Genomic DNA, 110,531 nt, shown 5'->3' on the forward strand with positions numbered 1-110,531 from the left:
GAGAGTAGCACTCATGTATATACATTACCATATGCAAAATAGATAGCTAGTGTGAAGTTGCTATATGATGACCTAGAGGTGTGGGATGGGGGGTGGTGGGAGGGAGGCTGAAGAGGGGGGATATAAGTATATATATATATATATATATATATATATATATATATACATATATATGTAGCAGATTCATTTTGTTGTACAGCAGAAACTAACACAACATTATAAAGCAACTATGCATACATGCGTGCTAAGTTGCTTCAGTTGTGTCCAACTCTTTGCAACCATATGAACTGTCACCTTCTAGGCTCCTCTGTCCATGGGATTCTCCAGGCAAGAATACTGAAGTGGGTTGCCATACCCTTCTCCAGGGATAAAACTATTCTCAAATTTTTTAAAAAGTAAAGCAGAAGGTTGAATAATTCTGAAAAGTTGTAAATAAAATACAAGTCATACAATGTGAAAGATTTTGACCACTGATTACATGATTCATTTCAGTTTTGAAAAGGCAGAAATGAAGAGAATTGCAAAGTCACTCCAGGAGAGATAGAAAGTTATAGCAAACCAGGCATAGGGGTCTTTATGCAACTACTGTGTTAATGAGCACATCTTTATAGCAGAAGAATATTCAGGAAATTCAAATACTTCTAATATTGGAGCCAATAATATTATAACAGCTGTTGGCCATTTAGACAGCTTTTAAAAGCTCTGTTTTAGTGGGAAATGCTTGAGATTGTTCTAGGTGGAAGAATTACTTTGTAAGATAGACTTTAAATATATTCTGCAAATAGACATAATATTTAAGTAGTTCAAATGTGCAAGTCTATGTCAGGTGAGTAAATAATTCTCAATAGACTGGACATTTATACTGTCTAGAAAATCCACTTTAAAATAAAATAATAATTAATGACAGGCGTCTATTATAATGCCACAAAGAATTTTTTAATGTTAGCATATTAAGTTTTTGGCAGAGATCTGTGTTACATTAACTTGCAAACAGTTTCATTATTCAATTATGAAATGAGATACAGACAAATCTTACATATAGGGTTTTGTTTACTTAATACAGTAAAACTGTAATTCCAAGTTACAGAGACATTCATATAATGATATTCTTTACCTACTCACTAATAGCTTATATACTGATGATAAGAATGACAATGCTTTCCACTTATGACAGTTATCAGTAACAACTTTCAATTCATTAAGTCAGAAATAATTAACATGCTGGTCATATTGTAATTCCAAATAAATATACCATATGCTTGCTGTAGGTAGTGCATATTTTATTTTTCAGACAGTACTGAAAAACTGTTGACTTTATAGTTGACTTTAAAAACTGAATAAACTAGGCATAGTATCATGCACTTACATTCTTGGGGTGCCTTTATGTTATGTTTTACTGCAAATAAAGTCTAGTGTGTGCTCGGTCTCTCAGTCATGTCTGAATCTTTGCAACCCTGTGAACTGCAGCGTGCCAAGCTCCTCTGTCCTTGAGATTTCTCAGGCAAGAACACTGAAGTGGGTTGCTATTTCCTCCTCCAGGGGCAAATAAAGCCTAAAGTTCTAGACAGTTAGAGGAAGTAATCTTTGAATCTGCTGAGCCAAGGAAAATGGCTCTAAAAAAATGATTCATTTCTTTTGCACAATATATCCAGGAGTGGAGTATGTTTCCATCTTATTTTCCAGTAACTTTTAGATCCTCATTTCTAAACTGAATTCAGGGAAATCCCCAGAGAGCACAGGGGGAGCACCCCACTGTAGAACCTTCCACTGGTTCCTGCCTCACCAAGGGTCCCCTCCCTCAGCAACCAGAGTGTCCTGTCTGATCACAGGGCTTCTTCCCAGTCATCCCCACTGCTTCCCTTCCTGACAACTCACCTCTTCTGGATACTAACAATCAAATTTCACTCTTTCCCATCCTCCCATGCTTCCCACCTCTCTCTCCTTGGAGGTGAGGAAACGGGGGAAAGGAGAGGAGATTCACTGTTGAGTGCTAAGACAATGCAAGTGGGTAATCAAATGGAAAAAAAAAACCCACCCAACTATGAATGATTAAATTAAGATGGGTATTGTAACAAAAATAAGGAACACTCTAAAGAGTCTTCAACCTAATAACTATAAATGGGTTAAATTTAAGAGTAAGACACCAGGTGATCTAAATAGGACCTGAAGTCATGGAGAAAGCAGTGATGTTCTAAGAACGCAGCATCACTTTAGCTTCTGGAAGAATAAAAATGGCTGCACATGTTCCTAAGATTACAAATGAAGGAAAAAGGGTCCACAGGCTTTATTCACATGGCTCATGCTTTCAACAAGAATAGAATGATAATTGAATGGAATCTGGTATATTTTCACCAGTTTAGCAGACTGTTTTCTAGGAATCTGGTTTGATCCAAGTTTTCTTCTTCAGCTATAAGGGGAAAAAAAACATAACATAAACACATCCTGTTTTTTACAAGAAGAAGACACAAGATGAAGAGAACTTCAGGAAGTAAACATTTGATTTGCCCCCCTTACATTATGTCAACTCATGCCCTCTGCTACGGAATGCCCCCTAATTGGATTCTGATTGATTTTGTTAAAAAATTTCCTCCCTCAGCTTGGGATCCATCAGAGAATTCATATCTAACATGTGGGTCGCCACAGTGAATGAATTTACATGGTGTTTAGTAGAAATCAAAAATGGCCACATGTCTTTCTCTAAATATGCCTCGTATCTAAAATATTCACTAGTAGAACCATGCACTTGCATCAACGTATTGTTTTTATGCGTGCATGCATGCTAAGTTGCTTTAGTCATGTCTGACTCTGTGCGACCCTATGGACTGTAGCCTGCCAGGCTCCTCTGTCCATGGGATTCTCCAGGCAAGAGTACTGGAGTTGGTTGCCATGACTTCCTCCAGGGGATCTTCTGATCCAGGGATCAAACCTGAGTCTCTCACATCTGTACTGGCTGGCAGATTCTTTAGCACTAGCACCACCTGAAAAGTCCCACTGTTTCTATGTTTCCTATTAAAATGCACTTTGGTTGGGAAAGATGCCAAAGGAACACATATTCTCTTATTAGTTGAACTAGAGGCCTGGGGTGGAAGGCAGACAAAAAGAAGGGACATTTATTAGTTGGAAGGGATTGCAAAACTTCAGAGCAGGAGGAATCCCCTCTTGTGTGGGAACAGACTGAGAGGACACTAGGTTCCTAGAATTAAAACTGGGTTTAAGGGCTGAAACTGACAATGGGGAAGGCAGAGGAAGTCACCAGAGGCAAAATTTCACTGTTCATTTTGTCTAAGGTCATCTCTAGAGAAAACCACTTTCCCCTAATTGGTAACATTATAGTTGGAATATCTGAGTTAGTTTAACCTGAATTGCTACCAAACTTCAAAGTACTACAGATAATCAGCTACTCTATTTGTTCTTTAAATGAAAACATTAAAAAAAATTTATTGTACTGTTAGTTTCTGCTGTATAGCAAAGTGAATCAGTTACAGATATACATGTATCCACTTCTTTTCCCATATAGGTCATTACAGAGTATTGAATAGAGTTCTCTGTGCTATACAGTAGGTCTTATTAGTTATCTCTTTTATATGGGGTAGTGTGTATTTAAAGGAAAGGAAAAAAAAAACCACAAGGAATCATCCCTGTATATCCTCCATTAAAGTAATAATCCACTACTTAAAATAAGAGCTTCCCTTGTGGCTCATCTGGTAAAGAATCTGCCTGCAATATGGGAGACCTGGGTTTGATCCCTGGGTTGGGAAGATCCCCTGGAAAAGGGAAAGTCTATCTACTCCAGTATTCTGGCCTGAAGAATTCCCATGGGGTTGCAAAGAGTCAGTCCAAATCATATCTAGGGACTTCAGAATAAAAATATAAAGGTGAACACTGATTAATCTATCATGTAAGAATCCAAACTTTCCCATCAATTTAGACAAATAAAATTTGTTTCCTAATTTCATCATCAGAGACAAGCCACTTCAGAAACTTAAAGAACTACAATTTTGAATGTATTTTTCCAAAAGACTTGAAATGGAGACCTAGAGTCAAATCCTTCTGTGGTTTCTTTAATGAAGATCCTTCTCCTCTTTATTTTTTTAAAAATATTTATTTATTTATTTGGCTGTGCTAGGTCTGAGTTGTGGCATGTGGGATCTAGTTCCCTGACCAGAGGCCCCCTGCCTTGGGAGCTCAACATCTTAGACATTGGACTGTCAGGGAAGTTTACTTTCTCTTTCTCTTTAAAACGAGCCCTCCTTTCTCCGTTCCAGCTCACTTTCCTTTCTGGCTCCGCAAATCTTCCCAGCAATGAAGTCTCAGACTTCATGATCCCCTCATCTCTACTTTGCTGTCCTCCTACTGACTTCAAAAACCACTAAGAATGCCAAATGTTGGATGCAGCATCTTCTACCCATGACTCAACTATTTCTCATCTTTTCATTGCAAGAATTCTGAAGGCCATGCCAGCAAGCGGCCACTTTCTTTTAACTCTGCAGTCTAATTTCCTTTCCCATATTCCCTCCAAACAAGCTTTCAGAATGGGCATAGCAGCAGTAAATCATACCATTGGGCAGGGCGAGGGAAAGATTTGTGAACTGCAATTTATTATCATTTAATTGAAAAAAGTTTAAATTGCAGGATAACTGCTTTACAATGGTGTGTTAGTTTCTGCTGTACAGTGTGAATCAGTTATAAGTATACATATATCCCTTCCCTCTTGAGCCTCCCTCCCACGCCTCCATCCCACTCCTCTTTAATGACCCTTCCTACCCAACACAATCTTCCTCCTCCTTTGATTTCTGTACTCTTACTAAGCATTCTGCTATATTTGATAGTTCCCTGTGCTATACAGTAAGACCTAGTTGCTTATCCATTCTGTTTTATGCTTTTAGCAAATAGTTACCTTGTGTTATCTGCTCTCTTTGTGGTATGCCTCAGCATAGAGCCTCCATTCCTGCTGACCTCATGACTCCACTCCCAAATGACTGCCTTAGTTTCTCATTGACTCCCCTCTCCAGCCTTCCTCTTATCACCATCCATTTGAGAGATGGCAAGAGTTACAGATGTAACTCACAGCTGTTAACCCACAGCCCTGAGTTAAACTCCCCAAATCACTTCTTACTAACCACGTGGCCTTAGGAAAGGATATACACCCCAGAAAGGTTCAGTTTTCTGAGTTACAAGGATGACATTAAAATCTGACACACGGTAGATGTTCTCATATTGTAGCTATTGTTCCTGCTCTGATGGTTACCCTATAAGCCATAACCAGTTACATCTTCCTTTACCATGTTCCCTCTCTGTTAAAAATCCATAGACCATGTGATTAATTATCTGATGAAGAATCAGCTACCTTCTATTTCTCAGCCCAGTTCTAGTATGTCCCTGCCTCCTGAGAGTGGGCAAGCTACTCAATCTTTCTGTGCTTCTATTTCCTCATCTGTAAAGTATGGATGATAATAGTGGGTAATCTTAGGAGGTAATTCACTTAGTATGGATAAATCAATTATTAATAAATGTATTGGGCTTCCCAGGTGGTGCTAGTGGTAAAGAATCTGCCTGCCAATGCAGGAGGTGCTGTCTTAACCACTGGACCACTACATAGTCCTTCTCATTTTTGCTTTTTTATTTAACCTGCTTTTTTCTCTATCTGCCACAGTGCCTGGCACCTAGCAGACATCAATGCAGATTTGCTGAATTCAGTAGTATAACCTCCTCCACGCAACCAAGTCAACTCCCACCTTGCTCTGAGTTCAAAAGACTTCTTTATCCCTGTCTCTTCAATTTGCTTCTTGTAGGGTTGTTTTTGTTTTGTTTTTCTACAACAAAGCCGTAAGTTTGAAGCCAGAAAGAACCTCCTGCTGTCTTCCTTTCCCAGACATTGCCCATCCAATACCAGGTAGTGAGCACAGGGTTTTCTTGTCAGAGCAGCAGGCCAGCAGTTTGTGCTCTGACCCACCAGAGAGCTTTCCAGGTGGCTCAGTGGTAAAGAATCCACCTGCCAATTCAGGAGATGCCAGTTTGATCCCTCAGTCAGGAAGATCCCTGGGAGGAAGAAATGGCAATCCACTCTAGTATTCTTGCCTGGGAAATCACATGGACAGAGGAGTCTGGTCAGCTACAGTCCATGGGGTCTCAGAGTCAGGCACCACCGAGCACACACTACTCACTCTATTTTTTTTTTGATACATTTTATCATTTAAATCATATCATAAATATGGCATCATTACAGTTTTTGAGAGCAAAACGTCTAGGTCTATTTATTATGCTTTGATGACCTCTATTGTTAATACTAATAAAAAATTACATACTTTGTTTCATTTGGCTCTTACAGCAACCCTGCCGGTGGTTGTCATTATCCCTTTTTATCAATAATGACACCAAGGCCACCCAGATAGGAAAACAGTCAGGCCAGGATTTAAACCCAGTCCTGTTATATTCCAAAGTCCAGGCTAATGCGTTACAAGATGCCTTAATGCAAATAGTGTTTTTAATGCCACAGGGACAGAGAGTCTCTGTTTGAAGATCACACCTAATCCTGGCATGCAAGCAGCTGTATGTATGCATGCTCAGTTGCTCAGTCAGGTCCAACTCTTTGCAACCCCGTGGACCGTAGCCCATCAGGTTCCTCTGTCCATGGGAGCTTTCAGGAAAGAATACTGGAGTGGGTTGCCATTTTCCTCTTACAGGGGATCTTCCCAACCCAGAGATCAAACCTGAGTCTCCTTGTGTCTCCTGCACTGCAGACAGATTCTTTAACCACTGAGCCATTGGGAAAATCCAAGAAGTTGAACAGTGAAACACAAATCACACAAGTTTAGCATTTAACATCAGAACTAGCCCATATCTCTTAGGGTGAACCGTAAGAAACTGCCCTGTTTATAAGTTAAAAATGAATGATTTTCAGCTATTTCATTTGCTTCAAATTTTCATAGCAAGTAATTGGATTTGTGATTACTCGGCCTCAGTTTTTTCAAATATAAAATAATGAAGTTGGAGTCTCTAGGGTTCTAAGAGAAATAAAAGATCCAAAAGGCTATGGATTATGGAGTTAACATGAAATCCCACCATCTCATCAAGGAAATGTTTTTACATTCTTGGGACTCACTATAATGAGAAATATGGTAGTCTGTAAATAATAAACATCTCTGTGAATTTCTGATGGCCTGGGCAACTGTTAATTATTTTTAAAAATCTAAATAAATAAAAGCAACTTTGTTGTACTCAACACAGAATCTCCAAAGCACTCAAATCTTCTCTGTCCTGTAGTTAAAAGAGTTCACTATGCTTGTACCTTCTTGTGGTTTCTGCAAAAAAGCCAATAGTACAGCTGCTGCCTCTGGAAGAGTTAGTTGTTGGGAATTTGGGCTTCGTCTTTCTGGAGAAATGAAAAAACATATACAGGTTCTATTAGCATTTAAGCATTCATACAAGTAACTGTTAGTTGCTCAGTTGTGTCCAACTCCACAACCTCATGGAGCCCACCAGGCTCCTCTATCCATGGGATTCCCCAGGCAAGAATACTGGAATGGGTTGCCATTCCCTTCTCCAGGGCATCTTCCCGACCCTAGGACAAAATCCTGGTCTCCTGCAGTGCAGGCAGATTCTTTACCATCTGTCACCAGAGAATCCTAAATACTCATAGAGATAAGTCTTATTCCACTATGCTATAATACTAGAAAAATCTCTGTGAAATAGCTTTTTGATTGCTCAGCAAAGAGCCCTTTCATAGACTGGTTTTTACAAGTTGAAACATTTCACACTTTCCTTGGACATTACTTACAGTTGGTTATATTGTGTATGACAGGGAATGAAAGAAAATTTAAACTATATACTACAGCAAATTTCACTAAAGCAAGGAGGATAAGATAAAGAGCCCAGGAGGAATTTTCCCCTTCAGAGGTTAAAATGGGAGGCCTGAGTGGAAAATTTAGAGGGCACTCTGCCTGGAGTCTGATCCCTGGGTCAAGAAGATCCCCGGGTCAAGAAGATCCCCTGGAGGAGGAAATGGCAACTCATTCAGTATTTCTGCCTGGAGAATTCCATGGACAGAGGAGCCTGGTGGGGTTGCAAGAGTCAAACACTGAACGAGTAACACACACACACACACACACACACACACACACACACAGCCTGGAGTCTAGTTCTTTCTTACTCCTTCCAAAGCAGTTTGAGAAAATAATCTACCTTCTTGGCCACATTTAAGGCAATTATTTGACTGAAAGAGAATCTGAAAAATATTCAAAACTATTTCAAACCTAAGTTGATGGAAGACGAACCGTCCTGATTCAACACAAACCTCGATTTTTGGGGATCTACAGATGTGGGAAAACAAACCTTACCCTCCTACAGTAAATAAGGTGCCAGCTTGAAGAAAGTAAATCAAAATTTGATAAGCACCTACTACGTGCTCAAAACAGTGTTTGGTATTTTTCAAAACGAGTAGACTTGGTAATTCTCAGCAATCTTGAAGGTTTATCAAAATGAATGATATTGCTATTTTTTAATCCAACGGCGTGGAAAGTTTATCATGAAAGAGTCTCTGGCTCCATCCTTAAAGCCCCCCCCCCACTTCTTCACTATTTCTGGCTTTGAAACTTTTGATAGTTCTTTACAGTAATAAAATAGAGGCGTCTGAAATTTTTAGGCAAATCACTATTTTAATAATGACGATGATAACATTGGTAACAACAGCGTTTAAAGGAAATCTTGCGTTAAACGGGAGGCACATTTCTAGGCGCAGGCGCACAGTTCTCATACCTATCGTGACCTCTACGCGCTACCCCCCGCCCCGCCACTCCCCCCCCGCCCGTCCCCGGCTGTCTGGAGCGGAACCCCGGCTCCCGCCACCGGATCTCTACCCTTAAGGTCAGCCGGGCCGCGCGCGGCCGGCTCTCCCTTGGGCGGCCCCGGAGCCCGCCTTCCCGGGGGCGGAGTGCGCCCTCCCGACCCGCGCGGCCTCCTGGCTCCCGCGCACTCACCGAACGGCGGCCGGTCGGAGAGGTCCTTCCTCCGGCTCTGGTCGGAAAGGAAGCGGCGCCCCTCTGCCAAGGCGAGACAAGGGCTCAGCGCCCGCCCGGCCCGGCCGATCGGAGTTTCTGGACCAGGAGTGGGCGAGCCGGGGCGGCGAGGCCGGTGCTCCCACCCGGGGCGCGCGGGGCTGCGGGCCTCCCGGCCCCCGGCGCGGATGGGGGAGGAGACCACCGGGAAAGCCGCGCACCTCCCCCAGCGCTTTGGAAGGAGCGGCGATCTCGCTCACCAGCCGGGGCGGTGGGCCTGGGAAACCCCAATCTTCCTTTGAGCAAGAGCCAACTACCTTCCGGTTTTGGTTGGAGGATTTCTGATTATCCTCCCCACCTCACCCCTACCTCCACCCTCGACCTTTCTCCTTGATTAACTGAGACTAGGATGACCTCAGTTATTTATGGGGACAAACTCGATAGGATTCTCTCCCCGCACCGTCTGTCCCAAGGATTCATGCGGCCCTAAGGCTCTTTACCACTGTCAGAAGAGCAAAGTGTTTGGAACATACGTGCACCCTTCAGGTAGAGCATAGCTTGGGGAGTCCAGTTCCTTCTCTCCAAGAGTCTCTACAACCCAAGAAGAGGAAAGCAGTTAGGCGTTGCTGCCCAGCCCAGCATTAGAAATAAACGAGAAGGCAGGGGAGAGAACAAAAGGGAAGGGAAGGAAGGAGAAGAAAGAAGGAAAAGAAGGGAAGAAATAAAGGGGAGGGGAGAAGGAAGGAAGGACGTACTCAGCGCATAGAGGAGCCCCAATTTTTGCTTGTGATTACCTGCGGAGCACTGTTGCAATTTCCCATGAAAGAAAACACCAGGAAGAGGGTCAACGTCATTACCACCAGACTTTTGAATCCCTGCATGAAAAGATCAGTCATTTCTGTGCCTATAGAATCTTCTACTTTTTTCCTTCGCTCCTGGACAATTACACCGCCCTCCCCCCGCCCTTTTTTTTCCGCTATGTTCTGTTTTAGCCCTCAGAGTGTAGGGGAGAAGGGAGTTTCCAGTTTATCATCTAGTTAATTCACAAAGAGATCTTAAAAAAAATTATTTAGAAATATTTTAATTATTTAACCCAAACGAGGATTTAAGAGAATAAGTGAATTTTTTTCTTTGTAAAATCCAATGAATCTGATATTTTAAGGGCATAATGTTTGACTCTGAAACACATTAAACATGAAAGAGTTAAAAAAAAACACTATACAGCTTTTTATAAAATAGCTTAAAAGTCTCAAATAAAACTTTTCCTTACCTTCATGTTCCGCACCTTTCCAGAAGCTGCGATAACTAGAACTTAGCCTGTGAGTTTTCTAAATCTTGTTCTGAGAGTGGTGCTTTTAAATCTTAGTGTCAAGGATCCCTCCTGATGTTGCATAGAGTTGGTGTCTGCAGGGACTTCCTGTCAATCTTCAAGATTGAGAGCATCTGATGACTCCTCCAGGGAGATTCAGTTGCAGGAAGTGGAAAAATGATTGATGGGTGAACATCATTTACTGCCCACATCAGCCAGGAGATATTCTGAGTATATCAGCATCATAACCTTTGGTTTTCTTACTAGATTTTCAAGGCATTATTATTATTATTAAAGAGAATTTTAATAACCCCAGGCAGAATCAAAAGTAAATGAACAAAAGCAAATGATAGCTAGTTGTCTTAGATAACTAGCTATCAAGCTACCACCAGTGAGTAAAGATGAGTCATTTGGATAGGAATGAAAAGGTTAGGGAATCTCAGTGGAATATGACATCAGTCATTCACTTAATTATCAATTCAATTATTTAACAAATATTTATGGAATGCCTACTGTGTATCAGACATCCCAAGGGACACAAACATGAATCGAAAAGACAAGTTTCTGCTAGTTTAGGGAAGGTAAAAATCAAAAGGGATCTGGAAGGATAAGGTGGAGTCAGATGGGATAAGCTGGCATGGATTTAGTATTGCTGACATTCTAGGCAGAAGAAAAATGCAAAATCTTGGGATGGCAAAGAGCTTGGCTTGTCTGAAGAACAGGAAGGTGATCAATGGAGCAAAGTTGTGTGGGGGTCTGGAGAGGGTGCTATGAATTGAGGATGGAGAGGAAGAAATGGGCCAGTTCAAATGTCAGTTAGGGAATAAGCAAAAGATGATGATGGCTTAGACTAGGGGAGTGCTTGTAGGGAATGGAGAGCTGTAATGAATTTGGGTAGTAGAAAATATGGACTTGTAGATAAATGGGATATGAGAGTTTAAGAAAAATACATCAAGGATGATTCTGAGATTTTTGACTTAAACACTAGATGAATGATGAAGCCCTTTATTGAAATTGGAGGGACTTCCTAAGGAACCAATTTAGAGAGGGAAAATAAGAGTTCTCTTTGGACATATTAAAATTAAAATATGTATTAGACATACATGAAGAAGTTCAAAGTAAGCAGTTGCAGATGCAAAACTCTAGAGCTGAGCAAACAAGTCTGTAGATTTTTTTTCTAAAGGCAAGAATTATCAGATTTGAGAATTTTAAGCCAGGAAAAAAATCAAAATTGAAAGAATACTTAGGGAGTGAATGGCGTTAGAGAGGAAGAGATAGAGCTCTGAAAACAAATATACAGAGATTGAGCAGAGGGAAATTCAGCAAAGGAAGCTGAGCTGAAGCAATTGGAAAAAAGTAAAATTCCAAGAGAACATAAGATCATGGGAGCTGGGAGAATATCCAATAACAGTGCAAGGTTAAACTGTGTGAGCTGAGAAATGTCTGCTCGATTTTGGCTTTTGAGGAACAATGTTAGATTGGGTAGAATAGGATATGAGGAAATAAAGACAAGTGTGGACAACCTTTTTTAATTTCACCGAAAGGGGGAAGGAAAAAATAAACTTTGAAAAAAGATAAGTGAGTGTGGTAGAAATGGGATTATTTTATTTTTCTTAACCTTTCAATAACATCTGAATCCTTTTAATTGATGAAAATTTCTGAAATTCCCTAAACTATAAATTATGACTTTTGTTGGGAGGCAGTGTCCTCCCTCTATTGTAGATGCTGAACATGTCAGATACTCCTTCCCAGTCTCCATATCAGGTAGAGTGTGGACATGATACTGGCTTCACCAATCAGATGTACCCACTTGGATGGAGACTGGAGCTGGGAGGGAATAAGTGGGGAGTGGGCGAAGCACTTTCTGGTGCAGCAGTGGTTGTAGGGTGCTCACGTTTGTGTGGGCAATAATGGCTACAACGCTAGGGACAGATTCCTGCATGCAGTGCTGAGGAGATAGTGATCCACCTGCAGTGTGCTTTTAATGCAGTCCTCTTTTGCTTAAATCAACCAGGTTTGTTGGTTTCTTTTGATGACCATTTGCAGAACCTGTATGCTGATGGAGATGATCGGCAGAGAAGGAAAAATTGATGATATGGAAGAGAACTGCAAAAAGGAATTTGGAGAAGGCAAAGGGCTATGACCCAAATATGTACAGTTCAGTTCAGTCACTCAGTCGTGTCCGACTCTTTGCTACCCCATGGACTGCAGCATGCCAGGCTTCCCTGTCCATCACCAATTCCCAGAGCTTGCTCAAACACATGTCCAATCGAGTCAGTGATGCCATCCAACCATCTCATCTTCTGTCTTCCCCTTCTCCTCCTGCCTTCAGTCTTTCCCAGCATAAGGGTCTTTTCCAGTAAGTCCGTTCTTTGCATCAGGTGGCCAAAGTATTGAAGTTTCAGCTTCAGCATCAGTCCTTCCAATAAACACCCAGGACTGGTTTCCTTTATGATTGACTGGTTTGATCTACTTGCAGTCCAAGGGACTCTCAAGAGTCTTCTCCAACACCACAGTTCAAAAGCATCAATTCTTTGGCGCTCAGCTTTCTTTATGGTCCAACTCTCACACCCATACATGACTACTGGAAAAACCATACCTTTGATTAGATGGACCTTTGTTGGCAAAGTAATATTTCTGGTTTTTAATATGCTGTCTAGGTTGGTCATACCCTTTCTTCCAAGGAGCAAGCATCTTTTAATTTCATGGCTGTAGTCACCATCTGCAGTGATTTTTGGAGCCCCCCAAAATAAAGTCTGTCACTGTTTCCAGTGTTTCCCATCTATTTGCCATGAAGTGATGAGACCAGATGCCATGATCTTAGTTTTTTGAATGTTGAGTTTTAAGCCAGCTTTTTCACTCTCCTCTTTCACTTTCATCAAGACTTTCTTTAGTTGAAACAGTTATACACACAGGCAGACAGTGAACAAGGATCAGAGTGGCCACCATGTGCTAAGGTACCATGGATGAGAGAGATGATCTCTTTCTTCTAAATGTCAGAGTAGTGCTCTGCAGGTATTTATTAATGTGTTTTTGAATCATATGGGAATCTCATTAAAATGTGTGTTCTAATTCAGTATAGATGGGATGGGGCCTGAGAATCTGCATTTCTAATAAACTCCCAAGTGATGCTGATGGATCCTATTCTGACCCTTGGACATTTTGAATAGTAAATCTTAGATGATAAAAAAAGTGATAACACAAACTAAAAACTTGAAAGCTTAAAGTCTGCATGACTGGGAGAATGGCTAGCAATAGAAATATCAGGGCATATAGAGAAAGAACAGACGAGTTTGTCTTGGGATTGAAGCTTGATGGGTGATGCTGCTGTTGCTGCTGCTGCTAAGTCGCTTCAGTCGTGTCCGACTCTGTGCGAACCCGTAGACGTCAGCCCACCAGGCTCCCTCGTCCCTGGGATTCTCCAGGCAGGAACACTGGAGTGGGGTGCCATTGCCTTCTCCGATGAGTGATGCAATCTACCTGTAAATACTTCTGCAAGAGAGATTGAGGTTTGGGCATCTGACTTTTGGACTTGATGGTCATATGCAGAAAGGAGATTTGATTCGTAAATGAGAATGAAACATATAAAGGAGTTTTTAGGTAGAAACTTAAGGAATAGTTACTCCCTTCACTGCACTCGTGGTTCTGGCTCTTTCTTGCTTTAAAGACATTTTCGACTGTTTAGGAGAGGAGGAAGATAAAAACTAAGGACTAAAAGATTCCCACCATATCTAGAGAAAAATCTTAACATTAAAGATTAGGTTTTAGGATTTTATAAATTAATTTCAAGGGATTGTAGCAACTTCCAAAGAAAAAGCAATAGAAAAAAAGAATACTATATTTATATTTTAATAGAACTCATAACTGAAACCCAGTTATTAGGTTATCCTAACAAGCAATGGAGGAGAAGGGGACGGCAGAGGATGAGATGGCTGGATGGCATCACCTACTTGATGGACATGAGTTTGAATGAACTCCGGGAGTTGCTGATAGACAAGGAGGCCTGGCGTGCTGCAATTCATGGGGTCGCAGAGTCAGACACAACTGAGCGACTGAACTGAACTGAACAAGCAGCTGGGCTTCCCTGCTGGTTTAACAGGTAAAGAATCCACCTGCAATGCAGGAGCCACAGGAGATGCGGATTTGACCCCTGGGTTGGGAAGATCCCCTGGAGGAGAGCACAGCAACCCACTCCCACTCCAGTATTCTTGCCTGAAGAATCCCATGGACAGAAGGAGCCTGGCAGGCTACAGTCCATAGGGTCGAAAGGAGTCGGCCATGACTGAAGTGACTGATCACTCACCAATAAACAACTAAAATGTCTTTTTTTCCCCTTTCCATACCAAGCACACACAAAGGTTCTAGAAAGAGGGACAGGAAAATAAATTGCCAATCAAACTGTGTTTTGAAATGACGACTTTAAGGAAAAAAATAATGTGCTTTGTCCATAACAGGTTCGTTAATGAATTCATAAGCAGATGTTTTACGTCAAAGCTGCCATTTTCAGCATAATATGCACAAGTGAGGAGAATGGCCTTGACATGTTATCAATATTCTAGTCTTATCAAAAGTAACATGCCAGAAGGTAAATTTGTTCTAAAAAGGCATTGACTCCCGATTAAATGTTTTTGTTAAATCACAAAAAGTTAAAGATTTTTACAGGTCTAAAGCTAGAAATGGGCTAAAACAGAAGTCATTTATTTGATTACAAAACAGTTGACATACAAAAACATTACATTTTATTCTGCTGACATGACCTGGCAGTGGCTATTGGACAAATTGGATCTGAAACCTATTTTTCCTTCATTGAAAAAAAAAAGGAGTATAGTTGCTTCACAATATTGTTAGTTTCTGCTGTACAAGAAGAATCAACTGGATGTATTCACATATCCCCTTCCTCTGAACCTCCCTCTCTCACACACACACCTGCCCCGCATTCCATCCCTCTCCGTCATCACAGAGCACTGAGCTGAGCTCTCTATGCTGTACAACAGGTTCCCACCAGCTATCTGGTTTTCACCCACGGTAGTTTATGCATGTTAATCCCAATCTCCCATTTTGTCTCACCCTCCCCTTCCTCCATAGGCCTGTGACCACGTTTCTTCTTAACGTCTGGTCTTTCTTTCTGCCCTGCTAATAGGTTCATCTATAGCATTTTTTCCTAGATTCTATATATTTATATACGTGATACTTGTTTTTGTCTCTGAAACTTTTTTAAAAGGCATACTTAATGGAGATAATTTTGCCCACATCACTGATGTTATCTGAATTCTTCTATTCGACTTCAGGGTGCCCAGGCCCAACTGAAACAGCACTGTCAAAGTTTAAACTGCATTCTTACAAGATCCGTGATTACTGTGTTCACACACACAACAGCGCCTACCTTTAGAAAACAATTGTTTAAATTTTATTTATACATTTTAAAAATTGAAGTATAGTTTATTTAGAATGTTATATTAGTTTCAGGTGCAGGTTATATTAGTTTCAGGAAATTCTCCAGGGAAGAACACTTCAGTGGGTAGCTATTCCCTTCGCCAGGGGGTTTTCCTGACCCAAGGATCGAACTAGTGTCTGTTACGTCTCCTGTACTACAGGCAGATTCTCAACTGTCTGAGCCATCAGAGAAGCCCTTCAGGGGCACAGCAAACTAATACTGTTATATATGTATGTATATATATCTATATATCTATATATCTATATATATCTATCTCAAACCTTTTTCAGATTCTTTTCAGTTATAGGTTATTTCAAAATACTGAATACAGTTCCCTGTGCTCTACAGTAGGTCTTTGTTGCTTATCTATTTTATATATAGTAGTGTGTATTTGTTAATCTGAAATTCTTCATCTACCTTCCCCCCACTCCATCCACTTTGGTAAGTTTGTTTTCAATGTCTGTGAGTCTATTTCTTTACTAAGTTCATTTGTATCAATTTTTTTTTTTTTTTTTTAGAAATCACATATAACTGATATCATATGATGTTTGTCTTTTTCAAACAGCTCCTATCTTGGGAAAGATTACCTGGACAATATGGCTATTAAGATACTCAAAGATAGAAATTACCTCTGATGACAGAATAGAGGATTTTGGTACTGGATGTTGAGGTCACTGGGTTTAATTCCTATTTTGTTTTGGCTTTATTCTCTGTGAAGGCCAGTCAGCTCCATAGGCCAGTTGTCTCACAAAGGGGTGGAAGAAGTTAACTCCCCAAAGAGCTACCAGCTTTATTAGGGCACTGAGAAGGCCCACTATTCAAAATAAAACTCCCCACTCATTGGCCAATGTCTTTACTATCCTTTACTTAAGCTTTGAAGCTCAAGAATCTCTTTCCCCAAACCATGTAAATACAAAACAAGTGGAATGGTCTAGGAGAGGACATGGAAGGGCCTGCTGTTTTGGCCTAGTCAAACAGAGGTGACCCTTTAACAGGTCTTAGGTGGTAGAGGTAAGGCCATGGAAAAGCGTCAGTTGAAGGATCTGAGGCAGATGCTATGTCCAACCTCCTACATGGATACAAGAAGCAGAAACACAGAGGTTGGAACCTTTTAGCCCAGTGGAAAAGGTTAGAAAGATGTTTAGTCCTTAAGTCGTGTCTGACCCTTTGCGACCCCTTGGACTCCAGCAGACCAGGCCTCCCTATCCTTCACTACTAGAAAGATGTACTGGATGTTTAATAATAGATTCAAGACTTGCAGTTCAATAGACAATAGTCAAGATTTGTGGTTTAATGATCGGACGCAACAAACTTATTGTGTACCTTAACTGATAGATTTGTCCAGTGGCTTTTGGCCTTACTAAAGTTTATGATCAAAACACTGCTGACATTGAGTTTAAGTCATGAATACTTAAATATTATATATTCCTTCCATGCTGAGAAAAAAAATTAAGCATTTCTCCACCAATTTCTAAATTCATTGCTCACTTTGTTTTACCTGAAGCTTATTTCTGATTATAATTAAACACTTTGGAAATGAAAGATGTGATGATCCTTCTATAAAAAAGAAAACTGCATATTCAGTTCAGTTTAGTTCAGTCACTCAGTCGTGTCCGACTCTTTGCGACCCCATGAATTGCAGCACGCCAGGCCTCCCTGTCCATCACCAACTCCTGGAGTTCACTCAAACTCATGTCCATCAAGTCGGTGATGCCATCCAGCCATCTCATCCTCTGTTGTCCTCTTCTCCTCCTGCCCCCAATCCCTCCCAGCATCAGAGTCTTTTCCAGTGAGTCAACTCTTCGCATGAGGTGGCCAAAGTACTGGAGTTTCAGCTTTAGCATCATTCCTTCCAAAGAAATCCCAGGATTGATCTCCTTCAGAATGGACTGGTTGGATCTCCTTGCAGTCCAAGGGACTCTCAAGAGTTTTCTCTAACACCACAGTTCAAAAGCATCAATTCTTTGGCGCTCACCTTTCTTCACAGTCCAACTCTCACATCCATACATGACCACAGGAAAAACCATAGCCTTGACTAGACAGACCTTTGATGGCAAAGTAATGTCTCTGCTTTTGAATATGCTATCTAGGTTGGTCATAACTTTCCTTCCAAAGAGTAAGTGTCTTTTAATTTCATGGCTGCAATCACCATCTGCAGTGATTTGGGAGCCCCCCAAAATAAAGTCTGACACTGTTTCCACTGTTTCCCCATCAATTTAAAACACAAGTTGGGTTATTGTACAATGCTCGATTTTTAGAATTTCATAATAAAAATACATCTGACCATTGCTATGGATTGAATTTTTGTTCCCTTCAAACTTATACGTTGAAAACTCAACCGCCAATATGCTGGCACTGGGGGTGGGCCATGGGGAGGTAGCTGGGTTTAGATGAGGTGATCAAGATGGGATGCCTCATGAAGGGATTAATGTCCTTATTAGAAGAGAGAGGAGAGCTCATTCTCTTTTTCGATGTCATGTGAGGACATAGAAAGGAGGCAGCTGTCTGCAAGCTAGAAAGAGGGCCCTCTCCAGGAACTGAATCTGCCAGCATCTTCATTTTGGACTTCCCAGAATCCAGAACCATGAGAACTAATATCTGTTGTGTAAGTTGGTCTGTGGAATTTTGTTTTAGCAGCCCAAGTTGAGACAACCACCAATTAATAGAAAAGTACCCTTTTATTGAGAAGTAAGACAAGTGTATTTACAATATTCAATTGTTAGGTCATATAATCTGTGAGACTTTTAAAAGCAGCAGTATTCCAGGAATTACAATGTATAAGGGGAAAAGAAAAACATTCCAAATAGGTTTCTGTTACAGAAAATAGATTTGAACAATGCCAGAAACACTTAAGGCTAAGTAGTATTAGACCTTTTCTTCCACCTTTATAGCAATAACTGATGCTTTTTTTTTTTTTGTCACAGAAGACTAATTTTGGAAAGGAAGAAACCATATGATGTACAGTGTTTCCTGTCAGAAAACAAGTTATGTTTAAAAATAGAGCCTCATCAATGGTTCTAAGAAACATACAATGCTGCCAAGCAGTCCCAAACTCACATTTGAAAAAACAAAACTGCTCCAAGCCTCTCATTCTTACTGGGAGATTATCACATCCTTTATACACTTCTGTCTAATAATGTTTTCTGAACAAGATTGTTGAAAAAGAGATCTCTGCTACAGTGCAAAGAACATTCTGATAGAAATTCATGTCTACAAAGGAGTTAAATAATACAGATGTTCCTTACATTAACAGATAATGTTCTTGCTCTAAAAAAGGTAGACTTATCTAGCCACTGTAAATAATACGGGTCAGTCAAAAATATGTATAACAGAGTCCCACAGGGCAACTTATATAAGTCAGTCCCCCAAGTATGTAGATATTTGACACTCTCCAAGTGAGGATAGTACTTTTTTGAAGAACATTACACAACAAAAGGTTTCTTATCATTCCATGAACTATTGAGGTAGGAGTCTCATTTTGTCAATATCATCTATGTTCACAGATTATGTCATAAGTCAAATGCCAGTACCGAAAAGACAGTAATCCACAAGGCTGAACCGTTAAGACTATCTACCAAGTCGTTCGTTCTTTAGATGAGCAAGGATGGGACTTCCCTGTGCATCAAGAGATTTAACTACTAATAACACAGGCAATAATATATCTTGTAGACATGTTTGTAAATAAAAAATCACAAATTTCAATGATTTTATGTATTAAAAAGCTCTGCGACTGTTAAAAAAAATGAGCAAATAGTACAATCATTAACAGTAAAACAAATAATACTATGACTCTTGACATGGCTTCCTACATCTACAAAAGGGTGCCTCCTTGGAAAACTACTCCTGAGGAAACAACCACAGCTTCCTACTTACTGCCTGTCGAGCAGCAACAGTGGAGAAAACACCACATCGTTTTTGTAGTGTCATGTTTTTCAGAACTATAGTCAGTTTAATTACAGTAAAATAACTTTAGCGTGTGAACTCAGAGATTCTCTCCACGAATTCAAGATGAAGAGAGCGAGTATGAAACACACAGTATGCATACGGATTTTTATGTCAGGAAAACGCTGAAAATAAGGGAAAAATTGGCTTCTGTGAACAGCCCTTTAAAAAACAGCTGTAAATCTAACCTTATAACATGTTACATCTTAAAGTAAAAATTACCAGTAGTTATTTCAATGTATGAAAAGCAAAATAATAAACCACTGCTAAAATTAAAAAAAAAAATAAAAGGAAAAACTGGATCATGACACGGAAAAATCTCACTTGGGTTGTATCACTTAGTATCTTAAAGAACACACCATTCAGTGAAACAAGCTTTGTAACAGACTCTTTCATGGCTGAGATGGCTTTCTGTTAAATGCTCATGTGTCATGAAAGATACAGATGCTCAGATGAGAGTCCCAAGGAATATCAGGATTTCCAGAGTGTGTTGCTGAAGGAAAAAGTGCTGAGTAAGCTGTAACTTAGAAACTGTAAGATAGTAAAGAATGACCTTTGCAACATTCCAACAAAGAATATCTAGGTCGGATTTTCATCTGTTTTTAAAATATTAAGATTCAGAAGAACCATGAAAGTTTTATTTTAACCATATTCTTACCAAAAAAAAAAAAAAAGGGATTCATACATCAACACTGGGTTTTCCTGGTTTTAATAGATTAAAATGACATAATCCAATCTAACTCATGCATCATTTTCAGAGACACAGTGCAACTGGAAATATTTTTGCCATTGCAGTGGACACTTCTAAAAAGCAAATGCCTATGGATATGCTTGCATCTTGAACATAAGAAGGAAAGAAATAGGGATTACATACAGTTCTCTATGGATGGCTGTGTTTCACACATTGTGGAAAAATAATAAAAATGGCCTTTAAAAGTTTCAATATGCATGTAACATAGATTTCACCTCCTTCGGTTTGCTTGCTGACCTCTTAGATGACTTGGTTAGAAGCCTGTTTTCATCGCTTCTTTGTTAACTGTTGTTGGTACTTTGTAGGCTATACCTTTTAAACTTCTGTAAAGAACATTACAAGCTATTTCAGGTAATTTAATTTTGTGCTGAATATTCTTCAAAGGATTTTATAAATAATACAATATTTTAAATGAGTCTTCAATTCAATGGTTGTTACACCATATTGTTGCTTTCTCCGACTTTATCTACAAACTGCAAGGAGAAGAAAAACAGATAGTTAAAAAAAAGCCTAGAGCACTTAAAAATATCACATCAACTCTAAATGTTGATTAAAAAAACCCAGCTTTGTAAGATTTGTGGAAATTTAAGGTATGACTGACAATGATTAACCCAGTACTACTCACCATCTTCTGACACATAAATGTATATAAAAAATTTTTTTCTACGAGTTTTCGCATGACATGTTATACATATGACTTTAAAAGTGCAACACGAGAAATGCAACACAATGAATTAAAAAAACTGGATAAAATGAAGTTAACGCTTCTAGCTTAACAAAAGAAAAATTTAAAAAAAAAAAAAAAGCTGAAATGTCAGCCATTCATGCATTAATGAACCCAATAATATTATTTCAACTGACCATTATTGTGGATCTCTTCTGGGCCTATGTAGTCTTTGAACAAACAGATTTAGCTCCATTAAGTTCAATAATTAACAACAGCTATTGACTAAAAATACTTTAAATGTGTATTCTGGACTTCAGACTGAAAGTGGCAATGACATTAAAAAGAGACTTAATGATGCAAGCATAAATCGATATTACAGAACATAAGTTTTAACACATACTAATGTAAGTGGCTATTTACTTGATTACTCCACCCCAAATATAAAGCAATTGGGCTTTCTTCAGCATTCCAGATGGTGATGCAAACAGATGTTGAAACAAAGTAATTAGTGAAGATATTAAGTTACATAACCCAAGTGGCTATTATACTATCAAAATGTAGGAATGATTTAACCCTTTATGTCACTATTCATACTTTTACTTAATAATAATAAAATAATATTAAGAAATGCTTATTTATTTTAATGAAGCATTAGTAGAAAACAAAATTTATAGCACTGAATGTTCATTTATGCAAATACTGAAGAATCCTTAAATTAGGGACATGATTAATAAGTACAACTCTATATAACTAGAAGTTTCAGTACATTCAAAAGACACTCTAAGTATAAATAACACTGACTACTGTATGAGTTTGGGGATTAATGTGAATGAAATCAGGATATACCCCTATAAGCCTAGGTCCCAACATTTTATATTATTGCAAGTAAGTGACTAGCACTCGAGGATTCATTAGAATTTTATGACATGTTTAGGTGGAGAGAAAGCACATTTTCTCTCCAAAGGTAACTTCAAATATCTAGGTTATGTGAGCTGTAAGATTCTGACTCTAAAATTGAAATGAGATCAGGCTTACAGTGGTACCTATTCCTTAGTGGGAAAGCCATCCTTTAGCTCTTTGAGAATTCAATACATGCTATGGAGTATCTCTAGAAGCAACTATGCAAATCTGCAAACATCTATAAGAAGTTGATGGCCTGCCCTGGAGATATAGATTTGACAAGACCGTTCTAACTGTGGACAGAGCTGGGAACAGAATTTTATCATCTGACTCTCAGTATCACAATGCTTTATTTAATTGTTTCAACACACTCCATTTGGTGATACAGTCTAAGAGAGAACATATTTGTAAGAAATAATGGTGTTCTTTTATATTATTGCTTCTAAAATTAAAGCTCTTATAAAAGTTAACTGAAAGGTGCTTTGAACTCTCAAAGAGAAAGGTAGCATAGCAATCCAAGTCACATGAAAAAAGGAAAACAACATTAAATGCGGATACAGTGAAACCAAATTTCAGGTTTTATAGGTTTAGCAATGATTATTTTCTGTTATTCATTGTAACCACAATTTATGTGATGCAACTGTTTATATATATCATAATAAAAACATATCAATCATGTTATCAATTCCTCAGATTTCTAAAAAGAGCATCAGAGAACAATTATTTATCTTTAAAATTTTTATTTTATTTAAACAATTTCAAAATTGTAGTTGATTTACAACACTGTGTTAATTTCTGCTGTAAAGCAAAGTGATCTAGTTATACATATATATACGTATATTCTTTTCTATTATGATTTATCACAGGATGCTGAATATAGTTCTCTGTGCTATACAGCAGGATCTTGTTTATCCATTCTAAATATAATAGTCTGCATCTGCTAACCCCAAACTCCCAAACCATTCTTTCTCCCAGAGAGCACTTATTTTAATGGTTCAAAAAAATGTGTTGCTAAATATAGGATTACTTACCGATCTAATTCCAGGTAAGTTCAAGAGGGATCCAAGGACTGGCACTCTTCTAATAAAGCCAACAACCACAGGAAAGAAGCCCCTGGGAGAGGGGGAAAAAGGTCTCAGAACGAACAGATTCTCTAGCACCAAAACCGACTGTTAGCCATATAAAAAGAAATCTTGTTAAAATTTTGAACTTTTAAGCAACTTCAAAATTCAGTTACCATTTCTTCCCTCTCCCTGGGTGTGATCCCTTCTTTAGTTGTGCTCTGTAACATTCTGCATAAACATCTATAACCACATTACTACTATATCCCACCAGTTCCTTTACAGTCTATTTCATGTGTCAGAAATGAGAGATTCCTTAAAGCAGATTTGGCACTTGTGGGCAAATGTTTGCTGTGGGCAATAGGGTGCTTGGCAGAGAGAAGACAAATGATATACCTTGAATAAGTAATTTAATCAACCTTACTTAAAAGTGTTTTCTCACATTGCATACTATTATTTACTTGGTAAGTGGCATTCAGAAAATATTAAATGATCAAAACCTCCAATAATGTATTTGGTCCAAAATTTTTTAACATCTGCACGCACTAAAGAAAGCATCATCAAGTGGCAATACCTGTGCAGTATCAGGTTCTACATGTTAAAACGCTGGATTGATCTATCACTGGTTGGTTGATGAAAACAGCAAACAGAGACAGAGTGCCTTAAGATGCCACCAAAGTAAACTTTATAGCACTGAAAATGCTTTACAAGTTAATTTATACCCTGACACAAGCAATCATCTGCATTTGATAAACACATCTGGGTTTCTGTAATAATTATCTGACATAATGGTTTACTGAAACAATAAAATAGTTGAGTTACCTGAACAAGAGAAAGAATCCATAAATTTCAAAGATCATGCCTATCAAAGGCGAACCAATCAGGACCACAAACACACCACCCAGGAAAAATCCTGTAGCTTTCACTTTATGTTTTTGGAAGAAGAATCTGAATGTTCTTTCTAAACCAATTACAAAAGCCAAGCCAGCCACAAATAAAACCTGCAAGAGAAGGAAAATGCAACATAGTTAGGCAGTTAAATGCACTGTATACGCTTGAAAAGGATGGTCAAAGATAAATATGATAAATGTTTAAGACATGTGCCTTTTAATGTGGCCAACTGGCCAGAGAAGGCCACCAATGCACACAAGAGGCAGGACCATGTTAAAGTGGTGGTTACATCCCACTCTGTTCAGCCCTCTTCTGTTGTGATCTGATGAAGAAAAGGGAAGTAAAGACAAATGAGGCATTACCCACGGGTGTCTGCGCCTGCAGTGGTTTCCCCAGGTTTAGCCAGATGGCGACAGCTTTGTCAATTTACAAGATGAACCGGAAGGCGAAAGAGAGTAGGTGCCTGTAAAATATCAACTGAAGGGACTCCCGGTTCTGAAAACTTTTATCAGGACCGATAGGAGATCCTACAGATGGGAGAAAACCTGACATGGCCCATTTGGTAGTAGAAGAAATCACACAAACCCAGGAGGAAGATCCTAGTTTTATTAATTCCAGAAGTCTGGGAGCAGCTGATATGAAATACAGCTGTGCCTTCTCAAACATATTCTGTATGTTTTCAGACAATGGACAAGAGATGGTGGTCAACTAAAAACTTGTTTTCTTCCAGGTTTTATTCCCAAATACTTGCCTTTCTTCATTACTGTACTTTAGTGAAAAATATTTCACACAAATGTTTATTAAGCCTAATGTTTAAGTTTCACATTCTGAGATGCCAATGCTGTTGATGTTATTGTTTATTAAAACATTAATTCTGAACAGTTTTGTTATCCTTTGTATTTTCCAACATCCAATTAAAAGTCCGATGTTAATATACGCTTTGAAACTATTCCATCCTTAGTGACTTTAGTGCCCTCTTAGGAGGATTACTGGGCTTCCCTGGGGGCTCAGACCGTAAATCCCTGGGTTGGGAAGATCCCCTGGAGGAGAGCATGGCAATCAACTCCAGTATTCTTGCTTGGAGAATTCCATGGACAGAGGACCCTGGCTACAGTCCTAAGAGGGGGCACTACGAGTCGGACAGGACTGAGCAGCTAACACTTTTTTAAAGAGGGTTACTAATTTCTAGGGCTCTTGCACAGCCTTCACCACAGATAAGAGAGTACACATTCCAAATAAACAATATACACACCTTTCTTAGCAAGCCAATTATTAATAGAGGTATATATTTTAAAGGTTGAAGTGGTTTTAAAAAACTCTTCATCTTATGCTATTGAAGTAAATGTTAAATCTCAGATATTTCAAGTCAAAATGACATTAACAAATTTATCAAGACGTGGGGCTATGAAATCATCTACTTTCAACTACTCAGAGGTGGTCTTGATTTTACTCTATTGTAAATCACATATCAAAATATTTAACCGAGCAGTTACGGGATTAGAAAACCTCATTAAGTGTTTACCTTTTGTTTAAACAGTACGCTTGCAAGTTTCATCCCTGATGGAAACAGAAAATGTAACAGGAATCTTCATATGAGTAACAGTGAATTATCTTCCCCTGGCTTTACAGCTGGCAATAATTCATTTATATTAAGTTAAAATTTCATTATGAATGTAGCTAAAATATATGTTGAAACACTCACATTTCCAATAGCCAGTAGTGCTTTGTCAAAAAAGAGGATCATTCCAAAGAATAGGAAGAACACTCCAAATCCTGTTAATCCCATTCCAATTTCTGCAACAGAAGTCATACAGTTAAGAGTAGAGCAAAAGTAAAGCTACATTCAGATCCCTGCAAACTAGGAAAAAAGTTTCAGTTTTTCTTTTGACTGATAAGGAAACATGGGTCCCAACACTGCAGGTTAACTTATGATGACATTCTTTATGAACTATAACAAATTAAATTAACATCAGCAAATTACTCTCAAATTTAAAATGAGTTAAGAATTTCTGCTCCTTAAATGAAACAGAGGACTTCTCACAAACATACCCATAGTAGAGAAAGATGAATCAGGATTCTAAACCTTTGGTTATGCATTTTTTTTTCCTCCCAAGAAACCTTCTGGCTTCAGACATAAGTATATGGGTTTACTTTTACTCTTTGTCCCCTCTTCTCCTTTTATGTTCCAGGACTAGTATTTATATGCACAAGACCTGCAGTTTCTTCTTAAAATGCTGAACCCACCAGAAATGCTACAGGACGTCAGTACAACAGACTTCGCTCTATTATGCACTCTATTATGCTTCTCACAATGGCAACATGAGAAATTTTGAGACTCAAGTAGCTGTCTCCTCTAAAAGTTAATATTCAGAAGGTGAGGCATCACTCTGACTTCCTGATGGTTTGTCATGCATTTATCTACTATAAGTCTCTCTCAACTATGCACCTATTCACACATTTAGTCTCAGTCCTAAAACCACCTCTCCAACACTGTCTTACCTAATATTAACATTCTGGGTCTTTACTTCTTCACTCAGAAACAAAAAATTGTTGATCCACTCCTAGATGTTGGCAACTGTTCTAGGTACTGAGTATAGAGTAGTGGAAAATATAAGCTTTTAAGGCTCTATTTACTCTTTATATAAAACTAATAATTTTATTGCCTTTACATTTCCTAGACTTATCTGTACTTCTGAAGAGTCTTAACTTTCTATGGTTACAGTTGCACTAGTCTGTTAATGTTGCAAAGCACAATCCATGAAATTACTTCCTTGCTCATTTTAGTACAGCTTGCAGGAAACCAGTCACCAATCCTTACTTTAACCTAGCAGCACTACCTGCAGAAAACAACGGATCTGAACTGAAACTGCCATATTTGGGGAAATACAATTTTAAATACACAGTAGTGATTTCTGATCTGTTACCTCAGCTCCAGAAAGCTAAAATCTAAGTCACAGCTCCTTAAAAATTTAAGCCATGTAAAATGTTCCAATGAGTTGAAAATTTACATGTGTCTTCTTCAACATCCTCAACTTCAATTTACAGTTAATGACTGCCTCCCATTCCAGCTACCTTTTTCTCTGAGAGTTAGACTAAAAGAATTCAGGTTCAGTTCAGTTACTCAGCTGTGTCTGACTCTTTGTGACCCCGAGGACTGCAGCATACCAGGCTTCCCTGTCCACCACCAACTCCCGGAGCTTCTCAAACTCATGTTCATCCAGTTGGTGATGCCATCCAACTATCTCATGCTCTGTTGTACCGGTTTTCCTCCAGCCTTCAATCTTTCCCAGCATCAGGGTCTTTTCAAATGAGTTGGCTCTTAGCATCAGGTGGCCAAAGTACTGAAGCTTCAGCATCAGTCCTTTCAATGAATATTCAGGACTGATTTCCTTTAGGATTGACTGGTTTGATCTGCTTACAGTCCAAGGAACTCTCAAGAGTCTTCTCTAACACCACATTTGGAAAGCATCAATTTTTGGTGCTGCTCAGTTTTCTTTATGGTCCAGCTCTCACACCCATACATGACTACTGGAAAAATCACAGCTTTGACTATATGGATCTTTGTCAGCAAAGTACCTGTCCATAAATACATTGGAAAGTGTACACCACGGACATAAATTCTCATGAAAGTTGGAAGCTGATACTTTCATGCTTAAATGCTTCAGGAGAATTTACCAAAATAACTATTCAGATGTCAGGCATAATTTCTGAGAGAAAAATATGGACAAATGAGCAAGTAACATTCCATTAAGTAACTATTTAGTAGTTAAGATTTAATCACTGGCAGCTGGGTTACTTAAATACAACCCATTTCTATTTTTTCACAAGTTGTCCTAATGATAACAGAGACGTGTCGAGATGTTTGTTCTTCAGAAAGGAAATTATATGGCAATAAACATACTATATACTGAGAATTTACCATGAATTGGCCATTATGAAGTGCTTCACATCTCTTACAGAACTTATTTCTCCCAGTAATATTGCAAGGTAGGTATCATTATATCATCTTAGAGATGGAGGAAACTGAGGTTTAGAGAATTGACTTCATTTGCCCAAAGTCACACATCTGGATAAGCATTTGAACTCAGGTCTATTTGAATCCAAAGTCCCTGTGCTTAACCATCATGCCATACTGCTTCCCAAAGGATCCCCCTCCCCCGAGTTAAATACATAAGATTAAATGAAACTCAAAGGTATTGGGATATGCTGAACTTCTGGGAGAAGCATCTTTAGGTGATTCAAGTTTAATATAATCAGCTTGTTACTAACATAATGTCAGTTATATTATTAAAAACTGCAGTGAAAAAGAAAGACAATGTATACGGTTTTACATTTAATGAGTGAACGTGACATTGCTCAGTTGTGTCTGACTCTTTGCGACCTCATGGACAGTAGCCTACCAGGCTCCTCCATCCATGGGATTTTCCAGGCAAGAGCACTGGAGTGGGCTGCCATTTCCTTCTCCAGGGGATCTTCCCAACCCTGGGATTGATCCTGCATTGCAGACAGACGCTTTACCGTCTGAGCCATGAGATGTCTACACAAATGTCCTAATTCCTTTGGCAAAACTGGGGGGTTAAAAAGTATTACTGGCTCCATGTTTCATGTGGGCAACTTAAGACTCAGATTGGTAACTCATCCTTGATCACAGAATCGGCAAATATGGGTGTGTGTGGAGGGGGACGGGTGCTAGGTAGGAGGGGAGTGTGTGAGGTTTGGCTAGAATTCAAATCTAGTCTTGAGGTTCCACAGCTTATAACTGTAACACAGGAACCGAAACATTCCGCTGCTTTACCCAGTACAGTCCAGCAAGAGAGGGTTGCTGCTAACATTTTTGCTGAAACACTAGCTGATTATTGCCACACAGTCCCTAATTTGAATGTGTCAAGAGTCTCAAACTGGCCTCGCTGTTCAGCATGAACAGCATGTTTATTTTACTGGGTACGATTCTGATGGTGAGAGGGCAGCTCCAAATAGTGCTTTAATAACCAGAGGGCTTGTGAATACATAGGCTTAGGGAAGAACTGGAGGGGAGAAAATGGAACAGTGAGGCCAGTTTGAGCCTTTTGACCCATTCACATCAGTGACTATTTGGCACTAACCTGCTAGTGTTTTGGCAAAAATGTTAGAGGCAACCCTCTCTTGCTGGACTGCACTGGGTAAAGCAGTGAAATGTTTTGGTCCCAAGTTATAAACTGTGGAGCCTCAGGACTAGATTTGAATTCTAGCCAAACCCCACACCACTCCCCTCCCGCCCAACACCGGTCCCCCTCCACACACACACATCTGCCATTTCTGTGATTAAGGATGAGTTACTAATCTGAGTCTTAAGTTGCCCACATGGGATGGGAATACCAGACTACCTGACCTGCCTCCTGAGAAATCTGTATGCAAGTCAAGAAGCAACAGTTAGAACTGGACATGGAAAAACAGACTGGTTCCAAATCAGGAAAGGAGTATGTCAAGGCTGTATATTGTCACCCTGCTTATTTAACTTATATGCAGAGTACATCATGAGAAACACTGGGCTGGATAAAGCACAAGCTGGAATCAAGATTGCCGGGAGAAATCTCAATAACCTCAGATATGCAGATGACACCACCCTTATGGCAGACAGTGAAGAGGAACTAAAAACCCTCTTGATGAAAGTGAAAAGGGAGAGTGAAAATGTTGGCTGAAAGCTCAACATTCAGAAAGCTAAGATCATGGCATCTGGTCCCATCACTTCATGGCAAATAGATAGGGAAACAATGGAAATAGTTACAGACTTTATTTTCTTGGGCTCCAAAATCACTGCAGATGGTGATTGCAGCCATGAAATTAAAAGACGCTTTCTCCTTGGAAGAAAAGTAATGACCCAACTAGACAGCATATTAAAAAGCAGAGATATTACTTTGCCTACAAAGGTCCATCTAGTTAAAGGTATGATTTTTCCAGTAGTCATGTATGGATGTGAGAGTTGGACTAAAGAAAGCTGAGTGCCAAAGAACTGATGCTTTTGAACTGTGGTGCTGGAGAAGACTCTCGAGAGTCACTTGGACTGCAAGGAGATCCAACCAGTCAATCCTAAAGGAAATCAGTTGAATATTCATTGGAAAGACTGATGCTGAAGCTGAAACTCCAATCCTTTGGCCATATGATGAGAAGAACTGATTCATCTGAAAAGACCCTGATGCTGGTAAAGACTGAATGCAGGAGAAGAAGGGGACGACAGAGGATGAGATGGTTGGATGGCATCACTGACTCAATGGACATGAGTTTGAGTAAGCTCTCGGAGCTGGTGATGGACAGGGAAGCCTGGAGTGCTGCAGTCCATGGGGTCGCAAAGCGTCGGACATGACTGAGCGACTGAACTGACTGAAAATAAACGTATTTTCTTGTGCATTATTAAAATTTCATTCTTCTTGCTCATGTGCATGCGTGCATGTGCACATGCACACAGGCATGTGTAGTTTTAAAGCACAATCTAATCTAAAAAATCTAATAAAACTAATTTATCTAAAATCAAAAGCTTTTGGAGAAATTCGATAAGGAGAGATATTCTTACTCCCATGACGATCACCTTAGCACTTTTGATTTGATTTCTTATTTAAGACATTTCAAGGCAGCGCTGTCTATATCCTTTCAAAAAGAGAAAATGTTATAATAAAGAACTCAGTTCAACATCATGGTAGAATTTAGGCAATGTGACATAATGAAGTAAAGCTTTAGAGGCAGCATGGCAACTGCTCCACTTCAGCCTCCTCAATAAATTTTGTGGGTTTTTTTGGGGGCGGGGTACTGGAGGGGATTATAGAATTCCCTTAAAAAGTCATGAATTGCGTTTTTACTATGACCAGTACTTGATCACTCTCTCCCAGAATCGGGATCCCAGAATAATCTTGGTAAGTCACTTGAATGATGGCCAATTCCTACAGTTGAACACACACACAAACACCAGTTGAAATCCAAAGAGCTTTTGGTCCACTAATCATTTTGTATTCTCATCCATTATCTATTTAAAACATTCAGCAAATGAGCAGCAAAAAGTTTAATTTCCTCCTCTTCATCACTATAATGAAGTAAGGAGAATGCTGCCTATTCTGCCCGTATTCCAACCCAACCCCCTCATTCTGGTTTTTGAAAGGATGTAAATTAGCACTTGTCCCCATAAGACTTCAATGGAAGAGAATCTATATGCACAAGGTAAGTAAATAATATATATATGTAATAATCACAGATTCAGACAGGAGTATTAACAGATAGGAAAACTACATAGAGACCAAGTACTTCCTCTGAGTAATTAGTAGTACTATTAGAAATAAATTCTAGCAATTTATGTATAGTATTCTGCTAAATTCTGGGTTTCAGTCAAGAGGACCAAAAATAGGCTCTGAATATTCTACCCAATCTCTCAAAAAATCAATGCATAATTCTAAATAATAAATATCTACTGTTGAAACTATTTTTTGCTATGGGAAAATTTCATCCCTCTCAGATAGATTTCAAATAAACTTAACATCAAATCTTCTTAGATGCTAGCAGGGTACAGTGAAATGGACAAAGATTTTTGAGCCTGCAGACCTGGGATCAAGTTTTGTTTCTCTTGCTTTCCTCATGATTATACACTAGATTTCTTTTGAGCCTTCTTTAATTTATGCAAGAGATATATTCTTCTTTGCCTTACAAGGCTCTTAGAACTAAAGAAAACATTTTACATGAAAGCACATGGTAAACTGGTATGAGATGGTTTTATGTAATAGGTAGTTTTATTATAACACTAAACAAACAAACAAAAAAAACCACCCCAAACATAAAAACCTACAAACAGAAAAGGACTCTATATTATCTCTGATCAGAACAGATACACCAAAATGGGCACTCAAGGTGCAGAGGCAGTTCAATCTGAGGAAGGGAGGGACCCTTCCTGGGGTGGCAGTGTGTGCAGGAGTTATAAGCAGCTTGGTGAATGAAGTTCAACTTAGTCAAGACTTGAATCCAAACCTTACGACTTCACTTTAAAATAAGCCATTTTTTAAGGAAGTTCTATTTTTTATTTCAACAGACTGTTAAATTCTTAAAAATCTTTAAAATTCAAGTAAGTTATACAGAATAAAAAAAAGGCATGGCAGATAAAATAAAGTGAGATTAAAAAGACTATCACTACCATCAAAAGACAGGAAGCACAGGGTTGGCAGATATGTAAATACAAAATTATTAACACTGACAAAAAGGGGTAGAAAACTACCCCTTTTATATTTCACATTGAAAGGGAAATTTTATATTGAAAGACAACAGACAGCAATATGAATCTTAGAGATAAGATAGGCTGGAGAACTCTGTGGCAGACAGAAAGATGCTAAAATAATAAAACATACCACAAAGCACAACATACAATATTAACGAAAGAAGTCGTTTAACTGAACACAAAGTTTACGATTGGGAAGACAGCAGCCGGTAGAAAAGTGAAGCTATTTCAAGGGATGTTTAAAAGGTTGCTTCTAGTGGTGGCAAAAAGCAAATACTCAAAATATTTAAGCGTAAGCACATTTCCAAAAAGAGCCTATCATGGATGACATTTAAAACACGGCCTCCAAACAACCAGCAGTAACTTGTAGAGGACCCCAAGTATGTCAAGTGTAAAAATAACCCCAAGAGTGGGCCGCTGGCATCGCGCATCAAACTTTCTCTCGCGGCCGCCCGCAGGAACAAAGCGCCCATCCTCCTGAAAGTGAGAGCGGCGCGACCCCTGCGCGCTAGGCGAAAGCTCCCCCTCCCCAGCTTGGGCGTCTCCCCAGACCCCACTGACTCTCCCCTCCCGCCAGGTCCGCAGCCGCAAGTTCAGCACCCGGCTCCTCCAGGGTCCCGCAGTCCTAGCTGAGTACTGCAGGCCACCGCCCCCATCGCGGAGCTTCATTCATTGACCCGGGCAGGCGGAGGGGAAGGCGGGCGAGACCCAGACCGGGGAAGGTGTGTGCGGGGCTTGAGGCGGGGCCTCGGGGCAGGTACTTACTCTGTGTGTCCGTTAACGAGATCATGGCTGCAGAGGTGAGGGAGGCGGCAATAGCACCTCGGAGCGCCCTGGGTGTGGAGCCAAGTGGAGAGAATGAAGCCGGGAAGCAGCCCAGGCAAGAGCCGCCACGTCTTCCGGAAACACGCAGCCGCCCCCACCCTAGGTTCAAACCCGCTTCCTACTGGCTACACCTGCTCCCAACATCAACCAATAATCTCTGGTTTTGTTCAGTGACGCAAATGGTGACCACACCCCTTGACCAATAAGAGAAGGGTTGTACCTGCAATTGGTTGAAAGGACCCACCCGGAAGGGTGAATGCCCCCGGCTGCAGAGAAAGGAAAGCCTGGTGGCGGGAAGTTTTTATTGGAGTGCGGCTAAAAGGGTAAGTAGTGGACAGAGGGGGTCTTGGGGTCGGAGATCGAGGAGGGGGAATGTTTTTCTTAACTTCACCCGGGAGAGGTTCTGGGGTAACCCCTAGTTACCTCTTTGAAAGAGCTAACATTCCTTTTCCTGGCCTATGGGGAAGGCCGGTTCACTTCCTTCCACCAATGCGTTGGTGAGGGAGAAGCAGGGGCCCTCGCCCCTCTAATGGAACTCTCCGTTATCGCCCAGTTCTAGTGGAACTCGGGCCTTTAGGGGCACGTTCCACTGCGGTCGGTCTCTTTATCATCAGCTTTTTCCAGGCAGGAGACTCGGTCACCAAAGCCTTTTATTTGCAACCACTGTTTATTGGGAAAAGCCAGAGGGGACGCCTAAGCGTGACGGAGGGTTTTATTAAATTGCTGTTGTATCTAAACCGAGGTGGCGGAGAGAGGGGTGTGTGTGTGTGTTGCATCTAAACCGAGGTGGCGGAAGCGGGGGCGGGGTGTGGTGTGTGTGTGTGTCTGTTGCATCTAAACCGAGGTGGTGGAGAGAGGGGTGGGTGTGTGTGTGTGTGTGTGTGTGTATTGCATCTAAACCGAGGTGAGGGGTGTGTGTGTGTGTGTGTGTGTGTGTGTGTATTGCATCTAAACCGAGGTGGCGGAGAGAGGGGTGTGTGTGTGTGTGTGTGTGTGTGTGTGTGTGTGTGTGTATTGCATCTAAACCGAGGTGAGGTGTGTGTGTGTGTGTGTGTGTGTGTGTGTGTGTATTGCATCTAAACCGAGGTGGCGGAGAGAGGGGTGTGTGTGTGTGTGTGTGATTTAGCCTCTGGTACCTGGTGTCAAGTCCCAGGGTGTGTGTGTGTGTGTGTGTGTGTGTGTGTGTGTGTGTGATTTAGCCTCTGGTACTTGGTGTCAAGTCCCTGGTGCCGGGAAAGATTGAGGGCAGTAGAAGAGGGCTTCAGAGGATGAGATGACTGGACGGCATCACCAGTGAACTTGGGCAAACTCTGGGAGATGGTGAGGGACAAGGAGGCCTGGTGTGCTGCAGTCCATAGGATCGCAAAGAGTCAGATATGACTGGGCGACTTGATGTCAGGCATGCATGACTGACATGAGACCTTGTAAAGTATTTCCTGAGGATGCTGCCAAAAGTTCAGATGGAGCAGAAGTAAAAACACTGAATCATGGAAGTGGTAATTAGTGAAAGTTCATTGTGTATCCACCAAAAAGACAGTTTGCCGACCAAGAGATCTCAAATTGAGACATGGAATTAGGCTCAGGGCTATGTAAAGCAGGTTGTTTAGTAAGAGGGCATTGACTGTTTATTCTTCACACTGATTGGTTGTATTAACATTTTCTTAAAAGATACGGAATTGGATAGTGGTTACCTCATAGCAAACTTGGGAAACAGTGGGAGTTTTGCTTCTGATTTCCAGAGGCAGAAAGGCGAAGTGCCCCAGGTCAAGTTAGTCTTTCAAAATAAGCTAAATTAAGCTTTGTTTGTATGGCTATGTTGGTTTTGTCTGCCCAGGGACTTTTCAAGGCTGATCTCCCTTTGTTTTGGATTTTAAACAGTGTTTAAGTATACTTCTGACAGACCTGCTATACATAGCTCATTAATTTTTGAACATTTTTTACATTCAGCTAGCTTTTGCTATTAAATCACATCATCTGGGGAAGGAGTTTATAAGCAGTTTTTAAAAAATGGTACAATCAAAGGAGTTGTTTAAAATAGTGGGGGGAAATGGTTGTAGAGATGTAGACTACATTCTTTCATAAGAGTGGAGAAAGCTTCTGCTTTCAGTCTTGCTGAGACTGGATGCCTGGATCCTGTGTGCCTGGATGCTAAGTCCCTTCAGTCGTGTCCACCTCTTTGTGACCTATGGACCATAGCCCATCAGGCTCCTCTGTGCATGGGGATTCTGCAGGCAAGAATACTGGAGTGGGTTGCCATGCCCTCCTCCTGGGGATCTTCCCTACCCAGGGATTGAATCTGTGTCTCTTACATCTCTTATACTGGCACTAGTGCCACCCTGAGCCTTCACTATATGCAAGGCATTTTACTAGGTTACGTGGATACAGAGGTGAAGAGACTCAATCTCTACGCTGCTGGAGAACCTTACAGTCCAGGTGGAGGAAGGAGAAGGTGAAGTCGCTCAGTCGTGTCCGACTCTTTGCGACCCCGTGGACTGTAGCCTACCAGGCTTCTCCATACATGGGATTCTCCAGGCAAGAATACTGGAGTGGGTTACCATTTCCTTCTTCACGGGATCTTCCCGACCCAGGGATCAAACCCGGGTCTCCCGCATTGGAGGCAGACGCTTTAACCTCTGAGCCACCAGGGAAGCCCTACAGTCCAGAGAAGGAGAATTATATTTCCATGAAATGGTGAAGGCATGTTCATATAGATAAAGAATTAGAAGTCCTTGGTTTACTCTTCTACTTAAATATCTTTTAGTGTTGTGACTCTTTCAAGCTTCTTAGCAAGTCACAGAAGACCCTACCTATTTTTCCAGCCTAGTGGTGGCTTCAGAATTCTACATGAGGCAGGGCATAGGGTGAGCAATTTGAGTAAGGGCAGGGTGATGCTGAAGCTACCTGCAGAGAACATTGACTTAGTTTCAGAACATGTTGGTTGTCCATTTCAGAGTTGGAAAAGGTGTTCTTGGAGATTATGGATAAGCTAAATAAAGTTCCTACCCTCCAGACTCACCTCCTTTCACTTGCTTGTGTGTACTCTTAAGTTTTAACCATTCAGAAATATTTCTTAATACAAACCAGGTTTTTCCCCATTTCTGAACTCTTTGTGTTCTCTCCATCTGAAATCTCATCCTTCCATGGAATACCAATTCCTCTTTTAAAATTGAGCCTCAATTGTAACCCTGTAGAGCAAATATTCAGTAAAATGTTAAATGAATAATTTGAGTAGTTTGTTAATGGGTTTTGCTTCATCTGGGATATTTGAATCTATCCAACTTACTATTTGTAAAATAGGTTCCACCATCCCAATTGTACAGATAGGGAAAGTGGCTGACAGGACAGATTGTTTTAAGTTTGCTAAACTCACACAATAATGTAATGGTAAAGCTGTTTAACCTCTACACTTTGCTCTTTTTTTGCAACTTCATTAAGTATTTGCTGGGTGTTTGTTAAATGTTTTTGGTGTCATGCTTGTTGTTATATTTGTGTGACTTTGGTTACTTCTCTGAAATCTAGAGAATTCTCCATAAAAAGTAGAGTGGGAAGAACCATGTAGTATTGTTGGAAGGTTATTGCAGTATAAAATTTACTTTCTAACATTTTTTGTGCTCAGTAATGACAGATTATCATTGAGCATTATCAACAGTACTTTTTTTAAAAAAAATGTTGCTCTGATTTTTCTTTCACTTTTAGGGAGAAATTTGGCTTTCCAGTTCGACTTTAGAATGGCATCCATTTCAGGTTAGTGGAGATTATTCCATTTTGTGGTTCATTCCGTTCTGTTTCTAACTGCGTGTTTTCTCTGTCCCTTCCCTTCAGTTTTACTGTGAGTCTTAAACTACTTTAAAAAAAAGTTTTAGTAGGAATAAATAAAAATAAATTTAGAAAATATTTGTCTTAATAATTCTGATTATAGATTTTTTTCCAGGTTTCTTTTTATTGTTGTGAAATATGTTTAGACTTGCCATTTTAGCTCCTTTTAAGCAGACGATCAAGAGCTGTGCATGCACGGCATCATGTGCCTCATCCATCTCCGGAACTTTTCATCACTCCCCACTGATGCTGAGAGCACCATGTAGATGTATTGTTTTCAACAAATTTTTTCACATTTTTTACATAATATTTGGTAATGTGATTCTTAAAAACACAAGGTAGATAAAGAATATAGACATACTGTAATATAAATTTTATGTTCTCAATATTCTGTTTTTAATACTGCTCTGTATTTTGTTGTTTTATAGTGGGATTAAAGAATTAACACTTTGAGTGTTGGTTTTGAACTTTTAGGCTGTCTTTATTTTTCAAAAGTAAAAAAAGTTGCATTGAACATCTTTGAATCAAAAGGTTTGTGTACTTCTTTGATTATTTCCTTAAGATAAGTTCCTCAGTGGTATCATTTAAAATATTTTTATTTTATTATTTTTTTAATGTTTTCTTTCAACTATATTATATCACTTTTTTAAAATTAAATTTTTATTTTTACTTTATTTTACTTAACAATACTGTATTGGTTTTGCCATACACTGACATGAATCCACCACGGGTGTACATGCGTTCCCAAATATGAACCCCCTCCCACCTCCCTCCCCATAACATCTCTCTGGGTCATCCCCGTGCACCAGCCCCAAGCATCCTGTATCCTGCATCGGACATAGACTGGCGATTCGTTTCTTACATGATAGTATACATGTTTCAATGCCATTCTCCCAAATCATCCCACCCTCTCCCTCTCTCTCAGAGTCCAAAAGAAAAACAGTGGTTAGATGCCATGAAGTAGCTGGCAATGCCTTAACCGTATGTGTGTTGTCAGGCCCGAGAGCCTCTTCCATCCTTGTCAAGGGGAGTGCTAACCTTCTCTCCTTTCATACAACACTAAAATATTTTTAAAATATAAAAGAAAGACGTCTGTTTTACCTTTTCCAGGCAGCTTCTCTTGGTATTTTGATGCATTTCCTCGCATTGTTTGTTTTAATAAACTTGACCAGATTCTTTTGTGCTTATTAGTGAAGTTTTGCTGTTTATTCAGTTAAGAGGTGGATGGTAGGAGGGAGGAACTATTCTATGGTTATTTTCATGTTCTTTGTAGGATATAGTGAATATGACCTTAGCACTGATAGTGGAGTAACAAGTCCAGGTTCTTAACAAACTTTCTAGGAATGGTTTTCTTAAGTATGGAATCCTCTTCTCCACACCCCAAAACTTTACAATTTATTTAAATATAAATGTGAAAAAAATAGTGACATAGATTTTGTCTTCATCTCTCACAGCTTAATGATTCATACCAATAGCCTAAGGCTTAATAATAAATGGTAACAATTTAAGTTATATTAAATGCTAACCTAGGTATTAATCACTAAGAGACAAAAGTGTGGGTTTCATTGATGTTACTAAACCTTACTGTAGATGGTGACTTCGGCCATGAAATTATAAGACACTTACTCCTTAGAAGGAAAGTTATGACCAACCTAGATAGCATATTAAAAAGCAGCGACATTACTTTGCCAACAAAGGTCCATCTAGTCAAGGCTATGGTTTTTCCAGTAGTCATGTATGGATGTAAGAGTTGGACTATAAGGAAAGCTGAGTGCCAAAGAATTGATGCTTTTGAACTGTGGTGTTGGAGAAGACTCTTGAGAGTTCCTTGGACTGCAAGGAGATCCAACCAGTCCTTCCTAAAGGAGATCAGTTCATTGGAAGGACTGATACTGAAGCTGAAACTCCAATACTTTGGCCACATGATGCAAAGAACTGACTCATTTGAAAAGACCCTGATTCTGGGAAAGATTGAGGGCAGGAGGAGAAGGGGATGACAGAGGATGAGATGGTTGGATGGCATCACCGACTCAATGGACATGAGTTTGGGTAAACTCTGGGAGTTGGTGATGGACAGGGAGGCCTGATGTGCTGCAGTCCATGGGGTCGCAAAGAGTCGGACACGACTGAGCGACTGAACTGAACTCAACCGAACCAAGCCTTACCTCAGTTGAAATAGTTATTTTTGGATCACATCAGTGAGTTATTCTATTTAGTAAGACTTTACTCTTTCTCAGTAGGAAATGATATTTTGAAAGTTGTTTATTTATTTATTTATGGCTGCACTGGGTCTTTGTTGCTGCACAAGGGCTTTCTCCAGTTGTGGCCAACAGGGGCTGCTCTTCATTGTGGTGTGCGGTCTTCTCATTGTGGTGGCTTCTCATTGTGGTGGCTTCTCTTGTTGCGGCTCCCAGGCCCTGGAGCGCGGGCTCAGTAGTTGTGGCACATGAGCTTAGTTACCCCGAGGCGTGTGGGATTTTCCCAGACCAGGGATCAAACCTGTGTGCCCTGCATTGGCAGGCAGACTCTCAACTTGTTGTGGATGACCAGGGAAGTCCCTGGGATATGATTTTAAAATAACTGAATAATGCCATAGATCAATTTTATTTAAGAAGAGATGATTACTTTAAATCATTGCTTTTACAATATTTCACCCCTTTCAAATAACTCACCTCTTCTATTGTTCTACCCGCTTGTTGACCTGTATTTGAAATGCCTCTGAAATTGCCTTCAGATAGTTTGTTGAGTTGGATTTGGTGGTTCCCTGGTGGTAAATCACTTCCCTTTCACTGTGGCCTTCAGTATGGGAGATCGTCAGAAACTGTCCTGCTTCTGAAGAATGATACCTCCCTTGTCTCAGCTGTAAGCTTAGGAGCAGGATCCCTGCTCAGTACCATGTGAGATATAGTAATAAGCCCTCTTCATGATGAATGATTGAAATCCTTCCCTTTTCAATCTCATCTCTCATCATACAGGTCACGTGTTGTCCAAGCTGGCATTAGAGATGGTTATAGTTTTGAACAAAAATATTAAAAGACCCTGATTTGTTACAACTAGCTCGACTGTCTTATATTCTGAGTCAATCAGGACTTTGTCCAGGGTACAGTGATATTGACTTTGTAGCACAGGTTGACATTATCTCTGTTAGGTGGGATTCAGTGAAAGAAGCAGAAGCACTGTGAGTGATAAGAGGGATTGACTGTAGGAATTCTTGGCGGGAATTTGGGAAGTGTTTAGGCTCTTTCTTTGTGTCTGTTGATGGGCCTGGCATCAGTGGTGCCAGTAGATAGGAAGAGAAGATGCTTATGCTATGGGGATTGCCCAAACAGAATGCTCCCTGTGAAGATGAATCTCACCAGAACCTGGACCAGTCTCTGGTTGTCTCAAAGCCTCCAGTTTAGGTGAGGCAGCACCTGTCAAATTGCTCGCGTCCTTCCCTGTTGAGTCGCACATGATCTGGCTAAGTGTTCAGAGAAGCCCAAGGAGGAGAACCAGCAGGATCCAGAGGAACTGCAGGCACCTCTGTTTCCCCAAGGGTATCTAGCAGCAGCTAGAATCATGGGCCCAGCTGCTGTCCCATGCTGGAGAGGTCACCAGGCCTGACCTTGCACTGCCCTTCTTAAATATGGAAAATATAGCTACTGCTTAACTTCCACCTTCTAAAGCTCTGGCTTCCCAAGTTGACATAGCTCTGTCTTGTCCAAGCAAATGTATACAGATCCTCTCCCCGGAAGAGGACAGGGATTCTCTTTATTCATCTTTGGATGATGCTCATTCCTTTTCTTGCTCAATCACATCCTCCGTGATAATCTTCTAACTTAAATCCTGAGATACAAAGTTAGTAACTATTAACACCTTTTATTTTAGGATTTAGGGGAATGGGAGCCAGAAGTTCAGTCTATCCATCCATTCATCAACTAACTAACCACCACCAAGAGAAATCCAAACTTGTCTTCTACAGGAATGTCAGAATAGAGGAGAAACGCTTAATAGCTATTCCAGTTCTTGGGTCTCACCTGATCATGTGCTTATAGCTGTTATTTTATAACTGCCTTTTCAACTTTCTGATCCCTTTGTTCTCAGCAAACAGCTCACTTGGTCATGGGGCCTTGCCTGGTGGGATTTGCCTTAGCAGTTTGCTTGTAATGGGTTTTTGTGGTTTTCCATACATTCTAAGCAGGGGATGTGGGAATACCAAAAGATAACCCTAGAGCAGGGGTCCCCGACCTCTGGGATCTAATACCGGATGATCTGAGGTGGAGCTGATGTAATAATAACAGAAATAATGTGCACAATAAATGTAATACACTTGAATCACCCTGAAACCATCCCTCCTCCACCCCACCCTGGTTCTTGGAAAAACTGTCTTCCATGAAACCGGTCGCTGGTACCAAAAAGGTTGGGGACCACTGCCCTGGAGGATCCCCCAATTCCAGACACATTGCTCCTCACCTCTGCAGTGTCATAGCAGTCCAGTTTCCTTTAACAGTCAGGATCATTTTCCCCAGCCAGTCTAGTAACCCCTTTCTTTGCCTTTTGGTTTCCTGGCCACGAGGAACCCAAACTGGCCAAGTGGTAATCAACTTCCAATTAAATGGAACCATTGCTTTTCCCCCTGGTAGAAGCAGTTCTAACTGGCCAACCTCTAGACTAGCAGAATCCAAAGTTTCAGCGATGGGAAGCAAACATTTCACTAGTGGATCACTAGGGGATAATAGGAGCCATGTTTCCAGCCCTGTTTCCCAGGCCCATGAGTCCTGGCTGTGTGAGGAACAGCACTATTCACTGTTTTGGTAGTAAGCACTCTTTATGCTGCCTTCCCGGAGAAGGCAATGGCACCCCACTCCAGTACTCTTGCCTGGAAAACCCCATGGACAGAGGAGCCTGGTGGGCTGCAGTCCATGGGGTCGCTAAGAGTCGGACATGACTGAGAGACTTCCCTTTCACTTTTCACTTTCCTGCATTGGAGAAGGAAATGGTAACCCACTCCAGTGTTCTTGCCTGGAGAATCCCAGGGACTGGGGAGCCTGGTGGGCTGCCGTCTATGGGGTCGCACAGAGTCGGACATGACTGAAGCGACAAGAAGAAGATACTGCCTTCCACTTGGTCCTTCCTACCATAATAGTCCTTACTCTTAGGTCAGGAAACCAGCCAGTTGCTGAATGCATGCATGCTAAGTTGCCTCAGTCATCTCTGACTCTTTGCGACCCTATGGACTGTAGCCTGCCAGGCTCATCAGTCCCTGGGATTCTCCAGGCAGGAGTACTGAATTGGGTTTCCATGCCCTCCTCCAAGGCATCTTCACCACCCAGGGATGCCAGGTTCCACAAGTCTTCTTCTGTGTCTCCTGCACTGGCAGGTGCGTTCTTTACCACTAGCGCCACCTGGGGGTATATGTTCTAATTACACCTGCTGGAGCTGGGGCGGTAACCACAGAATAGACCTCCTAGCCCTTTGTGTGATGCGCCTGAGCAGAACGGCATTGATCATGTGTTTTGCTCAAGTTCAGTCCATACTCTAACTGGTGGGTCACCATGGCATTATAGTTCTCCAGGAATTGTCAGATTACAGTTGCTGTCCAGGAACTCCTGAGAAGTTATTTTCCCTTTTCCGGTACACAATTACCTTGATTAAGATTCTCTGGAGAAGGATAGTGGCAAGATTTACTGCATGAAGTTTTAGCTGTATATGAGGGTCCTTTTTCAAAGGGCCCCAACCTCTACTTTACATAAGGAGCTTTGGATCTATAAATTGGCTCATTTCTGGGAACTGGTTGAAGGGCTGTGATTCTTTTGTGGTAATTCAAATCAGACATGTGTTCACCAGAATCAGGCCTTTGTACTCTGCCTGTACAGAGTAATCTATTTCTATTTCAGACTTCATGATCACCTAGCCAGTGCCAAAGACTTTTCTAAGTGTTACTTCTGCTTATTGCCCTTTGGGTTTCTCTGGTGGTTCAGATGGTAAAGAATCTGCCTGCAGTACAGGAGACCTGGATTCCCTCTCTGAATTGGGAGGATTCTTTGGAGAAGTGAATGGCAACCCACTCCAATATTCTTGCCTGGGAAATCCCATGGACAGAGGAGCCTGGCAGGCTCCATGGGGTCACAAAGAATTGGAAACGACTGAACGACTAACACTTTCACTTTCTGTTGCCCATTTTGACAACCACATCTGCCTTTCCTTTGGTCATGAATTGAATTGCTGACAATTAGCCCCTGTGTCTTAGAAATCATCATTCTCATTGATTCAGGTAGTCTAGTTGAAAGGCAGTACTTCCCATGGTCATTCCTGGCTTACAGAGAAAGCCAACCCAGACCTCTTCAGGGGTTCATTCCGCTCATGAATGCATTTCTTACAGGCTTGGAAAAAGGAGGGTCTCCTGGATCCTCCTGGGGGATCGCAGGAGAGTGGATGATCAACCACTCTAGCATTCCCATCTCCCTAAGCCTCGAGTTCCTCTCCTTTAGTGTATACCCAGAAAGTTTTAGCCTTTCCATTTCATTGGCACCTACCCCTGTGTCATTCCATCCCAAACTTTCTGATATTCATCTTTGGGGTCGGCTAAGTAAAGAATTAGAGCCACTCCTGGCCTCTATATTTAGTGTACTAAGTCCAGAACTTCTTATTGAATCCACACCGATAAATTTGGCTTCATTCACTACTGTGTAGTGTTGGGCTTCCCTGGTGGCTCAGACTGTGAAGAGTCTGCCTGCAGTGCAGGTGACCCAGCTTCAATTCCTGGGTTGGGGGAGATCCCCTGGAGAAGGGAATGACAACCTACTCCAGTATTCTTGCCTGGAGAATGGAGAGGAGCCTGGCAGGCTGCATGCAGTCCATGGGGTGACAGTCAGTCAGTCATGACCGAGCACAGCAAGAGGAACTGACTTTTGCCCCCTGTCGGCCAAGGTGAGCAGCACATCAGCCACAGGTGAGCTGCAGCAGCGCCTGACCTTATGTCGACTGTAAACCTGGCTGCCCTTTCATTTCCATCTTCCAAATCTCAGACAGACGTCACTGGTGGCCAGCCCTAAACCTGGGTCACACAAGCAGTTGATACAATACAAAAACAGTAGAGCATCCTATTTTAAATCATAACCATACGATTTTATCTCATGGGAAGACATTAAAACTGGACACTTGATTAAAGCAGGCAGATGTTTTAGAAAGCAGCAAGGATGTCTGTAAAATTTTCTAGCTTCCACTGATGTAAAAGGAAACCTCATTTTGACTTTAATACTTGGATTGTTTAGTATCATATGTTTAGACTTATTCATAAATTATTATGCTGCCCTTGTAATGCCAATTTTAGTAGCACACTTGATTTCTCTTCTTACTGATAACGTCATCTTGCTTATAATCACCAGCTCCTTACCATGTCACAGTATGAACCCAAATACAAATGCTTTTGTAAAATGATAGCTAAGTAGTTAGGGGATTACTTTTAGATAACTTCCTCTTGCATTAAAGTCTAGTCATTTTACTGAAGTGATTTAGAAGATTGTTAGACCACTGGCCTCCAACATGATTTTTGTTATTGTTTAGTCGCTCAGTTATGTCTGACCCTTTTGTGACTGCATGGACTGTAGCCCACCAGGCTCCTCTATCCAGGCAAGAATACTAGAGTGGTTTGCTGTTTCTTTTTCCAGGGGATCTGCCCAACCCAGGGATTGAACCCACATCTCTTGCATTGGCAGGTGGATTCTTTACTGCTGAGCCACCAGGGAAGCACACTGTGGTAAAATTAATAATTGTTATTTATTAAATGTTTAACTGTGTACCAGGTACTGTGTTAAGAACTTTCAAAAATTCTGTCTCATTTAATTTTTTATAGCAATATGTGAAAGCTAGGTATTACCCCACTTTACAGATTGGGATTTTGAGGCTCAGTTAAGTATAAGGTACTTAGCCTGAGATCGCTTAGCCAGTGAGAGGAAGACCTAAGGTATACCTCCTGTCTGGGTGGCTCCAAAACATGCACTTAACCACTCTTCTAGACTACTAAGTTTATACAGTTGATAGTGAGGAATACCAAGAAAATCAATCATAAGGAAACCTAAAATTGTGATTAATTCTGGTCATTGTATCTTTTTTCTTCCCTTGTAGCTCTGAGTGAGGAACTGGATTCTATAACGAGTGAGCTACATGCAGTAGACATTCAAATCCAGGAACTTCTGGAAAGGCAGCAGGAGCTCATTCAGAAAAAAAACGTGCTAACGAAGAGAATAAAGCTGTGTTTAGAGGATTCCGATGCTGGGGAGAGCAGTGAATGTGATTCTTCACCTGCCTCTTGGAATAAAGAAGGTGGGCTCGCTCTCTCTTTTTTTTTTCTTTGCTAGTTTTGTCTCCTCTCGTTTCTTTGAACTGGAGTTGAATCATTGTGTCTGGGTCAGTGCTTTTCAATAGTTTAGAAGTGAAACTGACCACTCCTTAAGTGGCAAGGGAGCTAGTAGGCAGACCATCCTTTACCCACGTCCTTTTAAAATGAAAGCCTTTATTATTCAGACCAAATATGTTTCTGACATATTGGAAACATATTTGCTTGGAGAAAGATATTTATTTAACTCAATTTTCTCGGTTGTAATGAGAAGAAATTAAACAAGAAAAAATTCAAACTCCTCATCAAAGTCTAGTTCATTCTCCTGCCCTAGTGAATAAATCTTCCTTGATTGAGGATCTTGCCAAACATCTTGTTTATCATTAATTTAGAGTACTGTAACTCTTGACAGAATTGCAGTGCTTTCTGGGCTTTGTTGTCCAGTGTTGTCCACTTTTTAAACAAGATATTGACACCAAAAAGTAATATAATTGTTAGCTTTGGTTCATGGTATTTGCGGTTTCTGATACTGTGAATTCCCTGACCGACATTCAGACTATTTATCAAATACCTGACCAAGCACCTTTCTCCTCTGTAGTTTATTTCTCACTGGCAAATGTTGTCGTTTTATTCTGATGTACTTTTTCTGATGATATATCAGTAAATTTGCTTTTGCCTAGCTTCGTGAGTTAAAGTGATCTGAAAATTATTATTATAAAAATTAAATTATCCACAGTATTAAAAGTCTTATATATATTGATCTGATTCTTCTCTATTATAGAAGCAGCCATTCACATTTGTGTCTCATTTATATTCCTACATAGTTCTACTTAACTTGTTTTTCTCTTTCTAGATTTTCCATGGTCTGGTAAAGTTAAAGATGTTCTACAAAATGTCTTTAAACTGCAGAAGTTCAGGCTACTTCAGCTCGAAACTATTAACGTCACAATGTCTGGAAAGGAGGTATTTCTCGTTATGCCTACAGGAGGGGGAAAGAGTTTATGCTACCAGTTACCAGCATTGTGTTCAGATGGTGGGTATTAATAAACATTAATTCTAAGGTGAAGAAACATCATTTCTATGAATATATTTTTAAGTCTTAAAAAAATATTTCTAACCGTGTATTTGCCAAAATCAAGTGCATTTTTTGTCTCTCCACTAATAGATATTTAATGGAGAAGGAACTGGCAACCCACTCCAGATTCTTGCCTGGAAAATTCCACAGACAGAGGAGCCTGGATGGCTACAGTCCTTGGGGTTGTACACAATTGTAGACAACTGAGCGCATGTATGAATAGATATTTAAGTCACTTAGAGAGGCTATGTTAAAGGCTGAGAGTAGTTCATTCTTTTATCTGATTCCTGAAACATCCTTGAAAGCATGTTGTAGGAGAAGAAGCCCTAGGAAAGGAATCATTAGGCTTGGATTTTTGTGGAGTGTCAGCTGTGGTCTTAGACCCTGAAGATACTGGAGTCAGCAAATGTATGTGGTCCTTGGTTTTTAGAGGACTCACAGTGTCTGGTGGTGCTTTCTCGCACTTTAATGTGCATAACAACCAGCTGGTGATCTGATCAACATGCAGGTTCTGATTTACTATGAGACCCAGATCTTGCATTTCTAATAGGCTCTCAGGTGACACTGATGCTGCTGTTTGAGGACCACTAAGGGTACAGAGGAACTAAAGAGCTTCTTGATGAAAGTGAAAGAGGAGAGTAAAAAAGTTGCCTTAAAGCTCAACATTCAGAAAAGTAAGATCATAGCATCTGGTCCCATCACTTCATGGCAAATAGATGGGGAAACAGTGGAAACAGTGTCAGACTTTATTTTTTGGGGCTCCAAAATCACTGCTGATGGTGACTGCAGCCATGAAATTAAAAGACGCTTACTCCTTGGAAGGAAAGTTATGACCAACCTAGATAGCATATTAAAAAGCAAAGACATTACTTTGCCAACAAAGGTCCATCTAGTCAAGGCTGTGGCTTTTCCAGTGGTCATGTATGGATGTGAGAGTTGGACTGTGGAGAAATCTGAGCGCTGAAGAATTTGATGCTTTTGAACTGTGGTGTTGGAGAAGACTCTTGAGAGTCCCTTGGACTGCAAGGAGATCCAACCAGTCCATCCTAAAGGAGATCAGTCCTGGGTGTTCTTTGGAAGGACTGATGCTAAAGCTGAAACTCCAGTACTTTGGCCACCTCATGTGAAGAGTTGACTCATGGGAAAAGACCCCGATGCTGGGAGGGATTTGGGGGCAGGAGGAGAAAGGGACGACAGAGGATGAGATGGCTGGATGACATCACCGACTCGATGAACATGAGTTTAAGTGAACTCCGGGAGTTGGTGATGGACAGGGAGGCCTGGCGTGCTGCGATTCATGGGGTTGCAAAGAGTCAGACACGATTGAGCGACTGAACTGAACTGAAGTCAGTGCAAAGATCTGGTCTAGGGGTCTTAGGGAAGGCTGTCCTGAGGAAGTGCTATTTTTTATTTTATCTTATTTTTTTCATTGAAATATAGTTGATTTACAATGTGTTAATTTCAGGTGTACAGCAAAGTGATTGAGTAATACATATATATGTATGTATATTCTTTTTCAGATTATTTTCCCTTAAGGTTATTTTAAAATATTGAGTATAGTTTCCTGTGCTATACAGTAGGTCCTTGTTCGTTATCTGTTTTATAGATAGTACTGTGTATCTTTTAATCCTAAACTCCTAATTTATCTCTCCCCTACCCTTTCTCCTTTGGTAACCTTAAGCTTGTTTTCTATGTCTATGAGTCTATTTCCGTTTTGTAAATAAGTTCATTTGTATCTTTTTTTTTTAAAGTCTTCATATAACTGACATTTGTCTTTGGCTTAGCTTATTTCACTTAGTCTGATGTTGCTGCCAATGGCATTATTTTATTCCTTTTTTTATGGCTGAGTAATATTCTACTGTGTATATATGTGTGTGTGTGTGTGTGTGTGTGTGTGTGTGTGTGTGTATGGAAGTAGTATTTGAGCTGAAAGCTAAAGGATAAGTAGGCACAGAAAGGACAGAGGAGGAAGGGAGAATGTTCATGCAGGGGAGCAGGATTTGTGAGAGGACAGTGATAAAGCTGGCTTACAACTCAGCATTCAAAAAACTAAGATCATGGCATCTGGTCCCATCACTTCATGGCAAATAGAAGGGGAAAAAGGAAGCAGTGACAGATTTTCTCTTCTTGGGCTCCAAAATCACTGCAGATGGTGATTGCAGCCATGAAGTTAGAAGACACTTGCTTCTTGGAAGGAAAGCTATGAAAAACCTAGGCAGTGTATTAAAAAGCAAAGACATTCCTATGCTGACCAATATCTGTATATTCAAAGCTATGGTCTTTCATCTGACCGTAGTCGTGTGCAGATGCGAGAGTTGGACCATAAAGAAGGCTGAGCGCTAAAGAATTGATGCTTTCGAATTGTGGTACTGGAGAAGACTTTTGAGAGTCCCTTGGACTGCAGGGAGATCAAATCCTAAAGGAAATCAACCCCAAATATTCATTGGAAGGACTGATGCTGGAGCTGAGACTCTAGTTTCAGCTGATGTGAACAGCTAATATGATCTGGCCACCTGATGTGAACAGCCGACTCATTGGAAACGACCCTGATGCTGGGAAAGATTGAAGGCAAAAGGTAAAGAGGGTGGCAGAGGATGAGATAGTTGGATAGGATCATTGACTCAATGGACAGGAACTTGGCCAAACTTTGGGAGATAGTGAGGGACAGGGAAGCCTGGTGTGTTGCAGTCCATGGACAGCACTCCTGGTATGTCTTCAAAGAGTCAGACACGACGTAATGACTGAACAGCAACAACGTAAAGTGAGAAACTGGTATATTCAGTAACCTGGCAGGGAGAGAGTGGCAAGACCTGCTGAAAGAGTCTTTAAAGATATTTTAAAAACTGTTCCTTCTATGGATGGAAAGCTATGAAGGGTCTTAAACAGGTGAGAAACTTGTCAGAAGGATACTTCCAGCAGATGGAGGAATTCCAGAAATATTTAGAAGATAAGTTGGGTAGGATTTAGTGCTCATTAGATACAGGGCTAGGAGAAGAGATAGTCCAGTTGTCCAGATTTCAGGCCCAGACAGATGGGGTAAAGTTATTTGCTGAAATAGGGTACATTGGAGAAAGAACTTATTTGGAAATAGAGAGAGGGAAGGTGATGAATTTAATTTGGGGTCTGTTGAATTAATGATGCCTGCAAGACATGCAGGTAGAATTGTCCTCCGAGTTTGAGTGGAAAGGTTGGGTCTGAGAGATCTGAGGTTGCTGAGTCTGAGGCTCTTAGTGTGGAGATGGCTATTGTAGTGAATTGTATCATCCAGAGCAGTGTGAGAGAAGAGGGCCCAGAACAGACACCAGAACACCAAGAGTTTAGGGGTAAACAGAGAATGCGGGCCTGCAGAGAAGGCTGAGATAGAGTAGCAGAGTGGAGGAGGACAGTCTGGAGACTGGTGTTATTAGAAGCCCAGAGAAGGGAGAACTTCGAGTAGGGAGTGGTTAATAGTGATAACTGTTGGCACAAGGTCAAATAAAATAAAGACATGGATGTTCCAGTGGGTTTAGTAACACGGGACTCATCTATAACCTTGGCTAGAGCAGCTTCAGCAAAATGGATGGGTGGAAACCAAATAGCAATTGTTTGGGAGTGAGTAGGAGTGAGGAAGAGGAGCCAGTGAAAGAGACACTCTAGGGAGAGAATTGCTATGAAGGGAAAAAGCCAAGGGGCCCTGAATCAGGTGTCCATTACTTCTTTAAGTTTCAGAGAGACTTGACTGTATTTGATCAAGTCTCTATATTTGAAGAGCTGATGCTTTTGAACTGTGATGTTGGAGAAGACTCTTGAGAGTCCCACAGACTGCAAGGAGTTCAAACCAATCAATCCTGAAGGAAATCAGTCCTGAATATTCATTAGAAGGACTGATGCTGAAGCTCACCTGATGGGAAGAGCTGACTCATTTGAAAAGACCCCGATGCTGGGAAATATTGAAGGTGGGAGGAGAAGGGGATGACAGAAGATGAGATGGTGGGATGGCATCACCGACTCAATAGACATGAATTTGAGCAAGCTCTGGAAGTTGGTAATGGGCAAGGAAGCCTGGCGTGCTGCAGTCCATGGGGTCGCAAAGAGTCTGACATATCTGAACTGACTATATTTAAATACAATGAGAAGGTACCAGTAAAGAGGGAGAAAGTGAGAATACAGCAGAGAGGACTAGTTGAGAGGGTGAGATCCATGATAATGTCTTAATCTGAATATATTTTTGAAACTGGTCTGCTCTCTGTCCCAGGTTGTTTTAAGGAACAAACTATGGAAATCTAAGACCACAAGATTTTAGCAATCTAAATAGCTCTCTTAGCTGTGAACAATTTCAGTTCTCACAGAAAGGGGATTTATTACCAGAACTTGAGTCAGTCAATAAACGCTTAACTGATTTCTGCTCAGACTGAATTAATCTTGTGCAGTAAGTGGACGGATACTCATGTAACTGTCATTCTGGATGATACAAGGTGCTGTGTTTGCTTTGGAAAGCCTTTTTTTTTTTTTAAGAAAATTATTTATTTATTTGGCTGTGCTGGTCTTAGCTGCAGTATGTGGGATTTTTATTTTTATTTTTTTAGTTGCCGCACGCAGGATCATTAATTGTGGCATATGGGTTCTATTGCCCTGACCAGGGCTCGAACCTGGGGCCCCTGCATTGGGAGCACAGTCTTAACCACTGGACCACGAGGAGAGTCCCTGGAAAGCTTTTTTTTAGTGAAGTATAGTTGATTTACAGTGTTGTTATTTTCCACTGTACAGCAAAGTGATTCACTTTTATATGTATACACACACACATACACACACCCTTTTTTAATATTCTGTTGTAGCTTATCATAGAACTTTTTTCATTGTTTCTTTTTATTGGAGTATAATTGCTTTACTTTGTTGTGTTAGTTTCTCCTGTACAACAAAATTTTGGAAAGCTTTGGAATAACTTTTCTGATGTAACTGGATAGTATATGACTTGATTTATGTAATTTTACTGAGGTTACTAATACTGATTGTCAAGAATGATAGTAAGTTCTAAATGATAATATCTCTCCACGTTTTTATAGGACTGGATAAGGTGAGAGTTTTCTGTATAATCTTACGTCTGTTTGGCTTATCATTTATTCATATTTACTTCCTGTAATAATGAAGGTAAGAAATAGGTGGTATGTTGCTAAAGCTGCTTTGAAAATCAGTCTGAATTGGTGAGCAAGGCCACAAGTTAGAGTCAGTTCAGTTCAGTCTCTCAGTTGTGTCCGCTTCTTTGCGACCCCATGGAGTGCAGCACGCCAGGCCTCCCTATCCATCACCAACTTGCGGAGTTTACCCAAACTCATGTCCATTGAGTCAGTGATGCCCTCCAACCATCTCACCCTCTGTCGTCACCTTTTCCTCCTGCCTTCAGTCTTTCCCAGCATCAGGGTTTTTTCCAATGGGTCAGTTCATCGCATCAGGTGGCCAAAGTATTGGAGTTTCAGCTTCAGCATTAGTCCTTCCAGTGAATATTCAGGACTGACTTCCTTCAGGATGGACTAGTTGGATCTCCTTGCTGTCCAAGAGACTCTCAAGAGTCTGCTCCAACATCACAGTTCAAAAGCATCAATTCTTCGGCACTCAGCTTTCTTTATAGTCCAGCTCTCAACATCCATACATGACTACTGAAAAAACCATAGCTTTGATTAGATGGACCTTTGTTAACAAAGTAATGTCTCCACTTTTTAATATGCTGTCTAGGTTGGCCATAGCTTTTCTTCCAAGGTGCAAGTGTCTTTTAATTTCATGGCTGCAGTCACCATCTGCAGTGATTTTGGAGCCCCCCAAAATAAAGTCTGTCACTGTTTCCACTGTTTCCCCATCTATTTGCCATGAAGTGATGGGACCAGATGCCATGATCTTCGTTTTCTGAATGTTGAGTTTTAAGCCAACTTTTTCACTCTCCTCTTTCACTTTCATCAAGAGGCTCTTTAGTTCTTCACTTTCTGCCGTATGGATGGTGTCATCCGCATATCTGAGGTTACTGATATTTTCCCCTGTAATCTTGATTCCAGCTTGTGCTTTATCCAGCCCAGCGTTTCTCATGATGTACTCTGCATATAAGTTAATTAAGCAGGGTGACAATAAACAGCCTTGATGTACTCCTCTCCCTATTTGGAACAACTCCTGTTGTTCTGTGTCCACTTCTAACTGTTGCTTCCTGACCTACATACAGATTTCTCAAGTTACAGTAAAGAAGGCAAATGGTTCAAACTGACTCTCATGGTGGTATGAGATGTAAGGTGGATTTCTTTCTTTTTTAGGTTTTACCCTTGTGATTTGCCCACTGATCTCCCTTATGGAAGACCAGTTAATGGTTTTGAAACAATTAGGAATTTCAGCTACCATGTTAAATGCTTCTAGTTCTAAGGTATGCTCCTGTGGCTTTTGTTGTATTTTATTTTTAATTTATACTCTTCAGTGAAGTAGGAACCTTAGCTACAGTTGAGTTGCTTATAAAAGAGAAAACTGGTAACTTTATGTTGGAATCAAAAATCACCACTCATAGATCAGGCTAGCCCACTGCTTATTTTGTATGGTGTGTGAGCTCAGATTAGTTTCTGTAGTTTTAAATGGTTAAAAAAAGAATCAGCAGTGGAATTTTCCTGGCAGTCCCAGTGGTTAAGATGCTATACTTCCACTGCAGAAGGCACAGTTTTGATCCCTGATTTGGGAACCAAGACCTTGCATGCTGTATGGCATGGCAAAAAAAATAAAATCAAAAGAAGAATAGTAAAGTGTGAAAATTAAAAGTGTGAAATTTTATGAAGTGTGAAAATTATGATTTCAGTGACCATAAAAAAAGTTTTATTGGAACAGAACCATGCTGGTTCTTTTATGTGTAGCCTCTGATTGTTTTCACACATGACAGAGTTGAGTAGTTGTGATATGGATCACAACACCTAATGTTTACTATGTAGCACTTTACTGGAAGTTTGCTGACTGGTTTCATAGTATCCATTCTAAAACAGTGAGGAAGAATTTCTGATTATGGGATATAATTAAATACAAAAAATGAAATAGAAACAAGATACCCAACTTTGTAGAATTTCTTGTTTGGAAATGGACTCTCTTACCTTTATCTGTACAATAAAGCATTTCCCAGGTGTTCTTTTTTAAAAAACATATTATTAAAAAATTTCAAAATATACAGAAATAAAATAGTATAAAAACTATTAAGTAGCTTTAACAGTGATCAACATATGGCCAGTTTTTTTTTCATCTGTATACCCCCAATTTCCCTCCCTCCCCACCCTTGGTTTATTTATTTGAGACAAGTCCCAGACATCATACCATTTCAGTTGTAACTTCTTCAGTATGTATCTCTAACATAAAAAAAAAACCAAAAACTAAAAAATATAACTAAATGCCATTATCACATCTAACAATTTAGTATTAGTTCTTTAAAACCATTAAATAAAAATACTCAGATTTCTGTCTCATCAAATGTTATTATCTGTTTAAAATCATGGTCCAGATTCATGCATTATGCTGTATTGGTTGATATTTCCATAGGTTCCTTTTATTTCTTGTTTGTTTCTTGTGCAATTATTGTTTAGGTTTCTTGTGTGTGGGGGTTTTTTTTTTGTGGTCCTTAAGTTTCCTATATTCTGTCTCTTCCTGATTGTATCCTTGTGATGTTATTCTACTTGTTACTTTTAGTTAGTCTAAAAGTTGACTGAATTTGGGCTTTTTTTTTTTTTTTTTTTTGCTGTAAGAGTATACTTACTCCTGGTATCACTCAGGAGGTATTTAACACCTGGTTATTATTTTTTTGTGTGATGTTAGTTTGATCAGTGGGGTCACCTTATGTCTGCCTGCTCTATAATTATCAAGTTCTCGATCAACTTTTCATTTAATGGCTTTTAGTAGCCACTGGTAATAATTGCCCACCTTAGAACGTTACTTAATTACGGGGTTATAAGATGGTGATTTCTAATTCTCACTTCTTAAATTAGCTAGATTTTTTCTGTAAAAAAGAACTTTTTCCTTATTAACTCTTTGCAGATTGAAAGTTCTTTCTGTTTTGGGGGGGCTTCCCTGATGGCTCAGATGGTAAAGAATCTGCCTGCAGTGCAGGAGACCCCAGTTCAATCCCTGGCTTGGGAAGATCCCCTGGAGAAGGGAATGGCAATCCACGCCAGTATTCTTGTCTGGAGAATTCCATGGACAGAGGAGCCTGGCAGGCTACAGCTGCTGATAATAATTGCCTACCTTAGAGCATTATTTAATTAGGGGGTTATAAGATGGTGATTTCTAATTCTCACTTCTTAAATTAGCTAGAGTTTTTCTGTAAAAAAGGACCTTTTCCTTATTTATTCTTTGAAGATTGAAAGTTCTTTCCCTTTTTTTTTTTTTACCAGTTTTCATTATGGAAATGAAATTTCAAGTATTGTGGAAAGACTTGACTTTTCAGCATTCTGCAAAGGTGGACAATAAATTCTTTTTTTTTTTCCAAGTATCATTTTAAGCCTATGGATTTTTAACATGTTTGATGTCTTTCCAGCCATGGTTCTTCTTCTTTTTTTTAATGTTGAAGTAGTCCCGTGTTTGGGTAGGGAGAGTCTGTTGAACTTGGCCCCTAGGTCTAACTCCTGGCTTTTGAGTCTTTGGTTTCTTTTCTAAGATACGTCATGCTCATTTTGTGTGTTTCTTCCCAGACCTGAAATCAGCCACATCTTCAAGAAGTTCTGGTTCTTCTAGTCTTTCCCAAATAGTTTTAATTTATTTAAACTCTTGTGTCATTTTAAGTGCTTTCTAGTTCAACAAAATGAGTCTATGGAGAACATTGCCTTCTCATACTGCACTTTTTTAAAATTGAAAAAGAGAGTAATAATAATGGAAAGTACAGTTGACCCTTGAACAGTGTGAGGGTTAGGGGCCTTAACTGTCCACACAGTCAAAAGTCTGCGCTTAACCTATAGTCAGCCTTCCGCATTCAGGGGCTCAGCCAGTTGTGGACCATGTGGTACTGCAGTCTTTACTGCTGAAAGAAATCTGCACGCAGGTGCACCCATGCAGCTCAGATTGTAGGTGGCTCAGTGGCGAAGACTCTGTCTGCCAGTGTAGGAGACGTGGGCTTCCATTGCTGGGTTTGGGAACATCCCCTGGAGGAGGGAACGGCTACCTGCTCTAGCATTCTTGCCTGGGAAATCCCATGGACAGAGGATCCTGGCGGGCTAGAGTCCACAGGGATCGAAAAGAGTCGGACACGACTGAGTGACTAAGCATCCTTTTCTCAGGCAATACCTCAGATGTTTGCTCCTCTAAAATTTCTGGGACATATAGACCAACTGAAGTATTTAATACACTTTGCCATTTCTTAACAAAACTAGGAATATTGCGAGGAGTTAACAAACTGCTTTCCTGGGATGATGAAGGCATTTTGAGTTTCTGTTTCTCTCACATTCACCACTTCTTTTGATCCTTAATTAGATTAGAAGGAAAAATACAACATCCAGTGTACTAAATATTATGGAAAACAACAGCACTAAGAACCAAATAGCTGTTACCCCTTAAGATGTATTCTAATTATATATAATACATGATATATAGAATCTCATTTTAATTATTCATAATTATAAAATCTTGATATGATGAATCAGATACTTTGTAAAACCTAAATAGATTATGAATAGATTTGATAACATCATTAAAGTATCTAATCAAGAATAAATTTTGTTCTATGAAACCAGATCTATGCGATGATTTCAAATATAACATTAAAATTAATAAAACCTATCTTTATCACCATACTTACTGCATTTAGCTTACATTTTGGCATTTATTGTGAAAAATTTAGAATTATGCCTTCATGGAGTAAATGCTTTTGGGAGTGTCTTCATATTCGTTGTTGTGTCCTCTTTTTTGTCAAATGAGATTGACTATTCTTTTATCAATTGTCTGAATGTAAATAAATATCTAAAATGCTATTTGCACAGCTACCATGAAGCTCAGTACTGGGACATCATTTTAATTTTAATGAAGTAAGCATCTGCTGCTACAGTAGCCCAAGGCTGTTGCTTCTGAGTAATGAGCATCTTCATTTACCACTGAGTATTGGCATTCTGTTGGCTTAGTTCTCCTATCATTGTGTCTATATTTCCTTTCAATAGGAGCATGTGAAATGGGTTCATGCTGAAATGGTAAATAAAAACTCCAAGCTAAAGCTAATTTATGTGACTCCAGAGAAAATTGCAAAAAGCAAAATGTTTATGTCAAGACTAGAAAAAGCCTATGAAGCAAGGAGATTTACCCGAATTGCTGTAGACGAAGTTCATTGCTGTAGTCAGTGGGGACACGATTTCAGACCTGGTATGTATGTTCTGGGCTTCTCAGGTGGCGCAGTGGTAAAGAATCCACCTGCCAATGTAGGAGACATGGGTTTGATCCCTGGGTTGGGTGGATCCCTGGAGGAGGGCATGGCAACCCACTTTAGTATTCTTGCCTGGAGAATGCCGTGGACAGAGGAGCCTGGTGAGCTGCAGTTTATGGAGTCACAAAGAGTCAGACATGACGGAGTGCACACACACATGTATATTCTACCTAGAAAACTCTGTGATGCTAGGGACTCTTTTCTTACTCAGCTTTACATGATGCAAATCCTTGCTTCCATTAAAATGATCTTTTTAGGTAATCATTACTTATTTTTTTCTTGCCTTCATACAAGAGGAGCCAAGAGGCAGAATCTTCAATCTCTAATCCCCACCCACCATGGTAGTGCTTATTAGTCCAGTTGCCTTTATCTTTTGAAATGTGTATATACTGTACTTTGTCATCTTTAGCTGTAAAGATTTACTGATTTCTGGATTCTCCTCCATATCTGTTGAGGAATTTGCTTCTGCTTCACAGTTGTCTCTTTTAGTCGTCGTTTTAGGTATCTTCAGCACTCACTTTAGGATCTACACCCAGTGAACTCCTCAGTGTTATAGTTCTATGGTATACTTTAGTAACCTTGTTCTTTGCTCCACCAGCATAATCTTACAGTCTTAGCCTAAAACAGATTGCTCAAACTTGTTCTATGCAGAGAAATCTGAAAATCCATTTTTTTTTTTTTTGCTGTGGAGCTGTATGAGTTCTTTATCAATTTTGTGTCTTAGGTAGCCTCTTATCAGATACGTGATTCGCAGATGTTTTTTCCCGTTCCCTGTGCTGCCTTTCATTGTGTTAATGGCTTCCTTTGCTGGACAGAAGCGTTTTAGTTAGAAGCAACCCCACCTGTTTTTTTCATTTTGTTTTTGCTGTTGGTCTCAGATTCAAGAAATCATTGCCAAGACTGATGTCAAGGAGCTTATCTCATTTGTTTTTGTCCAGGAGTTTTATGGTTCCAGATCTTACATTCGAGTCTCCAGTTCACTGAGAGTTTACTTTCGTGTATGGTGTCATATAAGGGTCCAGTTTTGTTCTTTGTGCTTGTGTCTGTCCAGTGTTCCCAGCACCATTTACTGAAGAAGCTATTGTTTCCCCATTATATATTCTTGACTCCTTTGTAGAAGATTTATTGACTATATATATATGTAGGTTTATTTCTGGACTCTGGGCTTTCATAACTTTCCAAACAGGTAACTTTCTCCTTCCTGTTGTTATAGTAGCCTTTGACCTTAACATTGAGCCATTTCTACAACGTTTCTTTTTCACTTTTCTTCAAATAGTTGAACTACTTGAGGGTGTACTCACGCACAACATGGCTAGTGATTTCGATGTATAGGATAAATATGAGCCCGGAGCAGTTTCCGTGAAGTGGGTTCTATAACAACCAAGCATTTTCTTGTCTGAATTTAACACTCTTGGGTGGTGTCTGTGGTAGAAGGGTTTTGACAGATGGTCTTTTTATCTTTTGTCTGTTGCCATAATTCAAACACTGTGGCTGCTTCCACTCCACCTCTTGAATCCGCTGTCCAGCAGGTGTAGACCAGTGCTTAGCTTCCTGGAGACATTTTGCAGGGCATTCCACTTGTGGCTATGAGTGCTTGTTTTTGAAGAACCAGTTATAAAAGCAGAGTAAAGCCCATCTGTCACAAAGGCTAGGTGCAGTGGCAGATTAGATACAGGTGGCTATGGAAATAAACTCAGTCATCTTGATGATCTACCTGAAAGATTGGTCTTTTTTTATTCCTGAAAGAATACGAGGAGGGCTACTCTGTATTTTTTTTTCCCCAGATTATAAGGCTCTTGGTATCTTGAAGCGGCAGTTCCCTAATGCGTCACTAATTGGACTGACTGCAACAGCGACCAGTCATGTTTTGAAGGATGCTCAGAAAATATTGTGCGTCGAAAAATGTTTCACTTTCACGGCTTCTTTTAATCGACCAAATCTCTATTATGAGGTATGTAATTCTATGTCAGTTTATTTTATGAAGGATTTCAGCAGAGTTTCAGTTCAGTTCAGTTCAGTTCAGTTCAGTCGCTCAGTCATGTCCGACTCTTTGTGACCCCATGAATCGCAGCACACCAGGCCTCCCTGTCCATCACCAACTCCCAGAGCCTACCCAAACTCATGTCCATTGAGTCAGTGATGCCATCCAACCATTTCATCCTCTGTCGTCCCCTTCTCTCCTGCCCTCAATCTTTCCCAGCATCAGAGTCTTTTCAAAATTTACTTTTTCATTATGTCTGTTTACATGAGTCACAGTTATGTTCAAAAGTTTTTAAAAAATTGGGTGAGTATAAACAGATTTACTCATGAATGCTTCTTTTGTATATCTTATGCTATTTAATCCTTTGCTTGGTTAAGTAGAAAAAACTGCCTTGTTTAATTTGCATACACACTTTTTGTATAAGGATGGAGAGAAAGCATGCATTGATTGAGGGACCTGGGACTTCCTTGATGGTCTTGTGGTTAAGACTCTGCTTCCAATTCAGGGGACATGGGTTTGATGCATGGCATAGCCAAAAAAATGAAAAAGATAACCAAGGACCCTAATGACATCTCTATAAAATTAATTATGAAATAATGCAAAGTTATTATACCCTTAAAGATTTGCTAATACTCCCTGCTGCTGCTGCTGCTAAGTCACTTCAGTCGTATCTGACTCTGTGTGACCCCATAGACAGAAGCCCACCAGGCTTCCCCATCCCTGGGATTCTCCAGGCAAGAACACTGGAGTGGGTTGCCATTTCCTTCTCCAATGCATGAAAGTGAAAAGTGAAAGTGAAGTCGCTCAGTCGTGTCCGACTCTTAGCGACCCCATGGATTTGCAGCCTACGAGGCTCCTCCATCCATGGGATTTTCCAGGCAAGAGTACTGGAGTGGGGTGCCATTGCCTTCTCCGGCTAATACTCCTATTTAGATTTTATTTAGTATATAACCTTGAAAGTTAAATAACCTCACAGCTGTTTTTACTTTGCAGTCCTTTAAGGATAGACTTAATATTTTTTCTGAGTTCTTACTGAATAGTTATTTGTGCCATGGTTTATGTTTTTACAAAAGTAGGGTCAGAAAATTAAAAAGTCTCCATGTTTACACGTTATTCATTGCTTCTGTGCCTCCTCTTCTCTGGTGAATTAAAAATTACGGATCAAGAAGAGTCTGGGTGGTGACAGGGTCAGATGAAATGAATGAAAGAATGACAGGAAAAAACACCATGGCCAAGAAAGAATGGCAGCTTGAAAGTTGTAAGTAAATAACCACATGAATGGCACTCATTAATTTACTTTTTAATAAGTTAACTTCTTTTAGGTTCGGCAGAAGCCCTCAAACACTGAAGATTTTATTGAGGACATTGTAAAGCTCATTAATGGAAGATACAAGGGGCAATCAGGTAATATGGAAACAAACCAACTATAAAGACTGAGCACTTTACAAAAGTAACAAATACTACAGCAATTCACTGAAAAAAGATTAATGCATGGCAGAGCATACTTGAAAATAGCATGATAAAATTAACTTGCTTGGTGATCTTAGAAATCGGGTTGGCATTTGCTAATGACACAGATTGTAAGGGTCATGAAACTGATTTGCTTATTTACACTTAATTGCATTAGAATAGACCTAATGACATAATGTTATCAATAGCACATATTTAGTAAGTATCTACTGTGTATAAGATTGAAGGCTAAGCAATGATGTTCTATAGGGATATGAAATATAGTTTCTTATAATAAAGGACACATTAAAGAAATATAAAAAGTAAATGCTGAATGAGTGTAGATGGAGTTGAGATTGTGTATAACATGTTCCAGGATTAATGCATAGACAGATGTTACTAAAGCAAAGAACTGGTATAAAAGTTGTATTTCAAAAGTTTTCTGTAGTTTGCCAGGAGATATTAGTGGGTGCCCTGGGTAAAAGGAGTTCCAGGGTCAAATAAGCTTGAGAAAGTCTGCAGGTTATTTATTCTTCCCACAGAGTCACAGGGTATATCAGCACCTTTGAAGTTCTAACCAGCCTTGCAAAAGAGAGAGACACCTGTTTAATTTTGTTCAATGCAGTGCTTCCCAAACTCATTTGCACATGGAACTCTTTTTTCACAGCACACTTGTTTACATCTTGTAGAGGATGAAGCATCAGTTTGAGAAATACCGTGTAGTGGAAGATAAAGTTGCAGAGAGAACTAAGATAATGGAAACCTAAACTGGTGGCTCCAGGCTTGTTACTGCTCTAGAGCAAGTTGCTGATCAAATCTTGAGTTATACTGAAAAGTCAGTATGTGTTCAGGGCCTTGGAATTTTTCATAATTCTTTTTTTCCCCATGCATTGTAATTACCAGTATCTTGAGTGTGTGAGTTAAAAAATTTCCAGGAATGTGCTATATATATATATCTAACCCTTTGACATCTTTACTGCAGGAATCATATATTGCTTTTCTCAGAAAGACTCTGAGCAAGTTACAATTAGTTTACAGAAACTGGGGATTCCTGCAGGTTCATACCATGCCAATATGGAACCAGAAGATAAGACCAAGGTTCATAGAAGATGGTCAGCGAATGAAATTCAGGTTAACTAATAGATCTTTAATCAAAACCTAATTCACCTTTAAATATATTTTAGCTTAATTAATATATACGATGTTAATACATTTTAGGTAGTTGTGGCAACAGTTGCATTTGGTATGGGAATTGATAAGCCAGATGTGAGGTTCGTTATTCATCATTCAATGAGTAAATCTATGGAAAATTATTACCAGGAGAGTGGCCGAGCAGGTATGTATAACTCATACCCAGAAGTAATTTTTTAAAAGAGCTTTAAAAACACTGTAAGTGATATTTATTACTACTGTATTTTTAACTCTTTATTGGCTAGTATTTTTGTAACAAACAATGAAGTCCTTTGAAGTTTTATATTTATTTGCCTATGGAGACATTTTCCTTATGTTCTATTGGAGTGTAATCAATTATTTCTTCTTATATTTGCTAAGATAATTTGATATCCATCTTTGTTTCCTGAGTTTTTAATTAGTTATTTCAAGTTTATAATTTGAACAACTGGATTATTTATGGACAGGTTTTTAAGTTAATAAAGTTGATTGTTCTCTTCAGTCATATTTTAAAAAATTTGAGGACAGCTGTTACAAATTAACTTTTACATCTCTGTCTGAAATTTCTAGAAACGATCTATTGAGACTGAAATATCACCAGCAAATTCTATGTTTATTATTTTTGCATGTTTGACTTTTTAAAGTAACTGTGCGATCTGAAGATGCTTCCCACTGCAGGTCGAGATGACTCGAAAGCAGATTGCATTCTGTATTATGGCTTTGGAGACATATTCAGGATCAGTTCAATGGTGGTGATGGAAAACGTGGGGCAACAAAAGCTTTATGAGATGGTGTCCTACTGTCAGAACATACACAAGTAAGCCACACAGTTTCTTTGTCACTTCTGTCAATTAAAAACAAGCACAACATGAAAGCATGCGGCATTTCTTGGGGCCTTACTTAAGTGAGTAAATACATTGGTGACACGTCAAGTGTAAACCAGTAAAAGATGTCTGAAGGGGTAGGAACCAGTACATGAACCTGCAGAATGCCTGGATTTAAGAACATGGATTCTAAGATACAGAGAACAAACTAGTGGTTACCAGTGATGAGAGTAGGGGGAGGAGGTAGGAGTGTGGGAGGTATAGACTTTTGGGTGTAAGATAGGCTCAAGGATATATTGTGCAACACAGGGAGTATAGGTAATATTTTGTAATACTTGTAACTAGAAAGTAACCTTTAAAAATTGTACAACAATAAAACTATAGTATCTTAAGTCTAAAAAAAGAAAAAGAAAAAAGTTATTTTCTTTCTTCAAGAAAGATAACTGTTAACTTTTTTCTGAATGTTTGGTCACCTGTGAGGCCATCTATTCTTGGAGTTTTGTTTCTTGGGAGTTTTCAAATTACTGATTCAGTTTCATGATTGGTAATTGGTCTGTTCATATTTTTTATCTCTTCCTTGTTCAGTCTTGGCAATTGTGCATTTCTAGGAATTCATCCATTTCATCTAGGTCATCCATTTTATTGGCAAATATTTGTCCGCAGTAGTCTCTATGATCTTTCATATTTCTCTGGTGTAGGTTGCAACTTTTTCATTTCTGATTTTATTGACTTGGGCTTTTTTCCTTGATGGGTCTGGATAAAGATTTATTAATTCTGTTTGACTTGAGACTTTCCTGGTGGGCCAGTGGTTTAGACTCTGTGCCAAGAACCAGCTCTTAGTTTCATTGATCTTTACCATTAATTTTTTACTCTCTATTTTATTTATTCTGCTCTGATCTTTGTTTCTTTCCTTCCTTCTATCAACTCCTTCTACTAACTTGTTTTTATTTGTTCTTTTTCTAGTTTCTTTAAGTGTAAGATTAGGTTGTTTTAGATATTTCTTATTTCCTGAGGTAAGCTTGTGTTGCTATAAATTTCCCACTTAGAACTCTATTTCTAAATTCCATAGATTTTGAATTGTTGTGTTTTTGTTTTGTCTCCAGGTATTTTTGCATTTTTCTTTGATTTCTTCAGTGATTCGTTGATTGTTTAGTAGTATATGGTTTCGCCTCTGCATGTTTTGAGTTTTTTGCAGTTTTTTTCTTATAGTTGCTGTCTAGTTTCATAGTATTGTGGTTTGAAAAGATGCTTGGTATTATCTCCTTGTCTTAACTTTACCAAGGCTTGTTTTGTGGCATAGCATGTGATCTGTCCTGGAGAATGTTAATGTTCCTTGTGTACTTGAAAAGAATATATTCTGCTATTTTTGAATAGAATGGTCTATATATGTCAAGTCTGGTCTAATGTGTCATTTAATGCAGGTGTTTCCTTATTGATTTTCTGTCTCGATCATCTGTTGATGTAAATGAAATACTATAGACCCTTGCTGTTATTGTTAGTTTCTCCCTTTATGTCTGTTAATACTTATGTATTAGGTGTGTGTATATATCTATATATATATTAATAGTTGTTATATGTTCTTGGATTGATCACCTGATCATTATGTAATATCCTTCTTGGGTCTTGTAACAGTCTTTGTTTTAAAGTTTATTTTGTCTGATACGGTGCTTCCCTTATAGCTCAGTTGGTAAAGCATCTGCCTGCAATGCTGGAGACCTGGGTTCGATCCCTGGGTTGGGAAGATCCCCTAGAGAAGGGAAAGGCTACCCACTCCAGTATTCTGGCCTGGTCCATGGAGTTGCAAAGAGTCAGACATGATTGTGCAGCTTTCACTTTCTTTGTCTGACATGAGTGTTACTACCTTGGCTTTCTTTTGATTTCCATTTGCATGGAATATGTTTCCCCAGCCCCTCACTTTCAGTCTATGTGTGTCTTTAGAGCTGAGTCTCTTGTAGGCAGCATATATGCAGGTCTTGATTTTGTATCCATTCAGCCACTTTATGTCTTTTGGTTGGAGCATTTAGTCCATTTAAAGTTAATGGAATTGTTGATAGGTATGTACTTATTGCCATTTCATTGTTTTGAGGTGGTTTTGTAGACCTTTTTTGTTCCTTCTTTTACTCTTGTGGTTTGATGAATTTAGTGTTTGAATTCCTTTTTCTTTATTGTGTGGGTTTCTATAATAGAATTCTGACTTGTGGTTACCATAGGTTTATATATACCAATTTCTCTATATACATGATGATGTAACTTGCTATCTTAATTTCAAATGCATTTTAACAATCTTGCATTTGTATTCTTCCCTCACAATTACTATTTTTACTCTTAGTCATCTTTGTAGTCTTATTACCTACCATATTATAAAGACTCAAAATTTTTTAAGTAAGCAGTAATTAGTGATAGAAAATGGTATTTCTTTCCTATTAATGCTACAGCAAATTTAAAAAATGAGAAAATGAAAATGTCCTTAGGTATTAAATAGGCCCTCATGAAGCATATTTTGGGACTTAGACTCAAAATGATACTATGAAGTACAGGAAACTGCTTTGTTCTCAGGAAGATTCTCTAATACAGGTATACCTTGGAGATATTGAAGTTTCAGTTTGAGACAACTGCAGTCAAGTGAAAATTGTAATAAAGGTAGTGATGCAAATCTTTTGGTTTTCCAGTGCATAGAAGTTATTTTTACACTAATAACATATGGAAAAAATTATTACATATGGTGGGCATAGTAGTCGTCTTCCAAAGATGTCCATATCTGAATCTCTGGAATATGCTACTTTACATGGCAAAAGGGAGTTAATGGATTTAAAGTTGTAGTCAGCTGATCTTAAAATAGGGAGATAATCCTGAATTGTTTGGGTGGACTCACTATAGTCACAAGGGTTCTTAAATGTGGAAGGAGGAATAAGATGTCAAAGTGATGTGAAAACTTCACCCATTGTTAGCTTTGAAGATAGAGGAAGGGGGCCCATGAGCCAAAGAATGCAGGCAGTCTTCAGAATCTGGAAAGGGCAAGGAAACAGAGTCTTCCCTAGAACCACTCGGAGAAATCCAGCCCTGCCAACACCTTGCTTTTACTGATTTTAACCCAGTGAGACCCATGTCAACCTTCTAACCTATAAAAATGTAAGATTATAAATCTGCGTTGTTTTAAGCCACCGAGTTTGTGTTAATGTTATGGCAGCAACAGGAAACTAGTAACAGTATATAATCCTGTATTTTGAAATAGGGATAATTCATATCTCTAATGTGTTTGCAGATGTCGCCGTGTATTGATAGCTCAACATTTTGATGAAGTATGGAGTCCAGAAGCATGTAACAAAATGTGTGATAACTGCTGTAAAGAGATTAGTGAGTTGTCCTTTTTAGATTTCTATAAGATCATGTTTATAACTAGGACTACATGAGGGCAGTATTAGACACTCAAAATGGATTTAAAAGAATTAGCAAGGTGTGAATAGAATTTCTCAGATTCGAGAGTAGTGACACAAAGTTTTGAAACAAGTACAAATAAAATTAAAAGCTATTATGTGTATGCATGTATTTTATATTGCTACACGGAGATGTTAAATTTTTGAGAAATGAAGGGAAACATTTAAAATCCCTCTGATTAGAAATACTATTTATATATGAGAATGCTAACCTCTTGTAATAATCTCCAGTATAGTCACTGAAGAGAGAAATTTAGTACAAAATAGAGATTATAGTGTATCATTTTTGATCCAGACAATATTCAATCACTCGTAAGACACTAGTTTAGTAGTGTTGGTGCTGTATTTTCACTTTTAAAAATTCTGTATGTATGCATAGTGTTTGATGAGCTAGACTAACCCATTCCTCACTGACTTCTGATGCCTTGGTGGGGGAAGGTCACGACAATTTCAGCTTTGCAGGTAGAGAAAATTATTTGCGTTTACTAGACTGTTTTATACTGACCAAATTAACAAGAGTCTGATAAATACATCTGAGTGCTCGTGTCAATAGATGGGAATAACTGTCCAGGAAATTCTTGTCATGAAACTAGAGTCCCTAGGAAGCCACACTGGTTGTCAGAATATTGCTTAATGAGCATGCATCATTAAATATGAAGACATGAAGAACAGATTGACTCAATATCGTAGTCTAAACCTGGTAAATATGTAGAAGAGACTTACCCTCCTGTAAACACCTCTAAGTTTTTATCATAATCATGTCTGGCTGATACCTTTTGGTTCCGAGAGCATCTCCAAAGACCTTCCAGTAAACAGATTATTTTTTTGTATATCATTTAAATTTGTGTCTTAGAGAGACTATAGCTTAATCTAATGAAAAGAGACTTGAGCAATAGTCTTAATTCAGAACACAGGAACAAACCAGTGTTTAGGGTGGGTCACATTGGATGACTTATTTTTTAAACGAGTCTAACCACTTAGGACAGCCTATCCTTGCCCTAATTTCAGAATTTCGTTCATCTTTAACCATGTCTCTTTCATTACAGCATTTGAAAGAAAGAATGTAACTGCATACTGCAGGGATCTTATTAAGATCCTGAAACAGGCCGAGGACCTGAATGAAAAGCTCACTCCACTAAAACTGATCGACTCTTGGATGGGAAAGGGTGCCTCGAAATTGAGAGTAGCAGGCCTTGCTCCTCCCACACTTCCTCGTGAAGACCTGGAGAAAATCATTGCACACTTTCTTATACAGCAGTATCTCAAGTATATACAGACCCATTTCTTGCCCTCTCATGCCATCTTTCCTGAATCTCATTTTTATATAAGTACAACAGAACAAATGGTTTAGTGGTTGTTTCATAGGAACTTTTAAACACTCTATGAAATTTACTTAGTAAACAAATTCAAACTTTTAATTATCATATGTCGAAGCAGCAGCAAAGTACTTTATTGCATTTTTTACTAAAAGTTTTATTTCATATCAATGTTTAGTTAAAATTACTTATTTTTTATAAATTTCAGTTTGTTGTCTGCAACTTCTCAAAGCCTGACTGTTGGCCTTTGTCTCCTGCAGAGAAGACTACAGTTTTACAGCTTATGCTACCATTTCGTATTTGAAAGCAGGACCTAAAGCTAATCTTCTGAACAACGAGGCACACGTTATTACCATGAGAGTAAAGAAGCCCATGCAGAACTGTTTCAGGGTGATTACTAATTTTCAATTTTTAATTATTTGCAAAAGACATTAAAGCCTGTGTCTTGCTTTTCTTTAACTTGTTCTCTTCTGGGTCCAGTGGAACACAGAAGAGATCAGTCAGTGTTCTTGGAATCTGGGTATAGAAGAGAGAAAACCTACTTTTGTGTTCTGCAGAGGTATTAAGTGGAAGAATTTAGACTAGTTTTTAAATAAAGACTAGGGGTTTCTAACCTTTTGGAATGTGAAAACTCCATTTTAATGTCTGATGTTATGATGCACCCTGTTCTCATGACCTTGCTTGTGGTCAGTGCTAGCTGAGAAGCTAGCTCGTGCAGCAGAAGTTGAAAACCCCTGTCACAAACTAACTGCTCTCCAGCCTGCAAAAGCTCAGCAGGCACCAGTGTGTCCAAGGACACGTCAGGTATTCTTTATGGTCTTGACAGCACAACCTTTCCTATTCAAGATGGGGCTCATATTGGAAGAAATTTGAAAATGAAAACAAGACCAGTGGACACTTAAAAGAGCTGATTAATATAGAAGGACTCGATATTAATCTCCGGAGAAAATGAAATAGCTGAATTTTAACCAGTGTTTGTCTTGTTTTGCAGACTGAATCACCTCAAACTTGTCATTCTGAAGGAACTGATAAAAAGAGGAAAGAAAAAACTCCAAGTAACTTCCTGAAGAGATCTGCAAACATGCTTCAGCAACCGGATTGTAAGAATACAGGGGCTAAGAAAAGAAAAATTGATAATGCATGAGATAAGTGTTTCTAAATTTTCCAAGAAAATAACTTATGCATGGATACACTATTAGTTTTGTAGTTAATCAGAAGTTTAATTTTAAGACAATTTCATTAATATTTTATACATATGGAGCTACATTTTCAGAATTTACCTCTGAAGTATTGAAAACTTGAGAATTTGAGACATTCTGATGTCTTGAGATCATGAATTGCATAAATTTACAGTATGAAACAGGAAAAATAAATTAACTTTATTGTAAAACCCTTTAAATGTAAAATACGTAAGAGATTAAGTTCATGTAACTTTGTTAAGTTCTTTATGCCTTGTCACAACTAGCTGTAGTTTTCTTTTCACACAACTGGCTTACAAAGGCTACAACGGTAAGCGTCTTGAAACCATAGCCTGCCTTTGACATTTCATGGTCAAAGAATGGCTCTGGTATGTTAACCGGACACCACACTGTTGGTTAAGTAGGTAACAAGCTAATTTGTCTTAAAGCTAAATCACAAATGACTGTCTCTGAGTTGAAAACACAGAAATGAATACTTCAGACTTATCTTTACATAATTAGTGGTCAGTTTTGCGTTAGAAAAAAAAAAAAACCTATAAAATTATTTTAACTTCAGCTGGTCATCATAAATCTGTGTAATCCTCTGACTTTTAAAATCTTATTTGGAACGTGATGTAGCTCTTGAAATGCCCTTTTTAGTCAAAATAATCTTCTATATCAATATTTGGATCCAGCAGATCTTCTCCATATGCTGAAAGATTCATCTGGTTTAAAATTAAATTTTCAAATGTTTCTTCTAAGTCAGTTTCACCAATTAAGACAGCGCCCATCATTCGCCCATTCTGCAGGACGGCCTTGATGTACTCCTGCCCTTTGGTACACCTCAGCAGTAGTTCATGGTTTGAACCCAAGCCCTGTGCATTGTATTTTCCCAGTAATACAACCTATATAGAGAAATATAAAAATGTTATTTTAGTGAGTACTTAAGAAGAAACAAAATACAGTTATTTTGTGTTTTCCTAGAGTGGGAAATCTAATCACAAAATTTTACTGTTGAAAGTGCCATTTAGAAGGAACCAAAGAAAACATTTGTACAGTATGCATTTACTCTACAGATGACACTACCATGCAATGTACATGAACATTAAGAATACCTAGTGAATATACAAACATGTGGGACATGGACTACATCAGCCTGGAGTCATGATTTAAAGGCTGAATAAGAAACCGAGTTAGATCTTTCATGGGCAAATTGCTGAATCTCTCTGAAATTTATGTATATATTTGTATGTGTATGTTTCTCCTTGTCAGTAAATGAGGAGGAAAAAACCTGCCCCTGAGTGAGGTAAAGAGGGTTAAATAATACGTAGGGGGTAGTACCTGCTCATTCTTGAGTATGAATAGCTGTTAGTTCCCTTCACAAAGGAGGACTGAATTTCAAATAAAACTCAGAAATGTACCATCAAGGAACAAATCTGGAAGAGATTTTTTTTCCCCCCTGAACTACACGAGTTCAGTGAGAAGGTAGGTCTGACTATCAGATGACAGGGGACCATGCTTAGTTGCTTCAGTCGTATCCGACTCTTTGCAACCCTGTGGATTGTAGCCCACCAGGCTCCTGTCTCCATGGGTTCTCCAGGCAAGAATACTGGAGTGGGTTGCCATGCCCTCCTCCAGGGGATCTTCCCAACCCAGGGATTGAACCCAGGTGTCCCGCGTTGCAGGTGGTTTCTTTACTGTATGAGCCACCAGGGAAGCCTGATGCTGTGAACTGTATGTAGGCTTGCCAGGCTCCTCTGTCCATGGGATTCTTCAGGCAAGAATACTGGAGTGGGTTGCCATTCCCTTCTCCAGGGGATCTTCCCAACCCAAGGATGGAACACAGGTCTCCTGCCCTGTAGGCAGATTCTTTACCTTCTGAGCCACTGGGGAAGCCTCCAGCAATAATACCAGTTATGGGTTTGTAAGAAATGAAGAAATCTGTCACTTTTTGTACAGTGATTAAAACCAGATTAAGCTCTTATTCATGTGAGAAAATTAAATGACTGTAATTAGTTATAAGACTAACAAGCAGGAAAGGTACTGTTAATATTTGTCTATCTATCTTACCTTATAGTTAAAAAATTTTGTTACATGAGCGAAAAGTTCAAAGCTGAAATCCATGTCAATGGACTCTCCTACACTAGCTGCGGCCATGCACTTTGCTGCATACCATCCCATCTGTCTAGCCTGGGTCCACAGCCTCATCTGAAATAAAGAAGGTCATGCAATTTAATTTTTCATTATCATTATTTGAAAAACATTACCACCTTAACCTAGTACAGTTCCTTAAAGTGCATGACAGTCCCTGAGAACAGTTACTACACCTAGCTTGTTAGGTAACTGACTGGATCACTGTCACACTAACCAACTGCTTCTGGTATTTGATAATTCTTATACCTCATGTGTGACAACTAATGTCTTTTTGTGTGCAAAAAATAATAACCATAATCATGGATATGAGCTTTAAGAATTTCTGAAAGAAGTGATAGTTGTTTTTTTTAAATTCAGTCTCCTCTCTAAACAAGGTTAGGTCTGGTGAAGTAAGAAGGCAGCCTGCAGAGCACAGTAACAACTGGAGAACGGCCAACAGAAGTGGCCTGCGATACTGTTCTGCTGCACTGTTCCTAATGCATTTTAGCCTCCAAGTTCCTTCAGTTTGTGTCTTGGACTATGTGAAACAATTACTGCTTATGCAAATTACGAGATGAGTCTATTAGAGTCACTCAAAGTAAGAAACACCAGTTTATTTCCGGACATTTCTTTCCTGTACTAGAGTATGAGGCACATGAAGGATGTAACTTACATATTCCCTGACTTCAGCCCTTTTGCTGTGCTGTGCTTAGTCACTTAAGTCATGTCTGACTCTCTTCGATGCCATGGACTGTAGCCCGCCAGGCTCTTCTGTCCATGGGGATTCTCCAGGCAAGAATACTGGAGTGGGTAGCCTATCCCTTCTCCAGGTATCTTCCAGACCCAGGAATTGAACTGGGGTCTCCTGCATGGCAGGCAGATTCCTGATCAGCTCAGCTACCAGGGAAGCCCGGCTTTAACCCTTAGTGGGCTGAAATGTTAACAACAACAAAAACAGCAACTCCAATTCCTAATTGAGTTTGCGACAGATATGCCATAAAAACGACATAGGATGTCATTGTTGAGAAAACTGAAAGCAAGCTAGTTTGAAGCATTTTAGAAATATGGCTGACATCACCCTCTTGCTGATGCTATCTCTGATGTATGTAAAAATAATAAAGCTGATTCTTAAAATACATCTAGTTCCTCTACTACTTCACACTCCAGTTAATCTGAATGAATAACAGCCCTACCAGTGGAACTGGGCTTTCATCAAGTTAAGTGGTTTTTGTTTTTATTGGAGTATCACCAAGATAAGTGTGTTGACTGGTTCTTTTATCTGTAACATCTACCTTTGACTCTCCTCCTCCTAAAACAACGCCACCTCTGGCCACTGTCTTGAGCATCTTCCTCTAGGACTTCTGCCCCACCATTACGAGGCAGGCAACACTGTGACAGCAGGGGGAAGTCTAGATCCAGGTGGAAGGGGTTGTTAGGCTGAGGAAGGCTGTTTACCATGGGAACATTCTTTCAGTAATTCCCACAGGCAACAGATCATCAGAAACAACGTATGGTTTATAATCTCAGTGTGCTATTTTTCCCACAGGCAACAGATCATCAGAAACAATGTATGGTTTATAATCTCAGTGTGCTATTTTTTTAATCTAAAGCTGTGCTGTCCTAAATCGTAGCCACTAGTTACATAGCTATTTAAATTAATTACAAGTAAAATTAGAATTCAGTTCCTCAGTCACAGCCACCTTTCAAGTGCTTAGTAGACAGGTGGCTAGTGGCTACCTGACTGGACACTGCAAAAGTACAGAATGTATCTGTCATCACAGAAAGTTCTATAGGACACTGCTGGTAAGCATCATGAAAAACAAAGTAACAGTCATAATTCTTTTTAAAATTAAGACATCCCAGTCTATGCCATCACTACATAATACCTTACCAAAACGGAAAAACTCTAGTGTTTTGTTGTTTTTGTGACCAAAAAAAGCCCCCAAAAACCTCTGATAGCTTCCCACTTAAAGCAGAAAAACTGGAAAACCAGAAAGGTGCATTTACTTGTGGCAGCTCCTTTATTTTCAGATGGACTCTCTGATAAACACCTGTGATCAGGTTATGCTGGCTTACCTGCTGCCAGACAGGGCTGGGATGCCAGGAGGCCGTGCAAATATCACCCGCGGCGTAGATGTCAGGGAGGGACGTGTGCATGTGGTCATCCACCTTCAGTCCACCATCTTCGCCTATGTCAAACTAAACAATGTTCCTCATAAGCATGTGGGGAAAGGAAAAGCATGCACGACTTTCATTCTGAAGTAAAAGAACAAGTCAAATTTCTACATGTTGATATGCTGACTTTTCGTGAGGAAAGTGAAATAGCTGCCAAGTTTAGACAACTAATCTGAATTTCCAGTCAGTCAAATTCCTACTAAAGATGAACCCAGAGCATTCTTGGAACTTCAAATTCTTAGAACATCAAAAACTGCCAATAAACATATGACCACCCACTCATAGTTACAAAAATATTCCTCAGTTACTACAAGCTTCAAATGCTAAAAAGCAAAAAACACACGCTGGTTTCTCTAAAAGAATCACTCTTTAAGAATTCATAGGAAGTATCAGTCTCTGAGGCCCACTTCCAAGGGGGTGCTAATGGCAAAGAACCCGCCTGCCAATGCAGGAGACGTAGGAGAACCCACTCCAGTATTCCTGCCTGGAGAATCAGAGGGACAGAGAAGCCTGTCAGCCTATAGTCCACGGGGTCGCAAAGAGTTGGACAGGACTAAAGTGACTTAGCATACACATCAGTCTCTTACCAACATTTAGATAAATAAAGCGTGCATTATGTCACCTTAAATAATGCTGGGATGTTAACTGCTTAAGGATTTGAAAGTAAAAAAATACTGAACATGAAGACATGAATATAAATTAAATTGTTTCCAGCCATCTTAAATTACAGTTCTGTGCCATGCTTCAGATGAACAATGTTCATGCTAGAGAATTAGAGACCTTCACAAATAATTAATACTTAAGCAATGTTCACAGTGAGACAAAAATTTTCACCTTACATTGTTGCCACAGAGAAATGGTTCTATATTTGGTGTAACTCCTGTAGCACTGACAATGAAATCGCAGCCATATATCTTTTCATTGGTCAATTCCACATATACAGGCCATATCTCTTAAAAAAAAAAAAATTTGTTCTCAAGTGTCATCACCACCAACAGCCTGTAACATTATGTGAATATGACGACTAGAACAAAGAAAAATTGAACGAGGCAAGATTTGACTTTAAAACAATAACTCAAGAATATTTACAAGGTACATTTGCTAAAACAATTTTAATATGACCAATTCCATCTTCTTATTTTGGGTATAATCACGAAACCATGGCAGGCATTCTAAACATATTTCCTTCAAATTTAGACAAATTCTAACAAAGTAAATTGATAATCACTTTATAAGTTATTTCTTTAAAAATCTTTATTAATAAATTATACTCCCATCAAGAGTTTAGTCCAAGTAGGTTACTCCTTTTTCAAAGTTTTCCCTTATTGGTGACATTCAGACAATCCCTTTCCCTATGAAAAAATTCAAAGAATTCAGAGCGATGGGATATCTCATACAGGAAGTTTAGATATATTTCATAGAGTAGTTCTCATGGGAATGTAGAATAGGAATTTCAGGAGATCTGTACCTTAGTTTCAACTTATAGATTTCAATCTGTCTGATTTTGAGGATGTCACTTCAACTCTAAGAGCATCAGCTTTTTAGTTTTTATTTTTTGTCTTGATCTACAAGATAGCTCTTAATTCATTCACAGGGGTATGATGGTCAAACAATGAGCCCTGCATAAAATGTTAAGCTCTATAAAATTTAATTTATTAGAAACTGCAAAGAGTTAAGTACTGAAAATGAAATGATTTACATTATTACGGTTTTATCTTTTCACATTTAAATTTTATATGGAAGTATAGAGTTTTAAAATATAACAATAAAGCAAAATTGTCTTCTTTTTAAATAAGTGATTATTTTTTCTTATTTCATCACTTACCTTTGTCAGTAGTAACTGACTGATCATGATGGTCTCTTGGAAAAGTCAAGGACTTTTTCTCAGAAATTCTAAATTCTTCCTGAAGGTAAATTTTCTTTACTTCACACATGGTTTCAATGTGAATTTTATGAGAAAACTAAAATAAAGAAGTACTGGTCACCATAATATTTCCAGAAAGAAGGATGGGTTATTGATGATGAAGAAAAAATTTATAATACACTTAGAGAAACTAAAAAAAAAAAAATTCTTATAAGTGAAAACACATTTAATGCTCCCAAACATGCCTCTTAATTTTGTGTCTGAAAAAAGTGAACAGAAACTCATTTAGTATTTAGAGATCAAGAGTTGAATTGGCAGGCAGCACTAAGGGCATACTTTCTGATAGAAGCCTCATCAATAATTACATGTATACATGGTTTTATTGATTTATTTTTGGCTGTGCTGGGTCTTCGTTGCTGCACAGGCTTTTCTCTAGTTGCAGCGCGAGGGGGCTGCTCTAGTCGCAGTGCACAGGCTTCTCATTAGAGGCTTCTCGTGTTGTGGAGCACGGGCTGCAGGGCACGTGGGCTCAGTAGTTGAGGCTCCTGGGCTTTAGAGCACAGGCTTAGTTGCTTCACGGCATGTGGGATCTTCCTGGATAAGGAATCGAACCAGTGTCTCCTGCATTGGCAGGCAGATTCTTTACCGCTGAGCCACAGGGAAGCCCTGTATATATTTTTAAATTATAACTCTTATGGACTAAAAAGTAAGTTGACATATCCTGATTGTTATATTCCAGAACCTTAGTAAAGTGCCACTTAGGCAGGAGATACTCAACAAATATTCACTGAACTAAACTGAAGTTGCAAGTTAAAAATACCACTAATTATAGGACCTGAAGGTGCAGGAATAAATGATTTTGTGTGATTTCCATCACAAAATTTGATATACACAAATTTGATATACTGTGAAGCCAGGCCCACTCCAACCTAATAAAGGCTGAAAAGAAATCATATACCGTAATAAAGACTGTATATGTATTTCTTACAATATTTAAATATCATACATAGTCTTTTAACCACAAATAACTAAAACAAAATAAGTAAAATGAGGAAGAGCAATTCATCTGCTTATGCAATTAGGATATTAAATGTGTAATTTATTTAGAATCTATCTAATAATCTTTAGAATAGACTGCATCCAAAGAGACCTTTGAAAAAAGATTAATTTAAAATAGGACAGGTGTGTTTACTAAAGACTGTGTATGGAGGTCTATCTATAAAGCCAACTGGCCCCAAGTCCATTCTTTTTTTTTTTTTTTCAAGTCCATTCTTAACACCATGGATTTTAAGGAAAATGACTTGGCCAGTTCTTTGACTACAGGCTTAATAACCAGTCTTTAACAAACAGTTCGAGAATTTAAAATTGAATTTAGATTATGTTTAAACAGTATATGAAAACATACCTCTTTTGTTCCTTTAAGATCCAGCCCTTCATGCCAGTCTGGTCCCAAGGCACTGCCTATGTTACCAGCATTAGCTCTGGCTTGCACTTCCTTTTTCCATCCTGAGGAGACAAACTCAGATCAAAATCCAAAGGATACAAAAACTGTCAGGCAGAGAATTATGTTTGTGTTCAGAAGATTTTAGGTAATGTAATAATTCTCATATACACATTCATACAGAGGGACTAAACTTATCTATATTATTTTATTCATTACTTTAATATTTTGTGATATACAGCTACAAAATGGATAATCTTTCAATTGAGTGTTGTGTATAAACACTATATATAGAGAGTGCTTCATGGATGTTATAATCACTGGTTAATATTAAAGAACAAGAAAATCAGACATTAAATTTTGAAAAGTTTGTCAATTTTCAGTGTGGCCCAAACTTGCAAAATTCTTGTTCAATTTTATAAGCCAAAGTTTAAGGAAAAAAAAAAGTTCTTTTAAACTAAAAAACTGTATCTGTTTTTAAACTCACTGCATTTTATAAACTTAGGTATTGTCGAACTGTAGCATCTGCCTGCACAGATGTAGATGGGCTGGTTTATTTCAGTTCAGTTCAGTTCAGTCCCTCAGTCCTGTCCGACTCTTTGCGACCCCATGAATTGCAGCACGCCAGGCCTCCCTATCCATCACCAACTCCCGGAGTTCACTCAGACTCACGTCCATCGAGTCAGTGATGCCATCCAGCCATCTCATCCTCTGTCGTCCCCTTCTCCTCCTGCCCCCAATCCCTCCCAGCATCAGAGTCTTTTTCCAATGAGTCAACTCTTCTCATGAGGTGGCCAAAGTACTGGAGTTTCAGCTTTAGCATCATTCCTTCCAAAGAAATCCCAGGGCTGATCTCCTTCAGAATGGACTGGTTGGATCTCCTTGCAGTCTAAGGGACTCTCAAGAGTCTTCTCCAACACCACAGTTCAAAAGCATCAATTCTTCTGGTTTATTTAATTCACTTTAAATTTGCAGTTTTACATACTTTTCATAAAAAATATATCCTACATATATATATATATACGTGTGTGTGTATAACCTTAAAAGTTGCATAAAGAAACAGAAATAAGTATTATCTATAGTCCTATCAAAATATTTTGCTAAATTTTCTTATAGCCTTTTTCTATATGATTAAAAAGTAAAGTCTCATCTGTGAATGAATGAGCTAGACGCCATACTTACCTTCAGTTGTATATCTGGTTCTTTTCTGTGCAATTTTAGCCTCTGGTTTTTCATCAATGAGCTTTGAAGTCAAGAATTCAGCTGCTCCTGCATCGAAGAAAGTATTCCCAATTGCTTTATCTTTAATGACCCAAATTACTTCACAGCCTTCAATTTCATACCTAAAAGGAATATGAAAGTTACTTAGAGCAATTTCAAAGTGTAAGAAGAAATCTTTGTATGATAAATAACAACTACCTCTTAGGGCAAGAGTAAAGAAAATATTTTAAGGCAAACTGAGAATGACTATTAAACAGAATATAACACCGTTTCAGGGTAGTAAGAGTTAAAGTATAATAATAAGGGAAATTTAAAGTTTATTTAGAGAACATATACATGACAAATATATACACTGAATCCCTGGAGGAGGAAATGGCAATTCAGTATTCTTGCCTAGAGAATCCCATAGCCTGGCGGGCTATAATCCACGCGGTCACAAAGAGTTGGACACGACTTAGCAACAAAGCATGCACACATATGCCCTGAATAGCAGATAAAATTTTTAATGAATATCACCTAAAAGGGTTCAATTTCTAAACAAAGTTATGTGAATGTTCCCCAGGGTTCCCAGGAGTGAGCAATGCCTGGTTTATCTAGTTACAGTGTAATCAGTAATGGAAGGATGGATGACATATAGCTACAATATTCAGACAGTTGACTTCTTTTCGAACAAATATTTCATTATGTATTCAAAGCACATTATGGAAGGACAGAGAAAAAAGAAAGAATGAGAGTTACAATGAAAATCTTAACTTTGTTGTACAGGAAATGATTACCCTGCAATGAATTCCTTTCATCTAAGAAATTTCCAAGACATCTAGCCAAAGAAAGACCCAGGTCACAGAAAAATGAAGGATCTTAGAGGAAAACAGGAATGCCCAAGGTATATAGAAACCTCCCTCCATTAATGTTCATGAGGTAGCAAGAGCTTCTGGGCTTTAGCAGTTTTATGTCTAGGTTTGGACACTGAGAATGTGGTTTTCTTAATAGTTACTCTACAAAGTCCCTGGAGTTCACTATAATTTATCTGCTCTTAATACGTGTTTTGGTACACATGAATGGGGACAATCCTGAAAAAACAGGATGTATGGTCATCCTAACTATACTGGATTTTATTTGAAACTGCAATGGTAATCAGTGTGTTAACGTCACTGGTTTTTAACATCCATTTATGGTAAAAAGTGTTAATCACCTTTATTTCTCAGTGTGACATAATATAGTTAGGTTATATGATTTTTTCAAGGCTAACTGACAGATAAGCTGATAACAGAAGAAAGAATGTTTAGTGCATCTGACTCCAGGTCACCTGATGTTCATGCCTTTTGGTGTACGGTAAAGGAGCCCTTTGCCTTCTCCAGTGGGCCTTTATTTCTCCTCCTCTCTTATGCCAGCAGAGTACTTAATAGTTCCTAAATTTCAGATTATCTGGAGAACATTCTATATCTCATGCTGCTCAGATCATATAATATTGCTGATAAACAGAAAGCAGAATACACATAACTTTTGTATTCCAATTTTATACACAATTTTTTTTTTTTTTGGTATTTTAAAATAACGTAGGAACATAACACATGGCAGTATCGCTTAAAATACTGATGCTTGACCAGTGGGCCATAGTTATAAGTAACCACCAGAAATAACTCTTGGAAGTGCTGTACTTCACAGGATGCCCTCTAATCCTCTTATCCTATGAACAATGTCCCCAGAAAGATGCATAAGCAAGAAATTATCATCACACTTTGGGGAAATTCTGCTTTAATTTTTAAAACCACTTAAAAAAACCCAGAGAACAATGAAGTATTACATTTTGTGAAATTATGAAAAACTATGTCTGCTTGAAAAAGAAAGGATTAACCTACATTTGGAAACAGAGATAATAGCTGAAATGAAGGCATACTGAAGAAATCAGTATTAGCATCAGAGTCTGCATATGTCATTTTTCATTAAGACAAAAAAGCCTAATCATTCAGTTAATCTAAACCAAGAGAATAGCACTACATAGGCACTTTCCTAAACAATCAGTTTCCTGAATATAAAATTATGAATTTTATCCAAGTATATGGTCTTCAAACTCCAACCTAAATAAAGAAGATTAAATATTGTGAGACTTGGAAACTTTTTGAATGTGAGCAAGCTTTTCAGTGTTAATAACAGTATTAAGTTCCACTTTTGGTGATAACTGATGGAGTAAAATCTGTCATGTGTATGTAAGGATTCGAAGCTCCTCTTACAATAAATCTATGCCTCCCTCTTCCAGCCCATTTGGTCTTGACTCTAGTTTTTTCTTTGCATTCTTCCATACAATGCCACAAATTTCATAATTAATGACTGCCAATGCTCATACTCAGGCAATCCAAGAACTCTTACAGGCTTCCACTGAGATTCACCATCCTCTAAAGAGAGGCAAAAACCTAGTCTCAGGGCTGGAACAAATGAAAGGGAGCAAAGACAGGGATTCAGCAGATTCCTTATTTGGATATAAATTTGTCCTCTTTGTAGCCAGACCCAACTTTCTGGCCCGAAAAATATCTAGACTAGTCCATGTCTGCCATCTGTGGAAAGATAAAATCACAAAGAATGTGCATCAATGCTCTGGAGACTACAGGATACTCCTCAATGGTTTTCAAACTGTAAACACCATATTAAGATGACAGTATTTCATATTAAGGTGTTCACATTCCCCAAACTTCCAGAAACCAAGAGTTACTCCCGTTATGTGGGAATACCACGTATCTTGAAACAGAAACTCACAAACACTTTGGGTTTCATGGCCAGACAGGTAACGTAAATGAGCGAAGCAGGATGGGATATAAGCAATAAATAGTTATGGGGACTACAGGCAGGACTCTCTAAAGGTATACGTATTTAAATTGTTTTTCAATATAGTAAATACTTACAAGAACACATGCATGGGTCAAATCTAACCAGTCGTCAGTCAGACCAAAAGCTTTCCTGAAACTCTTTATGTTTCATAAATTTACCTTCTCAACTATGAATTATTTCATAAAAGCTAAAAAAAAAAAGTGGATTTTCTCCTTGAAAATGTATGAAAAACAATTATCCTTATCTTTGATTTTTCAGGACAACAAGATATTTTCTGGTCTACCAATAATTACATGAATCACAGAGCAATCCTTACATAATATTAAAAAACATGTACTTACACTAATTCAAGTGCGATACCACCATTCCCTATGATCATTATTCTCTTAGCTTTAGTAAGCTGCTTCTGAAATTCCTGTATCAAAAAGAAAACGACAACTGTTTTGTAGTATGGGCAATGCCTGAAGCAAGAGGCTTTACTGATAATCTCTTTCCCTCTCTGCCAGGATGTACCCTCCCGATTAATATAATAAATGTTGTCTCCATGTTTCACCCCAGACTGCCTTTATAGCAACGCTTCTTCTAGCTTTCTTTGCCTTTTATGTCATTACACTCAAACGCAGCACGAGGCTCTGTCTTTAGCTTACTACATTCCCAACTACTGGACCAAGTCAATTTACCAACATGACACTGAGCTACATCCTGGATTCAGGATTCTTCCTGTCCTTCTAGTCCCTCAATCGACACTTTCTCTGCAGTCACTCAGAACGTACAGAAATGAGGAGCACAGCGGCACAGTGGTTCAGAGCACAGACTGTAGAGTCCCTGGCTCCAGCAGTTTACTAACTGGGTGGCCTTGGGCAAGCTGCTTAACCTCTCTGCACCTCAGGTCCTCCCAACTATAAATCAAAGTAAGAAGTGACTATACCTCCAAGTTTTTTAAGCATTAAGTAAGATGATGCAGATAAAGTTGTTAGGAGTAGCAGGCACATAATAATATGAAGTATTTGTTTTTAAAATGTTATCATCATTGTAAAACAGCTAATTGATGCCTCCACTTCCCATTCCCCACCAAAAAAAGATCACAGTGAGCTTGGAGAAAGTGACCAGAAATCATTCTTATGGTACTTTCCGAAGTAGAGAAAAGTCCCACTGATTCAGGATGACAGCTGAACAGCTAAAGCTGTTAGCTCTACTTAGTCCTCCCATCTCAGTTTCCTCTCTGTGGAGTGGGAGTAATGACTGCCACAGGATTTTCATGAGGACTGATAAGTTCATGTACACAGAGGATGTCACTGTAACATAGTTATGAACTCAATCCTTCATAATATGAACCTCAAATGTTCACAAGAACAAAATCCAGTTCTTCTAGTATTCTCTAAAATTCGTATTTAAGAATATGCTCAAACAAGTTGCTATCGATTTTACAGATGATGCAATCTTACTCAGTTCAGTCGCTCAGTCGTGTCTGACTCTGTGACCCCATGGACTGCAGCACGCCAGGCCCCCCTGTCTATCACCAATTCCTGGACTTTACCCAAATTCATGTCCATAGCGTTGGTGATGCCATCCAACCATCTCATCCTCTGTCGTCCCCTTCTCCTCCTGCCTTCGATCTTCCCCAGCATCAGGGTCTTTTCCAATGAGTCAGTTCTTCACATCAGGTGGCCAAAGTATTGGAGTTTCAGCTTCAGCATCAGTCCTTCCAATGAATATTCAGGACTGATTTCCTTTAAGGTTGACTGGTTGGATCTCCTTACAGTGCAAGGGACTCTCAAGAGTTTTCCACAACACCACAATTCAAAAGCATCAATTCTTCAGTGCTCAGCTTTCTTTATAGTCCAACTCTCACATCCATACATGACCACTGGAAAAACCATAGCTTTGACTAGATAGACCTTTGCTGGTAAAGTAATGTCTCTGCTTTTTAATATGCTGTGAAATCTTATTATGTAAAAATTACTACCTCACAGGACAGAACAACAGTAAGCTTGAGGTAAGACAGGAGTATTGTGACTGGAATCAAGAAGATGTTCTTGGCAATAAGGATCAATGAATTCTGAAATAAATTACCAAAAGAAGTTGCAAAAAGTTCTGAAGGTAGAATTTCACCTTTCTGGGAAAGTTTATCACTGTTCTTGAGCAGAACAAACCATATATTTTTTTCAGTTCTAGGATTCTGTATCACAAAGATCTTCTGAATATTAATTTATGTGCTAAGAAGTAAGTTTTGGACATGCTTTGCCTTTTGAGAAAAAGATCATTACATCATTTAGGATGCAAATCACATATTCCCAATCAGAGTAGAATAGGTGTGGTTTGTCTCCTGAAAAATCCATATGCAGGTTAAGCAGCAACAGTTAGAACTGTACATGGAACAACAGATCGGTTCCAAATCAGGAAAGGAATATGTCAAGGCTGTATACTGTCACCCTGCTTATTTACCTTATATGCAGAGTACACCATGCAAAATTCCAGGCTGGATGAAGCACAAGCTGGAATCAAGACCGCGGGGAGAAATAACCTCAGATATGCAGATGACAACAGAAAGCGTGTCATCTTATGGCAGAAAGCAAAGAAGAACTAAAGAGCTCCTTGATGAAAGTGAAAGAGAGTGAAAAAGTTGGCTGAAAGCTCAACATTCAGAAAACTAAGATCAGGGCATCTGGTCCCATCACTTCATGGGAAATATATGGGGAAACAATGGAAACAGTGAGAGACTATTTTTTTGGGCTCCAAAATCACTGCAGATGGAGATTGCAGCCATGAAATTAAAAGATGATTGCTCCTTGGAAGAAAAGCTATGACCAACTTAGATAGTATATTAAAAAGCAGAGACATTACTTTGCCAATAAAGGTCCGTCTAGTCAAAGCTATGGTTTTTCCAGTAGTCATGTATGAATGTGAGAGTCGGACTATAAAAAAAGCTGAGCGCCAAAGAATTGATGCTTTTGAACTGTGGTGTTGGAGAAGACTCTTGAGAGTCTTTTGGACTACAAAGAGATCCAACCAGTCAATCCTAAAGGAAATCAATGCTGAATATTCACTGGAAGGACTGATGCTGAAGCTGAAACTCCAATACTTTGGCCACCTGATGTGAAGAACTGACAACTGGAAAAGACCCCGATGCTGGGAAAGATTGAAGGCAAGAGGAGAAGGGGATGACAGAGGATGAGATAGTTGGATGGCATTACCGACTCAATGGACATGAGTTTGAGTGAGCTCTGGGAGCTGGTGATGGACAGGGAAGCCTGGCATGCTGCAGTCCAAGGGGTCGCAAAGGGTCAGACATGACTGAGGGACTGCACTGAACTGAATGTAAGTTGTAACCTTCAGCACAGACATTATACCTGAGATAACACATGAAGAGAAAGGACATGAATAAAAAATAAGATAAATTATTAACTAAGTGTTAGTTGCTCAGTGTGTGACTCTCTGCAATCCCATGGATTGCAGTCCGCTAGGCTCCTCTATCCATGGAATTCTCCCGGCAAGAATACTGGAGTGGGTAACCATTCTCTTCTCCAGGAGATCTTCCTAACCCAGGGATTGAACCCAGGTCTCCAGTATTGAAAGCAGATTCTTTACCATCTGAGCCACAGAGAAGCCCTAAATTATCAACTAAAACTAAACTCAAACTGGCAGCACTAGAACATTATACTACTTTTTGGTTTATGAGTCATGAAGACTTTCTTCCGCTGCTACAGTTTAGAAATTAACATTGTAAGTACAGCACTTTGATTCAAATGCAGAAAACATCTAAGAAGTCTTCATGTTTCTTTCCCATGACCCAAATGTTACCTGTGCACTGTCTGTATCACGGATTCCTAACACATAAGGATTTCCTTCACATATCAATTTTGGTTTCGCTCCAGCACACAGACACAGCTTCTTATAAATATGCTGATTGCCATCTTCAGTTAAAATGCACTGTAAAACCGTACAGCAATGAATAGAGGGGAAGCATTTATACATGAATACAATTTTGAAACATTCAAGAAGGCAAAAGCAAAAAATATATGAAGGTTGCCTCTTGGTAGCACTCAATACTTTGCTAAAGCAATGACAAAGCTAAATAAGCACAGGAATGTGTTCTCTAATCCAGTGATTCCTAATCCCTTTGGAACCATGAACCATCTAAGAAATCTGATGAAAACTAGTCCTTTTCTCATGGGGAAAAAAAAAGGTACATTACCACAGAATTTTGGATAAAACTTTGAGAATTTCATGTCTGGAAAGGTATGTGGGCCTTAAAGACTAAACATTTAGAAATTTTTAAATTGAGCATTCTGATGAACATTTCCTTGATAAACACTCTAATCTCAAAGGGAATCACTGTAAGTAGATTCATGATTATAATCATATCAGACCTTAATAATATCTGTTATGGGTGCAGAGGAATAGTTAATGGTAGAAGAGGTAACGATAGCTTCTGAATCTAAAAATTCAGAAGTGCTGAAAAATAGTGTTTATACTCTGAAGTACAAATTACAATCTCATTACCAGCAAACATCATGCTCTTTTATATTTTTCTGTAAGTGAAAAACATGTTAACCTTAAATCCTAGCATGTACTGGCTTTAATTTATATTAATTTTTAATTGATGAATTTAGATGAGTCTAAAAATACATATCAGAGATTCATGGTTTTTGTTTCTTAATACTGAATGGGTATCCATGTAAAAGTAGCATTTAGAAAGCAGAGAGACATAAGCATGTGCTACTGTGAGAGATGTCAGACTTTGCTGGAATGGTTTTAGGAGTTAATCTTTGTATCTTGTGTTTGATTTATAAAATTTGGCAAATAGCGAAGTACATACCCACTGAAATATGTTACACATTTTAACTCTTCAGCTATATAACAAATACAACATAAAACCAATAAACCAACAGAGTATAATCATACAGAAATGTTATACAAGTCTTCCTTTAGATAACCTGGTTACAATTTTAATAGAAGTTATAGGCACTGACCAAATTTAAAAAATTATTTGCACCTAGGTACTATAAAAACAAACACGAAACCTCTTCATTGACTACTGTTAAATTTTTGGAGACAAAAAGGTAAACACATCATTTCTAACTCACTGAAGAATATGAAGGATGGATCACAGAAGGCAGACGCATATTATACAGGACACTTTTCAAATGAAACATTTGGCACTCCGACTCATTCAAGTGCCCTAATATGTAAGTTCCCTCACAATTCATTTGTATACTTCTGAGCCTACTTCAGTGTGCAGATTCACTGACATGGGTGTTTTATGCAACAAGTGTTACCATTACAAATATTAGGAAATTACTGTGGTGGTTGGATTCAGATTTGTAAAATTTTTCTCATGAAACTCAGTCCTTTTTATTTTTTCCTGTCAAGTTATCTGTTTCAAACATGACACATAATGCTTTCTCCCTAAGGGAGAACTCAAACCTGAGCTGCTTCAGAGAAACAACTACAAACCCTGCTTCCCATCTTCCTGCCTAGAGTCCATGTGAAGATACAGTGTATCGTATGACACGGAGACTCCCTGACATCTGAGACTGAGAAGGTGCCTTTCTTGAGACTGCCTTAGCTTGGGCCTTACATCATTGTGGACTGTTATAACCACCGTCTAATTTGGTTACTGGCTACTTGTTCTACTCCGGTTCATCTTTGACACTGCTGTCAGAGAGATCTTCCTAGAAGAATATTTTATCAACCCTTCTTCCACTTAGAATCTCTTTACTATTTATCCACTGATGATAAAATGAACTCAGTTTATTAGCATGACATAAAAAGTTCTTCACAATCCTGTTTACTCACTTCTCTGGCCTAGTTGGCCAATATCCTTTCCTTATCCATACCCCAACCCCTTTGACAGGCTCTCTCTCCACATGCCCCTTCTCCTCTCTTTGGGTCTCTCAACATGCAGTTTCCACTTCCAGGAATGCCCTTTCCCACGTGGAGAACTGTTATTTCACCTACCTTTTTAAAACATAGCTCAGTATTACTCACTCTGTGAGGTCTTCCTAAACACCTAATACCAGAGCTTTGACAATATTTCAACATTAAACATATGCATGTCTGTACTCCCTATGACACTGAGAGTTGCTGGGAGCAGGTTTCTGCTATTACCGCTCCTGTACCCCACACTTAATGCAGTACCCAGAATACAGTGAACACTATACAAATGTTAATGCTCGTTTAAAATAAATCTAAAATGCTAACCTAAACTAATGATATATCCCTAAGAAACTGACAAAAAGGGTACATTTTTCTAATACGGGAATGAACGTCACTAAAATTTACATGCCAGGGACTTGGGTGGTGTGCAATAGGTGGGGTCAAAGGAAGGCAGGTGAGACCTCTCGCTAAGATTCAACAACAGCAAATGTCATTAAGAAAAAGTCCTCGTACATGTTCTTTGCTCTTTAGTTGCTTTACTCCAGATTCTATAACCTTAATGTTGGGAAAGCGATTTTCTAACATGGTACTTGGTTGTTCTTCAACATCAAATTCTTCCAATACTTTAGAAACCTATATGAGACAAAAGAGATAAAAATGCATACTTAAATTTTTTAAGAATTTTAAATAATAAAATACTTTCATTTCTTTTTTATACACTATTTATTTCCCATTCATAAAACAGGAAAGTCGGCCAGCTGCAATATACACAGTAGAAAGAAGGCTAGACTCCATATCTTTAGACCTAAACACAAATACTAGTCCTGCCACTCATGGGCAAGTCAGGAAGTCACTGAACCTTAGTCTCCTGGCCTGTAAAATGAAGGCTAACACTACTTACTTCTGCACAGTTTAATCAAACAGCTTCTCTATTTCTTTATCCTTGCAGCTTTCTCTTTCTATTTACTAGCTGACGTTACTGTGAGCTAACCTTTGGACTCTTCTTTCCTGTTCTTCAAAATTGTCAGCCTCCTCTTGGACTCATCTTCTGTCCTATCCCACTAGGACCCCACTATGGATCATTTCATCTTTTCTCCAAATCCTTTACTTTCTTGCTGTCTTGTCCTTAACCATTAATTACCCTGAAAACTTCCAACCACAGACCAAATTACGTCCATTCTCTAGTTGTAAAGCCAGTCTGCTACAGAAGACCCCGACACATTATAGACTAGTATTTGCCCTCAAAAGCTGCCTGGAAATCCTGCTGCTTGGCTATAACAGTTCTCAAACCTTTTAGTCTCAAGACCTCTTTATAGGCTTACCAATTGAGGACCCCAATGAGCTTTTGTGTTTTTCAGTTAGACCTAGCAATATCTGTTGCATTAGACATTGAAATGGAGAAAAATTTTAACTATTTCTTAATTAAAAGTAACAATAGCAAATCCAATACATGTTAAAAGTGATACACTTCTAATGAAAAATAATTTTTTTTAAAAAAACAAACTGAGAAAGCAGCCCTGTTTTACATTTTTGCAAATCTCTTTCATGTCTGGTTTAGTAGAATTTAGCTGGGTATCTGCTTCTGCATTCAAACCGCTTCTACATTTAAACCATTGCACCATTGTTTTGGTTGAAGTACATGAAGAGAGTTAGCCTCACACAGATTTGTAGCCCTTTCAGATTACTGTACATTCTTCTTGATGTTACACTGAAACTCAACAAGTGATGGTTTCTTAAAGATTAGATGAAAGGAGAATTTGAAACTGTATCAAGAACTTTTCATATTGGGACTGTGAAATCCATTAGTCTATCTTGCACTCTGATAGTTACAAGTCTATCTTGTAATTGTACACATCAGATAATACTGGTTCTCAAAATTACAGAGATCTTCCAAATATTGACACATTTCATATCAATAAATATTTTTTAAAAATCACATTCATTATTATCACCAATCTCATGAGAAAAGGCTAAGTACTATAAGGCTCACAGTGAAAAATGAGTTTTCCAAAAATCTAATTTTTGCCTGAAAGCTCTAATTTTGTCATATTGGCAACAAATATCACTGGTTGGTTTCTTGAAGCGACAGGCTCACTTCATTCATTTTCTAAACATGAATGAATGGCCATAGTGGTGTCAGTTGTTCTTTCAAGTAAAAGTGATGTTTCATGAAAATAGTAGCTAGTTCATCTTGCAACTCAGCAAGTATATAACTGCTTTTCCTTGAGAAAATGTTGTACTCTTCACATGCAGAAATGCTTTATGCGTACATATTATGTCATAGAATATTAAAAATATGCACACTCAAGAGTCAAGATTTAATAAAAGTAACATTTTTTAAAAAATGGCTTTTATTTTATTTTTCCCACTAACTGTGTGGCAGTCAAGAATACAATGGCTACCAGGGTAAGTAGCTACCACTACTTTTATACCATCAGTGCAAATACAGTGAAAAGTACAATAACATCTTAGTAACATACTTCAGTCCCTCAGTGACTTTTTCAAACTCTCATCATTCTAATGTTCCCCGAACTTATTCTATCCTCTTTATTCTCAGCAAATCACCTTACACACAGGGACCACAAAGAACTCTTGACTACTTTCCCACTATCTAGATGTTTCTCTGCTCATGTCCACTTTCCTTGACCCAGTCCCACTATTTCAATGTCAATCCACTGCTCTGTGCTCCAGATCCCATCACCTCTCACCTCCTCAGGACTCCTTCCTTGTTATATATTCCCTGCTTTCCTTCATCTTCAGGCTTCCCCACTGGTTTCTTAATCTCAACAGGTGGACATGCTCAAGCAGTTCCCACCTTAAAAGAATAAAATTCAGCTTAATGCTAGACCTCATGTCCTTTTGTTGTGCCATTCTAAATCTTTTCTACCTTCATAGCCAACTTTTTCAATAGAAAAAAGTTCATGCTGTCACTTCAGAATTACTTCCCATTAATTTCTCAAAATTGCATAAATTCTTTGAAAGTCACCAATGATCTATACTAGAACTAACCACTTTCCAACCATCACCTTACCTGATCATTCCATAGGATCTGACTACTCTTAATTGAAACTCTACTTGATCTCTTGTAAACACAGTAAAACCTTTCCTATGTAAAGCCTTTCTTAACTTCCAAAGGTAGGCTTTGGTGCTCTTTCACAAAGTTCAGTATGTATAAATAGAAATATATTGGTATATGACCTAATTTTTTGCCTCTATCAGGATAATGATCAAATTGTATGGTAACTTTTCTTGCATATGTGTTACCCCAGTAGAAAATAACCATTCTGAGAAACTGACCATGCGGGCTCTACAGTCAAAGTGTCTGGATTCAAACCTGACAATATACTTGGAAACCAGCCAAACCTCACTGTGACACATTTATCTCATCTGTAATGTGGGGATAACAACCTACTTCACAGGGTTAAGAATTAGATACATTACTACACTTAAACATTTAGAAGTACGGCATAATAAGTACTCCAGAAATGTGAATTACTATGAATTCCTCTTCTCCTTTAAAAATTATACAAGTTGTGAATATGTGTTCTTAACAATAAACAAATAAATAATACAGAATACAGAATAACTGTCAAAGTCCCTCTTTACCACTCTTTCCCCTAACCACACCGATAACCATTAGTGACTTTTTGAAGTATGGTCTATACTTTTAACTTCCATATCCTGGATGCCTAGCATAATGGTAATCTAAATATTTAAGAAATGATAAAACGAATGCAATTTCTAACTTCTATACACTAAAAAAAAAAAAAAAGACATTTGCTATTTCAATGCACTTTCACATATATTAGTACATCTTAAGCTCACAACCCTGTTGAGTAAGCAAGGAAGATATTACCCTAATGATGTAACTCAGGTACAGAGATTTGTCAAGGCTACACAGTAAGTAAATTATCGCTGGGCCTAGAACCCAACTTTTCTCTTTCTACTGTACAACACTTGTACTTGGAAGACTCAGATATACATCTCTCTCTGAGAATGTACTCACAGCCTATAATTGAATTTATGCTTTTTTCTTTTAGAAATTAAAAGCCTGTTTAATCTGTTCTCTGGTTCCCCCAATCCCACACATAGTTCTTTTGGCTATACCTAAGTACCAAGATATCTTACCTTTCTGTAGGCAGGTTATAAAGTGCAACATATGGCACTAAATTACCCTCGGTCTTAGGAGTTTATGTAAATCTTAGGGATTTATGTATGAAAATGGGGTAGGTTAACTGTATACTGATCCCTTCCCTGACAGACACTTTTAGAAAACACACTTCAAGACTGGAAAAGTGTGTTTGTGGGAGATGGGTAGATTGCTTTTTCTCCCTAAGATCAAATCTTTAACTTTTATTTCAAGATTAAATCTATACAAAATGCCAAAAGGAAAAAAAATATATATTCCATCATCAGAGTGTTACAAGGGAAAACTTGTACTGAATCAAAGACTAAGTGAGTAGTCTTCATTGTAGTATGGGAAGAAAAGATTAATGTTTTTCACCTTTTATTCATTTATTTTTTGCACAGGCCCTATAATATTCAGAACTATAGCACCGCAGTACATGTATGTAGTTTATAAATATAATATTAAGATATGAGTGTCAAAGGTTTTAACAGGTGAGGTACAAGATCAAAACTGTCTGGAGCCTCCTTTCCTATGATGCTATGGCCCAGGTGCTCTTTAGACTGCTCTTGCGATGTTGTGTGTAAATAGATTCACGGAGCTACAAAGTGCTCTAAGATGCTTACTACACATCTGAAGCATCAATTATCTGCAAGTGTAAGCTCGGCTCAGAGGTAGTGTTCTTCTGACCTGTACATACACACACACACACTTATAATAGAGATATACATGTATGTCTGCATTCATATGTAGATGTGCATAACATCCTTCCTCGAAAGAGAAACTTTCTGAAACATACTTCTGAGTGGGGAGGAAAAGGAGAGAGACAACCAGAAATTTCATACATTCCAGGGGCTTTTGGTATTTCATGTGAACAACTCTAAACTTTTGAGCTATGATTTGAAAATGAGTACCAAAAGTGCATTTGTTACACAATTAAAATACTACAATTACACTAACTGCTATGTGAGTTATTGCAGTTTTTGAAAATTAACACCAAGAAAGTTATAGAATGGTTCTTACCTGCTTGAAATTTGTAACTGCTTTAATAACAGGAGAAGCTGTTATCAGGAGAATATCTTCTGATGGAAAATTAATTGCCAGCTTATTAAAAAAAAAGAAAGGAAAATTATGATAAATAAGGATTAGTACATAGACAGGTGAGACAGATAATGCAATTTTAATGTTATTAACTTAGGAAACTAAAAACTCACTGTTCTCCCTTTAAAGGTCTCCATTATCCTGGGTCTTGGCTATATTTATGGAGTAATGGTGAGAAGCGTTCAACTCCGATATTGATTAAAATGAAACATACATTTATACTACACTCTAACAATTACCATGAAAAGGATGAGAAGGAACTACCTTCCTAATTAACGGTTAAACCGACTTCTCGTCATTGCAAAATAACTTCATTTGTCTTAAGTAGAATAAAATCACAGCAAGCTTCCAATAAAACACTTAAAACTTTAGCAACTTTCCCAAGTGCTCTGGCATGCCTACTCTTCCAAATGCCCAACCAGTATAGACTCTGAGAGTCTTATCAAATCCGGAGGTTTAATCTGCCAATGTTTCATCATCTTCCTTAGCTACAAACTCTTTCTTTCTCACTTTAAACTTTCTGAAAGGATTTTCTTAACCCCTGCAGCTCTGTAACTCCATCTATCTTGATCTGTCTCTGCTTGTGATTAGGAAAGACTTTGTTTTTCGCTTGTGCTTTTTGGTTTCCTGTTATGCACATTAACTTTTAAGAAATAAATGTTATTGTAAAAACCTTAAAAAAAAAAAAACCACCACCAATCCATTATTCTTTTTTGTACCACCTTACTTAAATTTTTTATAATGTCTGACATTATCAATCTCTCCTTTCCTATGTATATTCTGTAATTCATTTCCTCACTTTCTGTTTCTATTATCATACTACTAATATCCCCTCCAAGTTGGCCTTCCAGTCTCATACTGACCAGCTTTCTCTGCTCCAAACACACTGTAATTAATAGTCTTTCAAAATTTTTCATTTGATCATGTTACTCCACTGGTCACAATCATTTGACTACTTGTAAGTTTTTGTTAAATTCTTAGCATGACTTAAAAGATCCTTTATGATCAAGTTCCTGCCAGTCTTCCTGGCTTCATTTCTGGTCACCTTCCCCAAGCACCATATACTTTAAGTTTTGCTGCTTCCAGATGGTTCTATGCTTTTTCACCTGAGATTACACTGCTACCTCCCTTTGGAATATCTGTTTTTTCTTGTCTACCTGGTAAACTCCTACTCATTCCTCTATACAGGCATAACGGATACTGCGGGCTTGGTTCCTGACCACTGCAATGAAGTGAAGACAGCAATAAAGTGAATCACATGAGAATTTTGGTTTCCTAGTGCATATAAAAGCTATGCTTATACTACACACTGTTGTCAGTACTAAGTGTGCATAAAAATGTGTTCTGAAAGTGTTGTAAAAAATGTACATGCCTTAATTAAAAAACACTTTATTGATAAAAATGCTAACCATCGGCTGAGCCTTCAGTGAGTGTTAATCTTTTTGCAATCTTTTTTGCAACAGTAACATAAAAAATCACTGATCAAAGAGTACCATAAAAAATAGAGTAATAATTTAGAAGTTTGAAATTTTGTGGTAGTTACCAAAATAAGACAGAGAGACACGAATGAGCAAATGCTGTTGGAAAAGGGTGCCAATAAGGCTTGCTTCACAGGCCTGCTGAAGACCTTCAATTTGTAAACAAGTTATTTATGTGAAGTACAATAAATCAAAGGGCAATAAAATCAGATATGACTGTACTAAGACAAAGGGATATTTCCTGTGAGAAAGGACACTTCTTCCCTAATTCACTCCTTACTAACTCCACAGGCACCCCTAAGGTAGTGAACACACTGATGAAATGATTTACTTATTTATTTACATTACTCACTAGGCTTTGAGTCTCCAAAAAGGAGGCACCATGTTCTGTTAGTACCAGTCTAATCAGTCCTTAGTACAGTATCTGGATTATAGGTGTTTACTTGATGAATAAATGAAATCTACACACATCCCTGGTGGCTCAGAGGTTAAAGCGTCTGCCGGCAATGCGGGAGACCTGGGTTCGATCCCTGGGTCGGGAAGGTTCTTCTGGAGAAGGAAATGGCAACCCACTCCAGTATTCTTGCCTGGAGAATCCCATGGACAGAGGAGCCTGGTGGGCTACAGTCCACGGGGTCGCAAAGAGTCAGACACGACTGAACGACTTCACTTTCACACACATCCAAAGGCTAAAAGTTAAGGAAAAAAACTTAATTTCTCATGACTTCAACGATTGCTTATATTTACTTTTTACCAACACAATAACCTAGACCCTTTTGGAATACATGTATTCATGTAAAATACATGTAAAAATTCCATAGTGTGTATGTTGTCTGATTGTGTACTATAAATCAAAAAAGCATCACCTCGCTTCACTTAAGCCCTTGTCGGCTGTTTTACAAGATATTACTGGAGATGACATCTATCTTGGGAGTCCAAAGTATACAAAACTTACGTTAAGGACTCTTTATAATCTGGTTACGATGCACTGAAGACGTGGACACCTATGAAGAAGCTGGATTCAATCACGTCATTAAGAAAGAAGGGGGAATTTTCTGGCCAAGTACTTCCTAGTCGTAACCCATCCCTCTTCTCCTCGCATCTGCTCTGGCATCACCAGGACCACAGCCAGGTTCAGTCGGCTTTGGGTTTCCCCTAATGACTTGCTCGCCATTCCTCGTCCCTGCACCGGAGCCGAAGCCTGCCGGGTACTAAGGACATCCTCTGAGAGCCAAGACAGAGTCTCTAATACCTAGGAAACGGAAGTGGTGGGTAGGGAAACGGGAAACAGTGAAAGCAACCTGGAAGAAACACTAGGGAAAGGGGGCAGGAGGGAGCCTCGAGCGCCAGCGCCTTCGGGGTCTCGGAGAGACGAAATTGCTTGCGCGCCCGCCTTACCTGCTCCGCACAGGTAACACCCGCGATGCCACCGCCGACCACCACGAACTTCCCCGCCGTCGGGGGCGAGCACGGACCCTCCATACTCTTAGCGGTTTGAGAACTACAATGGGAAGCCGGAAATGTTTGCCCTCCCGGAAAGGGACCGGCTCAGGACGCCCACGTTCGGCGCATGCTCCTGAGAATTCGAGCTACGGGTGCCTGGGAACTCACACTTAGTCCCTCCGCGCTCTTAAGAAGCCGAGCTACGGATGCCTGGGAATTCACACTTAGCTTTTTCGCACTTTTTGAAAAGTCGAGCTACGGGTGCCCGGAGAGCTCATATTTAGTCTCTTCGCGTATCGGCTGTGGTTTCTTGCCCAAGCCAAAACGCAGCTCATCGATTGCAGGGCTTTGCCTTCCTGTCACCACAGCTGAATGTAGCATTTATGTGTAGATTTTATAAAGATAAAACAAAAGCCACAGTAAACTAGATGGGTTGTCAAGAGAACCCATCTCTTGACCTATTGTCTATAGACTAGTGTTCTTGCAGGTCAGAAGGTTCTTCGAATAAATGAACTGCTCTGAAGTTCTCACTGTTCCTTCCCCCCAGAAGTTAAGTATACCCTCAGTTCTTAAGCGGGCTTCCCTGGTGGCTCAGAGGTTAAAGCGTCTGCCTGCAATGCGGGAGACCTGGGTTTGATCCCTGGATCGGGAAGATCAGGGAAGATCCCCTAGAGAAGGAAATGGCAACCCACTCCAGTACTCTTGCCTGGAGAATCCCATGGACGGAGGAGCTTGGTGGGCTACAATCCACCGGGTCACAAAGAGTCGGACACGACTGAGCGACTTCACTTTCACTTTTCAGTTCTTAAACTCTTCCTGGTAGAGGGAATATAGTGCTTCCCTACCCTTTCCCTAGCAAGCTAAGATTGTGTACTTTGGAATCACATTCTTCATACACACGTTGATCAAGACAAAAACAACACTACTGAATTGTTCTTTGAGAAACTGTCATTTCCATTTACAATTTTGACCTCAGAAAAGATTTCCTCTAGCATAGAAGGCAATGGCACCCCACTCCAGTACTCTTGCCTGAAAAATCCCATGGACAGAGGAACCTGGAAGGCTGCAGTCCAACGGGTCGCTGAGGGTCGGACACGACTGAGCAACTTCACTTTCACTTTTCACTTTCATGCATTGGAGAAGGAAATGGCAACCCACTCCAGTGTTCTTGCCTGGAGAACCCCAGGGACGGGGGAGCCTGGCGGGCTGCCGTCTATGGGGTCGCACAGAGTCGGACACAACTGAAGCGACTTAGCAGCAGCAGCAGAAAGTTTCTTTGGGCTTCCCAGGTGGCGCTAGTGCTAGAGAATCTACCTGCCAATGCAGGAGACAAAAGAGACTGGGAAGATCCCCTGGAGGAGAACAGGGCAACCCACTCCAGTATTCTTGCCTGGAGAATCCTATGGAGAGAAGACTGGTGGGCTACAGTCCACTGGGTGGCAGACTAAAGCCACTTAGCATGCTTGCACATAGAGTTGGTCATCATGTTGGCAAAATAACATTCTTCCCAAGTTTTCAGTAAATAGTAAGTGTAAGTTCAGTTCAGTTCAGTTCAGTCACTCAGTTGTGTCTGATTCTTTGCAACCCCATGAACTGCAGCACGCCAGGCCTCCCTGTCCATCACCAGCTCCTGAAGTTCACTCAGATTCACGTCCATCAAGTCAGTGATGCCATCCAGCCATCTCATCCTCTGTCGTCCCCTTCTCCTCCTGCCCCCAATCCCTCCCAGCATCAGAGTCTTTTCCAGTGAGTCAACTCTTCGCATGAGGTGGCCAAAGTACTGGAGTTTCAGCTTTAGCATCACTCCTTCCAAAGAAATCCCAGGGCTGATCTCCTTCAGAATGGACTGGTTGGATCTCCTTGCAGTCCAAGGGACTCGCAAGAGTCTTCTCCAACACCACAGTTTAAAAGCATCAATTCTTCAGCGGTCAGCCTTCTTCACAGTCCAACTCTCATATCCATACATGACCACAGGAAAAGCCATAGCCTTGACTAGACGGACCTTAGTCGGCAAAATAATGTCTCTGCTTTTCAATATGCTATCTAGGTTGGTCATAACTTTTCTTTCAAGGAGTAAGCGTCTTTTAATTTCATGGCTGCAGTCACCATCTGCAGTGATTTTGGAGCCCCCCAAAATAAAGTCTGACACTGTTTCCACTATTTCCCCATCTATTTCCCATGAAGTGATGGGACCAGATGCCATGATCTTAGTTTTCTGAATGTTGAGCTTTAAGCCAACTTTTTCACTCTCCTCTTTCACTTTCCTCAAGAGGCTTTTTAGTTCCTCTTCACTTTCTGCCATAAGGGTGGTATCATCTGCATATCTGAGGTTATTGATATTTCTCCTGGCAATCTTGATTCCAGCTTGTGTTTCTTCCAGTCCAACGTTTCTCATGATGTAATCTGCATAGAAGTTAAATAAGCAGGGTGACAATATACAGCCTTGACATACTCCTTTCCCTATTTGGAACCAGTCTGTTGTTCCATGTCCAGTTCTAACTGTTGCTTCCTGACCTGCATACAGATTTCTCAAGAGGCAGGTCAGGTGGTCTGGTATTCCCATATCTTTCAGAATTTTCCACAGTTTCTTGTGATCCACACAGTCAAAGGCTTTGGCATAGTCAATAAAGCAGAAATAGATGTTTTTCTGGAACTCTCTTGCTTTTTTGATGATCCAGCGGATGTTGGCAATTTGATCTCTGGTTCCTCTGCTTTTTCTAAAACCAGCTTGAACATCAGGAAGTCCACGGTTCACGTATTGCTGAAGCGTGGCTTGGAGAATTTTGAGCATTACTTGACTAGTGTGTGAGATGAATGCAATTGTTTGGTAGTTTGAGCATTCTTTTGCATTGCTTTTCTTTGGGATTGGAATGAAAACTGACCTTTTCCAGTCCTGTGGCCACTGCTGAGTTTTCCAAATTTGCTGGCATATTGAGTGCAGCACTTTCACAGCACCATCTTTCAGGATTTGAAACAGCTCAACTGGAATTCCATCACCTCCACTAGCTTTGTTCGTAGTGATGCTTTCTAAGGCCCACTTGACTTCACATTCCAGGATGTCTGGCTCTAGATGAGTGATCACACCATCGTGATTATCCGGGTCGTGAAGATCTTTTTTGTACAGTTCTTCTGTGTATTCTTGCCACCTCTTCTTAATATCTTCTGCTTCTGTTAGGTACATACAATTTCTGTCCTTTATTGAGCCAATCTTTGCATGAAATGTTCCCTTGGTATCTCTAATTTTCTTGAAGAGATCTGTAGTCTTTCCCATTCTGTTGTTTTCCTCTATTTCTTTGCATTGATCGCTGAAGAAGGCTTTCTTATCTCTTCTTGCTATTCTTTGGAACTCTGCATTCAGATGCTTATATCTTTCCTTTCCTCCTTTGCTTTTTGCCTCTCTCCTTTTCACAGCTATTTATAAGGCCTCCCCAGAGAGCCATTTTGCTTTTTTGCATTTCTTTTCCATGGGGATGGTCTTGATCCCTGTCTCCTGTACAATGTCACGAACCTCATTCCATAGTTCATCAGGCAGAGTTATCTATCAGATCTAGGCCCTTAAATCTGTTTCTCACTTCCACTGTATAATCATAAGGGATTTGATTTAGGTCATACCTGAATGGTCTAGCGGTTTTCCCTACTTTCTTCAATTTAAGTCTGAATTTGGCAATAAGGAGTTCATGATCTGAGCCACAGTCAGCTCCCGGTCTTATTTTTGCTGACTGTATAGAGCTGCTCCATCTTTGGCTGCAAAGAATATAATCAATCTGATTTTGGTGTTGACCATCTGGTGGTGTCCATGTGTAGAGTCTTCTCTTGTGTTGTTGGAAGAGGGTGTTTGCTATGACCAGTGCATTTTCTTGGCAAAACTCTATTAGTCTTTGCCCTGCTTCATTCCGCATTCCAAGGCCAAATTTGCCTGTTACTCCAGGTGTTTCTTGACTTCCTACTTTTGCACTCCAGTCCCCTATAATGCAAAGGACATCTTTTTGGGGTGTTTGTTCTACAAGGTCTTGTAGGTCTTCATAGAACCGTTCAAGTTCAGCTTCTTCAGCATTACTGGTTGGGGCATAAAGGCTGAATTAAATATTCACAATGTAATTTTTAAAAACTACTTTTACTATATTCACATTATTATTCACTATTTACATTGTTATACTATTTACTATTACCTTTGCTATCTCATATAATACTTCCCTTGGGGGTTGAATTAAATTATAATATTAAGAAGGAACTATGTCTCTAAACAGCTCACTCCAAAACTGGCATTTATCAATCCTCCTTTAATTCATTAAACTCTGGAAATAAACAACCTATATAAACAGGAAAACCTAATGTGTGTAGTTACAGATGTTTACTGGTATCTCTAATTATTGTGCTTTGATTTAATCAAATTGTAGGCAGTTAAGTGATTCTAAGTCCTATTACTAACTTAGACAGCCAAACAAAGCATTTCTAGAAGGAGGAAATTGTACTTTAAACCCTAATAGATCTGGTTTAGTTATAGATCTAGTCTGTAGTCATTGCTGATTGATGTAGGCATAAATGCTCTCTGTGTGTGGAATGGCTTAAATTACGATATAGATAACTTTGGAAAATGGATTCCTCAGAGAAGGCAGCAATATGTAGAGGTTGGAGAAGAGGTAACTGTTGAGAAAAATAGTTTAGAAATTAGGGAAGCTTAATGCCAAGAGGGGAGAAGGCAATGGCACCACACTCCAATATTCTTGCCTGGAGAATCCCAGAGACAGAGGAGCCTAGTGGGCTGCCGTCTATGGGGTCACACAGAGTCAGACACGACTGAAGCGACTTAGCAGCAGCAATGCCAAGGGGTAGGAGAGGAGCAGAGAAGACAGTCAGTTCCTTTTTAACTCTCTTTGGGAAGCTTAGGAGTAAATGGCACACCAATTTGGTGGCTGTTTGGAGGAGTGAAAGAAATACCAGTTTGTTGCTAAATATTATGGTGTGTGCTTAAAGGTAGAAAAGAATAGAGGGCTGTGGAGTAGACAAGGACAGCTTCATAAAGTAGGTAGGATTTATACTGAACCTCAAAGAAACCACTAGAATTTGAACAAGTTAAAAGGAATGATCTGGCAACTTAAGTGGGAAATATCTGAAGTACAAAAAGTTTCAGGGCAGAAGTGAGCATGGTAAATAAAAGAGATGATAAAAAGGGGAAAAAATATCTGGGCACGTCAAGATTAGTCTGAAAAACTGAAGGAAATAAAACATTCTTTATCTTACTACTACTTTATTAAATTTTCATAAAGGTCATTTCTAACTTTTAAAGCATATTAAACCTTTATATATGGGGACTCCAAAATCACTGCAAATGGTGACTGCAGCCATGAAATTAAAAGGTACTTGTTCCCTGGAAAAAAAGTTATGACCAACCTAGACAGCATATTAAAAAGCAGAGACATTACTTTGCCAACAATGGTCCATCTAGTCAAAGCTATGGTTTTTCCAGTATTCATGTTTGGATGTGAGAGTTGGACTATAAAGAAAGCTGAGCACCCAAGAATTGATGCTTTTGAACTGTGGTGTTGGAGAAGACTCTTGAGAGTCCCTTGGACTGCAAGGAGATCCATCCAGTCAATCCTAAAGGAGATCAGTCCTGAATATTCGTTGGAAGGACTGATGCTGAAGCTGAAACTCTAATACTTTGGCCACCTGATGCGAAGAACTGGCTCGTTGGCTGGGAAAGATTGAAGGCAGGAGAAGAAGGGGATGACAGAGGATGAGATAGTTAGATGGCATCACTGACACTATGGACATGAGTTTGTGTAAATTCTGGGACTTGGTGATGGACAGGGAGGCCTGGTGTGCTGCAGTCCGTGGGGTTGCAAAGAGTTGGACCTACCCATTCTTCACCACACTAATTTTTTTTTAAAAAAAAGTCTAAAATAAGAGGATTCCTGGTGGTCCAGAGGGTAAGGAATCTGCCTACAGTGCAGGAGATCTGGGTTCAATCCCTGGGTGGGGAATACTCCCTAGAGAAGGGAATGGCTACCCATTCCAGTATTCTTGCCTGGAGAATTCCATGGACAGAGGAGCCTGGTGGGCTGCAGTCTATGGGGTCACAAACAGTCAATAAAGATTAATTGATTGAGCGGATTGAATGTTGGGAAAGAACAAGCAAATTTCATGCTATAGGTAATGATGAGCAGCTTTTGAATCAGAGGACCTGAGATCAAGTATGGATCTAGCATTTCCTTAGCTATGGGATCTTAAATGAGTTACTTTTGAATCTGAGCCTTAGTTTACTTGTTGGCAAAGTGGGCGTAAGATGTACTTTGTAGAGTTGTTTTAAAGTATAGATGAGATAATGTATTAAACTTTCTAGCACTGTAGGAACCACAGTAGGATCACTGGTTAAGTTCTCTGCTCTTGGGAGGTTGAACAGTCTATATCTCTGATCAAAAAGTTTTGTTGACATTCCTAACTTCATTGAGATTAAATACTTTTAACTCTCAAATGTCTTTTTATCATATTATTACTCTGAATCGTCAAACCTGAAATCTCTAAAAGCTCTTGAATATCTTCTTGAGGTTCCCCCAGTGTCCTCAATTCCAGGGTGAATCTAAACCAGATTCATCTTTCTTTCAGAATCTCTTCTTTGTTTTTGTTTTATTGAACAAGCTGAACTTTCAAGAGAAGATGTAAAGCAAAAAGTCTTCCCACCACTTTTCCTGTGAGCGTATTTTCTCACCCTTCAGATTAAATCCTTGTCTGGCCTCAGAGCCTTTCTGATCATTCTTGAGTGTTCAAAGTCCGGTGCTGCTTATTATGAAAACTCTAGTTCTTGTGTGCCCAGTCGTGCCAGACTGTTTGGGACCCTATGGGCTATAGCTTGCTGGGCTCCTCTGTCCATGGGATTTTCTAGGCAAGAATACTGGAGTGAGTTGCCATTTTCTCCTCCGGGGATCTTCCCAACCCAGGGATGGAGCCTGTATCTCTTGCATCTCCTGCATTGCAGGCGGATTCTTTACCCCTGAACCATAGGGGCAGCCCCATCAAAACTCCAGACTCTCATCCAGTTAAAGCTTCACCTAGCTGCAGGCAGTCAAAGTGGGTTTATTTTTGATTTCATGACCCAGCTCTTCTCCAACTTAGTGGGTGGTGTATTAAGCTGCTTTAAAATCGGAAGGTTGGCAAAGAGAAGGGGAGGAAAGACCTTATCTCACTGGAACAGCTATGAATCAGTGGTGTGCTGGGGTGATTGTCCTTCGAGAGCTGATTGTTAAAAATTCAGGAATTGTATAAACTGATTGTTAATACAACCGTTGTTAAATACTAAATTATATAAATGTATAATTAAATGAACTATGTGAAAAGAAATGAATACTCAAAGCTCATTATTTCCTAATTATCAATATTTTATCATTATCTACTCGAGATTATTTCTATTTTATCCATATGGTGAAGATATCATATAACGTACTACTGCACACTTTTTCCCAATGACTCGTTCAGTGATATCATGTTGATTTACACCCTGTAAAATGACAAACGATGCAAATCAGGCATTGTTTTATTGTATTGCTTGGACTTAAGAAAGTGGCGGGAAAAGTATTAATAATGCATTAAATGAAAATTTTATTAATATTGTTTCTGAGTGATCATTTATGGCACATTGCGAATAGCACAAAGATAGAAAGAAATATTATTCCAGTGTTCGAAAACTACTATGCAATTCAGCAAAGACATGATGTCATAGATAAACAAGTGAAACTGTTTGACTTTTTTTTTTTGGCTGTGAATCTTGTTCCCTGACCAGGTGTAGAACATCGCCCTCTGCAGTGGAAGTGCTACAGAGCCTTAACCACTGGACTGCTAAACACCAAAATAACATTAAAAAAAAGATCCAATTAAAAAAATAAAAACATATTAAAAAATTCTTCCGATTGCCAAAGATGGGCACACCCAACTTCCCTAGCTTGCCTCTCTGTAGGGCAGAAGGGGAAAAGGTAAGGCATGCCTGTTGATAGCTGTCTACAGTCCAACATTGAAAGTGAGGTCGGGCTCTTTCCTAAAATAGATAGCCTTTCTCTTTTGATTTTCGACTGTCTGTGATTGGTTTATAAAATTTCCAAGCTCTTCTCAGGCTGTATGATGGAGCTCATGGTTCAGTTTCAATTTCAATCCGTATCACCAGAAAACACTCTTAAATTATAAGCACACAAGGCAATTCCAGAGTCAAATATAAATTCCTTCTTATTATCCATATCTTTTTTTCTACTATAGAAAATTGGGAATTCTCTTTAGTCTTTTAAACTTTTTGAGTCACGATTAAAACTTCTAAAAGATGTCTTTCAGAGTGTGAAACGGTATTATAACACAATTAGCATATATTTTGCATGTATTCTAAATAACAAATATTATTATGATTCAGCCTTATAACTTTCATGCTATTTTTGAATAAAATGTTTCTACTTAAGTTCCATATAATTTAATTTCTATGCTTTTCACATATAAAATTACTGGACAGCACTTGAAGGAATTATTACTTAATTATTTTCCATTTTAGCATGCAATGCAACATTTTAACATCAGCTACATTGAAGATAAGAGAAATTCTGCTTGTTTTCTCAAAAATAATGACATACATTCCATAGCCAATTATTATATTAAAGGACTAGAAACAAACAATACTTTGTATTTATACTTGTTTATTGAAATCACTAGTATTTCCCGTAAAATAAATGAAGGTATAAAGAAAGTAAAGTATATTTTCCCCTCCAAATGAGAAAAACATATTAAATTATGCTATCAGGTGAATGACTAATTTACTTCAGTAAATATTAAATACTGAAATTAAAAATGAGGTTTTAGCTCTTAATTTAATCTGTTTTGAAAAGAAAAACAAATCTTTGTTGTTTAAATAATACTCCAAATACTGCATTATCCATTCATTAAATAAAGGCAGATTTATATGAAGTTTCAGTAAATTTCTCTAGTCTTGAACTTATTTGAAGGTTTTTATGAAACTTTAGAATTTTAGCTGTTGAAATGATTTTTAATAAAATTCATATGTTGTAACCACACTGATTCACAGTTAATGTGCTTACCCAAAGCATCAAGCTAAAAGTGAAAAAAGAAATTCTCGTGTCTAGACTTGGGAGAAGAAAGCCAATTTTTGCTTTGGTTCAGACCAGGTCTCTTCTGTATGGATGACAGTTGAAAGAACAGCTGAGTAAAACATTTTTATGGGCCTTCCCTGGTAGTGCAGTGGTTGAGACTTCACCTTCCAATGCAGGGGATGCAGGTTCCATTCTGGCTGAGGAGCTAAGATCCTACATGCCTTGGAGCCAAAAGACCAAAACATAAAAACAACAGAAACAATAATGTTACGGATTTGACAAAGACTTTAAAAATGACCCACATTAAACAAAACAAAACAAAACAAACACTTGTTTTTTGGTATAATACCAAAAAATGTTCTCATTGTATCTTGAAAGGTACTCATGGAGGGGAAAGTTTGTCATCAGGAAGATGTGCACGTGTGCTCAGTCATGTCCAACTCTTTGGGACCCCGTGGACTGTAGCTCTCTGGGTTCCTCTACCCATGGGATTTTCCAGGCATTAATACTGGAGCGGGTTGCCATTTCCTCCTCTAGGGGATCTTCCCAACCCAGGTATTGAACTTGTGTCTCCTGAACTGCAGGTGAGTTCTTTGTTGCTGAGCTATCTGGAAAACTCCAGACTCTGGATATGAGATTAGGGGTAGAGAAGCCATTTTGTAACCATGAGATCAAAAGTATGAAGATGAAGATATATTTGCTAATGATATGTAAGGAACAGATGGAAATATCTTTCACTAAAAGCTTTATTGAGCCACTTTTTAAACTCTGGCTTGCATACTTTCAGCTCTCTTGTATCTTGAGGCAAACAAATCTTTATATGTTTAAGTCACTGCTGGTTTTTTGTGCTTATTGCTGAATATAATCCTAAACCTGCTGCTGCTGCTGCTAAGTCACTTCAGTCGTGTCCAACTCTGTGCGACCCCATAGACAGCAGCCCACCAGGCTCCTCCATCCTTGGAGGAGCAAGGCAACAATACTAGAGTGAGTTGCCTTTTCCTTCTCCAATGCAGGAAAGTGAAAAGGGAAAGTGAAGTCATTCAATCATATCCGACTCTTTGCGACCCCATGGACCGCAGCCTACCAGGCTCCTCCATCCATGGGATTTTCCAGGCAAGAGTACTGGAGTGGGGTGCCATTGGCTCTCTGTTATTTAAGTATGTTAGAAGAGAAACACTTGATTCACTCCTGTGCATCCTACCTTGTGTTTGTTTTTTTTTTTTTCTGCAAGGCATGTGGGATCTTGGTTCCCTAACCAAGGATCAAACTCACACACCCACTGCGCTGGAAGTGCAGAGTCTCACATTTGCAAAATCAAATAAGCGTAAAAGTCACTCCTTAGTTCAAAGGAGTTCACTGATTTATTGTGACATTTCTCATTGTGATTTATCTCCAAAATTTTGCTGTAGGCATGATGTAATTTATAATTTTGGGGCCTTGCTGACAGCCTGATTTCCATATGCCATTCCTGACCATATTGGTAATCACTCCTGCAAATCCAGTTTAAATAAATCTTTTTGATAAATTTACTTTGCGAGAGGGCGTGACATATTTTATCAAACATAGATTTCGATTTGCTACCCTTTTCACACTGAGGCTGATTAACAGTGAACAGGAAGTAGGCCACTGAACAGATTAACTTATAATTAATACTTATAATTAATGCGTGCTAAGTTGCTTCAGTTGTGTCGACTTTTTGTGACCCTATGAACTGTAGCCTGCCAGACTCCTCCGTCCATGGGATTCTACAGGCAAGAATACTGGAATGGGTTGCCATGCCCTTCCAGGGAATCTTTCCAACCCAGGGATTAAACCTGAGTCTCCTCTGACTCCTACCTTGCTGGCAGATTCTTTACCACTGAGCCACCTATACAGGAGGCCTAATACCTGTATATCTACTTCTAGATGTTTATCTGCTTAGCTCTATGCCTAGATCTGATTGGGGTAGCTGTATAAATATAACTGGTTTCCAAGTGGTGGCTTTGTTTTCTTCCCAGTTATCATGGATTTGATTTAATGATTTAATGTGGTCAATTTCTGAATCTGAATATATTTCTTCAGTTTCAAAAGTTTGTATAAATCAAAATTATCCAAATGTACTCTGAAAAACATGTTTTACTTTTATAATGAAAAATATAATAAAATGAATTAAGAGGAGTACTTTTAGGTTCAGTTCAGTCGCTCAGTCGTGTCTGACTCTTTGAGACCCCATGAATTGCAGCACGCCAGGCCTCCCTGTCCATCACCAACTCCTGGAGTTCACTCAAACTCATGTCCATCGAGTCGGTGATGCCATCCAGCCATCTCATCCTCTGTCGTCCCCTTCTCCTCCTGCCCTCAATCTCTCCCAGCATCAGGGTCTTTTCCAATGAGTCAACTCTTTGCATGAGGTGGCCAAAGTATTGGAGTTTCAGCTTTAGCATCAGTCCTTCCAATGAACACCCAGGACTGATCTCCTTTAGAATGGACTGGTTGGATCTCCTTGCAGTCCAATGGACTCTCAAGCCTTTTTCAAAACCACAGTTCAAAAGCATCAATTCTTCGGCACTCAGCTTTCTTCACAGTCCAATTGTCACATCGATACATGGCCACAGGAAAAGCCATAGCCTTGACTAGATGGACCTTTGTTGGCAAAGTAATGGCCCTGCTTTTGAATATGCTATCTAGGTTGGTCATAACTTTTCTTCCAAGGAGTAAGCATCTTTTAATTTCATGGCTGGAGTCACCATCTGCAGTGATTTTGGAGCCCCCCAAAATAAAGTCTGACACTGTTTCTACTGTTTCCCCATCTATTTCCCATAAAGTGATGGGACCAGATGCCATGATCTTCATTTTCTGAATGTTGAGCTTTAAGCCAACTTTTTCACTTTCCTCTTTCACTTTCATCAAGAAGCTCTTTAGCTCTTCTTCACTTTCTGCCATAAGGGTGGTGTCATCTGCATATCTGAGGTTATTGATATTTCTCCCGGCAATCTTGATTCCAGCTTGTGCTTCTTCCAGCCCAGCAGTTTCTCATGATGTACTCTGTATATAAGTTAAATAAGCAGGGGACAATATACAGCCTTGACATACTCCTTTTCCTATTTGGAACCAGTTTGTCGTTCCATGTCCTGTTCTAACTGTTGCTTCCTGACCTGCATATAGGTTTCTCAAGAGGCAGGTCAGGTGGTCTGGTATTCCCATCTCTTTCAGAATTTTCTACAGTTTATTGTGATCCACACAGTCAAAGGCTTTGGCATAGTCAGTACAGCAGAAATAGATATTTTTCTGGAACTCTCTTGCTTTTTCCATGATCCAGTGGATGTTGGCAATTTGATCTCTGGTTCCTCTGCCTTTTTTAGGTTATGCAAATGCAAACTGGTATGCCCATTCTAGTGTCATTTGAAAGTTTTTGTTACATTTATTCATTCAACAAATATTTACTGAACACTTGCTTCATGTCAGACATATTCCAGTCACTTGGATACATCGGTGAATAAAACAGACAAAAACTTCTGCCCTACCTAGATCGGGAAGATCCCCTGGAGTAGGAAATGGCAACCCACTGCAGTATTCTTGCATGAAAAATTCCATGGACAGAAGAGCCTGGTGGGCTATAGTTCATGCGGTTGCAAGGGTTGGACATGACTGAGCATATGCATGCACGTGTGTGTGCACGTGTGCACATGCACACACACATGCATACACATACAAACAAATTAACTTGGATTATATGGTATACAATAAAATCGATGGATCATAGCAATAAGTGAAAACCTTGAGTCCTCTCAAATTACATATAGCCTGAAGCTCTTTATAAAGTTTAGAACAAATTAAGGCACACACTCTTCAGAATAATAGATACATGCAAAATTATATAAAAATGAAAGCAAGAGAATGATAAACGATTCACAATGAAAACAAAGGCTCAAGTGGGTGGTTACCTTGGGTTGGATAAAACAGAAAGTAGGTTGGTGGGGGAAACCACGTGGTTAGATGTAGTTTATTCTAGATCTTATGAATAAGAACATACCACGTGTGGACAATGATGAGAACAAATTGTGAGAGAATGAGTGTGATTAATCTAATTCCCTGTTTCTGAGGTCCCTAAAATAAAAATTTTTTCCCACATGAAGAAAAAGAAACCCTTTCCCCTAATAGGGTAGTTTTCCACATTAAAAAAAAAATAGAGCACAGAAAATAATTATGAACCATGTCTGACTCATTATAGCTCACAATGAGGAAAGAACTTGTGCAATGGCATGAGAAGAATAGTTACAATGTGTTTGATATTCAGAGACATAAGATGCATGTACAGATTCTGAGGGAAGCTTCTGTACCATACAGCTCAAAGACACAACTGTGATCTCAGAATTATTGCCAAACCCAAGGATGCCAGCCACACATCCATGGTCTTGGCCTGCAATGACTTAGAGCTGGGCTTGGGTTCCCACTCAGAGACTGAGGCTGGGTCCTGGCGGTGAGACGACCAGAGCCTAACCTCTAGACCAGTAGTCAGTGACAAGGGCCCTGGCCCTTTGACTTTGCAGAAAAGAATTTCCACAAGGAAGGGAAGAGTGAAGCAAGTAGTTTATTAAGAGGAAACTATGGGTATCTATTTACTATGGGTAAATAGACACATGAGCAGGCTCAGAGAAAGAGTCCCTGAGTCACATGAGTCACCCTCATGGCAGTTTAAGTCACTTCAGTCAGTTCAGTTCGTCGCTCATGCATGTCTGACTCTTTTAGATCCCATGCACTGCAGCCTGCCAGACTTCCCCATCCATCACCAACTCCCAGAGCTTGCTCAAACTCAAGTTCATTGAATCAGTGATGGCATCCAACCATGTAATCCTCTGTCGTCCCCTTCTACCTCCTGCCTTCAGTCTTCCCCAGCATCAAGGTGTTTGCCAATGAGTCAGCTCTTCAACATCAGGCGGCCAAAGTATTGTAGATTCAGCTTCAGCATCAGTGCTTCCAATGAATACTCAGGACTGATTTCCTTTAGGATGGACTGGTTGGATCTTTTTGCAGTCCAAGGGACTCTCAAGAGTCTTCTCCAACACCACAGTTCAAAAGCATCAATTCTTTGATGCTCAGCTTTCTTTATAGTCCAGCTCTCACATGACTACTGGAAAAACCATAGCTTTGACTAGATGGACCTTTGTTGGCAAAGTAATGTCTCTGCTTTTTAATATGCGTCTAGGCTGATCATAGCTTTTCTTCCAAGGAGCAAGAGTCTTTAAATTTCAAGGCTGCAGTCACCATCTGTGGTGATTTTGGAGCCCAAGAAAATAAAGTCTGTTACTGTTTCCGTTGTTTCTCCATCTATTTGCCATGGAGTGATGGAAACAGATGCCATGATCTTAGCTTTCTGAGTATTGAGTTTTAAGCCAACTTTTTCATTCTCTTCTTTCGCTTTCATCAAGAAGCTCTTTAATTTCTCTTCAGTTTCTGCCAAAAGGATGGTGTCACCTGCATATCTGAGGTTATTGATATTTCTCCCTGGCAATCTTGATTCCAGCTTGTGCTTCATGTAGCTTGGCATTTCACATGATGTATTCTGCATATAAGTTAAATAAGCAGGGTGGCAATATACAGGCTTGATATATTCCTTTTCCAGTTTGGAACCAGTCTGTTGTTCCATGTCCAGTTCTAACTGTTGCTTTTTGACCTGCATATAGATTTTTCAGGAGGCAGGTAAGGTCTTTTGGTATTCCTGTCTCTTGAATTTTCCACAGTTTGTTGTGATCCACACAGTCAAAGGCTTTGGCATAATCAATTAAACAGAAGTAGACGCTTTTCTGGAACTCTCTTGCTTTTTCTATGACCCAATGGATATTGGTAATTTGACCTCTCCTGTTCTGTTCTGTTGACCTCTTGGTTCTTCTGTCTTTTCTAAAACCAACTTGAACATCTGGAAGTTCATAGTTCACATACTGTTGATGCCTGGCTTAGAGAATTTTGAGCATTACTTTACTAGCGTGTGCGATGAGCACAGTTGTGTGGTAGTTTGAACATTCTTTGGTGTTGTCTTTCTTTGGGACTGGAATGAAAACTGACCTTTTCGAGTCCTGTGGCCACTGCTGAGTTTTCCAAATTTGTTGGCATATTGAGTGCAGCACTTTCACAGCATCATCTTTTAGGATTTGAAATAGCTCAACTGGAATTCCATCACCTCCATTAGCTTTGTTTGTAGTGATGCTTTCTAAAACTCACTTGACTTCTCTTTCCAGGATGTCTGGCTCGCGGTGAGTAATCATACCATCATGATTATCTAGGTCATGAAGATCTTTTTTGTATAGTGCTTTGTATTCTTGCCACCTCTTCTTACTATCTTCTGTTTTTGTTAGGTCCATACCATTTCTGTCCTTTATTGTGCCCCAAACCTCTGAATTTAAGCTCAAGTATTATCTCCTCAAGGGTTTTCCCAGATAATCCCACCAAATATATACCACGCTGTTTGCTTCTCTTCATGATACTTATTTTTTAAAGGGCTTCCCAGGTGGCTCTGTGGTAAAGAATCTGCTTGCCAATGCAGGAGATGCAGGAGATGGGGGTTAAATCCCTGGGTGGGAAAGATCCCCTGGAGGAGGGAATGGAAACCCACTCCAGTATTGTTGCCTGGGAAATCCCATGGACAGAGGAGTATGGTGGGTTACAATCCATGGAGCTGCAGAGAGTCAGATGTGATTGAGCATTCATGCACAATGACATTTATGCCTTCTAGAAATTATCTGGTTAAATTGTTTCATAAAACCTCTGGATGATCCTGCCAGAAGATGGAGAAATAGTGGATGGGCTAAAGGTTTGGAGAAGGGGATGGTTCAGGCAGGGGAGAGGGGTGTCTTGAGATATTGGTAAATATTGGCAATTGGATTATGTTTTCATATGATAAAAGTTAAAATGTAAAAACTCTTATGTTTTCAGAAGTATGATTCTCCAAGGCTTTGAACACTCTAAGAGTGTATACATATTGCATCATAAGAAGGAAACAGAATATACAAATCTCTACAAAATTATTGTAATACTCTTTCCCACCTGTTTGCTAACTTAATGTCAGCTCTTGAAAGTTAGAGCAGTGTGTGATTCTGAAGCTGAAGTGCTGGAACTCAGCAGCCAGAACTCAGCTTTAAATCCCTCCTCTTCAGTTTCCCAGCCATCTGATCTTGATGACATTAAAGCTTGCCTGTGTGTCCCAGGGACCTGATGAATTTGCTGAGAGAACTAAATGAGTTGATACACTTCTATTCTGGGAATGGCTCGTAGCACAGAAGGAATAGTCGATAAATATTAACTATCATTAACAGACAATAGGTAACAACCCTGCCACTTGGGGCTTCTTAGGAGAAAGGAAAGGCTGGAATTTCCATTTCTACTCTGGAAATGGAGGTGACCAGAAGGATCAGAGCACTTCCTGCTCCACCCCCTCTCACTTTCAAACCGGTTCTCAGATTTTTGTCCACAGAGCTGCAGGTGGGCAGATATTTTTGTGTCCATCTTTCCTCAAATTACTTAAACAGGTTGGAAACAGTGACAGAAATATCACCTTCTGAGGCTGAGGAGCAGTACAAGAAATATCTGAGAATTACTAAATGGTATTTAGGTAGAAAAAAAATGTTGCAATTGATTTGGTTGTTGAGTATTTACACACACACATATACACATCGTCTACCTTTTAAAATGTATTTATTAAATAGGTCTAGTGAAGGGAAAAGAGTCCCTCTTATAGAACTCAAGATCTCTCAACATTCAGATATTTGATCCTTTTGGAGGTACTTAGCTGATCTGTGGATTTCTTTTATCATCTCTTTGTGCTGCCAAAAAGCAATTGGGAAATGCA

General features: G+C 39.2%; 4 protein-coding genes, 1 long non-coding RNA gene and 1 other non-coding gene across 12 annotated transcripts; 2 read left to right on the forward strand and 4 right to left on the reverse strand.

Annotated features, from left to right (window-relative positions):
• Window positions 1-2,269: 2,269 nt before the first annotated feature.
• Window positions 2,270-10,411, reverse strand: SPX (spexin hormone). Of its 2 annotated transcripts, XM_069585589.1 has the most exons (6): window positions 10,264-10,411; window positions 9,788-9,868; window positions 9,527-9,584; window positions 8,976-9,038; window positions 7,289-7,372; window positions 2,270-2,407 (listed from the first exon to the last, which is right to left on the reverse strand). In XM_069585589.1, the coding sequence occupies exons 1-6, from the start codon at window positions 10,267-10,269 to the stop codon at window positions 2,349-2,351; spliced, it is 351 nt and encodes a 116-aa protein (XP_069441690.1). In that variant the 5' UTR covers window positions 10,270-10,411; the 3' UTR covers window positions 2,270-2,348. The 2 variants fall into 2 exon arrangements, with proteins under 2 accessions (XP_069441690.1, XP_069441689.1); XM_069585588.1 differs by lacking the exon at window positions 10,264-10,411 and having other exon boundaries at window positions 9,788-9,890.
• Window positions 10,412-18,395: 7,984 nt separating this feature from the next.
• Window positions 18,396-33,133, reverse strand: GOLT1B (golgi transport 1B). The gene is made up of 5 exons (XM_069581253.1): window positions 32,941-33,133; window positions 25,651-25,742; window positions 23,880-24,058; window positions 23,028-23,109; window positions 18,396-20,902 (listed from the first exon to the last, which is right to left on the reverse strand). The coding sequence occupies exons 1-5, from the start codon at window positions 32,963-32,965 to the stop codon at window positions 20,864-20,866; spliced, it is 417 nt and encodes a 138-aa protein (XP_069437354.1). The 5' UTR covers window positions 32,966-33,133; the 3' UTR covers window positions 18,396-20,863.
• Window positions 33,134-33,187: 54 nt separating this feature from the next.
• RECQL (RecQ like helicase) lies at window positions 33,188-71,215 on the forward strand. 2 transcript variants are annotated; one of them, XM_069581254.1, is made up of 15 exons: window positions 33,188-33,323; window positions 36,697-36,744; window positions 44,923-45,120; window positions 45,987-46,166; window positions 52,481-52,587; window positions 56,333-56,531; window positions 58,377-58,543; window positions 59,896-59,977; window positions 61,005-61,153; window positions 61,241-61,358; window positions 61,871-62,009; window positions 65,279-65,370; window positions 66,497-66,716; window positions 67,027-67,156; window positions 67,758-71,215. In XM_069581254.1, exons 2-15 carry the CDS (start codon window positions 36,729-36,731, stop codon window positions 67,908-67,910), a joined length of 1,950 nt encoding a protein of 649 aa, XP_069437355.1. In that variant the 5' UTR covers window positions 33,188-33,323; window positions 36,697-36,728; the 3' UTR covers window positions 67,911-71,215. The 2 variants fall into 2 exon arrangements, with proteins under 2 accessions (XP_069437355.1, XP_069437356.1); XM_069581255.1 differs by lacking the exons at window positions 56,333-56,531; window positions 58,377-58,543 and having other exon boundaries at window positions 33,201-33,323.
• Window positions 37,751-37,876, reverse strand: LOC138438507 (U6atac minor spliceosomal RNA). The gene has a single exon (XR_011256430.1). It is a non-coding gene; the product is annotated as a U6atac minor spliceosomal RNA (small nuclear RNA).
• Window positions 67,962-93,881, reverse strand: PYROXD1 (pyridine nucleotide-disulphide oxidoreductase domain 1). 5 transcript variants are annotated; one of them, XM_069581258.1, is made up of 13 exons: window positions 93,585-93,822; window positions 90,631-90,711; window positions 88,190-88,296; window positions 85,995-86,114; window positions 83,403-83,531; window positions 79,943-80,016; window positions 76,740-76,900; window positions 75,522-75,622; window positions 74,078-74,213; window positions 73,092-73,204; window positions 72,154-72,276; window positions 70,015-70,152; window positions 67,962-68,849 (listed from the first exon to the last, which is right to left on the reverse strand). In XM_069581258.1, exons 4-13 carry the CDS (start codon window positions 86,064-86,066, stop codon window positions 68,601-68,603), a joined length of 1,296 nt encoding a protein of 431 aa, XP_069437359.1. In that variant the 5' UTR covers window positions 86,067-86,114; window positions 88,190-88,296; window positions 90,631-90,711; window positions 93,585-93,822; the 3' UTR covers window positions 67,962-68,600. The 5 variants fall into 5 exon arrangements, with proteins under 5 accessions (XP_069437359.1, XP_069437361.1, XP_069437358.1 ...); XM_069581260.1 differs by lacking the exon at window positions 93,585-93,822 and adding an exon at window positions 93,142-93,450; XM_069581257.1 differs by lacking the exon at window positions 88,190-88,296 and having other exon boundaries at window positions 93,585-93,881.
• On the forward strand, window positions 83,418-85,810 carry LOC138435949 (uncharacterized). Its single transcript, XR_011255304.1, has 2 exons — window positions 83,418-84,790; window positions 85,016-85,810. It is a non-coding gene; the product is annotated as an uncharacterized lncRNA (long non-coding RNA).
• Window positions 93,882-110,531: the final 16,650 nt, after the last annotated feature.

Source organism: Ovis canadensis, chromosome 3 (assembly GCF_042477335.2).
Source record: "Ovis canadensis isolate MfBH-ARS-UI-01 breed Bighorn chromosome 3, ARS-UI_OviCan_v2, whole genome shotgun sequence".
Taxonomy (NCBI): domain Eukaryota; kingdom Metazoa; phylum Chordata; class Mammalia; order Artiodactyla; family Bovidae; genus Ovis; species Ovis canadensis.

Coding starts and splice junctions, on each gene's coding strand:
- SPX (XM_069585588.1), bottom strand. CDS start 9,889: ATGACTGATCTTTTCATGCAGGGATTCAAAAGTCTGGTGGTAATGACG. Junction 9,585..9,787: donor ATTGCAACAGTGCTCCGCAG/GTAATCACAAGC, acceptor CTTGGGTTGTAG/AGACTCTTGGAGAGAAGGAA. Junction 2,408..7,288: donor TTTGCAGAAACCACAAGAAG/GTACAAGCATAG, acceptor TTCCCCTTATAG/CTGAAGAAGAAAACTTGGAT.
- GOLT1B (XM_069581253.1), bottom strand. CDS start 32,965: ATGATCTCGTTAACGGACACACAGA. Junction 25,743..32,940: donor CTCGTTAACGGACACACAGA/GTAAGTACCTGC, acceptor CTTCTGTTGCAG/AAATTGGAATGGGATTAACA. Junction 24,059..25,650: donor CACTACTGGCTATTGGAAAT/GTGAGTGTTTCA, acceptor CTTCTCTTGCAG/GTTTTATTTGTGGCTGGCTT.
- RECQL (XM_069581254.1), top strand. Junction 56,532..58,376: donor GGGACACGATTTCAGACCTG/GTATGTATGTTC, acceptor TTTTTTCCCCAG/ATTATAAGGCTCTTGGTATC. Junction 65,371..66,496: donor TAACTGCTGTAAAGAGATTA/GTGAGTTGTCCT, acceptor CTTTCATTACAG/CATTTGAAAGAAAGAATGTA.
- PYROXD1 (XM_069581257.1), bottom strand. CDS start 93,668: ATGGAGGGTCCGTGCTCGCCCCCGACGGCGGGGAAGTTCGTGGTGGTC. Junction 76,901..79,942: donor GGTATCGCACTTGAATTAGT/GTAAGTACATGT, acceptor TATTCCTTTTAG/GTATGAAATTGAAGGCTGTG. Junction 74,214..75,521: donor ATCTTAAAGGAACAAAAGAG/GTATGTTTTCAT, acceptor TCTTTATTTTAG/TTTTCTCATAAAATTCACAT.